This window comes from Myotis yumanensis, unplaced genomic scaffold (genome assembly GCF_028538775.1).
Source record: "Myotis yumanensis isolate MYYU_CA2020_CCGP unplaced genomic scaffold, mMyoYum1.0.hap1 SCAF_11, whole genome shotgun sequence".
NCBI classification, from domain to species: Eukaryota; Metazoa; Chordata; class Mammalia; order Chiroptera; family Vespertilionidae; genus Myotis; species Myotis yumanensis.
Genome location: NW_027223762.1, coordinates 66,719,812 through 66,863,990, shown reverse-complemented (window position 1 = coordinate 66,863,990; position 144,179 = coordinate 66,719,812). Strand labels below are relative to the sequence as shown.

Sequence of the window (144,179 nt, the reverse complement as noted above, 5' to 3'; positions counted from 1 at the left end):
ATGCCCTGAGTGGTATGTCAAGGTTCATCTAACTTTCATCTCCAAATTGAAAAAAATAATCATTTAGGCCTTCATCTAACAGGCAACAAAAGACCCCTGGTAAAACTTGAAATGCCCTTGGAAATGGCAGAAAATGACCTTGAGGAAAGAAAAGGAGAAAGACGAACATAGGGAAGTAAAACTCTGAATGGATAATTGAAAGTTTAGATTCAGATTAATGATTTTCTTTGTTTAGATGCCAGTGCTTGTATTCACATGAAAATCTGTCCTTAAAAGTACAGTTACAACACATCAATCCTTAAGTGCTGCAGCCCAGAGATAAATGAAAACTCATTGCACCAAAAAATGTTGATTTATGGCCGGCAGGAGCTGACCACTAGCTTTTCTATCACCATGTTGGGGTATCATTTTAACAAGAAAAATTGTGCAAAGATAATTAAGAAAACCTGAAAATTGTGCATTTAGAAGAGGTTTCTAATCATCCTTTATGTTCGCGTCCCATTAACTAAACATTAAAGAGAGAAAAAAGTAAATAAAATTTTGCTTTATTCCTGTCATTTAAAATTAGCCTGTATTCACAGTACTTCAAGGGGTCATATTTGCTTCTTAGAGATTATTCAAACTTGATTTAGGGGTCATGCTCAAAAGCCCTCTAACTTCATTGTTGTCTAAAATTATATCTAACAGATCGTCTACTGGATTATTTGGATACCTAAGGATACCCAAGAAATGTTACTTTTTTAGAGATTTCTAAATGCTCAGAGAAAGCACACAGCTAAGATTTGTAAAAGCTGAGCAATAGAAAACCCAGCCATAGCACATTACATGAGACCTGACATCATGTGCTTATAATTAACCAGTAATGTCCACCAAGCATTCTCTCTTTTGTCCCGTGTAAGGCATAACAGTAGTTGCAAACCCAATTCACAAGCTGTCTGAATAAGTAATTTGTGGAGGAGTGAGTAGAAAGATGCTAGTATTATATTTTCATTTAAAAATGCCAACTTTTCTGCAAGCTGGCCCCTTGGCAAAGCTAGTTTCACTTCATTACATAGGAATTGATATTTCATTTTAAGTTAAATCTCCAAATGACACCACAGTTATGGAAATGTTCAATGGATCTTTTGTTGGTAAAAGTGGTGGGTTTTTAGTCAGCTGCCTCTTAACTCATCTTTTTTATTGTGTCTGTGATAAGTGTGCCAGTAGGAAGATAAAAAGGATACTTTGGTCTACTTTGTCTATGAGATTTGATCTTCAAGGAAAAAAATTAAAAGCAAAGTAAGGCAGATGGGGATTCTGTTTTATGGATAATCTCCTGGTGTCACACAGCTTCAGTGTATTGAAATTCAGTATATTTGTGCTAGAAAAAGAAATACATATTAAGTCAACCTGTTATCAAAAATTACCCTCCCACATACACACTCTAGTAAAATAATCACTTTGTTGCATATCATTTTTGACTGGACAATCTCTTCTTGACCATCTCAGCTATAACTAAGATTTGTTGGAAAGAGTAGATAATTATATGTATATAAAGTTTGAAATTTGAGCTAATGGTTTAGGTATATTTTAGTTATATAGTTTGGGATATGGCAGGCATTTGCTAATACCTCATATTGATTAGCAAGCATTTTATGACCAGAACGAGACTTCCACAAATATAATGGAGGTCTTATAAATTCTCTTATAAAACAAATATAAGAGAATTCATAAATAGATATTTGGTGTTGGGATAAACAAACTTAAAGTAATGAAATAATTTTTTTTTAATGTGGAAATTCTCCACCCAAAGACTGAAGCTAATTGTTCTAGAAGCAATGCAAAGTCCACTCATCCAAGAATTTACCTGTGTATTCAACAGACATTTTTGTTGGCCAGGTGCATGGTGAGCATGAGGTGATCTGATGCATGACCTCTGAAACCCCACCGGACCATAACTCTGCTAATTAAATGCCAAATATGTGCCATGCGTTGCACTGGACACAACACACATTATCTAAGTCTCATAATTACCCTATTAAAAAGGTCCAATTAAGGCCTAGAGAGCTCAAGTAACTTGCCTATGTTCACAGTTAGTAATAAAAATTGCTGCAAAACTATGACCAAGCTCATATGCTTTTCTACAACTACCACTGAAGAATAAGACAAAATCCCTGGTTTCACGAAGGGGGAACAGAAGTGTCAAAGATGGCTCAGAGCTATATGAAGATTGCTCTAAACAAGGATAGTCCTAGGGCCTCCTGGTAATAGCACAGTGCAGGAAGAGACTGAGGAGGGTGTTTGGACTGAGATCTGAAGAATGAGTAGGAATTTTCCATGAGTGTGAAGCTAGGAGACACCCTTACAGATATGCCAGAAAGTGTGAAGGTGTTGGTTTCTCTGAGACGCATACGTTATGACAGGAAAACAGTTTAGTTAAGACATACCTTCTGAGAGGTCAGACAATATTATGACTTTTGTTTACATAATCTCCCACAATAAAAATCTATTTCAAAATAAATACTGCTCATATGGGATGAGTAGATATACATGCATTGCAACTTCACTCTCTCATACTTCTATCCCTAATTTTATTTCTGAGATACATAAAATCACACATTAGTAAATTCTCCTTTCCATATGTGATATATCCAGTGTCCTTTCATGAGTTCAGAGAGCTCACTTAAGCTGTTTTTGTTGTTGTTGCTTATTATTTTAAGAAACACTATTATTATTTACTAAGAAATGGTAGTATAGTTTAAGGTAGTCTATGACTCTTATAAGCTAAGGATTCACACTCACAAAATTAAATCTGAATAATCTGGGTTATATTAATATCATTATTAATCTTACCTTATGAATAAACTAATTTTGTTTCAAATGTTCCACTCCTCTGAAGAACTTAACAATCACAATCCTCTTTATTTCATTTCCTTTTTGGGGGGGATGTGTGTAATTGTGAATGCTTACACATGTGAACAAATAGAGACCCTCCTTTTTTATATGATGCTTGGGATGTTGAGTGTTTAACATAAGCACAGGATTCCTTAAAAAATAAGTTTAGCTTTCCATTAAAGAGTAATATAGAAAAAATCACAGATCATAAATAGAGAGCTCAGTGAGTTTTCACGAAGTGGGAGGGCCATCCATCTGAGGACAAAGAGCACTGCCGATGCCCCGGAAGCCCCCTATGCACCCTTCACATTTCTGTCTCCAAAGAGACCTTCTCTTACCCATGTCTTCTTTGCCAGTTTTTAAACTTCATGTAAATGGAATTATACATGTAATCTTTGTGCTTTCCTCAACCCTATAGCATGTGTTGTGGTTTATGAACATTTTTAAGATAAAAATTGAAATATGAGAAACACCAATTAGAAAGGACATATGCACCCCTATGTTCATAGCAGCACATAAGTGCCCATCAACAGATGAGTGAATTAAAAAACTGTGGTACATCTACACAATGGAATACTATGCTGCTGGAAAAAAGGAAGGAACTCCATTTGCAATAGCATGGATGGACCTGGAGAGCATTATGCTAAGTGAAATAAGCCAGTCAGAGCAAGATAAATATCACATGATCTCACTCATTTGAGGAATATAATGAACAACATAAACAGATGAACAAAAACAGATCCAGAGACAGAGAAGCATCGATCAGACCATCAAACCTCAGAGGGAAGGTAGGGGAGGGTGGGAGTAAAAGGGAGAGATCAACCAAAGGACTTGTATGCATGCATATAAGCATAACGAGTGGACACAGACACCAGGGGTGTGAGAGCATGAGTGGGTGGAGGAGTGGGAGGGTAAGGGAGGGATAAGGACACATATGTAATACCTTAATCAATAAAGAAAATAAAAAATTGAAATATGTGCAATAACAAATGAAACAATATAAATGAATCCTCATGTTCTCATCACCCAGCAATTAATTTCAACAATTAAAATGAATTGTCAGTCTTGTGTCTCTCATACCTATTTTCATTCCCAATTTTAATATGATTTAAAACAATTCATACATATCTACACTAATAAAAGACAAATATGCAAATTGACTGTACCCTTGCTATGCCCTAAGCCACGCCCACTAGCCAATCAGAGCGACTATATGCAAATTAACCCAACCAAGATGGCAGTCAGCAGCCACGGAGCTGGAGCATGCAGGAGGCTTGCTTGCCCCAATGATGGAGGAAACCAAGCTGCCGTGGCGGCTCTGAGCTCCACTCAAAGCAACAAAGTTTCAATTATAGAAAGTAAATAAATCCCAGAATAAAAAAAAGAAAAGAAAAAAAGGAGAGGCTGGGAACTTCCATCACTGAGGGGACTTGGCCAGCCTGAAAACGGCCCTCCGCCCCTCACCCAGTCTGGCCAGGCACCCCAGTGGGGACCCCTCCACCCTAAAGGGAGTGTGGCCAGCCTGAAAACAGCCATCAGCCCCTCACCCAGGCTGGCCAACCTGGTTCAACCTATGAACCAGGAGGTCACGGTTCCATTCCCGGTCAGGACATGTGCACAGGTTGTGGGCTCAATTCCCAGTAGGGGGCATGCAGGAGGCAGTCAATTAGTGATGTTCTTTCACCATTCATATTTCTATCTCTCTCTCCTTTCCTCTCTGAAATCAATACAAATATATTTTAAAAGATTAAAATAAAATTCACTGATTTTCAAGTTCTCCAGCTTTTTCTTATTATAAGAAGAGGAATGGAAAATTCCAACCTCTTTAAATGTTGAAATCCAAAAGAGTCTAGATTTTTCAATTTATTTTATTCAGTGACTTTTTAAAATTAACATATAATTCTAAGATTTTATCCTTAGGCTCTTTTGAATTTTCTTTCTTTGCTTGCCTTTTTCATTTGTTGCCTTTTAATTTTGTTGTGTCCTATTTAGATGAACTTTGCATAATCCAAAATCAAAAAGATTTTCTATGTACACATAAATATAGTCTGTGAATAATGACAGTTTCTTTTTTAATCCATGTAATTGCATTTTTTTAAATTAAATACAGTGGTTCAGATTTCCCAGTACAGCACTGGAACATACCAGTACTGGGAATGTTCCTTTCTTCTTACTGTTCTCATCAGGAAAATTCAATACTTCAGTCAGTATGATGTTTATAGTAGATTTTTTTGACACCTTATATTTCTAATTTGCTAAAAGTTTCTCTTTCTTAATAATAAAATATATTTTTGTTAAAGTCTTTTTCTAAATTTATTAGGGTGATGATATGTTATGTTCTTGTTTGTGAATTGATTATTTTTTGAATGTCATGCCAATCTTTCATTTCTAGAATAAAACTGACTTAATTTTCATATGTTACCTTGTTTATACAAATTGGATTTGGTTTGACAATATTTAATTTAGGGCTTAAAAATCTATATTGAAGAAAGATGTGGCCAATTGTTTTTTTTCCTTACCATGCCTTTTTGGGGTTTTGATATCATATTATCCTGGCCTCATAGATGTTATTTCTTTCTCCTATTTTTTTTTTGTTGTTGAGAAGATTCTGTGTCTAATTGGTGGTGAGCCTACCTGAAATATCTACTAATGGAAATATATTAAAAATCTTCTAGTATATTTAGATCATATGTAGGGCACTTTTTTTCTGTCAATTTTTACTTTATATATTTTTGAGGCTATGATATTAGGTGTAAACAAACTTAGAATTTGTATACTTTCTTGGTGTATAATCCTTTTTTTATTATGAGATATTCTTATTTTTCTCTATTAAATGCTTCTTCCATGAAAAACTGCTTTAATATTGTTATAGCTAGATAAGCTATACTATACATCAGTTTGTGTTTACCTAGTTTATTATATTTATTCTTTTATTTTTAAACTTTTGATGTACTTACAATAAGCAAAATAAGTTTGCTTTATTTACATGAATATCTTTTGTTTTTAAACAGAGACTTTACTATAATTGCATCTAATCTTATTACTGGTATACATGTGTTTACACTGTCTGCTTTATATTTTTCCTACTTGTTCAATAATTATGTACTCTGTTGCATTATTTCAATTGATCGAGTATGTTATACCCTATATGAGCTTCTTAGGTTACCGTTTTAAACTATTATTTTAGAGTTTACACTAGATACTGGAGTATATATATCAATATAAATTTATAAATTGACCATTTCTTGGTTGAGAAAAGAACATTAGAAGTTTTCAACTTTTATTATCCCTTCAAGTTATATATTTAAATGTGTAGGACATTATTCTAAGTATTGTATGCAGTTAATCTTAACGTAAGGATAGTCACATAGTCTTCCTTTCTGCAACTCATGGCCCACTTTTCCATCCTGGGATTTTACTCCTTCAATCTGAAGAAATGTTTAAGTGTTATCTTTTCTTTCTAAAATATGCAGGCTAGTGATTATTTTTTCAATATTTTTTACAAGTCTGGAATATCTATATTTTTTGTATCTCTCAGTAAAGAATTTTAGGTTGGAAACACTTTATAATCCTCTGCAACTGATATCAGACTTTCATTGTTTCTTTTAGTTATTCAACTCATTATTATTAGTAGTAGAAGCCCGATGCACGAAATTCGTGCAAGAGTAGGCCTTCTTTCCCCTGGCTGCCGGCACCGGCTTCCTTCTGGCACCTGGGACCCTGGCTTCCCTCATAGCCCAGGCTTCATCCGGAAAGTCTTCTGGAAGGATGTCCGGTCTAATTAGCATATTATATTTTTATTATTATAGATTTCTTGTAACACAGTGTGTTTTTTTTTCTTGTCCTGGCAATTTTTATGACTTTTAACTTTTGACAATTTTACAATGAAATGCCAAATGACTTTCTATGTATTATCTTAACTGGGATGTTTTTGGTTTTTATAATTTGTGGTTTGATGTCTTTATTCTGTTGTCTAATAATTTTTAGCCAATATTTTTTTCAAATAATACTTCAGTACTATTATATCTATCTTCTTTTACTTTGGTTGCAATTACATATGATTCAGCTTTTGCACTGTGTCATACATATATTTTCAGAATGTGCCTTTTGTTGTGTGAATCCGTCTTTCAATCTATATGTTTTCTACTTAGCTGTATTCCAGACCAAGATTTATCTCTTTAGCAATGCCTGATCTGCCCTTAAACACCATTGTTGAGTCCTTACTTTCTGTTACCAAATATATATTTTTTAATATATTTTATTAATTTTTACAGAGAGGAAGGGAGAAAGAGAGAGCATTAGAAACATCGATCAGCTGCCTCTTGCACACCCCCTATTGGTGATTGATTTTGCAACCAAGGTACATGCCCTTGACCAGAATCAAACCTGGAGCCCTTCTTCAGTCTGCGGGCTGATGTTCTATTCACTGAGCCAGACCGGTTAGGGCCCGTTACTATGTTTTTAAATCATACATCCACAAGGCAATGAACTTGCCAACAATTTGAATGAGTTTAGAAGCAGTCTCTTTCCCAGTTGAGCCTCCTGATGAAAATATAGCTTATGTGCAACAGTGATTACAGCCTGTGATACCCTGAGCAGGGGGCCCAGCTAAACTGCCTGGACTCCTGATGCATGGAAAGTGAGAAAATAAGTGTGTGTTATTTTAAGCCATGACCTCTGGTATTTTGTTACTCAGCAATAGAAATTCATAGAAGTCACTAGTTATATTGTTCATATTGTCATCTATGTTCTGGCATATGTGAACCAATTATTCTGAAGACTGTGTGTGATGATCCTAGTAGCTTGATTGCCTGTTGGTATAATTCCTTGTTATTCATCCTAGAGTTCCCCCTAATTTTTTAATGAGTAACAGAAATTTGATTTAAAACATGTATAATCTCTGGATGAAACAATATCTTCCTATAGAAACTAGAAAAGGAACAAATCATCTTAATCCAATCAAAGGCTCAGCTATTTCAGGGCTAGGTTCCATTTTGGTAAGGACTTCATTTACTTCTCATTCACCCTAACTCAGGTCTCCTTTCAAGTATCTCAACTGAAAATTTGCAGTTTCCCAGGATCCCTTGAAGATCTATGAACTCAATCTGTATCGCCTCAGCCTTTTGAGACAACCAACAGCTGTATGTAGCTCCTCCATTACTTGGTTTTCAGCCTTTCGCTTTTTATTGGTTCCTCATGAACCTAAGGAGAGTGCCTTGAACTGAAAAGCAGGTCAGACTGTCAGGCTCACTTCTCTCTGACTCTCTTCTCTAAGGAAGCTTAACTCTGTTCTCTCCCTGCCCCAATGTGCACACAAGTCCGGCTGCCTAGATAGATCTAAACTTCACATCTATTTTCTGAGATTCCCAAAAGCTGAATAGATGCTTAGCATCCACTTACTGGGGGTTTCTGGGCTCTTTGGGGGCACTGGACGGAGCAAACACTTCGAAAGAACAGGGCTGTGAAAGTTAGGTTCACTAAGTGAGTTTTCATTTCTCTCTAGAAGATTGGCCCCTGAATTTTTAATTGCCTAGATAGTTTGCTGATTTCCTCAGGCAGTGTTTTTTGTGTGTATCGTTTGCTGATTTCCTCAGGCAGTGTTTTTTGTATGTATCTGGCCTTTCTAATCTTTCTGGGGGGGTGCTAGGTGGCTGCTATCATGGCAGATGGAACTCATGCACTCCTGCTCTGCCACGGTCAGTGATGTGCTGGAGTGGGTTTGCCCTGACTTGCAAGCATGGGATGTGCATCTTTGCCTCCACTCCATGCTGGGACTTGAATGTGGGCTTGAGAGAGGATCTGCACGTGGGTATTGGCAAGAACCACAGAGCAAGGTGCTTATTTCTTTTTTAAAAACTGATTTACCTTCATTTCACTTATGTGGTATATTATCTCAAGTTTAAGGAAAATTTGACCAATTGAATTGGCTAGATAAATGTTTTACAAATTTTTGTGCAGGAAAGAATTCACTGTGAACATTAAAATGCATTTTCCTGAACTCATCCCTGGACATCCTGACCTCTGACCTTAGACATGGCCCAGAAATCTCTTTGCTGTTATTAGCATATTTGTGAGTCTGCGTCATGTGAGTAAACTATGAGAAGCACTGGCCTAGGTCTTCTGTAGTCAGATAGAAAGAGCTTGCCACTTTCTAACTTCCTTCTTTAGTATCCTTTTTCTTTTCTTGTTTTGTTTGTAGCTATCTTGTCCATTGGTCTATAGACATGATTTTCTCCCACTACAGAGTGAGATAGAGATTTCCTGTGGCATTCTCCTGTTTCCATTCCCTCTTCCCCCCTTCCTAATAGATTTTCAAAATAAATAAAATAAAACAGTTTCCAAATGTTTTATTACTTATTTCTCTAACATGGAAGAACATTTGTATTCTCAAACAAAGGGACCATTTGAAATATTCATAGAGGTATCATAAAATTATAATGTAGAGGGCCGCCTGGGAGGCACCTAGGCATTTTCTTATTATTGTCAGCTGAACTCAGAGCATAGGCAGCCACGCCCTGGGAACATGCTTCCCCAATAAGGCTGGACATGTTAATCAGGCAGGGGCGGAACTAGATATGTAAATCTAGGCCTTTAAAATAAACCTGCTGTATGGCTCAGCTGCTTTGCCGCCTCTCCATCAGAGAGGATGGCGCCCACCTGGCCCCAGCTTAAAATCTATTTCTGCATCTTGGTCTTTCTTTAATTTCTTAATCCCCAGCTCCTCCGCTCAAGAACCTGTCGTTTTCCCGTGCGGGTCGCGGGAAACAGAAACAGCCCACCACATTATAAGATTCCAATGTTTAGATAATAATTCCTTTTACAACTCAGGTGATTTTCAATTTTTTTTTCCAGTAAAACTTAAGAAAGGCTTAATCTGTAGGCAGCTGATCTACCTCTCAAAATAATTTTGGTAACAGGTCACTATAGGATATTTGGCGAAGAACAGGGAAGGAGTGCAAAGGAGCAACATCATGACAAAATATTTTCTTATTTTCTGAACAAGTTTTCTCATAGCTTACTATGGTAGAAATAGAAAACAAATGAATAAATAAAGAATATAACAGAGTTGAATTCTTGCTTATTCCAGCAAAAATTAACATTTATCTCTACATCCAGGAAATAATTGAAACAAAAAACAACTCCATCCATCTCATTAAAATATATTGCTGTGAAAATTTTATTTTTACATTTAAAATACTGTTAAGTTAATATATTTTATGTCCATCTACTGATATTAAATACAACTTAATCTATAATAATATTTTTAACATTTAGAGCCTATGGTCACAGTACATAAGATAAACTAATCTTAAACTTTTATTCACATTTTTATGGTAGAAAAGATGAAGTGCTAAAAAATACTTCTAAGAATAAAATATATAATAATAAGATGCAATATGAAAAACAAGGAAATAAAGTTATAAACTTAAGGAGAAAAAATGTAAATTTCTGACCAAAGAAGTTCATCCTTTGTTTTTAATTGATTGTATGATTGTGAACTTCAAAAACTTTGGAAATATAATAGAGTATTGTAAAAATTTTATTTTTAAATGAGAATATTGTGTAATATTAGGAATCTTATATCAGTTAATTATTATTTCTTTTACCCTGAGAATTTGATTACTCATTATTTTTATTCATGCTGCAGCCTCCTAAGCCCACTACTGAACTCAGTTAAAAGTCTGCGGTGCTCCCTCGCTCTCTGAGTCCATTCCCCTGACACCCCACAAGGTCACCAGTCTCCTGAGCCTTCTGTTTCTCATGTTCTTAACTTTTAAAAAATGTCGTTTTATTTTCTTTGTATAATGGCAATAATATTCATATGCCTTCTTAGGACCAATGTGTGGTAGGCAGTTAGATAGACATGAGCAGAGCAAGGATGATGGGCCAAGTACAGAAGGTCACCAGGGTTGAAAGCCCCAGATGCTCAGCAAAGGACAATTGTAGGGTGGGACCTCATCACAGAGTAACCTTTCCACCCCCTCGCATATTGCTGGTCATGTGGTTTGGACTCACTAACCTTTCCTCCCTAGAGTAACATGGAGGGTTCAGTTGTGTTTCAGCTCCAGGCCCAGAAAAACAGCAAAACCAGACAAGCAAGAGGATGGCTTACCGTAGGACCAGCCCGGTGCCAACCAATCAATCAGAGGAGACGCTGACCCTGAAAGGACACGCCTGAAAAGCTGCTGAATATTCTATTGCGATCTCCCCCGGGACCTCCCCTAAAATCTCCACCTTAGGACGGAGGAGGGAGGACCAGCAAACCCTCCCTCCCGAGAGCTTGCCTGCCCATGCATCCCCTCCCCCACCTCAAGTTGTCCTGACCTTCTTCACTCCCAAGCTCCAAGGGCCATTCCTTTGCCTCTCTAACTTGTTTCCTCAGCCCACCTCTTTTACAAATTACTTCTTCTACCTCTGTGATTTTTAAAATAAATGTTCTTATAGTTTGAGTCTTGGCTCTGATGTCTTTCCTAGCCAGAACTCAAGTAGTGAGGTTGCTGAACCCAGGTCTGTCTGACCCCATCTGTCACACACCTGGTGCTGTCACCCTGCCCCCAACAAATGGGGCATTAGGAAAACAATTCAGGGCTGCTGACAGGAAAACATCCTCTCTTCCCACAAGAACTGTGGAAAATACCCATTCTCTTCCTCAAAGGAGGTTTGCGAGAAAGCCTGTCAAACCATAAGAGAAGTTACCTCAGTGTTAGTCTATGGAAGACAAGGCTGAGGGGAAAAAAAGAAAAAAGTAGTTAATGCCCACTAAGCCGTTGGAAAATACCACGTCTGGGTGCCCAGTAGTCTGTCTGTGCGTGTGCTGTTTTATGCACTTGAATCAATGCACTGCAGGACCTCCGTTTTCCCCTTCAGTTTGCGTTGGTTTGGGGTTTCTGTAACTAAAAACTGTCAAACATGCATAGTTAGTTACTCAATGTGGGATCTGTCAAGTCCTAGTAAAGATCTGGCCCTGCAATTCCATACTGCCGAAGTATGTACACATGACAGTATACTCTTTTCAGGCAAAGGGACCCTAGTTCACTACTGGTGGGAATGCAGGCTCGTGCAGCCACTATGGGAAACAGCATGGAGTTTCCTCAAAATATTAAATATGGATCTGCCATGTGACCCAGTGATCCTGTTACAGAGAACTGGAATAAATCAAGGGATGCTCAGAGAGTTTGGAGTCACACTTTATTCCCCGGTGGGCTTAGAGAAAATGAATTCAAATTCTAAGCAGAGCTATAAGCAGAACTTCCCTTTTTATTAAAGAGCCAGCCCTAGGTGTGCTTAGCGGTTATCTCGCTGGTGGCCTTGAAAACATTACAGTTCCATCCAATTAAAAAATGCACCTGGCATGGCATTGAGAGTATGGGCGTATCTAGTCTCTGGCTTACAAGGTCGGACAGCTAAGTTTATCTTCCTCATTATTAAAGCAGGCTAAAGGAGGCTAGAAAGCAAAGTTATTTTTTAGAATAAGAGGCCATCTAAAGAATAGCAGAGAATTCCAAACAGTAGTTTTACAAAATAGGGGTTAGCCTTCTCAATCCTACTTCTAGGAATATATCCTAAGAAACCCAAAGCACCAATCAGAAAGAATATATGTACCCCTATGTTCATAGCAGTGATATTTATAATAGCTAAGATCTGGAAACAGCCCAAGTGCCCATCAGTAGATGAGTGGATAAAAACGCTGGGGTACATTCACACCATGGAATACTATGCAGCAGAAAAAAAGAAGTTTCTCTTGCCCCATTGGCCCTTTCTAGCCAGGCCCTGTGTCCCTGGGTTATGCATGGATGTACCTGGAGAGTATTATGCTGTGGAACCTAATGAACAAAATAAGCTGTTGAACAAAACAGATCAGAGACATACAGTAGAAGCAGAGAACAAACTGTGGAATCTCAGAGGGGAGGTGGGGATGGGTGGTTCCCCAGTCCTGCATAACTCATGGACACAGAAAATAGGGTGGTGAAGGCCAGGGGTGGGGGACAGGGGCAAAAAATAGGACATATGTAATGCCTTCACCAATAAAGATTTAAAAAAAATTTTAAGTGTACTCCTTTTCCACCTCTCCCTCCCTTCCCCACCCATTCCCTACTCTGAGCTCTGCCTCTGGCCTCATCTCATCGAAGATGCAGGTGTGCCTATTTCAGTAACAAAGAGTCAGAATAAGCCACTCACCCTTGAGCTGCAGGCTGTGGATAGAGAAGGTTGTTTTCCTGAGAGAAAATGCCCCCGTGTGTGAACTGCACTGGCCATTGCTCCTCCAGTCACCATGATGCCGTTTCGCGTTCCCCGTGTTCCTGGAGGGTATTCAGGGATCCTAAAAGCATGTACAGGAATCTTTGTTACTCCCTGTCCTTTCTCTGCCTATCACTGCAGCTATCATGCCCATGTGCAGGGTAACCAGGGAATTCACCACCCAGCATAGAATACTTTAAGAAGTAAAGGGAAGGGGCCTGTTAATAACTATTCCAGATGTGCAAGTGAAAACGGAGACTGTCCTGGGAAACCTGGAATGAATGGCCACTCTACCCGTGAGTGTTCCTGAGAAGATGAGGAGTGAGCCTAGGCACCTACCAGCACTCCTCCTACCAGTGTTCTCCTCTGTTTCTTCTTTAAAAGACAGTGGAGCCTTTTGATTTCCAACATCTCTCACTTCTAATACATTGTCTATCCACACAAGTGGATTAATATTATTTTTATTATTTATAAATGAGCAAATGGAAAATCCAAATGGGAAAATACAAATAACTGTTGTATGAATGGAAGTGGGGCAGCGGGGTGAGGAGATGGGGGACTGAACACAAGGCCGATTTTGCAGGCTAATTAGACACCTTGCTCTGCCCACAATACAGGCACAAGCTAGGTGTGAAGCAGGCGAGCCACTTGGTTTAGGATGGGGCACAGGATATGGAGGCCCCTTGTTCAAAATGCAGGAAAGAAATGCCGGGAAGGGCCCTGAAATATAGAGCTCTCTCTTTGCCCTCGGTCTGTCTCTCAGCCTTCATGGTGGTTTTTATTTAGACTCAAGAAAACTTTTGCACTTGAAGAAGAATTTATTTTAGGTGCCAATCAAGGATAAACAAATATTAAGTATTTCAGGAGAAGCATTTTATTTTAACAGTTCTTGAGTTTAAAAACAGAAATGATGCATATGGTTTTATGGACAGTTTCAACTGTTCCTTTTTTTCAGTTAGAAAAGTAATCTTGACAAGAACACTGATAAAATAGCTCATTGCTCACCATTTGATTCATTTTTCAGGAAACCAATAGGCGGAACAGGACTTTGCACTACAAATTTGTTCATCAGAATTACAGAGGGCAGAGTCCACTGACAGGCAGGAGTCTGCGTACATATCAAGGTCATAATCACGTTGTAAGAGAGTGCCGGCGGCCTTAAATCTGTGCACCTGGTCCTATGAGGTGCGGCCCATAAATAGAAGTAGGGGAAGTGAATGAGTAAGTTGGTGTTTGAAAACAAAACTAAAAACAGATCCTGATTTCTCCCCATGCTTCTACCCTTGGCTACAAATGAGTACATCTTTATCCTGCGCTTCTACTTCCTGTGGTGATAGAAAAGGGAGAACAGAAGTAGAAATAGATGGAAATTATAATGCAGTGGGAATCAGATGCATTCATAGCAACAACAACGTGAAAATATACATATCCTGTGCGTGTCCAATTTTTTCTTTCAGCATTCCTACTGCACGTGACGTAAAGACTACTGCCTCATCTCAGTTCCGCAGGAGAACAGCAGCAGACAGGACTGCAGAACTGAAATTGGAGAGGCGCTTCCCAGAAACTTTCAGTTCGATAAAGTTGAAAACACCTAAGAACTGAGGCACTTTACAGTCTGTACTATATTTCTAAGGTGTTTGCGGAGAAAGTTTACTTAGGTTTAATCCGGCAGCTATCAAACAGGGAAGTGTTTATTTGTACTCATCCATTTCAACACACAAACGAAACTCGGCCTGGGCTCCAAGCTGTAGCCACTCCTAAAGCCGCAAGCACGTGGCCCGCGGGGAATGTTGTTAGGAGGCTGGTGTGGTCCAGCTGCTCCTGCAGCCGTGGGCAAACTACGGCCTGCGGGCCGGATCCGGCCCGTTTGAAATGAATAAAACTAAAAAAAAAAAGACCGTACCCTTTTATGTAATGATGTTTACTTTGAATTTATATTAGTTCACACGAACACTCCATCCATGCTTTTGTTCCGGCCCTCCGGTCCAGTTTAAGAACCCATTGTGGCCCTCGAGTCAGAAAGTTTGCCCACCCCTGTCTCCTGGATGGGGCCGGGCACCCTCCCTTCTGGAGAGCGGAGAGCTTGGTGAAGTGGCTCACCCTGGAGCCACACTTGGCATTGCAAGGCCCTGAGAGGCACAGTTGTAAGAACCCTGTAAACCCAAAAGGAGTCACATAAAATGGTTGCAAATGGTAGTTTCTTCAGAAAAGCCAGCCTCAGAGGTTCCTGGACCCTACCCAGCATGATACTTCGCTCCGCATTTTCCTTCAGCCATTGTGAGACGGAAGCTCTTCTATGTCTCATCATCAGTTTTCCTGCAAAAGCAAACTTTTCTCAGAGAAATGTTGTTTGTCTATTAGTATGAGCAATAGTAAATGACAAAATAGAGGTGACTTTTAAAGCAAATACAGAATAGATGCAAAACAATTCTTCAAATAACTACTTATTATTACTTTCTTGCTCTATGTTAAAAAATAAGACGGGTCCTCATTCCCTCTCTCTCTTTTCCTTATGGGTTTGTTTCTGTCATATACTTAGTTCTGGGAGAACTGCATCCCCACTGGACGCTCCTGTTCCAGTCTCCTTTCCTTAACAGTGTAGAAAACCCTGCTCTTTTCCTGATCCCTTTGTGGGTCTAAGATAAACATCACTGATATTCCCTCAGGTAATTTGATCTGCTAAGACATCAATGAATGATAAATGCTAGGTAATATCTATAGGTAATGAATATATATCCCTGAAACTATTCTAACTGCTTCACATATATTAACTAATTTAATTTTTAACACAACCTTGTGAGGTGAGCCTTATTACTCTCATTTTCATGATGGGGAAATCCAGGCACAAAGACATTAGCTGACTTGTCCAAGGTCACATAGCAACTTATGGTGCTGGGATCTGAGAGCCTTGCCCTAGGGTCCTCACCCAAAAGTTCTCTGTTGCTATGGTAACAAGAGATCTACACTATTGAGGACCCAGTGTGTGGGCCCGTCACTCTGCATGAAGGGTCTGTGAGAGGTATTGTCTGGGTTCTCTTCACAAATACCTCTGGGGCTCACCTGGTACCCTCGTGTCCTCATTTCTAACTCTAATTATGATCTGGTGAGTAATGCTGTGAAGGCTTCCGATGGGTTTATGCATCCAGAGACACACCTCAGTTGGCCACATCCATTGCTGCCTTCCCAGCTGCTTTGACAGCCCTGTTTATACTGACATATGTGCAGCCTGGAAGTGCAAAGCCCTCATGCCTCTGAGACAGCCTCGACCCAAGAGGCAGAGTGGGAGCCAGTGGACAAGTGCCGCCCCTCCCTCCCAGGTGGACAAGTCTGAGAAGATCCTATCAGCAAACACCTAACTCAGCTGTGTTCTCAGGAGACCACAGCTAAGAAATATTTATCTCATGCTTCCTGAGCATAAACTTAAGCCTGGCCTTGGCCTTAGTCTTCTAGTATTTGTTTTTTAAAAATTTAGAAATGTGGGTGTCCACCATTTTGGCTTTTTGTTGATAGATGATATAAAATATTAGAGTCACTTCAAATATTTATGTTTAAATATTTGATTTGTGACTAGATTCTTTTAGAAGAATCATGTAGTGCCTTAAAGACTTAGCTGGTAGCGAAAGGACACTTGGTTCTTTGTGTCTATTTACAGGAAAGTACAATATGCTTCCTTGTCTTCTGATTAAAGTGTCCCCTTCAGCATTCACAAGTCTATTAGGATGCTGCCTTTCGGTTTAATTTTTCAGGTGGGAAAGACAACTTATTGATTTAATTAAAACAGAAACTCTAATTCAATGGAAGTGAAAAAAGTACAGTTTTGTCACAATGATAAACTACAGTTAATGCATGTCAATTGTCATAGATGGAATTCTGACTGCAGGTGAATTGGTGATCCTTATTTATGCCCAAATATTATTTCACAGTTTTTTTATTATTAATTAATGTAAATATAACAATTTTAATCTTTTGCTATTATCAATGTTTCTGATAAATTACTTGCCTCCCTTTCATTTAGCTCTCTTTTTTTTATATTCCTCCTTTTCTTTCATTTGTGTCCTGTTGCTTTATTTCCTCATTTTTTTATTTTTCTTTGTGTTTGATTCTATGTATTGGACAGGACTAGTACGACTCCCAATCTTGGAGGGGTGGCCTTCTATAGTGCGTGTCTTTTGGGACCCAGTAATGTAGTCTCCTTAATCTTCTGAGCCAGGTGCTCTACCTGCTCCCTTGCCTGTGATATCTGGGATCCTGTTGCATTTGGTTCTTGATTGCTGTTGTCCCATTCATGGGTGGGCTCAGCCCTAGGGCTGGCTGACTGTGAGGTTCACCCCCCAATCACATCAAGCCAACTGTTATACTGATGCTAACAAAAGAAAACAAGACTAAACTGAAAACAACATGTAAAAGAACAACAACAATGAAAATAACAGCAACAACAACAAAAAAAAGAATGCTAAAAGACAAGAGACCAACAGTATTAGAGAAGAAAAAAAATTGAAAAAAGAAAATATGAAAGAAAATAAGGAAGAGATAAAGAAAAGAAGGAAATGAAAAAATAACTAATAATAATTTTATAGTAAGAATAATGAATAAAATATAGAATAGAAACAGATAAAGAAAAATTAAGATTAAAATGAAAAAATAAAAATAGAAAAGAGAAATAGAAAAAATAGAATAAAAGGAAAGAGAAATTTAAAAATATGAAAGAAAAAAGAGAAGAAAGAAAAACAAAAAAATATGAAATACAGGAGAAAAAATAAAGAAATTGCAGTATATCTTTTCAGAGATTTGTGCCTGCTGTGATTATGCTTTGGATCAGCTATTTCTGGAGCTCACTGAATTTTGATCAAATGTTGACCAAATCTGGACACTTGGTGTGCTGGTCCTGGGCCTCCTGGGAGGTTCTCTAGTGCAAGCCAATGCCAATCACTGTCCCTTCCCTAGCCCTAGCCCTAACCTTAGCCCTAACCCTAACCCTAGCCCTAGCCCTAGCCCTAACCCTAACCCTAGCCCTAACCCTAACCCTAGCCCTATGTAACAGCAACAACAACAAGCACAAGCAGGGCAGAGCTCCAGGTAGCTTATGGACGACCCTCCGTAGCCCAGAGCCAGAGTCTGCCTCAGGGCTCGCACATTGACTATCCCTTCCCGGAGCCACCTCCTTTCCCCACAGAACCGGGCTCTGCGGGGTGTCCAGGACCTGGCTGGGTGGTTTAAACAGACTCCTGTCCGGGGTGGTGCCCTGGCTGTAGGAGACCCGGCAGGTGCTTCCTCTCCTTCCCTAGGCTGCTCTGGCTGAACTCACTCTGGTTCCCCATAGCGCAGGGCAGAAGGATGCCCACCCCACAGGCACATCGCAAGGCCCCAGTCCTGCCGGGTTTCTGGGCACCCCCTCCCCTCCACACCAAGTAGGACGGAATAAAAATTTAAAAAATAATAAAATCAGCCAGACTTGGCATGCCAATCTTTCAAGATGGCCACCACCTCCCCGCCCCCCAGTCCCCCACCTGCGCAAGGCCTCTGCCCAGGCTCCTATCTGGCCAAATGCCCAGTCTTCCGGCCATCAGACCTAGCCACACAGGCGCAGATCCCTCCCCAGGGCCATTCCCCTTTGCCTCGGGGTGCAGCAGGACAGGTAGCTTCTGTTGTTGTGTAGGTGGGGGGACGGGGTCCAGCCCCTTCCAGCTCTCTGCCCAAAGCTCTTCCACAGAAACAAGGGCCCCTCCGATTCACGGCGGGCTTCACCGATCTGCCCCTCTGCCAGCTCCAGCTTTGCTGCGTGGCCCCTCCCCCACACACAGACTGCGGTGGGCTTCCCAGGCTGGGGTGTAAGACAAATCCCTCTGCCTGGGATGGTGAGGCCAAGTCTCCCACGTGGACCGAATCCCCCCTGATTCCTGCCACGTGATGCTCTCGGGCTCTCCTTCCCTCCTCTGTTGCTCCGGTTTGGGGATCCCTGTGTGCGGCTGAGACCCCATGCTCCCAGGGCGCGTGCAGGAGCTGGCTCACTCTCTGCATCTCTTGCTGTGCTTTCTCTGCGTCTCCTCCTGTCCTTTCTTGCATCCTGATCCTCATACCTCATCTCAGCCACACTTCATCTGTTTTCCAAGCCAAAGCCCTGCAGTTCACTGCAGTCCGGGCAGTGCTGTGAGCCTCAGATGAGCTTCGGGCTAATCTCCAGCCCTCAGATCCCGCCGTCTCCTTCTTGCATGAGGTGTTTTTGTTATGAGCACTTTTTTATTTTCCTCAGCATTCAAATTTTTTTCTGTAGTTGATGACATTTTGTTTTCAGTGTGTTTTATTATATACTTCATTGTTTTATTCCAAATGCTTTCCTTTGCCTTTGTAATTGCCTACAGGTCACTGCACAATCTTGCCAGAACCCCACCTCACAGCACCGTCTTCCTCCAGGGAGCCCGTGAAGTCAGGGTGTGGTCCTGGTACCGGCACCAGCGAGAAACTTCTCTTTGCTGTCACCGCCTTGGCTGTTTTTCCGGTTCGTTCCCTTTCTTCATCCTATTGAGCTCCCTGGCAGCGTCCTAAGAAGGGGTATTCACGAACTAAGTCATTCTTGTGTGTTTGAAACACTTTTTCCATCTTTATATTTCATGGACAATTTGACTAGACACAGGTCTCTAGGTGAACACCTTTTTCCTGTCATTATCTGAAGACTTGCTGCTGTCTCTGCTGCCGAATAGTCCAATGCCATCCCCATTAGCCACTGGGCACATGGCTTTGCTTTTCCTCCTCTCGGCAAGCTGATAGCTTCTTGCCTTTATCTCTGGTGTTCTAATAGTTCAGAATAATTTCTTCTGATGTGAGTATTTATTTTTCATTTGTTTTGCGGTTAGACCTCTTCAACAATATATATTATCTCATCAGATGGTCAAAGTGAAAGTGACCATTATTATCCCCTTTTTTAAGATGATGAAAAGGAATTTCAAGCAAGTTGTGAGAAATATCCAGATCACACAGCAGAAATAGCAGAGTTACTTCTAAAATCTGAAAGTCAACTACACATCTAAGTACAGGTTTCTCTGATACCCCAACTTCCAGCTAAGTTTTACCTCCCACATGGTAGTGGTGGGCTTTTGGTTGATTGTTATTTTCATAAAACATTAACGGTAACTGTTATTAACTCTGAGCAGTTAGTAAAAACCAAACGTCATCCTCTCCCTCTAATTTTACCAAATATTTTTGGATACTGATTGTATCATTAGTTGCATGAATTATTACTTTCAGCTTGATACCTCCAAACCTAATTAAAAAGGCATACATTTCCTTTGATGAGAATTTTCTCATACTCTTGGTAAGGATCACCTTGACCTTAGATTCAGACAAACCTGGGTTTGGAAACCAAGTATTAAATGATTTCTTAACTTTCTAGAGCCTCCTGATCTAGAATTAGAAAAAAATACCTATTTCAAAAATAATATCAAAATTAGCTGGTATAAGAAATGTAAAAAATATTCAAAACATGGCTGTTTCGATTTTGGAAGGTAGTTGGTAAGCATTCATAAGAGACATACTAGAATTAAGGTATATTTTATATAGAATGGAACAGAAAATAACCCTTTTCTCAAAATACTTAAAATTATAGAGTGCAAAAATATATTAATATCATTATATTAGTTTTAAGAATATAAACATATAAATTTATATTAGTTATATTATTATTAATATAAATATTATATTAGTTATAAGAATCCTCATCTAAAGGCACTATATTTAACTTTCTTTCAAATTAAAAAATGACATCTACAATTTATAAAACTGATGATGATAATTACTATTTTGATTAGAGATAATATATTTAACAAAATTTTAAAACTGAGATTAGAATATATAAAGCCATAAACTCAGTATTTAAGTCAAGGAAACTCATTTGTGTGAATATTAAGGGGTGTGGTAAATTCTATCTTGGGTATTACCTGTGTAATATCACTTCATATTGGTGACATGTGGCTCTATTTAGTTATTGCATATTATCTCAGTGATAATCTTGCCTATTTATCTCTGGTGTTCTAATATAATCTAAAATATATGTGTAAAATATTTATAACATTAACATGCTTGTGTTTAGAGAAAGGGGGATGCTGAATATTTTCCCTATCTAGTTGCTGCTAAAGTTACATTTAAAATTTTATGTGTTTTTTCCATTTTTTATGTTAAATGCATGTATTTGGATAATGTCTTGCGAAAAGGGTAATAAAAGTAACTATGAAAGTATTAGTTTGATATTGTTGAGGTTTATTAATTTAGATAGCATTAAAAGGCTCTTGTTTGCTTAGAAGAGACTAATTTTCAGTAGAGTCAAAGAAAAATTTATCAATGAGACCACTATTACTGGTATTTATTGAAAAAAAATCAAGGCTTAGAGTCCTAATATCTTATTGCCATTTGCTGAATGTTTTAACAAGTGTGTTTATATAAACCTACATACTCCACTGAGTAACTTTGCACCCTGAAGAAGCTAATAGGAACATTTAATTGTTTTGATGGAGACCTCTTCTTTCTCATTAATTTAATTAAGTTGACTGAATCTGTATTAAGTGTAGCAGAGTTGTGTGAGAAGCCAAGTGCAACTCCTGATTCATTATACCTGCTATGTATAACTTTCTGAAATAGTAAAACTAACCAGCTCTATTTGGAAATTACCTTTAATCTAGTTATATAATAATAAGTTAGGTTTTCAAAATTTTTAAGCAAATATAGTTTGTTAGCATAATCATTACTAACCTTTTTCTATTTTTTAGTAACTATTTTTATTGCTGTCCACCTGCAGTTATGTCTTCAGAATGATCAAGTAGGCAATTGCGCTGATTCAGTCCTGAGGGCCATTTACCCCTGGATCTGGCATGAATGAGAGTATCCTTCTGACAAAATGGCCCCTGGCTTTTACAAACATCAAAATGAAGCTCCGGCTGACAGTGATATTCTGCTAGCACAGATGTCAGGTTGCTTGTCACAGTGTTATCCGAAAGATTTTCACTTTTTAAAATGAAATAGTTCACAGAAAGATGAGGGGGGAAAGTTGTTTAAAAAGGCAAAAGGAAGAAAAACAAAATAAACATCAAAGGAAATATTCATTCCAGGTTGAAATTTCAACTTCTAAGAACTTCTCAAGCACATGGAGAACGTTGTATGAGAATTAAATCAATGCCACAAGGTGCATTCCGATGTGAACCAACCAAAATAACACACTGAAAATAAACTCTCTTTTCCTCATATACATGTCACATATATACACATATTTCTATATATGTATATATATACATTTGAGAATCTATATATACACATATACTTGAAAAGTCACATTACCCTAAGGTTTGAAAACAGTGCCCCCATGAAGTGAAAATGCAGTCTGCTCCCCTTCCTCCTCTGTGATTTTAAGCTTTCAGTTTGCAGTAAGTAACCTAGAAGCATTGAGATCTGACTGTCTTTTATGCTTAGAAAGGCAAAAGCTCTGTAAAGATATTGATTGCTTTCATGGGCATATTAAAGATGGAGCCAAGTCTCTGGAGAGAGGTTGCCATCACCTTGACCTTGGGTCAGTGTTAGACCACTGACCTTTGAACCTGAGGCCTATCTACCAAATTCCGTGCCACCTGAGCTAGTCAGCCGGGGACGCATGTCGATGTGACTCTTGCCAAATCAGAATTGACTGGCCAGTAGGAAGCCTGCGAGCAGTGGGAAATGTGGGTTAAAGTATGTCAATAATGTTTCAGAAGAACGATTTCTCCCAAGAATTGTAGCTGTTGGGATGTTTTGACATTTATTCGGTAGAGAAACGTAGCATGTTTTGTGAAGCACTTCAAGGGAGCTGCTGCTAACTGCTGCGGTCTATTGATCTTCCTGTTAAATCGCATGGGCACACTTGGGAGATCATTGAGATTCAGGCAACAGGACAGAAAGGATCGGCTGCACCCGATGGCCACTAACGGTAATTGGTTTCGATCCTTGCACTTGAAGAAGCCATGATTTACTTGATTCACTGATAAATTGTAGACACTAAATATTTTGAAAAGAAAAAAAATACATTTTTTTTTAGCATTTACATGGCAGCACCTCCATTCCTGAATGTTATCTATATTAGCAATGTAAAAATACACCAAGTCGTATTGTTTAAAATTCTGATTTTCTTGTTGGTGCTGCTATTTTTAAATTCCATTATTTATTTGTTTGTTCATTGGTTTATTTTTCAACTTGCTCATAAATAAATTTAAGACAATCTAATCTCTTGTGTGTTTTCACTTAAGCTTTATTTTATCATTAAAAAATAAATATATTCTCATGGTGGGGGGGGGGAGCAAATGCAAAAGTACATAAGAGCGCTTGGTGTGGCTCAGTGGTTAAGCATTGACCTATGAACCCAGAGGTCATGGTTCGATTCCCGGGTGGTTGGGCACATGCCTTGGTTGTGGGCTCAATGCCCAGTGGGGGGCGTGCAGCTGATCAATGATTCTCTGTCATCACTGAAGTTTCTATATCTTTCTTTTTCTCCCTTCCTCTCTGAAATAAAAAATGCATTTGTAAAAAAGTACTTAAGAGTGTAAAGTGGAAACCAAATGAAATCTTCTCCACTCAGTTGTGTACTTTTTCCAAAATTTTGCTTCACTGTGGAACTTTTAAACTTGTTACAATGCACATGTTAACACATATACCGATATAATTTACTGGGTGATTATATGCTAAATAATAGGATAGTGCTCACTTTGACCAAGATTAAGTTTACTGCTAGGTATTTTTTTTTTTTTGCTAGCAAAATAATTTAAAATATATCCATATATTCTGACATTTTGAATACTGACACCCATTTATTTAGAGCACATTCCCCAAAATGTAGACATTTGAATCCTAATAAATATCGCCACATTTCATTTTCAAGTGATTGCACCATTTTATATTCTTTTTCAGGCCTGTTTTGTAATTTTTCCTATTCATGTTTATGATTATAAGACAATAACTAAAATTTGAATTACTTTATTAGGTCTAATATAATTTGGGGGTTGGGATATTAAATAAATATTAAAATTAATTGGAGAATAGAATTATAAACTTTATAAATCAATGAAAGACATTAAATTTTATTCACATCATACTATCAAGTTGATCTGTACTGTGTACTGTATAGTCACACTCATATTTTGGAGTTCATAATAATTTGATAAAGAAAAAAGCCCCTTTTATGTAAACTGGTTTCAATTTTGATTCAGAGTCTATTTTTTTTTAACCCACAGCTGGATGAGACCATGTCTTCCTAATTAGAAGCATAGAAAAAGAGAGAACTGCTCTTGGCCATTAAGCTTAAGGACACTTTACAAACCTGTATTACACAGGAAATCACTTATGCATTTCATTGAACTACATCCATGAGGAATACAAAGCACATGGTCTCCATTGTGTTAAAATGTAAAATGTGCACTAGGGCCCTTGGGAGACTTTCAGCTCTGAAGGTAAATAACATTATCACTTCTTCGGGGTCTCCTTTTCCGTTTCTGGAGGAAGATAATGTTCTTGAGAGCCACCAGCAGGAATCACAGCGTCAGACCTCCGTGACTGCTGCTAATGGACACACATCGAGTTTGGCCCCACAGGTACCACCAGTTCACTCACATAGGCAAGTATTTTGTTGCAGGCTGTGAATGCATGGATTTCAACTATTTACCAAATCTGCTCATAATTTAGAATACCTATTTCTTTGGGTTTTGGAAGAATATTTCAAATAAAATAGTTTCTGGTTTATTCTAATATCACCAATGGGGAACAGTAGTTTTCACCCACAATAGTAGATTCAAGAGAAAGCAACATAAAACCAACTACCATAATAGATGGTAAACTGTTTCCTCTTATCCTAATACTTTCCATTCAGTTTCTTTTTTTTTCAGTAGTTTTCTCATTGAAAAACTACTATAGAGGTTTTCCAAATCCCATCCTCCAGGTGTCTTCTGAATTTTAGAGATATACAGCTAGATATAGTTATACACATACAGTCATGCATTGCTTAGCAACAAAGATACGTTCTGAGAAACGTGTCATTTGGTGATTTTGTTGTTGTGTGAACATTACAGAATGCACTTAGACAAACCTAGAGAGTGTGACCTACTATATACCCAGACTATATGGCATACCAGTGGTCGGCAAACTGCGGCTCTCGAGCCACATGCGGCTCTTTGGCCCTTGAGTGTGGTTTTTCCACAAAATACCGACTTCTGCGCATGGGCCACGAAGTTTCAATCACACTGTACATGCGCACCTGCACGTGGTATTTTGTGGAAGAGCCACACTCAAGGGGCCAAAGAGCCACATGTGACTCACGAGCCGCAGTATGCCGACCACTGGCATAGCCCATTGTTTCTCTATAGCATGCTTCTGTACTGAATACTGTATACAATTATAAAACAAAGGTAAGTGTTTGTGCATTTAAACACAGAAAAAGTACAGTAAAAATATGACAAAAAATGGCACACACACTCTGTATAGAGCACAGAGCTTTCGGGACTGGGAATTGTTCTGGGTGAGTGAGTGGTGAGTGAATGTGGAGGCCTGGGCATTGCTGTACATCACTGTAGGCTTCATAAGCACCGTGCACTTAGGCTTCGCTAAAAGTATTACAAGATGCATATTTTAATAACAAATTAACTTTAGCTCGCTGTAACTTTTTTACTTCATAAACTCCCTTATTTTTTAGAAACTTTTGACTCTTTTGTAGTAACACTTAGCTTAAATGCAAACACATTGTACAGCTGGATAAAATATTTTCCTTTTATGTCCTTATTCTATAAGCTCTTTTCTATTTTTATTTTTTAGAACTAAAATGTTTTATTAAGGTAAACTTTGTGTAAAAGCATTACAGATCAAAATTTCTATTTACATTTATTGATTCAATGTTCACTTTTGCATCAGACACAGAATGGGCACAGCAACAGGCATGTATGCAAAGCAAAATGGACAAACACTGAGATCCACCTCTACAAATGATTTCAGTTATGTAAAAACTAGAGGCCCGATGCACACAATTTGTGCTGTTTCCCGGCCCTGCCCCCTACCACTGTTTTTTCTGGAAGGTTGTTCCACCGTCCAATCTAATTAGCATATTAGCTCTTTATTATATAGAATGGGGAGGGGAGACAAGACATCTGAAATACTAACAATAAAAAATATACAAAAAATAAAATAAAATACAAAAATAAAATAAAAAGAAAGAAATCTGCCTAGAAACTAAGCTAAAAGAGATGTCAAGTTAACAAGCTGGAAAGTCACCCATTTTCAAAAAGGCACTTCTCATTGTTCTAAAAGTGCTTAGAACCTAAACACAAACCTTGTGCCTAGATTGTAATTTTCCCAAGAAAGCAAAAACTGCAAAGAATTGTAGATTTGTATTAGTATCAATTTTCTATGCAAAATGATCAAGAACTTATTTGAACTACCTTAATGTGCCATAAACATTTCTCTCTATTCATGGCAACATTTTGGGATCCATGTTTTCAAATGTTTTAAGGAGCTCTTTGAGGCCTAAAAAGCTTTTGCTTAACCTTCCACTGTAATATTTTGAGCAGTTCTTCATTTGCTCATCTTGTAATTCTGTTTTCTCTTGCCTCTTCTTCAGCTATGCATTCCTGTCCCAGTTCCCATGGCTACTTATTAGTTAACTAGAGGCCCAGGGCACAAAATTCGTGCATGGGGTGGGGGTCCCCTCAGCCCATCCTGCACTCTCTCCAATCCAAGAACTCTTGGAGGATGTCCGACTGTCCTCTCTCAACATGGGACCGCTGGCTCCTAACTGCTCACCTGACTGCCTGCCTGATCGCCCCTACTTGCCCCCTTGCCAGCCTGATCACCCCTAACCGCCTCTGCCTGATGGCCTGGTTGCCCCTAACTGCCTCCCTGCCAGCATGGTCATCCCTTACTGCCCCCCTTGCCGATCTGGTTGCTCCCAACAGCCCCCCTTGCCTGCCTGATTTTTCCTAACTGCCCCCCTGCCAGCCTGGTCACCCCTTATTGCCCCCCCTTGCAGGCCTGGTTGCCCCCAACTGCCCCCCCCCCCCGCAGTCGGCCTGGTTGCCCTCAATTTCCCCTGCCAGCCTGGTCATCCCCAACAGCCCTCCCTACCCCCCGCTGGTCATCCCTAACTGCCACCCTACCAGCTTGGTCACCCCTCACTAACTTCCTGCCAGCCTGGTTGCCCCACGCAGCCTGGTGTTCAGTCTTTTGGTTGTCCCTCACTAACTACGCTGCTGGCCTGGTCACCCCACGCAGTCTGCTGCTCAGTCATTTGGTCATCCCTCACTAATCCCCTTCCAGCCTTGTTGCCCCACTCAGCCTGTTCAGTCATCTGTTTGGTTGCAATGGCCCCTGGTGCTCTCTCTTTCTCTCTCTCTCTCTCTCTCTCTCTATATATATATATATATATATATGTATGTATATTCCTCAGAAATCACCTCTTGGAGCTCCTCATTGTCATCCTCATCCACCCCTGGGTTAAAGTTGTCAACTCCAATCTTGTTGATTTTTGCAATCTTGGTAAACAATTGATGTCATACATGAATCTCTTGAGTGTTTTTCCAGATGCCATTCATATACTCCTTGGTGACATCACCTGAAGCCCAGGTAAGGTTCTTGATGTAGTCACAGATGTTGTGATCCTTCCAGAATTGCATTGGTGTCTTCCTCAGTTTCAGCAATGGCCTGGGAAAAGGTCCTCCTTTGGTACTATGCCTCAAGGGCTGCTATAACCCCTTGATTGATTGTTTGGACAAAAGAGGTGATGTTTAAAAAGAGAAAAACAACTTTGATATTGGAATGAAGATCACCAATAAAAGGAGGCAGTCTGGGAGCATTATCAACAATAAGCAAAATCTTTTTTTTTTTTTTTTGTTTTTTTGTTTTTTTGGTGTTAAGTTGTATGAGTGCCCTTTTTAAAAAATATGTTTTTATTGACTTTATTTTTATTTTTATTTTTTAAATTTTATTTTTTTTATTAAATTTTTATTGTTCAGATTACATTTGTTCCTCTTCCCCCCCCCCCCATAACTCCCCTCCTTCCAGTTCCCGCCCCACCCTCCGCCCTCACTCCCCACCCACTGTCCTCATCCATAGGTGCACGATTTTTGTCCAGTCTCTTCCCGAATCTCCCATTCTCCTTACCCCCCCAAGAATAGTCAGTCCATTCCCTTTCTATGTCCCTGATTCATTGTAATCACCAGTTCATTCTGTACATCAGATTATTTATTCACTTGATTCTTAGATTCACTTGTTGATAGATGCATGTTTGTTGTTTACAATTTGTATCTTTACCTTTTTCTTCTTCCTCTTCTTAAAGGATACCTTTCAGTATTTCGTATAATACTGGTTTAGTGGTGATGAACTCCTTTAGCTTTTCCTTGTCTGTGAAGCTATTTATCTGACCTTCAGTTCTGAATGATAGCTTTGCTGGATAAAGTAATCTTGGTTGTAGGTTCTTGGTATTCATCACTTTGAATATTTCTTGCCATTCCCTTCTGGCCTGCAAAGTTTCTGTTGAGAAATCAGCTGACAGTCGTATGGGTATTCCCTTGTAGGTAATTGAGTCTCTTTCTCTTGCTGCTTTTAAGATTCTCTCTTTGTCTTTTGCTCTTGGCATTTTAATTATGATGTGTCTTGGTGTGGTCCTCTTTGGATTCCTTTTGTTTGGGGTTCTCTGCGCTTCTTGGACCTGTAAGTCCATTTCTTTCACCAGGTGGGGGAAGTTTTCTGCCATTATTTCTTGAAATAGGTTTTCAATATCTTGCTGTCTCTCATCTTCTGGCACCCCTATTATTCTGATGTTTGTACGCTTGAAACTGTCCCAGAGGCTCCTTACACTAACTTCACACTTTCGGATTCTTTTTTCATTTTGCTTTTCCAGTTGGGTGTTTTTTGTCAAATCTTTGGTTTGATTCTTGTGTTCCTCTGGTCTGCTATTGGGTATAATATTCTTTATTTCAGTCCGTGTATGCTTACTTTCTAATTTCTTTATCGTAGCATCGAGGGTCTCATTAGTTTTCATGAGGCTCTGCACAAGTTTATAGCAAGCCCTCAGAATTGCGATTCTTAGCTCCATATCCTCCATTTCTGTCATGTTTTTTTGTCTCCGCATCTTTTATGCTTTCTTGGTGCACCCCCTTGTGGTCTTTGTGCGCAGTCTTGTTCTAGCCAAGCCTTAATTGTTGTAGTTAACACTAGAGGGATTTGACCACCAGGCCCACTCAACAATAAGCAAAATCTTGAAAGGTATGTTATTCACCTAACAGGACTTCTCCATTTTGCTACTATAGTAAATCTGGAGGGAATCTTAGAAGAGGAGCTAGGTTATCCATGCCTTCTCATGGCTCCTGCAGGGCACTGGCAGTGTCTTATAGATGATGGTTGAAGGCTCTTAGGTTCTCACTGTGCCAAATCACGGAGGGTTTCCATTTGTAGCCTGTCCTGAAAAGCCCTGAAACTTGGCACTGACTTGGCCTCCTTATGGACACAAGTCCTCACAGGCATCTATTTCTAGAATAGGGGGTTTCATTCATAGAAATATTTCCTCTGGCAAGTAATTCTTCTCCACAATCAGCTTATCTAGAGTTTCCAAAAATGCTTCAGCTGCCTTCATATCAGTGCTCACTTTCACTTTATGCAATAAATAACAATCCTTGAATTGTTTAAACCACCCACAACTAGCAGTAACTTCAACATCGTAGTCAACCCAGCTTTTTCTTTCAACATGTAAACAACCTTTCGGCTGTGGCTGTGATCGTCATGGTGCTGAGAGGCATGTGCTTCTGATCTAGTCTTCAGACCAGGTCACACTTGAAGATTTTTATGTCTGATCTAGGCCTTCTCAGATTTTGTTAGTCTTGATTCTTTCAATAAAGCAGATTTTTAAACAGCTTTTATCACTTTCTTCTTATTTTTCAAGATCATAGCTGTGGTGAAATGGGACATGGCTCACTGTAGACCAGTAACCATCACTAATATTCCATCTTTGTGGTCGTTAATCACATTTAATTTTATTTCCAAGTCAATTAATTGATGTAGTCTGTTACTGACTACATTAGCAGTGGGTTTTGTACACTTAGGGACTGTGATAAACAACACAACAAGAGATAAAATCAAGCACAAGAGAAGATGATGCAGGCAACAGGCATGATAAACATGAGATGTCTGAGGCTCCTGCCAGCATAACAGGGTACACTCTCTTGAAGCAAATATATTTTCAATAAGTAGAAAGGGTACACTCAAAAATAATTACACAAAGTATAATATAGTAAATACATAAGCCAGTACATAGTCATTTATGATCACTATTAAGTATTATGTCCTGTACATAATTGCATGTGCTATACTTTTATATGACTGGCGGCTCAGTAGGGTTGTTTACACCAGCATCACTGCAGATAATGTGTGTGGTATAACGCTACAAGGGCTGTGATGTCACTAGGTGATAGGACTTTTTCAGCTCCATTATACCCTTATGGGGTCACCATTATATATTCCATTCATCACTGACTGAAACCTTGTTATATAGCACATGACTGAAGATATGATATATGTAGAAGATAGATACATGATATAGATGATAGATCTAGCTCTAGATCTAGGTGTATAGATATAGATATATAGATAGATCTGGCAGTTTGCGTAAGCAAATGCCCTAAGCCCATGAAATAGAATCATGGCCATGCTCTCAGAGCCACTACTGCTCACCACAGCTGAGTTTCCTAGTGCAAACCATGCAGCATTCCCATAGCATGAGGATGTTACCCGTGGGTCTTCCTATTTCTGTCAACATTATATTATAATTCTGGGTCTTTTGTCTTTCTGTAAAAATGCTAAAATCAGTGTTTGATTTTCTCAAAATAACATGTTGAGATTTTGATTGGGATTCTGTTGAATTTATAAATCATGGTGGGAAAAATTGACATCTTAACAATATTGAATCTTCCTTTACCTGGCATAGCTCTCCATTTATTTAGAAATTTTATTTCTTTCAATATCATTATAATCTACAATTGCCTCATAAAGGCTTTCTTCTGTGTATAAAGAGCCCTTCAGAAGGCAGAAGTAGCCATATTAACCAATGAACTAGTTCTCAAATGAAATAGAAGCTACTTGTAGGAAATATTTTTTTTTCTATTTTTATTTGTAATGCTATAAACTCACAGGGACATAGTCAACAATCACACAAAGACATGCTCATCAGGGTACCATCAAACTGTTTCTGTTATATAGCTGAGTAGGTCCACTACATAAGAATGTGGATATGTAGGCACTTAATTTTTTTAAATGATGAGTATTTCTCCACACTTCAAAGAATCACTCCTCCTCTAAGGTGGACTGCAAACTATAATTGGTGCTTTTCTAATATAGTCCATCTGGTCTCCAAAGGTGAGAATGGCAAGGTGAGATCAATATGCTCTTGGACAACAGTTATGGCAGCACAATCGCTCAGAGCATTCGGTGAGGTATGGCAGTGTCAAATTAAGGTAAGTCAGTTCTTCCAAATTAAAAAAAAAATCCTGTAAAGTTTTTTCCTAAGATCAAAGTTGTCATTTTAGAATTTTGAAGTATTTGATGAAAATGTTACAATATAGAAAAAAAAGTTACAAAAAATGAAAATAAATTGATTATAATTTTAATGAGGATGTATCCTCTTCCCAGCTGCTGATGTGATCTCTGGTTCCACCATTATTTGCAATTGATTACCTTCAGTCAAACTTTTGAAATATTCACAGATGTTAGATAATGACAACCCCAGGAGATAAGGTGTAGCCTGAAAGCTCTCAGAAGATAGCCCGAGGCAACCACTGACTAGGTCAGATCCATGTGATCTGTGGGCTTTGCTTGCAAATCCTTTACTGAAATGTCTTCACATGTGGTTTTGAGCTTTGGAATGAAACAACAGTTCACCAAGGAAAAGTAGGGGTATTTACTGCCATCAGTAACAGGGAATCCAATATTAAATAATAATACAAAAGTTATCTATCAAACATTACATTTATGAGGTTTTTTTCTGACAGTTTCATAGCAACAGATCCCTCTCTAGGTGCTCCAAGCAATGTTCAGATAAAAGTTCCTGTGATCACTTTAAAGAACTGTGTACTGTTAATCAAGAAATTTTGCTTCAGGCCTCATGTTTGTATTTCACTTCAGGAGAATGAGCACAATACAGACAGGCCAGATCCCACAGGTCTACAATCACAAGTGAGCCACCATGGGCTCGTGTGTGTTTCTGTCAGCAAGTGGGATCAGTTTAAGTGGGTGTAGTGACTTATTGTTAGTATATCCTTGGTTAGGAAAGCCAATGGATAGGGGATGACTTTATCCAGGTACCAAACTAAATAAATATTTGATCATTGTTTCTAAATGTAGATATATTCACATTCTCTACTCAAGCTCTCCACTGAGTTATCTGTTTCTGACTTCTGATGAATATAATTCATTTAATGCAACATTAGAAAATATTTTAAATGTTTGAATATGGATGAATTTTCTAACCAGAAATTCATTGGTAAAGTAATTAGATCTATTTAACTTTCAAGGTTTCTTTTTCAAAAACTTATCTTAAATTTACAACAGTATATAAAACCTTTTATTTTTGAGAATCTACATTTGCCCAATACTGTAAGAAACTGTTTATACTCATAAAGCTATCATTGAAGATGGCACTATTTGCATTTTACTTAAGACTAAACTGAGAACATACAGCTCGTAAGTAGTAAAACTCTGCATTCAAATATAGTATCTGCAGAACCCATATCCCATGTTAATATATTATTTATTATTCATCAACAAATATTGATGGAGTGTGGATGATATGCTTGGTCGTACAGGCACAGCAGCACCTTTACCTAACTAGAGCTTACATTCTAGAAGACAACGACGGTCAGCGCCTCTCTGTTGAGATAATCGGACGCTTGAAGATGGTGTTCTCTGAAACAGCCCCATCTGCACTTGGTCCAATATCACAGGATTCATTCCGCCACCATAAGACTCTTCCAGCCACCAGCTCTCCCCTCACCCACCTCTCCACCCTCCCCGGGGGGAACCATAATTAAGTGGCTCTCTCCTCACAGCCTTGAGTGCATGGGGTTTCTGAAGCTCTCAGGCTTTGGCCCCCCTCTGCCATATATAATTTAAGCCCAGCACCACAAGGAGGATGAAAATGTCACCACCGTAGCAGAGCAGCAAATGGAAAACGGGCACCAAAATCCAGCTTCTGCATTGAGGTTCTGTAGCCCAGTATCCGGGTCTCAACCTCAGGAAGGGGGTGGGGGGTAATTGGTTTCTTCTTTGAGACCCCACACCCGGTATCTCTCTGGCATTTCCCCTTTCAACCGAGATAACCTATCCCATTATTAAGAGAAAAATTGCGGATGATTTTCACAAAGTTTCTTTTGTCTATTTTTTCTAGACAGCTAAGATCCAGGAATTCATTTTGAAAGTAAAAAAATCCAGCGCTTATTTTTTGTTTATTAATCTAATCTTGTTTCTTTTGTTTGTTTGTTTGGATTGGGGTGGGGGTGCTTTCTGAGCCAAGAGACAAAAAAATGGAAATATGTTGTAATGGATATAAAAAATATTTTGTGTAAATAACAAAATATCTTTTTTTAAATTTACTTCCAAGTCTGTGCATACTTCTTATCCTCCCCCCTGCCGAAATTTTTATGTTACCTAGTATATGATCATACCTAAAGGCTTTCTTGCATCCTCATTTTTGTATTATCCTCAAATCGATATTTTTGATGAATTTAAAAATCTCAGTTATGTTGGGAAGCTCACCATTGATACTTGAAACCTAGATAGAAACTGATATATTGGAATGAGCATTTACATAGTTATTATTTTAAGTATAGCAGAAATAATAATAATAACTGTATTTTGCCAGTAAGATCTTTGAGGAAGAGTATTATCAGAATTATAAATAATCAAAGCAAGCAAACAAATATTTCCTTCAGAGAATTATAGTAACACTCATGTACAGTAGGACTAAATTACCTACCATTATGATCATCAAACTTTTCAAATGTGGGAGGTTTATTCCACTATATCTTATCAAAATGCCACAAAATTTCCATGTTAAGAATTTTTTCTTATAGTTAACAAACTTTAATTTGTGCTATTGTTTGTATATCTCCTTTTTCTATGAGTCAAAATTTATCTTTGAGACTGCAATCATATTTTTCCATTATTAATGCCAGAGAATATTTTCAAATATACATATTAATTTTGTTATGTGTACTCTGTTTACTTACTTCTTTGCACTTATTAAAGCAAAATACTATTTTCAAGATGGAAGGTATCAACTTATTTCAACTATATATTGGCAGTTTCTAATGCCAAAATCTAAAGAATTTTCCTTTGTGTTTTTGTTTATTAGTTTTGTTTTTATCAGGTAATTGTCTGAATTCTACTTTCATGATTCTAGCATTTTTGCATGTATATGTCCATTGCCTAACATTTTTAACAGTATTTTAAGAAGAAATTGTAAGTTATCTCTGAACCTCTGATGGTCTTCCTGCATCATGTCTTCTAATTCCTTTAGTTTGTATCTTGGGAAAATGCCTCTTGGATTTTTAATCAGAATGTGACTCTTCATTTGTAAAATAAAAACATATTCAAAAACTCAAGGCAGCCTCGTGGTTATGATTGGGTGTGCTTACCTTCCTTACAGTCTTTGAAGAAAATTTGCAGAGATTTAAATGCCACTTTACCTGAGACAGTGTGTGAGAAAGTCATGAGGCCTAACTCAAGTCCATACCTTTTATTTTGTATGAAAAAAATTTAATGTTGACATTATTGCAGGTATCCCTATTTTTCCCCTTTTACCCACTTCCACCCACCCCCACTTAAAAGTTTTATATCGTTTGAGCTGAAGGTCTAATGGAGGTGGTCAATGGAGAGACATCTGTAATAGTTTCAACAATAAATATTTAAAAATTTATTTTAAAAAAATAAAACCATTAACTCAGTTAAGCTTTGAATCTTTACAGTCCTCATCTGAAAATTTAAGTTTCTGTATTAGATGGCTTTCAAAACCTTACATATGTTATTAAGAAAAAGGTTAAAAGAAATATATATATTATTTTTCATATATATGTTTTGTGTTTGAACTCCATCCCACCCCCCGCTTTTTTTACAAGTTCAATGGAATCAGTGCCAAAGCCAGCAATATATTGCCTCATCCATTTGCCTGTTTCTGCCCTGAATTAAAATAATTCATTATGGAAACCAGTACACTGGGACTGGGTATGAGGTTTAACAATGAGCAAGAACATAGATGATCAACCTTTGAAGGAAAGACAAATCGGTAAACAAACGTTGATGGTTCAGAGAAATGCCCGGAGTGCACACCATGAGGGACTAACTACATGGAGGGAGGAGGAGTGATTTTTTTCAGAAGATTGAACTGGTCTGAAACCTGAGTACAGTTTTATCCCAAGGAGAGGATGGGTAAGGTTTTTCAGGGAAGGGCCATCATGAATAAATGCACAGATGTAGAAATTATGTAGGGCATCATGGTCCAGCTGCAGCTATTCCTGAAAAACATATTATGAGATCCAACCAGGATTTACTTGATAATACATGAGATCAGGTAAGGCTATTATAACTCAAATATGACTGATATGATCAGCTTTGTGCTTTATATTCAACTCTGTATTAGACCTAGTCTGTGCATCTCCTCAAATTAGCGTGACCCCATGTCTCCTGATAATGGCTCAGTGGGAACCTAGCCTCCACTGCAGTTGTCTCATCTTCTGACACCACAAGTCTCTATGGTTTCTTCAGTGGTGAAGGCTGAGTGCTAACTCAGTCCCTGTCATGGCTATTGGACAGGAGCCCTGGTACCTAGGTGACCTCTCACCTGTTTATTTACAGACTCATGGGAAGCGCTGTGCTGTGGGGCATAGAAGCTGAGAGAAAGGGCTGGTGACCTAGACTGTTTTTAAAGCTGGAAACCAACTGTTCTTCTATTTCCTCTACACAATGTCATGCTGCTACTCTGTGCAGAGGCCATGTCTGTTTCTCCTCTTGAACAATAAATCTGGCTCAGCTTTGGACTTGCTTTAAACATCTCCAGGATATGCCTAAGAGACCTCCTGCCTGTTTCCACATTCAGTCTCTTGTTAGCCACTTGCTAGGCAAGTAAGCTTGGGTTAGACTTCTAAATAATTAAAAACTATGCAGAGAAAGAAATGTCTAGTCAGCCTGCAGCCAATCAGCTACCTCAGCTGAGGTCATGGACAGAGAAGTGAGGCTATTATGAATGTTCCATTCCCAGCCAACCTCTCAGCTGAATGCTGCCCAAAAGTGACCCCATCCATTTCACATGGAACAGAAAATATTCTTTGTTGTCTAAAGCCAGGAAGTTTGGGATGGTTACATAGCAATAGATTACAAAGCCTGGTGACTTAACAGAGTGGAATGATGGCATTTATGACTTATCCAAAGAAAGACAGAAAAATCTAACATCCCTCAGCTAAATTCTTCACTTTGTATGCATACTGAAATGATCTGCTTGTAGTGTTGAACATATATATATATATATATATGAGGCTTGGTGCACGAATTCGTGCACGGGTGGGGTCCCTTGGCCTGGTCAGTGATCAGGGCTGATTGGGGCCGCAGGAGGTTGGCTGGCCGGCCAAGGGGAAGGGCCACTGGAGGTTGGCTGACTGGGGGGGAGGGAGAGGGACCAAAGAGGTTGGCCAGCTGGGGGGAAAAGGGGCCAATTGAGGCCAGCTAGCCAGGGGGAAGGGACTGTGGGAGGTTGGCCGGCCAGCCCTAATTGGGGCCATTGGGGCTGGCTGGTGGGGGGGGGGGGGTGGGGAGGGGTCAATGGAGGCCGGCCATGGAGGTTGGCTGTGGTAGCATATTCACCACCAGGGGGCAGCTCCTGTCTTGAGCTTCTGCCCCCTGGTGATCAGTGCACATCATAGTGACCAGTCATTCACATTCGGTCTTTTGGTTGCCCGGTCATTCATTAGTTTGGTTGTTTAGGCTTTTATATATATATATAGATATACATAATGCAGGGACACAACAACATGGTGAAGGCCTACGGTGGGGAATAGGGGCAGGCTAGAAGAGGAAAAAAGGATACACCCGTATTATTTTCAAAAATAAGATAAATGTTTAAAATAATAATACAATAAAATATTTTGTCACTTAACAAAATAGTATTATTTGAAATTTTAAAAGCAATCCCTTTTTCTTATACTTTAATTAAGATTTGATTTATATATCCATTTAAAAATAAAATTCCTCTATTAGTTAATGAGATTTATCATTTTCATTAACTAAATTATTTTAGACATTGAAAATAAAAATTTCGAACTCAATATACTTAATTGTTATCTTAAAAATATAATATTGTAAACTTACAAATCTAAGACAGTGACTTTTTATTAGTACCTAAACAACAGTGGGGTCTCAGTCCCCCTACCAGTAACTGAACCTTTATGGACACCAGGTATTAGATGGAGAAGATAAGAGCAGTCATAAGCATATAAGAGAGTCTCTATTACAGACCATGTAGCCATTGCTAACAAGGAGCCATCAGTCAAAACAGTTTCAAAGTAGCTGCACAAAGCAGCCCTTACTACTAGTAATCCAGTACCAAACACAGGAGCCACACCAAGCAGCCGTGCACTTGCTGGTTAGTAACACATCTTTATACTAACTTAGACAAAAGAGGTTTCTTGTCAAATGGTGACATCAATATTTGAGTTGTAATAAGGTATGCCTGTGCAGTGCATACAGTACAATCACTGTGACTTTGCTTAGAGTGTCTTTGAACATCCGGCATCCCCTGGACTGGGCCCACACACTCCAGTTGGCCTTGAATATCTGGTATACTTTGATTAGAGTTCCCACAACAACCCACTTTAAAACAAATAAATAAATCTCTTTACCATTTCATAAATCTTAAAAAATAAATAGTGTTTATAAAGTTGTTACTATTATACTGTTCACTAAAAATATATTTATTTTTGGTATGACTTCCTGGGATTACACATCTACTCTTACTACCAAGAAAAAACGAAGTAACCGTATCTGAAATATGAGTAGTCAAGTCATCAAAGGACACTATGCATTGCTAAAACCGAACAAAACAATACAAAAATATAGACTTTACTCATCCTGAGGTATAAAGGTAGAATGGCACAGCAACATCCAGTGGACTTATGTTAGTGACCTGGCAGTGGAGGAAAATGGGACACATATATTCAGGGGCTGGGAATATGGTGGCTTGTTGCCTTTTGGTATATGAGTGTAGTCATTAGAAAAATGAAAACAAAATACTGCCCTTGATACTGAAGTACCTGAAATTATTATTTGATGTATGATTCACTTACATATTATTATTTTACACTTGGTGCTTTTGTTTCTCATTACACACTCATATCTCAACTTCTTTTATTTACTAAACTAAAACTGATTTTTTATTAAATTTCACTGACTCCAGTAAGCAGAATAATGACTCCCCCAAATATTTCCATGCCCTAAATCTCAGAACCTGTTAATATGCCACAATATGTGGAAAAAGGAGTTTTTTAGAGGGGATTACAATTATGGACCTTGAGATGGTTATATTATCTTAGATTATCTGAGTAAACTCAACCTAATCTCATTAGTCTATAAAAATGGAAAACTTTCCACAGTTGTGCTCAGGAATAGAGATGTAATGATGAGAGAAGATTCAGACAGATGTGATGTTGCTGGCTTTGAACATGGAATGAGGAGACCACTAACCAAGGGATGCAGGTGGCTTCTAGAAACTAGCAAAGGCAAAGACACAGATTCTTCTCTAGAGCCTCAAGGAAGACATGTAGCTCTGCCAGTACTTTGATTTTGACCTAGTGAGACAGGCGTCCAGTTTCTGACTATCTATACTAATAATAGCCAAGGTGGCGTCACGCCCTCATGTTGTCACAAGATGTCCATCACAAGATGGCCATGTGCACAGCAAAGGTGGGGCCTGGCAGCCGCTACGTGCATTGAGGCCTGGGAGTCCCAGATTGGAGAGGGTGCAAGCCGGGCTGAGGGACACCCCCCACACTGTGCACAAATTTCATGCACTGGGCCTCTAGTACAATTATAATAAGCTTGCATTGTTTCAAGCCAGAGTTCAAAATCATTTGTTACAGCAACAATGATAAACTAACACAGTGATCTCTATAGTACCAAACTCAGTGGATTAGGTAAAATTCTTGTTCCCTCTGTCATCTGATGATACTTCCATCTCACTACTAATTATATCATAATGTCCTATTTATCTGATTCTCTTTCTGTAACCTCACAGAAGTCAGAAACTGTGTCTTGCTTAAAGGCATCTTCAGCACCACGGACAGTGTTAAATGGCTTTTCCAAGTTTTCATTCCTGTCAACTTCTGCACCATTTGACCCAGTTAAATACTTGCAATTAATGTAACTCCCACAAATATTTCTATGACTTTATGCACAAATTTTAGTTGTTTATGGAATGCGAATTAAAGTAAAACAACCTCTGATTCCAAGGCATTTGCAGATCTAAGAGATAAATTAGGTGCTCAGTAGCTAATTACATAAATTGATAGACTAGTCCAGAAAATGTGTAATCAAGGATAAGCCAAGAGGAAAAAAGGTATTGGGTAAAGAGCCTGAGTTATGTATAATGGAATCCAGAGAATAAGAAATAATTTAATCACTGAGCTAAACTTGCTCATAGTTTCACATGTGAGTTCATTCTGCAGTCTTCCCACTCTATTTCTGTATTGTTGGTTTCAGTCTCATCCCTTCCTGTATGTACTTTCATATCCAGGAATGCTATCGCTCCATAATTATTTCCCTCTTCTCATGTGTCTAGCTTTCATAACTACTAACCTTGATCCCTGGTCTGAAATTGTTTGAGGAAATATTTTTGGTTGATTTCTATTTTTTTGTCCCCATTCCACATCTTTTAGTACAAGTGACAAGCTCCTGCCTAGATGTCTTTTCCTTGAATTAATTGTGACTTGATATCCAGTTCCTTTATAGGACTTGGATTCTCTCTTTCTTTAATCATCCCTGATGAGCTGGTACTGGAGGAAACGCCTGGTTCTAATTACTCATGTGAGGCCTTCCAGATGCAGGCTGCATGAATAGGTACAATTCCACCTGTGGCTCAGGGCCATGCTATGCACTGTAGTAATATTAAGATGCAGTGCTCAACACTTAGCCTGATATTAACGGGAACAACTTCGTTCTGTATTCTCCTGCTTCTCAGAAAAGTGTTGTCAGCATGACCCTGTTGTTTCTCTGAGCAAGTTTGTAATCCCAGGGATGAATTATTGTCCTCTCCTTCTGTCTTAATGGAAATACTAATACAAAGACTAATCAAAACTCACTGTCACAGCTAGTAGATAAATGGCCCTATATAACTAAGACTCCCTCACTACTAATTATCCAGGGCTTACATTGAAAAATAAACTAAAAAATTAAATTTAACTTTAAGAATTATGACTTCCACAATATAACATTAACCTACCTCTACAGGCTTGCCTCCTCCTTCTCCCAGATGTAGAATCTGAATTCCATCAAACCCTAGTCCCTACTTTCTTCTAAGGAAACTCTTATCTGTCCATAGACTACCCTTCTTAATCACTCTCACCTTACTTTCCTTATGTGATGCAATACCACTTAACTTTCATTGCCTCTCCTTCAAGTTATTTCATTTTTTTTAGTTACCAACAACCTTAATCTGCATTCTTATTATACCTCTTTCTGGAAAATATGTTATGTATGACATAGGTTTATATTGTGTCTTTTCGTGGAGTTTTCTCGTCCCAGACTGCCCAAGTTATATTGCAATTTCTTTGATTCTCAGTTCTTGTTTTATTCAATGTAGTAGTTTGGATTAAGTTTGGTTGTAACAGAAAAAATAAAATAACTGTGGCCTAAATGAAATAGCAGTTTACTTATCTTGTTTATGTGGGAGTCAGTGTATTTATTAAGTAAAGCAGATACCCTGGGCGCTTCCCTAAATGCTTTTCCATAAGTGGCTTCATCCTCAACTTGACCTCATGGCTCTCCATGGCAATTCCAGTTCCAACCAGAGGCCTGCATTCTATCCAGCAGGAAAAAAAAGGGGGGGGGGGGCGATGGTTTTTGAAAACATTCATGCTCTTAAGGATATTTCCTAGAAGTTGAAAACATTATTGGCCTTCTTCCAATTGATCAGAATGGAGTTACACAACTACTTTCCTACAGTCTGACTCCATTTTTCTTGTTTACTTTGCATGGTTTTAAGCCCTCTCCCTCTTCCCCTTTGGAGTAAACTCTCAAGGAAACGCAGGAGGTCCCTCCTTTGCCTCTAGAGGGAATTCCACACCATAGGAGGCTCTGCCCACTCGGGGACCTGCAAGCTGACCCCCTGCCTGGCCACCTCGAAAACCCGAGGCCAGGCTCCTCTCACTGTCCCGCACGCAACACACTTTTGGATCTGATCAGAGGTTACCTCCCTCTGCCTCATGAGGTGAGTAAGACATCTTTTTACATGCTCTTTGTGTGTGTGTGTATATCACATCATCAGTTTTGAATGTGGATCAAATTTAGTGTGGGGCTCATCATGTTTCTGGAACTCCCGAGAAAGAGATACTGAGAAGCGTAAACTTCCTCTGGCAGTTGTGCCCGTTCAGGTCTGGGGGTCCTGCTGCCTAAGAAGATGGGGAGAAAGCGGATAGTGGCAACTAGCTGTTTACTTTGCAGGTCTTTGCTTTATGTGCAAAAATAATGCTCTGCATTAAGTCTTTCGTACATAGCTATTAAAATATTACATGTTCTTGAGGTCACATGTGTAATACATTAATCAATAAAGAAATTAAAGATGGAAAAAAATATTACATGTTCTATGTTTTAGATTATGGTTTTATCTATGAGTCTGTCTCCACATTGTTTATTTTGTTCATTAGATTCTAAATATACATAATACAGAGAACAGACTGGCAGCTGTCAGAGGGGTGGGAGTTGGGAGCTGGGTGAGAAGGGTGAAGGGATTAAGCAAATAAAAAAATATATTGAAAGACTCATGGACACAGACAAGAGTATAGTGACTGCCAGAGGGAAGGGGGTGGGGAGAGACAGGAGAGGATAAAGGGGGTAGGTGGTGATGGAAGGAGATTTGACATGAGGTGGTAAATACACAATACGATATACAGATGATGTGTTGTAGAATTGTATACCTGAAACCTATAAAGTTTTGTTAACCAATGTCACCACTATAAATTCAATAAATAAACAAAGTAATTATAGTTTTAGTATGCATATATTGTGGTAGTTTGTATTAGATTCTTCTGTCATTGAGCAAAGAAAAGTTGTAAAGTAAAAATATTTTCACACACACACACACACACACACACACCAGTGCTAAAATGCCTTTTTTACATGTTAAGATCGAATTAGCACAGAGCATCCCAGAATGATTGACAGCATCAGAGGCCCATTCAGGACAAGAAGACGAAGACTTATTACATCAGCTCATTTTGCTGGAAGTCATCACTAATGCATCCTTTTGTATTTTATAACAAAATGCAAGTTTTTTTTAAAATATATTTTATTGATTTTTTACAGAGAGGAAGGGAGAGGGATAGAGAGTTAGAAACATCGATGAGAGAGAAACATCGACCAGCTGCCTCCTGCACACTCCCACTGGGGATGTGCCCGCAACCAAGGTACATGCCCTTGACCGGAATCGAACCCGGAACCCCTCAGTCCGCAGGCCGACACTCTATCCACTGAGCCAAACCGGTTTGGCAGAAAATGCAAGTTTTAACAAATGTTTGCATTAGAAATAGTGCTACTTAGATATGCTATATGTATTGATTTTAAGGATTTTCCTAATTTATTATTATTCTCCAATTTTTTAAACTGTTAATACCATTGAATTTAAATACTTTTTTTCCTCTTCATCTATCCTTTGTGTCATCTAGGAGACTTCTTTACACATAGTAGGAACTAACATTTATTTGATTTCATTATTTAAGAAACTCGAAAAAAAATAAAGTTTGATGTCTCTTAAACTAGGTGTGGTCTTAAGAGCAATAGCATATAATCATTTAATTTGTAGTTTGTTTGTTTTTTTACCTCTACTGGGACATAACATAATTAACATGGCAATACTACATATGTACTTTCGACTGCTTTAGTAATTCTTCTTACAATCATCAATAGTGCAAAGACATTGCAATTTTAGAGATATGTGTCTGGGATATGAGAATTTCTCACTGTGTAGAGAATCAGATCAAAGTTTCCTCATAACTACTAAGCATCTCATTTCTTGTTTAATAGTTCACAACCCAAAGAAGAAATACATATGAGGAAATTACTGTAGTTGACAATTTACAATAACCATTTTCTAACTTATTCTTAAATAAGAGAACTACATATTGACACCTATGACTAAGAGTGTCATCTGCACCTCTGAAATAAGTCAAGATATATTTTCAACTTTTTTAAGAATTAAAAGTAAAATCAACTTCCATTGGTTGTTTGACCCTGAGGAAAAAAGTTAAGACTTGCTAATGTAAAGGTTTGAGGTGACACAGTAGTCATCCTGTGTGTCCAAGGAAACAATGCTGAAGACACATAAAGAGCTCTCAAGATAGGGACCATTAAATAAAGAATAGATTTTATTTAGGCTTATTTCAAGCTACATAAGATACTAAACCCAACTCTCCTGGCTTGAAAACCAGGGGGGTATTTTTCCCACAGAACCAAGAGAACTGGTTTTGATATCTGTGTCTCGTGAATGGCTCCACCATGTCCTCAGCTCCCAGACCTCATGTTTCTTCAGCTCCTCCACTCGTATGGCTCAGAGGTCATCTTCACATGTGTCTCTTTCAGGTTGCAAGATGGTGTGTGTCCCATTAGGCTCCATTGCACTTTGGTGAGCATGTGCTCCCCCTCCTCTTACCATAGTAGCTAAACAATTTAATTTAATGAAACTTTAATCTGATTCAGTAAGAGGAGGACATATTTCAGGAGTGATAAATTTGATACTGATAGAGATGTCTTTGTGGAAATTACAGAGCATGCAGGCAGGCTTGTTTGACTTAAGAAGAAAAAAAATTAACGTAAGTTATAATATATCTACCATGACTGCTGGAATTTAGATGGAAGTACATATGTAGGAGATGTGATATTTGAACAAATCCTATATAATAAAAGCCTAATATGCAAATCTACCGAACAGCAGAATAACCCGTGGAATGACTGGTCGCTATGACGTGCACTGACCACCAGGGGGGCAGATGCTCAATGCAGGAGTTGCCCCCAGCCCACAGGTCCCGGGCATGTACCAGCAGAGGCCACCAATCACCCCTCGGATCGCCACCTGCAGAGGAAGGTAACTGGCTGTGGTGGTGGGGGGGGGGGGGGGGCGGGGCGGGCAGGGGAACTCTTACCAAATGGAAAAAAAAAAGGACAGAAAACTAGGAAAAGAAGAAAGTCACAAAGAAAAAAGTGGAAAAAAAAAAAAGGACAGAGAAAAAAATAGGTGGACAGCGAGATAGGAAGAGAAACCCAAATAGGTTAATACATTCTTTCACCATGGGGTAACAGTAAGGTAAGGAATCGGGAAGAATTAACAATAATGATGAGGGTAACATCTAAGAAATGTATCCTATGGAAAATAGCTTTCAAGTGTGTTGGATTAAAATTTATGAAATGCAAATGCCCAATCAGATGAACCAAGGCTAAAATCATGATGTTTAAAAACCTATGTTCCTCTCAAGGTAGTGAGTCTGTCTGAGGACACTGTGTATAAGGGGGATTGGGGTCTGCGTGGAGCACAGAGAAAAGTCCATCTGAGGAACAGACAATCGACAGTCTGTCTCCCGCCTTCGTCCTGGGAGAGAATGCTCTGAGGAGCTGCAAAAAGTGTCCAGTCAGCTCAAAAGTTCCATTTCTTTTTGACAAATAATAAACTGGAATTGAAATATAGATTTGATATACAAAAACGTGCATTTTGGATACATGTAATCATCAAGTTAAAGTGTTGAGTCTTGACAATTATTGGTTAGCCATGAAAATATTTTTCAAAATGCAAAAATATGAGATGTCGTACAACATTACAGCAGTTTTTGTGAAGTACCCTTGGTAGTTCATTAAAATAAGCTCTACCTTATACCTTTTGAATGCCAAGGAATAATTACATGTATCCATGGAGGTGCTGAATAACTGCTTTTTTTATGTCAATACTGAGACATTCTGAATATACTGAAGTTGAATTCACATTGCTATTATTAAAACTTACTTGAGGTAAAATGCTATGAAAAGATTTTAAAATGCTATTTTAAAAATTGGCTGCCATTGCAATGTAATGCGGACATATGTGTAACCAATTTCTTGAGGCACCTAAATACAGTTGTAAAATAAGTATACAGAAATATAATTATGGCATAAAACTCTTGTTGACAGACCTGTAATGGTAGAAAAATCAGAATTATCTAATGGATTGGTTTCCATTATCACTGCTACATTACAGATGAACTTTGTAGTATGATATTTAGAGCCACCATTGAAAATTTGCCACAATCAATGAAGACTGCCCTTCCACCATTTTTCTAAAGTAGAAAATATTGACGAATTTGAAGTATTTTATGTTTCATTCTATAAAATAAATCATTTTTTTCTGACCCTCTTCCCCCTGATAATGCACATACAGCAGTAGCATTAGAAAATATTCCTGTTGACTAACTCAATTTCCTATTTGGACCTGAATTCTTATCTATAGCAAGTAGATATTAACACTTAACTCATAGGGTTGTGTGAGAATTCAGTTATATATGTTAATGCAATTTAAAAGATTAACAAAGTGTCTAGGACATAAGAATGTGCTTGGTAAAAGTAGCTTTTACTATTCTTGTTTATGAATATTTCAATTTTGTTATTTGAGTTACTCATCTCTTCCCAAGTCCAGGAAAACTCCCCTGAGAATGAGAATTATTTTCATCTGGCATTTTATTTCTGAAATAGTCACCAATAAAATATCGTAGAAAGATTGATGTTAGAGCATTAGTTTCCTATTGCTGCAGCAAGTTCCCACAGGCTTAGTGACTTACCACGTGACAAATGCATCCTCGCAGCTCTGGAGGTCAACAGTCTCCAGCCAGCTTGTCAGCGGGGCTGCATTACTCCTCCAGGTTCCAGCTCCTCACCTTCCCGGCTCTCAGCATTCCTGATCCCTTCCCTGTGTCACTCCAAACCCCCTGCTTTCATCCTCCATCGCCTTCTACTGACCCCTATCTTCCTGATTTCCTCTATGTAGATCCTTGTGATTATATCAGCCACAGGCAGATAACGCCGGTAATCCCCTCATTTCAAGGTTCTTAATTAATCACATGGGTGAAGTCATGTTCCGTATAAAGTACATATTCACAGGTTCTGGGAACTGGGACTCACTCACCCCGTGGGGCATTAGTGGGGGCATCATTCAACCTTCCAAAGTTTGCATTGTTTGTGGTGTAATTCTACAGAAGTTCCCCGGCGTTCTTGTGGAATGCATTCACTATCATTCCCTTCACATGCTCCTCCTGTCACAGGCTGACAAAGGCAGTCTTTACCTCCATTGCCCTAACCTGTTTTAATTTTAATGAAATGAGGATGTTCAAGTTTTAAATATCATTCATTAAACTGTTTAAAAAACTTAACTGTTCCTGATACTTTTTCCCTAGAATAAATAATTAGGGCCACATAAAAGTTGTTTTTCAAATATATATAAAAAGGGAAAGCTTGTCTTGTTCTTGGGTAGTACATATAAAATCTTCTTTAGAATGGGTCTGTCCACTGGACACACGTTTCTTGTTAAAACTGCAGTTCCCTTTGTTCACTGGACTTCCCACCTGCCTCCTGCTGCTCGCAGAGCCTGGCACTTCATACCGCACAGGAAGGACTTGTGGGTTATCAAGGACATGTGCCACTCACCAGCATGAGTGGCTTTCTCCCCTTTCCCCCCCCCCCCCATTGACCCCTTCCACCCTTTACCGGTCCCCCTCCCCAGACTTCACAGCACTACTGTCTGTGTCCTTGGGTTAAGCATCTATGAATGTAAGTTCTTTGGTTAGTTTCTCCCCATTCTCCATCTCCGCCTTCCCTCTGAGATTCGTCAGCATGAGTGGTTTTTAATATTGACATAGTTTTTACAAATTCAGAGGATTTCCTTAATGCTATGAATACCAGCCCTAGATTATTTTTGCACTGTGATTCCATTTTTTAAATAGATACTTCCCTATTTGATTTTTTAAGTCCATGTTTTAGTCCATGCTTAGTAAGTGGACAGCATTTACTATATAGCCTTTGCCTATTTTTTTTATGAAGAAACTGAGGTGATAATGACATAAAGCAATAGAAGAGGGAGTTGAAATTTTATAAAATGAGTAAGAGGAAGAAACTCATGAAACACTGGAAGATTTACGGGATGTATGTTCCTACCTGAAATGCTCTGTCACTTTCCAAGAGATGGGTCTGTTAGTAAAAATGGCAAGAAATGAACGAAATGTCTGTCTCCCCCAACACTCATTCTTCAGCTTTTCTTTGTTACTGCTTACAAGTAGATATATTTAGAAAAATGTGGGTGGACGAACACCTCTATCTTCCACAGCAGCCTCTAGCTCAGCGGTTCTCAACCTGTGGGTCGCGACCCCCTTGGGGGTCAAACGACCGTTTCACAGGTGTTGCCTAAGACCATCGGAAAACACATATATAATTACATATTGTTTTTGTGATTAATCACTATGCTTTAATTATGTTCAGTTTGTGAGAACCACTGCTCTAGCTGATCAGAATGGATTGTTTGTCATGGCTCAGTGTGAGCCACCAGCAGGTAACATTATGTGTTCCTCTAGCCATACACATTAAAGAGGCTCTTCTCAGAAGCAGTACGTACTTCCTAGTGTCTTTGACTTTCATCAGACCACTTACTGTCTAAGGGTGTCTACCTCTGAGGTCATACTTACTCTTCAATACCCACTTTTAAAACTCTCTCTGTTTTGCAGACTTCCCCAGGAAAAAAGGCCTCCCTTTCCTCTATTTCTCCCAAGATTTTATACACAAGACAATGACAGTACTTGTGGAATTGTAATTATTTAAATATTAGAGGTCCGATGCACAAAATTCCTTAATAGTAGGCCTTCACAGCCGTGGCTGCCTGCATCCCTCCCTAGCAGCCCTGGTGGCTGCAGCCCCAGTTTCGTCCTGAAAGGACATCCGAAAGGACATCTGGTCTAATTAGCATACTATGCTTTTATTATTACAGATTTCTCTTTTTCATCTTCTACCTTTGATTTCATTGGACCCTAAAAATATTTGTTGAATTAATATATGTATGAATTACTGCATGTCAGGCAAAACACTTAATTTTATATGTATTCATACAGATATTTTTCTTGTATGTTGTTTCTATTATTACAATATTTGAGAAATTAAATGTATGACAATGCCCTTGAGTTTGTGAAGCTTCATTAATAACGTAGCCAAATTTGCGGATGACAGAATGCTTGACTGGTTGGATAACCTAAAACGTGTCATTAGTAATCTTATGGCATGTGGCAACAAGGGCTCAAAATGCTATTGTAATTTCATTAAAATTAGAGAGGCTAATGTTTGAATAACTGATGTAGAAGAGAGATTATGTTGAGGGCAACTGCTTAAGACTCATTACAAGTTAATTTGTGAAGAGAAATACTAGGAAGCACCTCAATATTTCCCCTTCTAATTTCCATAAAATGAACTGGTATTAGAGTTGACAATGGACTGGCTCTGGAGCTCACATTCATGCAAATTCAAGTCAATTCATGTTTCAGTTTACACTATATTGCCATCACAAGTGGTAATATTATCTGAATTTTATAGTTATATTATGTGCAGTGTCATCATAGTCATCAAATCAAGCATTCTAATAAGCACAGGTTACACATTTTATTATATCCTTGGGCCTGATAAGAATTAGCAATCAGGATATTCCATACCTTTCAAGCTTTATTTTTAGGGTAACATGTTTATTATATTAAAGTTTTTACTTTGCAGTAATATACCTATCATTTCTAAATGTTTAATAAGTGCTGAAATCATACAGTAAAAATTGCTAAAAGTGTAGGAAAGAGGAGTGAGTGTTAGTAAATATACACTATTTCACTTTATTGATTCATCTAACAAATTTTTAGCAACTATGCTCTTTCTTGGAAACAAAGATGATTGACACAGTTTCAGTCAGCCATTGCTGTGTGACAAACCGCGGGAGAGATTAGCAGCTTAGAACAGCAGCCGTTTATTGTTTCTCAGGTCCTTAGGTCAGCTGGGGGTCCATTGTCTCCCCTGTGCTCCCCGCTGCCTGACCTGGCTAATCTCAGGGCCAATGTGTGGGACAGAGCCCCCCACATGATGGGGGAAATGAAGAGCTGTGGCCACCAGCACAGTCTACCATGTTGGTAAGTGCAATGGAAGCAGGTAGTGGTGGTGGTAGGGGCTCTGAATGGTCTTCCAGGCACAGCTAACCGTGGCTACAAAGGCAACAAGGAGAACATGAGTTCTTAAATAATCTGAGGTAAAATGTAGGGAACATGTTGAAGGGTAGAGGGTGGGGATAACATAAAAAAGACTAGAAAGTTACTTTGTGAGATGTTGGAGTGTGCTGTCTGCCCTGTTATGTAAGCAATGAGGAGTGACATGAGATGTGTGCCTTAGAATTCCAGGTCGGGCAGGTGTATGGTTTTCAGGGTTGCATCTGGAAGCATGAGGACACTTACAGGGCAATTTAAATATTCTGAAAAGAGTGGACAAGCATCTGAATGAAGCCAGGGGCTGGGATGCATTAGGAACTTATCCTGGACCCTGACATCACCTTCAAGTCATTATGGGGCCCTAAATGAGATGTACTGACCCATAGTGAGCAAGAAGCAGAAATACTATGTAAAAATGGGAGGAACAAATTAACCTTGAGCCAGGGAAGAGAATTCTCCAAAAAAGATCATGGTGAGGTAGAGTGGGCAAGTGTATTAGCAAATCCAGGACTGCTGAGCTCCATGGTTTTGCCTGTGAAGCAGGAAGCAGAGACATCTGGTGAGTGTGTGGGAGGTGCCTGGGGAAACTTGGAAGCCTTATGGTGGTGAATAGAAACAGAATGGAGCTGCCAAGTGCATGGAGGGCTGAGAGCACTGAGGGCCCAGGGGAAGGCTGATGAGATTAATCCCAGTTTAGTGGACCACAGGACTTCTGTGGGCCTCTTGCTCTTTGAAAACTCTCTGTAAAAATGACCCACATCATCGCTGCTTGGCTGCTCTCTGCCGCAGTGAATTCGTCTAATTGATGAGTGGGCATTATTGGCCACAGTACAATGTCTGTGTGAAATCTCACTTCACCAGGCTTTCCAGTTGAGCATATCAGAATCACTATTCAGAGCCCATAAACCCCTTTTTAAATTGAAAATGGCATTGTTAATACACGTCTGGGGATATATTAAATTTATAAATAAATAACATAAGACATTGGCACAGATGAAGCAAACAGAAGCTGGGATGCTGTCTACTAGAAATCCTCCTCCCTTAGCTGCCACTTCCCTGCAGGCTCTTGGCTCCTACCCCTCCCTCTGACCAGGCCAGGGCTTCCTTGTCTGGCTGCTCTGCCTCAAGCTTCCTGGTACCTAGTAAAGAGCTGCGTATTGTGCTGCTCTTCTGTGACCTCTGTTCTGGTCGGTTCAGTTGGGAATGCATCTTCCTCTGGACTTCCGTGAGGCTTTGCTTCCACCTCTTTCACTTACAGAGTGTGTATTCATTTGTGGTACAATTATTTGCTTCCAGTTTCCCAGTAGGTAGACAGGATTTAAGGAAAAGGATAGGGGATTGTGATTCACAAAAGTCACTAATGTGGAATTTCTATGATGTGTCTGGGTGTGGGTGTGGGTCTGTTTGGGTTCTTATTGCTTGGGGTTCTCTGTACCTCCTGAACTTGTGTGACTTTTTCCTTTACCAAGTTAGGGAAATTTTCTACCATTACTCCTTTCTCCCTTTTTGCCTCTTCTGGCACACCTGCTATTCTAATATTGTTATGTTTCACATTGTCCCACAGCTCCCTTAAGCTGTCCTCCTGCTTTTTGATTGTTTTCTTTTTTCTTTTTGGTTCTCTGATTGAGTGATATTTTCAACTCTGTCTTCTAACTCACTGATTCAATCCTCAGCTTCCCCTAATCTGCTGTGTATCCCTTCCAATGTGCTCTTTATTTGTGTCATGTCATTCTTTATCTCAGACTTTTTTTCATAGTTACTATATATTTTTTCATGCTGATAAGCATCTTTACTATCATTACTCTGAACTCTGTTTCAGATAAATTTCTTATCTCTGCTTCATTTATCTCTTCTTCTGGAGAATTCTCTAGTTCTTTCATTTGGAGGTTGTTTGTTTGTCTCCTCATTTTGGCTGTCTGGGTTTGTGACTATGTATTAGGTAGATTCTCTATACCGCTCAATCTCTAGTGCAGGACAGTGTTAAAGGCTGTTTCTGACTAATTAGATTAGGCAAAGACTCAAAGCCTCCAGAGACCAAGTCTGCCTATGGACTAATAGGATTCTGACTTGAATTGCCCCCCAGGCAATCATCCTTAGGTGTAGCGAGATTTTTTTTTTTTTTTAACAGGATGGGGCAGTTGCTTCTGCCTGGAGGCTAATTGTTCTTTTTAGTCTCTTAAGTGGTCTCAGGGCAAGGTGTTTTCCAATATGTTGTGTAGACTGTCTTCCCCCCAGGCAAGGCAAATGTCTATGTGTGAAAGATGTTCTCTGCAGTGTGAGAGAATGACTCAGCCCAGGAAACTTGGGTTGTCTACCTTCTGAGCTCTATCCCACAAGTCCCAAGTCCTGGGTTCTGCTCTCACAGCTCCAGTCCACTTCACCCTCCCTCTGCCGGAGCACAAGGTGGGTGGCTTCACAGGGAATTTGTACATTGGCCCTTTAAGAGGGTGTCTGAATTTTCAGCTGTCACTCCCTGGCAGACAGTAACCCTGCTGCTTTTCACAGCCAGATATCATGTGGGTATCCTTCTCAGTTCTTGTGCTCTCTGCTGGGGGGCCCAACTTGATCATTAGATCCCAGAGTTCTCAGTGGCACCCTCCCAAAGCTGAGATATCTCTCCAGGACTTCAGTTGCTGTCTGCGTGTGCCTGGCTAGCCCTTTCTCACCTCTGCCCCTCTGACCACACTCCATGCAGTCTCCACTTTTGGTCCTTGGGTGTCAGGGTTCTCTCCTGCGAGCTTTCCATTGATTGTTCAAGAAGTTTTTTGGTATTTTAGTTGTAATTCCAGTTTGTTCCTGGGAGCGTGTCCATGCAGCATCCACATACTCTGTTGCCATTTTTAATCCTCAAGAATGCTGATGTTGCCTGGCTGTGGCTCAGTGGTTGAGCATCAACCTATGAACCAGGAGGTCATGGTTGGATCTAATTTGGAGTTTCTAGAAAGTGCTTTCAGAGTTTCTGTTGGAGCCTTGTTCCACCACAGTGTAGAGCATAGACTGTCACATGCTGTATGTGCCTCGTTTAGAGTATATTTCACAATAATAATGCAATGCCTTCATATGCCATCTTGGCATTATTTTTACAGTTACATGGCTTACTTCATTTTCTTCTATAAGAAAGGTTTAGACTAAATTTTTCAATTTTTTGTATAATCTATTTTATTACAGTATGATTTATATACTATATAAATTTATATTGCAGCCATCTAAAGTATATAATTTAAATACTTTGATCAGAAATATACACCCATATCAACACCCTTATCAAGATACAGTATAGTTTTATCACCTGTAAGTTTTTTTTTCTTTCTCCTTGAAAATGTGTGACTTCAACCATCCCAAGTCCAGGCAATCTCTGATCTGCTTTCCATCATTTTAAATCAATTTGAATTCCCTAAAATTTTATATAAAGAATATTGCATGTAGTCTTTTCTGTCTTGAGTTTTTAAAATTTTTTATCTTTTTTTATTTTTTTTATTAGTTAAGGTATTATAAATGTGTCCTCATCCGCCCCATTAACCCCCACCCTCTCCACCCCCCCACTCATGCTCTCATCCCCCTGTTGTCCATGTCCATTGGTTTGGCTTATATGCATGAATACAAGTCCTTTGGTTGATCTCTTCCCCTTACCCCCACCATCCCCTACTTTCCTTCTGGGGATTGATAGTCTGATCACTGTTTCTCTGTCTTTAGATCTGTCCCTGTTCATCAGTCTATGTTGTTCTCTATAATCCACAAATGAGTGAGATCATGTGGTATTTATCTTTCTCTGACTGGCTTATTTCACTTAGCATAATGCTCTCCAGTTCCATCCATGTTATTACAAAAGGCAAGAATTCCTTCTTTTTTACCGCAGCATAGTATTCCATTGTGTAGATATACCACAGTTTTTTAATCTACTCATCTGCTGATGGGCACTTAGGCTGTTTCCAAATCTTAGCTATGGTGAATTGTGCTGATATGAACATAGTGGTGCATATATCCTCTCTGATTGGTGTTTCTGGTTTCTTGGGATATATTCCTATAAGTGGGATCACTGGGTCAAATGGGAGTTCCATTTTTAGTTTTTTGAGAAAGCTCCATACTGTTCTCCACAGTGGCTGCACCAGTCTGCATTACCACCAGCAGTGCAGAAGGATTACTTTTTCTCCACATCCTCTCCAACACTTGTTGTTTGTTGATTTGTGGATGATAGCCATTCTGACAGGTGTGAGATGATACCGCATTGTTGTTTTGATTTGCATCTCTCGTATAACTAGTGACTTTGAGCATGTTTTCATATGTCTTTCGGCCCTCTGTATGTCCGCTTTCAAAAAGTGTCTATCTAGGTCCATTGTGCATTTTTTGGATTGTTTATCTTCCTATTGTTAAGTTTCATGAGTTCCCTGTAAATGTTGGAGATTAAACCCTTATCGCTGATATCATTGGCAAATATGTTCTCCCATGTAGTGGGTCTTATAGTTGTTTTGTTGATGGTTTCCTTTGCTGTGCAAAAGCTTTTTATTTTGATGTAGTCCCATTTTTTATTTTCTCTTTAGTTTCCATTGCCCTAGGAGCATTATCAGAGAAGAAATTCTTTCGGCATATGTTTGCGATTTCGCTGCCTGTGGATTCCTCTAGTATTTTTATGGTTTCCCGTCTTATGTTTAAGTCTTTTATCCATTTTGAGTTTATTTTTTGTGTATGGTGTGAGTTGGTGGTCTAGTTTCATCTTTTTGCATGTATCTGTCCAATTTTCCCAACACCATTTATTGAAGAGACTGTCTTGACTCCATTGTATGCTCTTGCCTCCTTTGTCAAATATTAATTGGGCATAGTGGTTTGGGTCGATTTCTGGGGTCTCTATTCTATTCCATTGATCTATATGTCTGTTCTTCTGCCAGTACCAAGCTGGCTTTGTAATACAGTTTGATATCTGATATTGAGATCCCACCTACTTTGTTCTTCTTTCTCAGGATTGCTGCAGCTATTCGAGGTCTTTTTTTATTCCAGATGAATTTTTGGAACGTTCGTTCTAGATCTGTGAAATATGCTGTTGGTAATTTAATGGGGATTGCATTGAATATATAGATTGCTTTGGGTAGTATGGACATTTTGTTGATGTTGATTCTACCAACCCATGAACACGGTATGTTCTTCCATCTGTTTATGTCTTCCTCTATCTCCTTTTTCAGTGTCCTGTAGTTTTTCACATATAAGTCTTTTACCTCCTTAGTTAAGTTTATTCCTAGGTATCTTAATTTTTTTGGTGTGATGGTAAATGGGATTGCCTTTTTAGTCTCACTTTCTGTAAGTTCACTATTGGTGTAAAGAAATGCCATAGATTTCTTGGCATTAATTTTGTATCCTGCTACATTGCTGAATTCATTTATTAAGTCTAATAATTTTTTGATGGAGTCTTTAGGGTTCTCTATGTACAGTATCATGTCATCTGAAATAAGGAGAGTTTTACTTCTTCTTTTCCAATTTGGATGCCTTTTATTTCTTCTTCTTGTCTGATCACAACGGCTAGTACTTCCAGTACTATGTTGAACAGGAGTGCTGAGAGGGGGCATCCCTGTCTTGTTCCTGTTTTTAGGGGAAAAGGTTTTAGTTTTTGCCCATTGATTATGATGTTGGCTGTGGGTTTGTCATATATGGCTTTTATTATGTTGAGGTATAATCCCTCTATTCCTATCTTGCTTTGAGTTTTTATCAAGAAAGGGTGTTGGATTTTGTCAAATGCTTTTTCTGCATCAATTGATATGACTATGTGGTTTTTTTTTCTCTCAATTTGTTTATGTGATGTATTACGTTTATTGATTTGTGGATATTGTACCATCCTTGCATCCCTGGGATAAATCCTACTTGGTCATGGTGTATGATCTTTCTGCTGGATCCGATTTGCTAGGATTTTGTTGAGGATTTTGGCATCTATGTTCATGAGGGATATTGGCCTGTAATTCTCTTTCATTGTGTTGTCTTTACCTGGTTTTGGTATTAGGGTGATGCTGGCTTCATAGAATGAGCTTGGAAGTGTTCCTTCCTCTTGAATTTTTTGGAATAGTCTTAAGAGGATAGGTTTTAGTTCTTCCTTGAATATTTGGTAAAACTCCCCTGAGAAGCCATCTGGCCCTGGGCTTTTGTTTGCTGGAAGCTTTTTGATTACTGCTTCAATTTCCTCCATAGTTATTGGCCTATTGAGATTTTTAGATTCTTCCTGATTAAGTTTTGGAAGGTTGTATTTTTCTAGGAATATGTCCATTTCCTCCAGGTTGTCTAGTTTGTTGGAGTAGAGTTGTTCATAGTATTTTCTAACAATCCTTTGTATTTCTGTGGGGTCTGTTGTTATTTCTCCTCTTTCATTTCTGATTTTGTTTATTTGGGTCCTCTCTCTTTGTTTCTTGGTGAGCCTGGCCAGAGGTTCATCAGTCTTGTTTATCCTTTTAAAGAACCAGCTCTTGGTTTTGTTGATCTTTTTTTTTTTTTTTGTCTCTATATTGTTTATCTCCACTCTGATCTTTATTATTTCCTTCCTTCTGCTTACACTGGGCTTTTCTTGTTGCTCTCTTTCTAACTCTTTGAGTTGTAGGGTTAGGTAATTTATTCTCATTGTTTCTTGTTTTTTGCAGTAGGCTTGTAGAGCTATGAACTTCCCTCTCAAGACTGCTTTCGCTGTGTCCCATAGGATTTTGATTGTTGTGTTTTCATTGTCATTTGTTGCCACAATGTTTTTTATTTCTTCTTTGATCTCTCTGGTAACCCAGTCATTGTTTAATATCATGCTATTTAGTCTCCATGTGTTTGATTTTTTTGGATTGTTTTTATTGTAGTTGATTTCCAGTTTTATGCCATTGTGATCTGAGAAGATGCTTGATATGATTTCAATCTTCTTGAATTTGAAGAGACTTTGCCTGTGACCCAATATATGGTCTATCTTTGAAAATGACCAATGTGCACTTGAGAAGAATGTATATTCTGTGGCTGTGGGGTGAAATGTTCTGAAGATGTCAACTAATTCCATCTGATCTAGTGAGTCATTTAGGATTGATGTTTCTTTGCTGATTTTTTGTTTAGAGGATTTGTCCAATGGTGATAATGGGGTTTTAAAGTCCCCTACTATAATTGTATTGCTCTCAATCTCTCCCTTGATCTCCTCCAGAAGATTTCTTATGTATGTAGGTGCTCCTATATTGGGTGCGTATATGTTTACCAGTTATTTCGTCTTGTTGAATTGCTCCCTTTAGTATTATGAAGTGGCCTTCCTTATCTCTTTTTATGTCCTTCACTTTGAGACCTAATTTGTCAGATATAAGTATTGCTACCCCGGCTTTTTTTCTGCTTCCATTTGCCTGAAAAACCTTTTCCATCCCTTCACCATCAGTCTGTGTGCATCTTTTTTTCTGAGGTGGGTTTCCTGTAGACAACAGATATATGGGTTATATTCTCTTATCCACTCAGTTACCCTATGTCTTTTGATTGGGGCATTTAATCCATTTACATTTAAAGTTATTATTGATAGATACTTGTTTGTCGCCATTTTTATTCTTTACCCCTGTGGTCCTTCTCCGTTTCCTATTTTTTCTTTTTACAGCAGACCCTTTAGCATTTCTTGCATTGCTGGTTTGGTGGTAATAAACTCCCTTAGTCCTTTTTTGTCTGTGAAGCTCCTGATTTCACCCTCAATTTTGATTGATAGCCTTGCTGGGTACAGTATTCTTGGATTCAGACCCTTCTTTTGCATGACTTTGTATATTTCATTCCATTCCCCTCTTGCCTGATGTGTTTCTGTTGAGAAATCAGTCGCTAGTCTGATGGGGGATCCATTGTAGATAACTTTCTGTCTCTCTCTGGCCGCTTTTAAGATTCTTGCTTTGTCGTTGGTGTTTGCCAATTTAATTATAATGTGCCTTGGCGTTGGTCTTTTGGGGTTCATTTTGTTTGGGACTCTGTGAGCTTCTTGGATTTGTGTGAGTTTTTTCTTCCCTATATCAGGGAAGTTTTCTGTCATTATTTTTTCAAACAGGTTTTCTATTCCTTCCTCAGTTTCCTCTCCTTCTGGCACCCCTATTATTTGGATGTTGTTTCATTTCGTGTTGTCTCAGATTTCTCTTAGGCTCTCCTCCTGCTTTTTAATTTTTTTTTTCTAGAAGCTGCTCTGCTTGGGTATTTTTTCCTACCTTGTCTTCTAGCTCACTGATGTGATCCTCTGCTTCTTCTAGTCTACTGTTGATGTTTTCTATTGAATTCTTTATAGCAGTGATGTTGTTTTTCATTTCTTCTTGGTTTTTCTTCATTTCCTCTTGGTTCTTACACATATTGTTGAATTTGTCTTCCATTCTTTTCATCCACCTTATGGCCATTTCTCTGAATTCTTTCTCTGACAGGTTGCTTGCCTCCATTGCCTCCATTTCGTTTACTTCCTTTTCTGATGATGCCTGTTTTTCTTTCATATGCTGGCTGGTTCTTTGTCTCACCATGATCTCTCTTCTCCAGGTGTTTGGTTATGTCGTTCTCTCTCTGCTGAATTGCAAACTGCACCTCTAAGGCAAAATCCAACCTTTCTGTGAGGAGAAGCAGGGCTCTTCTGAGTCCACGTAGTCACGCTGCCCGAGATCCGTTGTATCCAGGCTAGTTGCCGATCTCTGGATGCCGTGGATGCTGGGTCTTTGGATGTATACGCTTCCAATCAAAGCCACTCAAGGTGGCGCAGTCTCCAAACACTGGTGGACCTGACCAATATTGAAGTTACCCTTTCTGAGCTGGCGCTCCGGCAGAGATTTCAGCTGCAGTCTCCAACCGTCCCCTTTCTCCGGGAGTCCTCTGTCTTTCCTGGCTGCAAACTGTCTCCCAGCTGAATATCTTCTGCTTATTTGGGCTGTATGTTACCCATTTCAGCTGCTCACCCTTATCTGCTCCTGGACAAGGCATGGGACACGTCCTTCTATACCACCACCATTTTCTGCCCCCCCACACCCTAGTAAAAATCTTGTTTTGTTTTTAGATATACTTAAAAAATGATCCTTTTGCTAGCTTGTCCTAATTCAGTGGCACCACATCCATCAGTCTCCACCTTCTACACCATGACCTGGGTGGCTTCTGCCTCGACACCTTCCATGCTGGAAGCCGGCTGGGCCAGGATGGGGAGTCAGGCAGTGTGCTCATCCTGGCCACCTAAGAGGCGAAGATGTCTGACATTGGGGACTGGTTCAGGAGCATTCCGGCCATCATGCACTATTGGTTCACCACCACCAGGGAGGTGCCCTTGGTTGGCAAACTAGGTCTCGTCAGCCTGGCCGACTTCATCCTCTGGCCCAAAGCCTCTCTCTACTGCTTCCAAATTTGGAGACCCATCACTGCCACCTTTTTTGCCCCTGTGGATCCAGGAACTGGATCTCTTTATTTGGTCAATTTATATTTCTTATATCAGTATTCTACATGACTCAAAACAGGAGCTTTTGATGGGATGCCAGGGACTATTTATTTATTCATGCTCCTCAAAAACTGGGTATGCATTGTCATTACTGGCTTAACAATGGACATGCAGTTGCTGATGTTTCCCCTGATCATGCCCATGCTTTATGTCTGGGCCCAGCTGGACAGACTTGATTGTATCATTTTAATTTGGAACACGAATTAAGGCCTGTTACTTACCTTGGGTTATCCTTGGATTCAACTATATCATCAGTAATCAATGACTTAGGAGGAAGACTTCAGTGGACTTAGGAGGAAGAACTTTTCTTTCCACACCCCAGTTTTTGTACCACTGGCTGCCCAACAGGAGAGGAGGGGTGTCTGGATTTGGCATGCACCCTGCTAGCGAGAGGTGAGCAGCTGATCAGAATGGTGGAGGCGGCAGACACAACTGGGGACAGGGCTCCTGACTTGGGAACCAGTGAAGGAGTGGCCTCCGGCCTGCCCACCAGCCACTCTGCTCAGATGAAATTTTCCTCCCTGTGCTGGCTGTGCTCAACAACTGCATCCCAGCAAACACTGGTGGACCTGACCAACATTGAAGGTAGCCTTTCTGTATAAGACACCATTTTTAAATCCTTAAAAAAATATAAGTGTTCCTCAAGTTTTGTGATTCTCATTCAAGTCCTTCCTGCTATGAAGAAAAAATGTCATCTATGCAAATTTCAGAAATGACTATGGTTTTTGGTGTCTTCTCTTCCTTTTCCATCTGAATAATGGGTTTTGCTAGGTCCTGGTCTGCTGTCACCAACCTGGGCGTCTGCAATTGGGACACCAAATGCTTGTCAAAGGGACTCTTATCTCTTCCTTGCACACACCTCCCTCCTACTTTTTCAACCCCCAGATTTGCAGCTAGAGGAGATTGCCCATAAAATGGATCTGCCTTTGAAAAAAAACAAAAAGGAGATCTTTTTTTCCTCAGAGGGGGAATTCTTTATCCAAGGTCAAGAGAACTAACATTTGAACATAGTACCCATGTTTTTTTTCTAATTTTTAACTAGAGGCCTGGTGCACGAATTCATGCAAGGGTGGGGTCTGGCTGGCCCACCCAGATTGGGGCCAATCGGTTCTAGACCAGCTGTGGGGAGGGGATGTGGGAGGGTGGCTGGCTGGCCCCACCCCCAATCAGGGTGAGGGGGGCTGATCAGGGCCGAGCTGGCCTGAGAGACGGGCCGTGGGAGGTTGGGGCTGGCCAGTGGGAGGGGTCGTGGGAGGTTGGCCGGTCAGCCCCACCCCCAATAAGGCCAGTTGGCTGGCCGCAGTGAACTTCACAGCAACTGGTCGTTTTGGTCTTTGCAGTTGTTCCAGTTACTTGGCTTTTATATATATATATAGATTGTGGTCATGCTCATAACATAACCATTTTATGTTAACCATTTTTTTAAACACATGAAAAAAGTACATTTGATTAGTATACAAAAAGCTCTTACAAATCAATAATAAAGGAACAAACAGCAGAAAGGCCACTAGCAAAGAACAATAGATTTTGTTGCATTTATTTAAAAAAGCATATAACAGTATATGTGTATGTATAAGTGTGTATGTACTTCAACAATAAAAACTTTATTTAGAAAAATAGTAATTCCTATTTTAAAAAACACACAAATGCAATTGACACATATTTTAACCATTTTAAAGTGTATAGTTCTGGGCATTAAATACATTCACAGTGTTGTGAAACCACCACACTAGCCATCTCCAGAACTCTTCATCTTGTAAAACTAAAACTCTGTCCCCATTATACAACTCATCACTCCCCCCCACCATCCTACTTTCTGACCCTATTAATTTGATAACTCTAGGCTCCTCATAGAAGTGGAATTATATTATATTTGCCTTCACAAAATGATTTTGAAATTGGTCTTTATTATCATGTGTAACAATTGTCCATTTTCTTTTATGTCTAAGTATTATTTACCCTTCTATTATTAAGTTATAAGCTATTTATACATTAGGAATAGAAGCATTTTGTCTGATTATGTGTTGCAAATATTTTATCTTATTTCCTAACTTGACCTTTTCTTTATTTAGTGGTGTCTTTTGAAGAGCAAAAATTATTTTTTGTGATAAAATCAAATGTAATCTTTTTAATTGATGTTTTTTATGTCATAAGAAACCTTTTCTTTTTTCCAAGTTAATAAAGATTTATCATTTCCCTTTTATTATAAGTGCTAGAGGCCTGGTGTACAAAATTTGTGCACAGGGGGCAGGGGTTGCTTCAGCCCAGCCTGCACCCTCGCCAATCCAGGACCCTTTGGTGGATGTCCGACTGCCGGTTAGGCCAGGATCGGGCCTAACCGGCAGTCAGACATCCCTCTCACATTCCGGGACCACTGGCTCCTAACTGCTCACCTGCCTGCCGGCCTAGTTGCCCCCAACTGCCCCCCTGCCGGCCTGGTTGCCCCCAACTACCTCCCCCACCAGCCTGGCTGCCCCTAACTTCCCCCCTGCTAGCCTGGTCACCACACACAGCCTGTTCGGTTGTCCGTTCAGTTGCGATGGTTGCTTAGGCTTTTATATATATAGATTATGGGTTAAACTTTTAAGTTACATGGTGTATTTCGAGTTAATATCTGTGTTTTCTGTTAAATAAGGGATAAGATTCTCTTTTTTCCTACATAGATATCCAGTTATTCCAGCACCATTTATTGAAGTCTTTCCCCATTAAATTGCCTTATCTTCATCAAAATCAATTGACCACATATCAGTATATCTATTTCTAGAATCTCAATTCTATTTCATTAATCCATATATCTTTGTTAAAATGCAAATGACACCACCTTAACTGCAGGAACATCATAGTAGTTTGAGATCAAGTAGTTGATAAGTTCTTTAAATTTATTTTAATAATTTAGCTATTCTGGATCATTTTTATTATCATATAAATATTAGAATCAGCTCATTGATTTCTATAAAATTATAGTAATAGTTTGAATATGACAGCCTTAAATGTATAAATGAATTTGGGATTACAGGTATCTTAACAATAATAAACCTCTAATTCAATAAATGTGGTTTATTATTCCATTAATTTACGCTTTCTTTAATTTCTTCCAGCAGTGTTTATAGTCTTCAGTGACAAAACCTTGTACAACTTTTCTTATTCATTCTGAGTGTTTCCATTTTTTTCACAGCATTGTAAATATCACTCTTTTTTAAGTTTAATTTTTTCCCCAAATATTAGCTGTTATTATATGAAAATACTCTTATATTTTATACTAACTTCTTATTTCACATCCTTTTAAAATTGTAATTCTTAGTTCTAGAGTTGCTATAAGGCTTTCTACCCAAACAACCACGTCACCTACAAAGAGAGTTGGCTTCATTTCATTTCCTCCTCTGTGCCTCTTTCAATTATTTCTCGCTTTGCTGCAGCAAGACTCCAATAAAAATATCAAATAGAAATAGTGCGAGAGCACAGCTTTGATTCCAAAGTCAGAGAAAAAGCTCTGCTCTTTAACACTGAGCCTGCTGTAAATTGTAGATTATTTTAGATGTTCTTCGTCGGTACAGATGTTTCCTTCTATTCCAAGTCTGATGAGCTTGTTTGCTTTTTATTCATCACTTGGTATTGAACTTGTCAAATGTTTGTTCTAAATCAACTTAAATTATAATATGGTAGTTTTCTATGTATTTTAAATGTGGTGAATTTATTGGTTATGTTAAAGTTAAACCATAACAAATTATCCCAAAAGTTAGCACATTAAAACAACAAATATTTGTTACCTCACAATTTTTGTGCGGTAGGTGTTTTTGACTCAAGATCTGTAATGAATACTCAATGAAGCTATTGTTGGGGACTGTGGTCTCCTCTGGAGGAAGATTTTCCTTTAAGCTCACTCAGTGGACTCGACCCCTCATGAACTGCCACGGTTTTTTCCCGGCTGTTTCAGCAAGTGGGCCGCCTCATGACATATTGACGGTTCTCCAAGTGTGAGCAGTCCAAGAGAGAGCAGAAAGACAAAGCTGCCATCTTTTTAGTTACCTAATATTATCAGCTAGAAGTGAGTCGGTAACTCTAACACACACTCAAGAGGAGGGTGATAAGAACATGAATACCAGGGTGTGCGATTATTAGGAGCCCCCTCAAGGTGCCCTAGAGCACTTGGATTCCTGGGTCAACTGCTTTGTAGTCGTAATATATTTTACACATTGTTGCTTTTGATCTATTGAAAATGTGTTAAGAAATCATTCTTGTTTATGAGGAATATCGGTCTCTAATTATTTTGTGTTGTGAAATATTTCTCAGGTTTTGGTATACAAAACCTCATAAAATGTCATCTGTTTTCTTAGTGTAATATTGGTATTGCTTGCAACCTCAGTATTTTATATAACTTACCAGAAAACCAGAATTTCCAGAAACTTAGCTTTTTCTTGATGGGTAGGCTTTTAATTTTTTAGAAATGAACACATAAATTACTAGTCAATCTTAGTAATTTGTGTCTTTGAAAGAATTCATTTAATTTTACCCAAATTGCCAAATTTGGTGTCATAACATTATTATATTTTTAATTTGTAAATTTGGGGCAATTTTGCCCCAATCACTTCTGACAGTGATAATGTGCTACTGTTGACTTTAAGCTAAATTTTCACTAGTTTAATTAATCTTTTAAAATAACTAGCTTTTGATTTCTTTGCTAATCTCCATTGGTGCCAATTTCATACTTTATTATTGCTGCTTTGATCTTTATTCTTTTCCACTTATTGTGGATTTAATTAACTCTTTGTCTCAGCTTCTTAAAGTGAAAATTTAGTTGACTTTAGATATTTTTGTTTCCTAATATTAATTAGGAATCTAATTATCAATCTATACGTTTTCTCATTAAATTGCATTACCTGCATCTCAAACTTAAAATGTTGTCTTTTCATGTTTATTAATTTTATAATATCCTATATAATAAAAAGCTAATATGCAAATTGTCCCCTCAACCAGGAGTCAACCGGGAGTCCAACAGGGGGGTGGGTGGGGCTGACCGGCCAACCACCCACAGCCCCTCCCCCCAGCCTCCCCACCCCCAATTGGCCCCCCCACCCTGATTGGGGGCAGGGCTGGCCCACCAACTTCCCATGTCCCCTCCCCCAAGCTGGCCCAGCCCGATTGGCCCCGATCGGGTTGGACCAGCTGGACCCCACCCATGCATGAATTCATGCACCAGGCCTCTAGTTTAAAAATATTCCTTGTAATTCCTTCTTCAACAGATATGTTATTTTGAGGCATGCTGTTTAATTTTCAAATATTTGGAGTTTTTCTAAAATATGATTTTTATCAATTTATATTTTCATTTTATTGTAGTTGCACAACATACTCAATATGATTTCCATTATTTAAAATTTAATGAGTCTTGTTAGTAGTCTGCTATATAGCCTGTCAATACATACTCTGCAGTTATCACATATGATGTAAAGATATTACTTAGGTCAAAGTAGAGATAATGTTCAGATTCTCTACTTTCTTGCTGATATTTTTGCCTTTTTTAATAGGATGGTTATTATCTGCTGCTATGGTTACACATTTTTTTTCAATTTTTGCCTTATTTATTTTGGGAATCTGTTAAGTGCATACACATTTCTGATTGTTATGTCTTACTCATTCATTGATTCTTTTATGAAATAACTTTTTTTATCTCTGGCAATGTGTTTTGTCTCTGGGTGTGTTTTATCTGACACTGATATGCAGGGCAGGGCAAAAGTAGGCGTGCAGTTGTTTGTATGAAAATAACACAATAAATAATAATACAAGAATGCACTCTGTTTCATGTACTCACAACTGTAAAACTACTTTTGCCCAACCCAGTATACTTTCTAGACTTCTTTATTGATTTCAGAGAGGAAGGGAGAAGGAGAGAGATGGAAACATCAATGATGAGAGAGAATCATTGATCAGCTGCCTCCTGCACGCCCCCTACTGGGGATCAAGCTCGCAATCCAGGCATGTGCCTTGCAGGAATCGAACCCGGGACCCCTCAGTCCGCAGGCTGATGCTCTATCCACTGAGCCAAGTTGGCTAGGGCCTAGGCTTCTTATACTCACAGTTACACTTTATCTTTTTTCATGCATTGATTTCCAGCATATCCATTTCTTTATGTTTAAAGGACATATTTTATAGATACAATATTGTTATTTTGGGCCTTGATTTTTAAACCCATTTTGAAAATATCTTCCATTTAACAGGAGTTTTTAATCTATTAATATCTAATTCAGTTACTGATCAGGTTCTATTTAGAGCTTTCATTTTATTATTTGTTTTCCTACTGTCCACTCTTTATTCCTTTTTCACCTTTGATACTTTCTTTTGTATAAGTAAAAATTATTTTTAGAATTTCATTTTACTTTACCTACTCTCTTTTATTTGTTTTATCTCTTTGCATTGTTTATTTATTTGGCTGCTCTGATGGTTACCATAACCTACCATATATATTACTTAGAATTTATATTGTGTCATTTCTTTAAAATGTAGAATCATTAGCAATATATTTTTATTTATCCCCAGCCTGTCATCCTCTATGATAAAAAAGTTGTGTTATACATAATAAACTCCATAATACAATGTAATAATTTTTGTTTTAAACAATTTATGTGTATTTTTAAAGAATTAATAGAAAAATAATCTTTATGGCATTTGCTATTTCATTCATTCCCAAAGTTTTAAATTTTTCACTGGTATCATTTCTTTTCATTCTGAAGAACTTCCTTTAGCAATATCTTGTATTGATGGTAAGCTGGCCATGAATTTTCTTAGTTTCCTTGAATTTAAAAATATGTCCTTTCTCTTGCATTCTGAAAAAATAATTTTACTGGCTATTGTTGGCCTGGTCTGGGTTGGTGATTTTTTTTTTTTCTTTCAGAATTTTTTAAAAAAATGTCTTTACATTATCTTTGGCCTCCATGGTTTCTAATTACAAAGATTGCCATATTTAGAAATATTTTTGCTTTTAAAATGATGTGCTGTTTTTTCTCTAAAAATCTTGCAAAATTTTTTCTTTACAGTGCAATCGAGGCTCTCAAACTTAATTTGTTCCAGAAGGCTGTTCAAGAAGCAATTTGTTCAAAAACCAAATCATTTTTCCCATTAGAAATAACGGATAATTGGATAATTCATTCTAGACTTCAAATGATTTCCTGTTTTAACTTTTCTTATATCAGAACATATCTAATGTACTATTTAATCTGCAAACAAACACTTCTTTTCTTAAATTTATCAAACCACCTCCTACTAGCCTTAAACTATCACCTTCAGCACTTGTTCTAGGGGTATGTTCAGGTGGTCAGGACACTGCATCTTTGCTTTTTCACATATCACTGCCTCCAGCTAATTGCTTTTTGTTTATCCAAATCAATAGTTTTTCTACCTCTTCAATTGTCTGTGATCATTGTTTTTTTCACACCCTTAACAACAGTAGTACTCTTGATGGCCTCTTAATGTTTTAAAATTGTGCTAATTGTCCATTTGCCAGCAACAAAAGCAAAAACAAAAATAAAAAAATAAAAACTAAAAAATATTCATAGCACAATTTCCTGAGATGTTAACACCATGGGAGGTTTAGCAGTAAACTGATTCGAATTCTCCCTTTGTGACCCCAGAAACACTTTTTGTGGAAAGGGATGTCAGATCAAGAACTGAAGTTGGGTTCAACCATGAGATTTTTTTTTCCATGAATAACTTGGCTGAGAACCAAGTTATTCGAGATGGGAGATATTTGAGAACTGAGGCTTGACTGTATTTCTTTATTTTCACTAGCTTGATGTAATGTGATGTTGGTGAGCTCCTTCAATATGGATATGGTATTCATTATAGATGCTATCAAGCTCTAAAGAATTCGTAAGACTGAGACTGGAGTACAACAGAACATGAGGCTACAGATTTGGGAAAAGGTACCACCTCTATACATGTTTTCTCACAGCTGTGATGACTTTATCTCTTTGGGCTTTCCTTGCCTCGCAGGTCCCAGCCTGCCAGAGCACACATATAGATACAACTTTAAGGAAACATACTGGTGCCACTGGCCAGGTACATACAGACTTTACAAGAGAGTTTTCAGTAGTTCTGAGCTAACACTACTGGTCTCATCAGTAACCAGAGATTCTTGTTTCTGCTTGTCACTAACTGTGCCAGCTCGAGCGCATTTGGGTCCATAAATAACACATGTTACTTAAATCTAGAAGGTGAATAAACTCAGAGGCAGACTTTTATGCAAACTAGATTAACTTCTAAAATGATGAACTTGACTCAACATTTACGGAGGAAGATTGGAGTAAGCATTTTTAAGACAATATGGGATGGTAGTCAGTAGCTATGAGGTAAGGAGAATTCACCAAAAGAAGGTAGTGACACTACAAAATCAATACACATAAGAGGGTCCTCCTTCCAACTGAAATTAAACGCAGAAATGGTTCATATGTTTACCGAGATTATACAGTCTTGGCTTTCTGAGGTGACAGCAGATGGTCTGATAAGAAGTGGCAGGATTAAGTGCAGGCAACCAGCATCTCATCTCAAGCTCTCTTAACCATAACATAAAATCTATGGATTTCTTTTCTCATCGCTCGTTGAGAAAAGACAATCATGTATGGTCTTAGGGCAAGTCAAGGTGACTGAGTGTGCCCTGTACTACCAAAGAACAATTAAATTTTACACATTTTATCTATATCACTTGTTTACAGAGAGTGTGCAAGTCTACTTTTCAAAAAATGTCACACATGCTCATACTGTTTCATTTAGTTTTAGATACTTTGTGACTTGGCTTTATTATTTTCATTTATTATTTCCAAGCTTCAGTTCCTTAGCCAAGTAAGCATCAGTGCAGACTTGATTTTCCAAATTCTATCATTCTTTAAATATAATTTAGGATGATTTCCAATATTTCATTGATTTTCATAATTATCCCTTTGTTTTTTACTCAGAATAGTGGTAGTGTATGCCCACATAGTTTTTAATGTCAAATATATATTCAATGACTTATACATAAAGTCTCATATCATATAATAATATGCTAGGGAAAGAAGAGAATGTAGAATATTACTTATACAGCACACTTTTTAAAAAGAGATAAAAAAAAGATTTTTAAATAAATATTTTAGTATCACCCATCAGGTTAGTAAACATAATCAATTCTTAAATAGTTAAGAGAAAAATAAAATAATTTAAACATATTTATCTTTCCAAAGGAAACCAAATTATTTTTTTTCAAATATTATTTTTTATTGATTTCAGAGAGGAAGGGAGAGGCGGAGAGAGATAGAAACATCAATGATGAGAGAGAATCATTGACCGGCTGCCTCCTGCATGCCCCCCACTGGGTATCAAGCCAGTAACCCAGGCATGTGCCCTTGACTGGAATCAAACCCAGGGCCTTCAGTCCGCAGGCCGACACTCTATCTACTGAGCTAAACCAGGTAGGGCCAAATTATTTTTTTTTAAAGTTGGATCTTATATACTCAAAAGAAAATGTTCCTACCTCTTTAAAATCATTTAATTCATGTCAATCCATTAGACAAACAAGTGTTTAATCCTTTTTGTATTGTATGATTTAATTGCTGTAATATATTATTTGTATAATTTAAACTAAGTCTATTGTTATTTCTATTTTAGTGTCAGATCAAATATTGGGGAGATATTTTGCTGCACTTAGAAGTTAAGTAAATCAGGTTTTATGGCAGAATGTTAAAAATAAAGCTTTAGATCAACTTACAGGTGAATGGCCAGTCCTAGTTTGGCTCAGTGGATAGATTATCAGCCCATGGATTGAAGAGTTCCCAGTTCGATTCCTGTAAAGGACACATACCTCCATTGCAGGCCCATCTCTGGCCAGTCAAGGCACGTTTGGGAGGCACCCAATCAATGTGTCTCTCTCACATTGATGTTTCTCTCTGTGTGTCTTCCCCCCTCCCTTCACTCTCTCTAAAAAAATCAATGGAAAAATATACTTGGGTGAGGATCAAAAAACAAACAAACAAAAAGATGAACGGCCAATATTCCGGGTATTAATTTTAATAGGTGGAGGGAATCAAGGGGTAAAACTAGTAAATTAATAAGGAGTTCTTTATCACTAGATACAGTAACCAAAATTAAAAGTCCCTTTTTATGCCCACTTGGTGTTGCTCAGTGGTTGAATGTAGACCTATAAACCAGGAGGTCGTGGTTCAATTCCTGGTCAAGCCTCATGCCCAGATTGTGAGCTTGATCCCTAATGTGTGATGTGCAAGAGTCAGCTGATCAATAATTCTTATCATTGATTAGAGGCCCAGTGCATGAAATTTGTGCACTGGTAGGATCCCTAGCAGTTGGTGGCAGCTGGCCAGGGACTCCCTCTCTTCCCACAGCCAACCCTGCCCCCTGGTAGAACTCCTGGTGGAGGGGACAATTGGAACTATTTGCATACTACACTTTTATTATATAGGACTAGTGGCCTGGTGCACGAAATTCCTTTAGCCCAGCCTGCACCCTCTCCAATCGGGGACCCCTTGGGGGATGTTTGACCACTGATTTGGACATCCCTCTCATAATCTAAGACCACTGACTCCTAACCACTCACCTGCCTGCCTGCCTGATCACCCCTAACTGTCTCTGCCTGTTTGATTGCCCCCAACTGCCTCTGCCTGCCTGCTTGATTGCCCCTGACTGCCCTCCCTTGTTGGCCTGATCTCAACTCCAGCTGCCCTCCCCTGCCAGCCTGATCTAGCCCCCAACTGCCCTCCCCTGCAGGCCTGATCTCGCCCCCAACTGCCCTCCCCCGGTTGCCCCCAACTTCCTATCCCTGCCAGCCCGATCTCACCCCCAAGTTCCCTCCCCTGCAAGCCTGATCTTTCCCTCAACTCCCCTCCCCTGCTGGCCTGATTGCCCCTAACCCTCTGCAGGACTGATCTTGTCCCCAGCTGCCCTCCCCTTCCAGCCTGATCACCCCTAACTGCCTCTGCCTTGGCCCCCACCACCATGGCTCTGTCTGAAAGGAAGTCAGATGTTCGGAAGACGGCCAGTTGAGCTGGTCTAATTAGCATATTAGCCTTTTATTAGTATAGATAGACTAGAGGCCTGGTGCAAAAAAATTTGTGCACTCGGGGGGTGCCTCAGCCCGGCCTATGCCATCTTGCAGTCTGGGACCCCTCTGTGGATGTCCACCTGCTGGCTTAGGCCCGCTCCCCAGGGTATCGGGCCTAAGCAGGCAGTCAGACATCCCTGTGGCAGCCCGGGAGGCCTCGGGGGATGTCCACTTGCCAGCAGGGAGCAGGCCTAAGCTGCAGTCAGACATCCTTAGTACTGCTGAGGAGGCGGGAGAGGCTCCCGCCATCACTGCTATGCTGGCAGCTGGCAGCCTGGCTTGTGGCTAAGAATAGCTCCTCCTGTGGGAGTGCACTGACTGCCAGGCAGCTCCTGCATTGAGCATCTGCCCCCTGGTGGTCAGTGTGTGTCCTAGTGACCATTCATTCCCAGTCATTCTGCTGTTAGGGTCAATTTGAATATTACCCTTTTATTATATGCCTGGTGCATGGGTGGGAGCTGGCTGGTTTGCCCTGAAGGGTGTCCCGGATCAGGGTGGGGGTCCCGCTGGGGTGCCTGGCCAGCCTGGGTGAGGGGCTGAGGGCCGTTTTCAGGTTGGACACACCCCCTTCAGGAGGGGGGTCCTGCTGGGGTGCCTGGCTAGCCTGGGTGAGTAGCTGATGGCTGTTTGCAGGCTGGCCATAGCCCCTTCAGGGTGGGGATCCCTGCTGGGGTGCCTGGCCAGCCTGGGTGAGGGGCTGAGGGCTGTTTGCAGGCTGGTCAAGCCTTCCAGCAGGGACCCTCACCCCATGAGGGTATGGCCATCCTGGGTGAGGGGCTGATGGCTGTTTTCAGGCTGGCCATGGCCCCCAGCCACCCAAACACCCAGTGGAGGCTGGCTGGAAGCAGGTATCTGTTATTTATTTATCTTCTATAATTAAAACTTTGTTGCCTTGAGCAGAGCCCACAGCTGGCCAGGGCAGGCGGGAAGCTTGGCTTCCTCCATTGCCAGGGCAACCAAGCCTCCTGCTTGCTCCAGCTTCGTGGCTGCTGACCACAATCTTGGTTGGGTTAATTTGCATATAGTCACTCTGATTGGCTGGTGGGCGTGATGAAGGTACGGTCAATTTTCATGTTTCTTTTTTATTAGATTAGATTATATAGGATAGGATTGCTTAAATATGGGGGGAAGTCTTTTTCAGCAGGAGGAGATGCTCTTGGCAGACAAAAATACATAATACCTATATCTGATAGCCAGCCATATGTACTATACTGACAAACTGGTCATTAAATAATTGAACTGCTTTCTTACCCCAAACAGCTGTTGCCCTTAAAACCCCTCCTCAGCCCCCACCTTAGGTTCTGCCTTCACAGTTCACCCAGATTATTTTCTGATTGATTGGTTTCTATGCCAGTCAGCTTCAAAAACTTCACCTCCTAGGCAGCAATTGGCTCTTCACAGTTCACCCAGCTTTGGTTCTGATTGCCAGTCAGCATCTCCGGGACTATCTCCAGGCCTGATCAGAGAGGTGGGGCTGATCAGCAGCCACCCCAGCTGCTGGTGAGTGGGCTGAACTATTGACATCTTGGAGAGAGAAAGAGGCGTGGCTGCTGGCGAAGCCTGGAGAGAGAGGGAGGAAAGGGCTGATCAGCAGTTGCCATGGAGGCTGCGGATCAGACCCTGCTTCTCTCTCTGGGCCTTGCCAGCAGCCATGGAAGCTGCTGATCAACCCACCTCTCTCTCTGTGAGGTCAGCAGTTCAGCCCCCTTGCCAGTCCCTGCCCACTCGAGCCTGCTGCACGCACAGACTGGCATTCGGTCATCCCTTCAGTCATTTTGGATGTTATGGACCCTGGCTCCATATATATATATTTCTCTCTCTCTCTCTCTCTCTCTCTCTCTCTCTCTCCCTATTCCTTTCTCTCTGAAATATATATATATATATATATATATATATATATATATATATACACACACACACACACACACACACACACAGTGGGGCCTTGACTTACGAGTTTAATTCGTTCTGTGATGGAGCTCGTAACTCAAATTACTCATATGTCAAATCAAAAAGTGAACGAGTGAGACACGTGATGCTGGGCTGATGTTGTGGCATTCACTGTGACATTCACTGCGCCAACTAGCAGTGGGGTATCTGAAGCTGGCTCATAACCCGAATTTTAGCTCGTAATTCAAAGCAAAAAATCAGCCGAGAGACAGCTCGTATCTTGAAAAATTCGTTAGTCGGGACACTCATAAGTCAAGGCCCCACTGTGTGTGTGTGTGTGTGTGTGTGTGTGTGTGTGTGTGTATATATATATATATATATATATATATATATATATATATATATATATTTCCCTTCCTTCACATGATAAAATTACATGTAGGAAAGAATTAGAAATTAAATAAGCCATTGTAAAAAGTGCATTTTTATAAAATGCATTTAAAAATAAATTATGATGCTTTTAGCCTTTGGATATATCCAATAGCAAAAGCAATTGAACTTCAAAATGAGTTGGCCTTACATTACTTACGTGTAAGTCACTGGGAGTGACAGTGACTTTGAGGAAGAAATTAAGAGCATGATTAATTGTATCCTGATTTTAGTCAAGAGCAAGCAACAGTGTTTTCTGAAAGACTTAAAGCACCATTCCTTGACCTGAGTGCTGCTCTCCTCAGTAGCCTCATTAACTCAGTAACTGGAGACTGGATGATACATTATTTTAAGCAGCTTTCCAAATCCAAGAAGTAAACTAACTCTGATTCTTGCATTTTTACCACAGGTTATTGAATTTATAAAATACATTGTGATAATCATAAGATTTTTGCGATTAGCTCTAATAAAATTTTACATAATGAGGAATTACTAATTTAGATGTATAGATAATAATAGTGTGAGAAAAAGAGAGAATGAATTACAGTGAAACTTGATTAATACTCTATCTGATCGGCTTCATTCTCATCATTCCATTGCCATTGCTCTACAGCCCCCCACACATTGCTTCTGAAATAAATCCAGATCCTCTAAGTGGTGACAGACCCTCATTGTACTTCCAGGCTAATCTTTATAAAGCCAGCTTAAAAATCACAACAATGCCATTCCATTTTCTATAGGAAAAATATCTTAAACTCATTAGCCTGATATTCATAGCCCTGGCTGCATTTCTTTCCTGCATTATTCCCCGTCCCTACTTCCCATTCCTATGATTCACCTAAAGTAAGAGATTCAGTGTTTCCCAAACACATGCCTGTGTCTTTTCAAATGAATTCCTGCTGTCTTGCAATGTTTGCTCCCTGATCTTTGTAGGCCACACATTAAATTCATCCAGAAAACAAACACAAGATTTTTTCTTATTAGTTTGCCTGTACATTTTATTTATTCAGCACTTCCTACTTTCTACCTCCGGTTATGTTAATTTAGGTGTACATTACACTCCCTATTGCACTTCCTATGGGGCTTTGTAGATGATAAACTCTCAAAAACTAATTAGTGAATGATTAAATGAACCAATTGATTCATTTGAACACTTCTCCCCCAAACTGTCCTTGCTGTTAGTGGAGCTGTTATTGAGAACTCTGAGGACAGTAAAGAATTTGGCATTGAAATCTGGAAACATAGCCTGACCAGCATGGCTCAGTGGTTGAGCGTTGACCTGTGAACCAGGAGGTCATGGTTCAATTCCATGTCAGGGCACATGCTTGGGTTATGGGCTCAATCCCCAGTGGGGGGCATACAGGAAGCAGCCAATCAATGATTCTCTTTCATTGTTGATGTTTCTATCTCTCTCTCCCTCTCCCTTCCTCTCTGAAATCAATAAAAATGTATTTTTTCCAAGCCACTGGGTTCCTTTTATTTAATTTTTTAATATTTATTTATTTATTCATTCATTCATTTATTTATTTTTGTTTTCTTGTTTAAAGTATTACAAATAGTAGTACATATGTCTACTTTTTTTCCCAATTGACCTTTCTCTGGCCTCCCATACCCCCCAACACATGCCTTTACCCCACCCCCCCTCAGTGTCTTGTGTCCATTGGTTGTGCTTATATGCATGCATATAAGTCCTTCAATTGATCTCTTACCCGCCCCCCCCCCCCCAACACTCCCCAGCCTTCCCGCTGTAATTTGACAGTCTGTTCGATGCTTCTCTGCCTCTGTATCTATCATTTTGTTCATTAGGTTATAATGTTCTTTATTATCCATAAATGAGTGAGATCATGCAGTATTTTTCTTTCACTGCCTGGCTTATTTCACTTAGCACAATGCTCTCCAGTTCCATCCATGCTGCTGCAAATGGTAAGAATTCCTTCTTTTTTATATCAGTGTAGTATTCCATTGTGTAGATGTACCACAGTTTTTTAATCCACTCATCTGCTGATGGGCATTTAGGCTGTTTCCAAATCTTAGCTATTGTAAATTGTGCTGCTATGAACATAGAGGTACATGTATCCTTTCTGATTGGTGTTTCTGCTTTCTTGGTATATATTCCTAGAAGTGGGATCACTGGGTCAAATGGTATTTCCATTTTTAAATTTTTGAGGAAACGCCATACTGTTTTCCACAGTGGCTGCACCAGTCTGCATTCCCACCAACATGGAGGAGGATCCCTTTTTCTCTGCATCCTCTCCAGCACTTGTCATTTGTTGATTTGTTGATGATAGCCATTCTAACAGGTGTGAGGTGGTACCTCATTGTTGTTTTAATTTGCATCTCTCCGATTATTAGTGACTTTGAGAATGTTTTCATATGTCTCTTGGATTTCTGAATGTGCTCTTTTGAAAAGTGTCTATTTAAGTCCTTTGCCCATTATTTGATTGGGTTGTTTATCTTCCTTTTGTTAAGTTATATGAGTTCCCTGTAAATGTTGGAGATTAAACCCTTATCAGAGATAACATTGGCAAATATGTTCTCCCATGCAGTGGGATTTCTTGTTGTTTTGTTGATGGTTTCTTTTGCTGTGCAGAAGCTTTTTATTTTGATGTAGTTCCATTTGTTTATTTTCTCCTTAGTCTCTCTTGCTCTAGGATCTGTGTCTATAAAGATATTGCTACGACATATGTCTGCAATTTTGCTGTGTATGGAGTCTTGTAGGGTTTTTATGGTTTCCTGTCTTACATTCAAGTCCTTTAGCCATTTTGAGTTTGTTTTTGTGTATGGTGTAAGTTGGTGATCTAGTTTCATTTTTTTTTTTTTGCATGTATCTGACCAAATTTCCCAGCACATTTATTAAAGAGACTGTTTTGACTCCATTGTATGCTCTTGCCTCCTTTGTCAAATATTAATTGAGTATAATGGCTTGGGTCAATTGCTGGATCCTCTATTCTGTTCCATTGGCCTATATGTCTGTTCTTGTGCCAGTACTGGGCAGTTCTGAGAACCGTGGCTTGGTAATATAGTTTGATGTCTGGTATTGTGATCCCTCCAACTTTGTTTTTCTTTCTCAGGACAACTGCAGCTATTCAGGGTCTTTTTTATTCCAGATGAATTTTTGGAGAATTTGCTCTAGATCTTTGAAATATGCCATTGGTATTTTAATAAGTATTGCATTGAATCTATAGATTGCTTTGGGTACTATGGACATTTTGATGATGTTAATTTTACCAATCCATGAACATGGGATGTTCATCCATTTGTTTACATCTTCCTCTATCTCTTTTTTCAATGTCCTGTAGTTTTCTGAGTGCAGGTATTTTATGTCCTTGGTTAAGTATATTCCTAGGTATCTTAGTTTTTTTGGTGCAATGGTAAATGGGATTGTTTTTTTTTTTTCCATTTCTCTTTCTGTGAGTTCATTATTGGTGTATAAAAAGGCCTTAGATTTCTGGGCGTTAATTTTGTGTCCTGCTACATTGCCAAATTAATTTATTAGGTCTAGCAGTTTTTTGATGGAGTCTTTGGGGTTTTCTATGTATAGTATCATGTCATCTGCAAATAAGGATAGTTTTACTCCTTCTGTTCCAATTTGGATGCCTTTTATTTCTTCTTCTTGTCTGATCACTATGGCTAGTACTTCTAGTACTATGTCAAACAGGAGTGGTGAAAGTGGTGAAAGCATCCTTGTCTTGTTCCTGTTCTTAGGGGAAATGGTTTTAATTTTTGCCCTTTGAGTATGATGTTGGCTGTAGGTTTGTCATATAAGCCTTTTATTATGTTGAGGTATGATCCCTCTATTCCCACTTTGCTGAGAGTTTTAATCAAGAAAGGGTATTGGATTTTGTCAAATGCTTTTTGTGATTCTCTCTCATCAATGATGTTTCTATCTCTCTCTCCCTCTCCCTTCCTCTCTGAAATCAATAAAAATGTATTTTTTTAAAAAAAATCTGGGAAAATATAACCCCCCTAATATAATTTGAAAAGTTTAGTAACAATGTTGTTTGTGGAAATGAGGTAAATAGAAAATAAACCTAGTGGGCTTGAATATTTGTCTAAGGACATTTTCAGGTAGTAAAAGAGTCAAATTGCTTTTTTAAAAAATCTATATATGATAAAATATGGATAAAAAGAAGTGAGCAAAAATAATTCTTTGGTATTTAAGCAGAATTTGGAAAAATACAAAGAAGAAAGACTTAGATTTGAAAATATAACCCTTTCCATCCTCATTTATTTTTTGTATTGGTGAAATTCTCTGGGCTTAGAGAAAATGCCTAATCCAGGACCTACTTGTAAAAGTATGTCACAGGGCAAAGCTCTCAGTGGTGTGTCTGACCACTCTTTATTTATTTTTTAAATATAGTTTCATTGATTTCAGAGATGAAAAGAAAAGGAGAGAGGAATAAGAACATCAATGATGAGAGAGAATCATTGATTGGCTGCCTCCTGCACGTCCCACACTGGGGATCATGTCCCACCCAGGCATGTGCCCTGACTGAGAATTGAACCATGATCTTTTGGATCATAAGTCAATGCTCAACCACTGAGCCATGAGGTCCAGGCCACCCTTTATTCAGACTTCAGAAAGATTTGTGTCCTTTCCTAGTGGAAACTCAAGATAATAAAGGATGTGTGTCTTGGTCCCTTCCATTGTACAAGACGACCTCTCAGAACCTGAATGGGTGCACTCTGTAGGTCCTTTTGTTGCAGGTGGAAATAGGGCTCTTCCACAGAGTCATGAGAAAAGCATTTCTGGAACACGCATAGGAGGATGAGGGGTAGTGGTATGACTTACTGGGTAGAAACAAAGGACTGTCTCTGATTGCCCAGTGTCTCATTCAGGACCAGGTAGCTTGGCTCCGTCCTGATGTGGAAGAAGTCCATCATCTGGAGCCATCAGTTTGCACTTGTCCTCACCAAGTCCTAGAGAACCTTTGCCATTTTCCCAGTGTGGGCAGGGCATCCAAGGATTTTGTAGTTCAGTTCAGTCCATGGTGGTTTAGTCCAGCTCAGCCTCTGTCCCCAACTGGCTAGCTTAGCCTGTGCTCCCAGCTGCACTCCTGCCAACAGCACAGTGCTGGACCCAGGCCCCACTGACAGCCCACCCTAGGTTGATCCTGTGTGGCTGCAATGAAGAGAGAATGTGCAAATGGGTGAACAGACTAACAAATGTGTGCTACAAAGAGGGGCCTTAGTATAGCTTTGATTATATTATCCCAGGCCTGGGAAAGAGAGGCTTACTTTCAAAGAACCAATCTCTTTACTAATCCTTCATGGTTTGTGCTGGATCCTCCCTATATCGAATCCCATTTTTCCCAGGTTTTCCAGGCTAGACTCTGTCAATTAAGATCCCCATCTTGGCTTCTACTCTGCATGTGCGTAGCAGAGAAATTTCACCTGTCCCTCCCTTGGAATCCCAGCTAATGGTCAGTTTTCAGCCATGGAGATTGGAAAATTGATCCATTCCAGGGATTCAGTCATCTTTGGTGGAGGATGTGCAGGACATGGTCTTCCCCTGGGGTGTCTGAAGCTGTACCTTCCAGACTTAATCAGGCTCAGCCAGTCTAGCTCTCTTCTCTTTTGATAACTTGTAGCTACCTATGGCAACACTTTCAACCAGACAAAATGCATCTAAACATTTAACACTCAGCCCAAGGCATAGAAAAGCCTGTCTTGAAAAGGAACAGTGAGGTCATTGACTTTTGTCAAATAGAGAGAATTATGTTTTGACTAGAGGCCCGGTGCATAAAATTCATGTACTGAGGGGGAGGGGTGGTGTCATTCTGCCCAGCCTGCACCCTCTCCAATCTGGGACCCCTTGGGAGTTCTCCGACTGCCAGTTTAGGCCCAATTGGGCCTAAACCGGCAGACATCCCTCTCACAATCCAGGACTGCTGGCTCCTAACCGCTCGCCTGCCTTCCTACCTGATTGCCCCTAACTGCTTCTGCCTGCCAGCTGGATTGCCCCTTAACCGCTCCCCTGTCACCCTGATCGACACCTAACTGTTCCCCTGCAGGCCCGATCACCCCCAACTGCCCTCCCCTGCTGGCCTGATCACCCACAACTGCCCTCCCCTTCCGGCCACCTTGTGATGATGTGGGGGCAGCCATCTTGTGAGGACATGGGGCGGCCATCTTGTGATGACGTAGTGGTGACCATTATGGGACAATGTTGGGGTGGCCATCTTGTGGTGGCCATGTTATGACCTGGGGGCAGCCATCTTGTGACAACATGGGGGTGGCCTTCTCATGGTGGCCATCTTGTGAGGACATGGGGGTGGCCATCTTGTGATGACGTGAGGGCATGATGGTCACCTAGGCTTTTATTAGTATAGATACATAGATGTTTCTAAAGGAATTTTATCAGCTTTAATTAGAAAGGACAGAGTTGGATTCCAAAATGGTGGGGGAGTTAGTGGATGCTTCATTGATACTCTTCCAAAACCAAAATGGAATTACAACTAAAATACAGAAAAATCATCCTGAATAATCAACTGGAGACTAGTTGGAAAGAACTCTGATGACCAAGGGCAGAAAGTGGAGACTGAAGAGAGACTGGTAGGAAGGGTAGAAGAGTGCAAGGACTGGCTGGGCACCCACAAACAACAGCTGAAATTTGGGATAAATATCTCAGATGTGGGGGTTCCCACTGACAACTCTGGGCTCTAAACCCCAAGCTGGGTTCCTGAGCCCAGAGCACCAGAACTGAGGAAGGTGTCCACAAAAAAATATCTGGCCGTGAAAAGCAGCAATGTTGCTGTGCACCAGGGAGAGATGACTGGAAATGCAGGCATCCTCTTAAAGGGCCAACACACAAAATTATGTGTGCAACCACTCACCCTTGGCTCTGCCAGAGAGAGGAAAGAGTAGACTAGAGCTGTGTGAGCAGAATCTAGGGTTGAGGGCTCTGGTGTTAGAGCATGGAAGGAAGACACCTAGGTTTCCTGTGCTGAGTCATTCCCTAATACTGCAGAGGACATCTTTATCCAGTGGACCTTTGGTATAACAAGCAGTTTTTGCCTGGAGTGAAGGCAGTTGCCCCACCTTATTGGAAACCCTCCTACCCAACCCTGTGGTGTGAAGTTTCTGAGGCCCATTAAGAGACTGAGAAGAATAATCAGCCTACAGGCAGAAGTTATTGCCTGACCTTGTTGGAAAATCTCTCACAATGCCCTCCCCCTGCCCCTGGGGTTGATAGCCTAAGGCTAATCAAGACTGAGTATAATCAGACTTCAGGCAGACATGGGTGTATGGACACTTTGAGTTTGCCTGATCCATTTTTGTCCTGGGGTTAGGAAAAGCAGACCTTGGTGCATATCTCGGTCCTTTCCAAAGGAACCTAGCCTCAGCAGAGGGAGCCACAAGCTGTGGATTACTAATAGCTCCAAACAAGGAAATCAGGGCCAGTAACAAACATCATCTGACAGTGTTCTGCACTAGAGATTGGAAGGTGTAACAGATCTACCTAATATGTAGTCACAAACCCAAACAGGCAGCCAAAATGTGAAGAAAACAAACAAACAAAGCCCCAAATGAAAGAACAAGAGAATTATCAAGAAGAAGAGGTAATTGATATGGTGATAACAAATTTATTAGACATAGAGTTCAGAATAATGATGGTAAAAATGCTCAATAACATGAGAAAAGATATAGTAACTATGAAGAATGACATAGCACTAATAAAGAACACAGTGGAAGGAATAGACAGCAGATTAGGGCAAGCCAAGTATCAGATCAGACAGGGCAGAAAAAAAATCATTCAATCAGAGAACCAAAAAAAGAAAATAGGAGGACAGCTTATGGGAGCTGTGGGACAACATGAAATGGAACAATATTCACATAATAGGAGTTCCAGAAGAGAAAGAAAGTGAACAAGGGACAATGTGCATTATGAAATAATGATAGAAAATCTCCCAACCTGGTGAAGGAAAAAGTCACACAAATTCAGGAGGCATAGAGAGTGCCAAGCAAAAAGAACCCAAATAGGTCCATGCCTAGAAACATCATAATTAAAATGCCAAAAAATAAATATAGAGAAAGCTTAAAGGCAACAAGAGAAAAGTAATTCGTTACTTACAAAGGATCTGTCTGTCAGCTGACTTTTCATCAGAAACTCTACAGGACAGAAGGGAATGGAATAAAGTATTCAAAGTAATGGAAACCAATAATCTGAAACCAAGATTAATATATTCAGCAAAGCTATCATTCAAAATAGATGGTGAAATAAATAGCTTCCCAGATCAAAATAGAAAAAAAAGCTAAAGGAGATTGTCACCACCAAACAAGCACTGCACTAAATGCTAAAGGGACTGCTGTACTGAGAAGAAGAAATATGTAGAGAGGGAAACATAGGCATAAAGAATTAAAATGGTAATAAATAAGTACCTATCCTATATAATAAAAGGGTAATTTGCAAATCAATCCAACGGTGGAATGACTGGTCGCTATGATGTGCACTGACCACCAGGGGGCAGATGCTCAAGCAGGAGCTGCCCCCTGGTGGTCAGTGAACTCCCACAGGGGGAGTGCCACTCAGCCAGAAGCTGGGCTCATGGCTCATGGCTGGTGAGCTCAACAGCGGTGGCGGGAGCCTCTCCCGCCTCTGCGGCAACACTAATGTTATCTGACTGAAGGGAAATACACCTCCCCAAGGGCTCCCAGACTGTGAGAGGGCGCAGGCCAGGCTGAGGGACACCCCCAAGTGCATGAATCTCATGCACTGGGCCTCTAGTCAATGATAACCTTAAATGTAAAAGGATTAAATGCTCCAATCAAAAGACATAGAGTAGCTTAATGGATATGAAAAGGTGACACTATTATATGTTGTCTAAAAGAGACTCACCTTAGAACAAAAAACTCACACAGGGTAAGAGTGAAGGAATGGGAATAAAATTTTTTTCCAGGCAAATGGAAATGAAGAAAAGGCTGGACAGCAATACTCATGTCTGACAAAATAAACTTCAAAATGAAGACCATCACAAGAGACAACAAAGGTCATTACATAATACTAAAGTGATGGATCCAATACAAGGATATAACCTTGGTAAACGTATATGCACCCAAGATAGAAACACTTAAATATATATAAAAAAATTCTGGAGGATTCTAAGGGAGTAATAGACAGCAATACAGTCATAGTAGGGGACTTTAACACCTCATTGACATCACTGGAGAGATATTCCAGACAAAAAATTAACAAGGAAACAGTGACTCTAAATGATGAAATGGATTTAATTGACATAAGACATTTCAACCCAAAGTTGCAGAGCATACATTGTTTCCAAATGCACATGGGTCATTCTCAAAGATATACTACATGGTAGGACACAAAACAAGTCTCTACAAGTGCAAGGAGTTTGAAATCATATCAAGCATCTTCTCAGATCATAATGGAAGGAAATTAGAAATCCACTACAGTAAAAACACTCAAAAACATTGAAACACATGGAGGCTAAATAGCATGCTTCTAAACAATGAGTGGGTTACCAATGAAATTAGGAAATAAATAAAAAAAATTCTGGAAACAAATGAAAATGAACACACAACAACCCCAAATCTCTGGGACACAGCAAAAGCAGTCCTGAGAAGGAAGTTCATAGCATTACAGGCCTACCTTAAAAAATAAGATAAATTAATAATGAACTATTTAACCTTATAATTTAAAGAATTAGAAAGATAAAAACAAGAAAAGCCAAGGATAGGTAGAAGGAAATAATAAAGATTAGAGCAGAAATAAACTGCATAGAGACAAAAAAACAAAAACAAAACCCAAAAAAACTAAAAAAATAAGATCATTGAAACCAAGAGCTGATTCTCTGAAAAGATAAACAAGATTGATGAACCTTTAGCCAGACTCACAAGAAACAAATAATTAAAATCATAAATGAAAGCAGAGAAGTAACAACTGACATCACAAAAATACAAAGGATTGTAAGAAAATACTATGAAAAAGTATATGCCGAAAAGCTGGACAATGTGAATCAAGAATAATCAAAAAACCTGAATTAGGCAAATAACAATTGAGGAAATTGAAGCAACAACAACAACAAAAAAAACCACAACAAAACAAACAAACAAACAAACAAACAAACAAAAACTCCCAGTAAATAAAATCTCTTATCTGGATGGCTTCATAAGGGAGTTTTACCAAACATTCAAAGAACACCTATCCTTCTCAAACTACTCTAAAAAATCCAAGAAAAAGGAACACTTCCAAGCTCTTTTTATGAGGTCAGCATTACCATAATTCCAAAACCAGGTAAGATACCACAAAGAAAGAGACTATCACAAGATTACAGGCCAATATCCCTGATGATTACAGATGATAAAATCCTCAACAAAATGTTGGCAAATTGGATCCAGCAATATATTAAGAAGATCATACACCATGGCTAAGCACAATTTATTCTAGGGATACAAGGCTGGTACAGTGTTTGGAAATCAATAAATATGATACATCACATAAACAAAATGAAAGACATAAATTACATGATCATATCAATTGATGCAGAAAAAGCATTAGACAATATCCAAAACCATTTTTAATAAAACCACTCAGCAAAGTGGGACTAGAAGGATCATATCTCAACATAATAAAGGCCATATATGACAAACCTACAGTCAACATCATAATCAATGGGCAAAAATTAAAACCATTTCCCCTAGGAACAAGACAGGGATGTCAACTTTCACTACTTTTATTCAACACTAGAGGCCCAGTGCACGGATTCATGCACAGGTGGGGTTCCGTGGCCTGGCCAGCGATTGGAGCCAATTGGGGCAGTCTTGCCCAGTCCCAATCAGGGCCGGTGGCCAACCTACCACAGCCTCTACTCCCAGCCGGCCAACCTCCTGCAGCCCTTCCTCTTGGTCAGCCAGCCCCAATCGCCCTGATCAGGACCAGCTAGCCAACCTCCCAGGGGTGATCAGGGCTGCCAGCTGGAAGGAGGGGCCCTGGGAGGTTGGCAGGCTGGGGGTTGGGGGCACAGGAGGTTTGCCGGCTGGGGGAAGGGACCATGGGAAGTTAGCTATCTGCAGGAGGTTGGCTGTAGGAGTGCACTGACCACCAGGGGTCAGTGCATGTCATAGCGACTGGTCGACTGGTTGTTCCAGTTGCTCAGTTGTTCAGTTGCTCAGGCTTTTATATATATAGATAGCCAAACTAAATGTCTGTGGATGGGTGAAGGAATATATTCCTTTAGGCCATTTTCACCCATTTCCTTGACCCACCATCTTCTACCTCTGAAAACCACTATCTGCTTCCTGTTTCTATGAGTTGTATTTTTTTTTGCATATTCCACATATAAGTGAGATTATACAATATCAAATTATACTACAAAACTACTGTAATCAAAACTGCCTGTTACTAGCACAAGAACAGACATATAGATCAATGGAACAGAACAGAGACCCCAGAAATCGATCCACACTAATATAGAAATTAATATTTGACAAAGGAAGAGGTAAGAGCATACAATAGACTAAAGACAAGTCTCTTTAATAAATGGTGTTGGGAAAATTAGATAGATACATGCCAAAAAAAAAAAAATGCAACTAGACCACCAACTTGCACCACACACAAGAATAAACACAAAATGGATAAAAGGCTTAAATGTAAGTCACAAAACCATAAAAATTCTGGAAGAAGCAAAGGCAGTAAAATGTCAGACGTCTCACATTCCAGTATTTTTACAGATACAGCAGCAAGGGACACAAACGAAAAATAAACAAGTGGTACTACATCAAACTAAAACTTCTGCACAGAAAAATAAACCATCACCAAAATTAAAAGGGAACCTACTGTCTGGAAGAACATATTCATCGATGGTAAAGGGTAAATTTTCAAAAGATACAAAGAACTCATAATACCCAACACCAGGAAGATAAATAATCCAATGTAAATGGGCAAAGCCCCTGAACAGATACGTCACCAAAGAGGACATACAAATGGCCAATAGACATATGACAAACTGCTTGTCACTAATCATCTGAGACACACAAATTAATACTACAATGAGGTATTAACTCACCTCTGCCAGAATAGCTACCATCAATAAATCAACAATCAACAAGTGATAATGAGGACGTGGAGAAAAGGGAAACTTAGTATGCTGCTGGTGGGTGCAGACTAGTACAGCCACTGTGGAAAGTAGTATGAAAGTTCCTAAAAAAAATTACAAATGGAACTGCTATTTGACTCATTGACCCAACTTCTAGGGATATATCCTAAGAATCTTGAAACACCAATCAGAAACAATATATTCAACCCCTATGTTCATAGCAGCATTACTTACAATAGCTAAGCTCTGTACCCTTTGAAACAGGATGGTTGAACCCGGAGACTATTATGCTATGCTAAGCAAAATAAGCCAGTTAGAGAAAGAAAATATCATAAGATTTCACTTATATGTGGAATGTAATGAAGAAAATAACCTGACAAGCAAAATATGTCCAGAGGTATGGGTGCATGGAACAGAATCACAGCTCTCAATTGGGACTGCAAGAGATTAACCAAAGAACATATATGCTTATGCATAACCTATTAATATAGACCAGTGATGACAAACCTTTTGAGCTCGGCATGTCAGCATTTTGAAAAACTCTAACTTAACTCTGGTGCCATGTCACATATAGAAATTTTTTGATATTTGCAACCATAGTAAAACAGAGACTTATATTTTTGATATTTATTTTACATATTTAAATGCCATTTAACAAAGAAAAAAAACAAAAAAATGAGTTCGTGTGTCACCTCTGACACGCATGTCATAGGTTCGCCATCACTGATATAGACAATAGTATGGGGAAGGCCTGGGGTGGGGTACAGGTTGCGTCAAGGAGGCAAAAAATGAGAAAATGGGAGTCATCAGTAATACTGTCAACAATAAAAAATTAACAAAATAGAGTGAAAGTAACAAAAATATTAAAATAGTAAAATACAACTACCTATTTAATACAAAAAGTAACAAAGAACTATAAAAAATTAAGGCATAAATCAAATAGCAAAATAGCAGATGTAAATCCTATCTTACCACAGTAATTACACTAAATAAAAATGGACAAAACACTATAATTCAAAACAACAACAACAAAACTGATTAGAATGAATTTTAAAATAACAACTTAATTAATACACAATCCATAATGGACACTTTAAAGATTCAAATAGGTTAAAAATGAAGGTCAGAAAAAGGTAAATTATTCAGACATTAACCAAAAGAGAGCTAGGCTAATATGCTAATAAAAGTCAAAGTTGAATTTAAGAAAATATTCTTATCAGAGACAAAGAAGGCCAATCCATCATGAAAACATAATTCTACACATATCTGAACCTAACAACAAAGGCCCAAAATAATTGAAGCAAAGGCTGACTGGTTTGAAGGGAGAAATAAATAATTCAACAATTATAGTTGAAAACATCAGTATCTCACTAATTTTTCAATAAGTGGTAGATAAGATACTATATCTCAATTATTTATATCTTCAATAATAGATAGCACAGCTAGACCAGCAATCAACAAGGAACAGAAGACTTAAAGATATTATTTACCAACTATATATATCCGTTGTCTCTACAGTACTGCACCCAACATAAACATTGCTTGCAAATGCATGTCATAGTCCCCTGGATAAGTCATATGCTAGGTCATAAAACAAGCCATCCTACATTTAAAAGGATTGAAATCACACAAAGTATGTATTTTACCACAACAAAATAATAAATCAATAACAGAAAAAATTGAGAAATACACAAATATATGACAATTAATCAGCTCAGTCCTAAATAATCATTACATCAAAGAGAAAAATCACAAAATAATTTAGAAAAGCTTATAGATCAATGGAAATTCAAGTGAAACACACACACACAAAAAACCCTTAGGAAATACATCTAAAACAGTGCTTAGAGAAAAATATAGCTGTAAACACCTACATTTAAAAGAAAAATCTTGACTATATCATCTAGCTTTCTACCTTAAGACACTAGGAAAAAAAGATCAAACTGACTCAAATCAATCAGAAAAAAAAGAGAATAATAAGTTTGAAGAAGAAAAAAATAAATACTTAAGAGAAAAGCAATAAAGAATATCAACAATAACAACAACAAAAGAATATCAACAAAACTGTTCTTTGAAAAGCAATATACAGATTCAATGCAATCCCTATTAAAATACCAACGGCATATTTCACAGACCTAGAACAAACACTCCAAAAATTTTTATGGAACCAAAAAACACTCTGAATAGCCACAGCAATCTGGAGAAAGAAGAACAAAGTTGCAGGAATCACAATACAAGATATCAGGTTATACTACAAAGCCAGTGTCATCAAAACAGCCTGGTACTGATGTAAGAACAGGCATAAAGATCAATGGAACAGAACAGAGAACCCAGAAATCAATCCAAGTCACTATGCTCAAATTAATATTTGACAAAGGAGGCAAGAGCATGCGTTTGGAGTAGAGACAGTCTCTTCAGTAAATGGTGCTGGGAAAATTGGATATGTACATGCAAAAAAAATGACACTAGATCACCAACTTACACCAAACACAAGAATAAACTCAAAATGGATAAAAGACTTATATGTAAGACATGAAACCTAGAAGAAACTATAGGTACCCAAATCTCAGACATTTCTTGTAGCAGTATGTTTACCAATGGAAACTACGGAGAAAATAAACAAATGGAACTACATCAAAATAAAAAGCTCCTGCACAGCAAAAGAAACCATCAACAAAATAATAAGATAGTACACTGAATAGGAGAACATATTTACCAATTATACATCCCATAAGGGGTCAAACTCCAAAATATATAGGGAATTCATATAATTGTAACAAAAGGAAGACAAACAACACAATTAAAAATGGGCAAAGGATCTAAATAGACCAAAGGACCAAAGTGGACATACAGAAAGCCAAGGGACATATGAACAAATGCTGAAAGTCACTAATCATACGAGAGATGCAGATCAAAATGACAATGAGCTATCACCTCACACCTGTCAGAATGGCTATCAGCAAAATCAACAAATGACAAGTGTTACTGAGGTTGTGGAGAAAAGGGAACCCTCATGCACTGCTGGTGGGAATGCAGACTGGTGCAACCACTTTGGAAAACAGTATGGAGTTTCTGTACAAAATTAAAAATGGAACTGCCATTTGACCCAGTAATCTCACTTCTAGGAATATATCCTAAGAAACTGAAAAACTCATCAGAAAGAATGTATGCACCCCTATGCTCATAGCAGCACAATTCTCCATAGCTGAGATTTGGAAACAGCCTAAGTGCCCATTAGTCCATGAGTAGATAAAAACACTGTGGTTCATCTACACAATGGAATACTAAGTGGCAATAAAAAAGAAAGAACTCATCATTTGCAACAGCATGGATGGACCTGGAGAGCATTATGCTGATCGAAATAAGCCAGTCGGAGAAAGATAAGTATCTCATGATCTCACTCATATATGAACCAAATAAACTGATCATCAAAAGTAGACCCAGAGTCATAGAGGCATGAACAGACTGTTGAACCTCAGAGGGAAGGCAGGGGAGGAAAGATGGGAAGAGACCAACCAATGAAATTGTATTAATATATGCATAACCTGTGGACACATATAATAGGGTGGTGAGGACCTGGGGGAGAGGTCACAGATGGGAGTGGGCTGGGAGAGGTTAATGGAGGGGTGGGTGAGGAGGACCTATGTAATACTTTCAACAATAAAGATTAAAATAAAATAAAATAAAATAAACCACAGGCTGTTCAGAGCCTGTGCTCTCAATCACTAACCCACAGTTTACGATATTTCAGAAAAATAGATTGAGGCCAGATTGTGCTGTTTCATTGTCTGTAAACTAAAACATTGAGGCTTAATTCTCCTAGAAAAAAATTAAGAAAAATACTTTATTATATACATTTCCAGAAGGTCAGTTATGTAGAATTATGTACCAGGTATATTAAAGGGAGTAAAATTTTGTGCCAGGCTAATTATTTTTTAGAGTATAGTGATTCACATTTTTAACTTGATCAGAAGACAAATAGTTTTCCAAAAAGGTTCGCTCATAGAAGGTGGATGGAATGGACACATTCTGATTACCATGGCATGTAATGGAAAAGTACATTTCCCAGTGGTTTCTCACTGTGCACAAAAATGACTTATGCTGTCAGTGGAGCAGTGATTATACCCATTAGTGAAATATAAAAATCCAACTCAATTAAATTACTTATGCTATTTTCCCCCTTTCCTACAAATATATTTTGACATTCAAGTACATCTTCATGAGCTAACAGAATTTGAAGCAGCTACAATTTATTCTGTTTCTAATTGTGGTTAAATGATTATGTGATTCATCAATAAACAGATAGCCGAGTTGCACAGTATATCTCAGTTTATAGAGAGATTATGACACCATGACATGTAGTAATAAAGTAGAAGAATGAAGTTGAATGCAAATTTATCTCACAAATGCTTCCATGAGTTAAAGTTTAACTTAATGTTTAGATGAAAGCTGTTATTTTAGAAAGTATGCAAAAATAAATTTGAAAACGTAAGTTGTAAGGGAGTATAACATTTCATCTCTCTGAAAAGATAGCGGTTATTAACAGCCACTTGAAAGGGAAGACATGGGTAGCAAATACAAATGATTTTTACATTATCATACATTCCTTCACTTACAATGTAGTAATTGAATCAGAAGGGTTGATTATAATACTGGGTACTAAATCCTTATTAGTTTGTGAAATCTATTTTAGTGTATTTTCTTAGTGTGTAGCTTAGATGAATATTTATTGGCTTGCATGAATATCCTCTGCATGGCTTTGCGAATATGTCAGAGGAGTTCAAACAATTGTGCTACTTCCCTGTCATACTATTAGGAACACACACACACACACTTCCATACTAATAGAAATTCTACAATTACACTGGTAGCTTAAATATTTTATCTAAAATAATTTGAGAAATATATAAGCATTCAAAATTTATGCTTTCAACCTATTACTAAATCCAAGATAATAGTGAGGTATATGTGTAAAATATAATTTTAACACCACTCCTATTTTTGTCTTTATATGCACAATATATTTGATTAATAAACTTAGAATAATTTTAGATTTACAAAATGTTGAGAAGATTGTATAGAAAGTTCTCATATACTACACACTCTCCCCTATTAAAATCATACAATATAATGATACATTTTTCACAATTAATAAACCAATATTGACATATAATTATTAACTAAAGTCTATATTTATTTAGATTTCCTTGGCTTTTACCTAATGACATTTTTTCTGTTCAAAGATCTCATCCAAGTTGCATTATATTTAGTTACCTTGTCTCCTTAGGCTCCTGTTGGTGGCATTTTCTCAGACTTTCCTAATTTTTGAAGGCCTTGAGATTTTTGAGGAGTATGGTAGTATATTTTGTAGAGTGTTCCTCAGCTGAGATTTTTTAAAATATATTTTTATTAATTTTAGAGAGGAAGCAAGAGGGAGAGAGAGATAGAAACATCAGTGAGAGAGAATCATTGATTGGCTGCCTCCTGCACACCTCACACTGGGGGTCGAGCCTATAACTTGGGCATGTGTCCTGACCAAGAATTGAACTATGACCTCCTGGTTCATAGGTCAATGCTCAAACACTTGACCCATGCCTGCCAGCCTAATTTTATTTTTAATATATATATATTTTTTCAATTTGAGTTGACATTCAATATTAGTTTCAGGTGTGCTGCATAGTGGTTAGACATGTATATAACTTACAAAATGATCCCCTGAATAAGTCTAGTATGGAGTCTCTTTTAAAAGGGTATCAATTCTCAAAGGAGAGTTCCCTGCCCCCGCCCATTGTCTTCCATGGAGGGTCCCCTGTGTCTTCCCCCTCCCCCCAAGAGGAGGTTTCCCTTCTATCCCTGCCCTGCTACCTCCATGGAGGGTACCCTGTTCCCCATTCCCTGGCCCCTCAAAGTGGAGTTCCTGGTCTCCCTGCCCACTCCCCCCATGGAGGGTCTCCTGTCCTCCTACTCTGCTCCCCCCATGGAGGGTCTCCTGTCCTCCTACTCTGCTCCCCCCATGGAGGGTCTCCTGTCCTCCTACTCTGCTCCCCCCATGGAGGGTCTCCTGTCCTCCTACTCTGCTCCCCCCATGGAGGGTCCCCTTACTAACTGCCCTACACCCTCAAAAGAGTTACCCTGCCCCCTTGCCCTGCATCCTCAAAGGGGGGTGTTCCCTGACCCTCTGCCCATTCCCTTCCATGGAGAGTGCCCTGTGCTCTCTCCCCTCTCACCCCCTGTTCCCCCTGTCCTGCCCCATCCATTGGGGTCCCCTGTCCCCCTGCCCTGTCCCAGCGCTCACAGGCCTCTGAGAGGTGTATGCTCAGGTCCTCCGTGCTCATCTCTCCTGACTCCAGGCTGCGTTTCCACTCCATGTACTTGAAACTTCACCTGTTTCAATCTTACCTTCTCAAATATCATTTCCAATGCCAAATCACAGTGATCTTTAAAAAATATAAATCCAATCAATTCATTCGCATGCCTAAAAGCCATTGTCAACCCACCCAAGGACCCTGCATTAGCCCGCCCGCCCTCTCCTCACCCCAGCCAGCCTGGCTCGCCCTGCCCTGAGGGCACTTGCTGTCCCTATGGTGGTGGCTTCCCCAGTTCTCCATGTGGCCAGTTGTGTCTCAACAGCCAAGTCTGAGTTTAAGTGTGACAAGATCTTGGGGACCCCTTCCCTGAGCCTCCTGGGGAGTCACCCCACAGAGGCCCCAACCCAGCCCTGTGGGGTATCACTGACAACAGGTCACAGAACTAAGACAGGTCACAATGGTAAGAGGTCATAGAGGTAACCTGGCAACCGTCCCGGGTCACCCAGATGGACGAAGTTAACCAGGTGTTCTTTTTGTTTTGTTTTGTTTTGCTTTGAATCAGGAAGGAACATTTATTGAGCACCAACAAACCCCAGGCCCTGTGCCAATAGCACAACCCACCCCGGGGTCCTGGCCCTCAGTAACCAGGTGCTCTTGGGGCAGGAGGGTGGGTCACAGATGCCCTGGGAGGGACCCAGCCCCCCTTGCTGGCTTTGAGGCTAGAGGAAGGGACATGCCAAGGTTCCGTGGAGGCCCTGGAAGCTGGCAGTGGCTTCGGCAGGGACATGAAGGGAACTGTCCCGTAAGGAGCGGATTCTGCCAGCACCCACGAGCAGGGCAGAGACCGTCCCTGGGAGCTTCCAGGGAGGAGCACAGCCAATGAACCCGCCTGGGTTTCTGACCCGCAGCACCTGCGATCGCCCTCTTGGTGGTGGAGGCCACTGGAGGCCGTCGGTTAGGGCAGCAATAGGAAGCCAGTGCAGTCCCTGTCGCTCCCTCTCACAGCACCTGAGCCTGTTTGCTCCGTGGCTCCGAGTAGCTGCTGAAATAAAGGGGGTTCTTGTCCTCCCGTCTGTCTCCCAGCCCCTCTCAGCTCCTGAAAGGTGACCTGTGAAGGCTCCCCCCCAGGACCCAGGTCCAGGGAGGCCACAGAGGAGCACACGGGACTGAAGGGCTCTTTTCTGATTTCATAGAATTTATTTTTGTAATAAACCTGATTCATTAACATACAAATACATATGACTTCTTATACCTCTTTATTACATCTCAAATAAAGAAATGTAGGAATGAAAAAAATCTTTTTATTTTTTGTCAAACCTGCGTCTCATTTTTGTTCAGAAATGCAGCAGCCGCTTCGGGAGCTGCCTCAGGGAGGGAGCGGGTCCTGGCTGCAGACCAGGGCCACACTAGGGTGGCCTCCTGCCCGCTGTCCCCACTCGCCAGCCCTTCGGCCTCTGGTTGCCAGTTGACCGGGCGCACCTGACACCTCCTCTCATGTTCACCCGCCTGGTGCTGCTTCCAGGGCGCCTGGGGGCTCCCATCCCGGGCCGGGACCACCCGGGCTGCCAGGCGGCTCACCCAGCTTCTGCTCACTCTCCTCAGTGTGAAGGCTTTGTCTCTAGACACCATCATTCTGCTTAATCAGCGGTTCTCAACCTGTGGGTCGCGACCCCTTTGGCGGTCGAACGACCCTTTCACAGGGGTCGCCTAAGACCATCCTGCATATCAGATATTTACATGACGATTCAAAACAGTAGCAACATTACAGTTATGAAGGAGCAACGAAATAATTTTATGGTTGGGTCACGACATGAGGAACTGTATTTAAAGGGCCAGAAGGTTGAGAACCACTGGCTTAACTGGTAAAATACACCATTGGATCCCAAATAATCTGGGCCCTCACGTCTCCCTGTGAAAAGTTCAGAGGTGAACAGACCGCACTGCAGGCTTTGGAGAGCAGTCTAAGGTCACTGCACTGCGCCAGGGGCCCGGATTTTCACTGGGCCGGTCTGAGCGCACTCAGCCGCTCTCTCAGTGTTAGCCGCAGGGAGATTAGAAAGGAAGCCGGAGGGTTTCACTGGCTTTGTAACAACAGAAGCAAATGTGCAGTGATCTGTAATCTCGTGCAGGCAGCAGCTCCCCTGCCAGGCTGCGGGCACACCTGTCCCTCTTCAGGACCTGGCAGCGGCCTTGTCACTCCAGGCCTCAGTGCCGTCTCATTAGGCCTCCTCCCGCCCGGTGCACGGCCCCTGCTCTCCCTGGGGCGGGGCGGGTCAGCCTCACAGGCCCACCAGGGTGATCGGGCCTGGCCCCTCACAGCCTCGGGGCCATCATGCCCCACGGCCCCTTGTGCCTGCCAGGCAGTCGCCTCTGCTGTGAGCGCCTGGATCCTGGATTCGGCAGGGCAGACGGAGGGCGGTTCTGAGGACCCACCTGGGGAAGAAGGCTGGGCCACTGTTCCCTGCTGCTCAGCTGCCCCCCAAGGCAGCACACGGGCTGTGAGGCTGCCTCTCCCCCCAGGCCCCAGACCCCGCTCAGGGCTGCCTGCGGCTCCACTGGAACCCTCTCAGCCACGCAGTCCCTGCCGGAGGCAGGCGCTCCTGCGTCCTGCACCCCCGCTGTGGGACCAGGCCTGCTGGGTTCCAATTTCTCCACATTTTTACCAATATTTGTTATTTTCTATTTGTTTTATTAATAGCCATCTGAGTGGACATACGTGATATCTCAGTGTGGTTTTAATTTGCACACCACTTACTGTAGCTAATTTTGTTTTTCCAAAAGATGCTGATTGCAGTCCTAACCCCAAGCACCAGTGTATGTGATGGTCACTGGATTATAAATAAGATAGGATTTTATTTCGATTATTGGGAATGATCAAGGAAAAATTAAGTCATTAATGAGACTTGACCCAATATGACCGATGTCCTTATAAAAAGGGAAAATTTGGACAAAGGGTCTGACAGGTGCAGAGAGAAGATGTGAAGATGCAGGAGAAACCATTTTCCAGCCCTAAGAATGCCTGAGCCTTTGGACTAGAACACAGGTGGGCCAGATTGGTCCTCACAGCCTCAGAAGGTACCGCCCTCTGCAAGCTGCTTGTCTCCTAAGTGAGAGGCCATCATCTCTGTTATTTAAGCCCTGCAGTTTGTGATCTTCTGTGACAGCAGAGTGAGGAAAACAATGCAGCTAATGGATAATGATGTTGAGCACCTTTTCATGTGCTTTTAGGCCGTTTGGTTAGTTTCTTTAGATAAATGTTCGTTATTTTCACATTTAAAAAAATAGTTTTTTTATTGTAGTTGAATTAAGAGTTAATTACCCAGTTATCTGGATATTATAGCTTTACTAGAGGCCCAATGCTCAAAATTTGTGCAAGAGTAGGCCTTCCTTCCCCGGCTGCCAGCACTGGCTTCCCTCTGGCCCGGCTTCATCTGGAAGGACGTCCAGAATGATGTCCAGTCTAATTAGCATATTACCCTTTTATTATTATAGATGAGATACAGATTTTCAGATATAGTGTACACTTTTCTAGGGTTGTTTTCACTTTCTTTATCTTTTAATAATGTCATTTGATGCCCAGTTTTTAATTTTATAAAGACTAATTTATTTTTTTACTCATGATGTGCTTATGTTTCCACTCATGTTTTATTCATGTGTCATAACTAAACATTATTTGCCAAATTTGAGGTCATCACTTCTGTATTTTATTGTAAGAGTTTAGATCATTGACCCATTTTGAGGTAATTTTTGCATTTGGTAAGAGGAAGGGTCTCACTTCATTCTTTTGCTTGTGTTCAGTTGTGTCAACACCATATGTTGAAGAGACTATTCTTTCCTAATTGAATGGGCTTGGCACCCTTGTCAAAAAGCAATTGGCCATAGATGCATGGTTTTATTTCTGGGCTCTAAATTCTCTTCCATTGGCTTATATTCTATCCTTATTTTTGATTACTGTTGCTTTGTAAAACCTTTTGAAAACAAGAAGTATAAATTCTCTAATATTGTTCTTCTTCAAGATTGTTCTGGCTATCCGGGGTAACTTGGAATTATATATGTATTTGAAAATAGGGTTTTTCATTTCTATATAAAAGGACATTTGAATGTTGATAGGATCACATCTGATCTGTGGATTGCTTTGAGTAGCATTGATATATTAAAAATATTATATTCTAATTTATGAATACAGACAAGATATCTTTCCATTAATTTCAGTCAATTAATTTACCAAATTTTATAGTTTTCAAAGTACGCATTTCTCATATACATGGCTATATTTATTCTTAAGAATATGATATTTGAATGTTATTTTAAATAAAATGTTTTCTGAATTGCTGTTTCAGATTATTTATTGTTGGTGTATAGAAATACAACTTATTTTGTACCCTAAAACTGATTTTATATCTTTTAACCCTTCTGAATCTTTTTATTAGCTTATGGATTCTTTGGTATTTTCTACTTGTAGGATTATGTCATTTGTGAATAAATATAATTGAATTTCTTCCTTTTCAATTTGGATATCATTTATTTATTTCTCCTGCATAATTGCCTTGCTAGAAAAGCCAGTACAGTATTGAAAAGCATTGGTGAATGCAGCCACCCTTGCCTTTTTCCTGATCTTGGGGGAAAGCTTTTATATCATCTGAGAAATATTGAGTATGAAGTTATCTGTAGGCTTTTCATAAATTCCCTTTGTCATCTTAAGTAACTGTTCTTTAATTTTTAGATTTCAGAAAGTTGTATCATGAAAGGGTGTTAAATTTTGTCACATAAATTTTCTTCATCAATTGAGAAAATATGGAAGATTATATGTTATTTTTCCCTCATTTATATAATGTTGTAATGATACTTTTTAAAATGTTAAACCACCTTTTACTACTGGGACAAATTTCAATTTGCCATGTTGTAAAAATCTTTAATATGCTGTTAAATTTGGTTTTCAAGTATTTTGTTGAGGACTTTTGCCTCTATATCCATAATAGATATCGGCCTTTTCCCCCGCTAGTGATTTCTTACATAGCTTTAGTATAAGAGTGATGCTGACGTCATAACATAGGTTAGGAAATGTTTTCTCCTATTCTATTTTCTGGAAGAGAGGTAAGGATGGGTGTGATTTCTTCTTTAAATGTCTGGTGGAATTCACCAGTGAAACCATCTGGTTCTGTGTTTTGTTAGAAGAATTTTTATTACTGATTGAATCTTTTTACTTTGTATGGATCTTTTCAGACCTTCTATTCTTTCTTAAGACAGTTGTGGTCATTGGGTTGTTTGTAGCACCTTGCCTATTTAATCTAGGTTATCTTATTTCTTGGTGTATAATTATCCATAGTATTATCTTATATTTCTTTTTATTTCTTTATAGGTGGTAGCAATAACCTCACTTTTATTTATGATTTTAATGGTCTTCTCTCTGACTCACTTTGTCAGAGTAACTAAAAGTCAGTCAATTTTGTTGATCTTTAAAAGTACTCCATTATTGGTTTCATTACTTTTCTCTATTGCTTTTCTATTCTCAAGTTTACTTATTCAAAGTCAAATCTTTATTTTATTTCCTTGAGCTAGGTATGGGTTTAGTTTGTTTTTCTTTTTCTAGATCCTTATGATACATATGAGATTTTTTTATTTGATTCTTTTCTTATGTAAGAATTTACTTGTATAAATTTACCTCTCAAGAGTGTCTTTATTGAATCTCATAAGTTTAGGTATGTTGTGTGTTTTAATTAATCTCAAAACATTTTCTAATTCTCCTTGTGATTTCTACTTTGATAGATTTGTTTTAAGAGTGTGCTATTTATCTATCCTATCTAATAACAGACAAACATGGTAATTAACTGTAACTTCGCTACCCTTCCCATTGGCTAATCAGGGCAATATTAACTGCCAACCAAGATGGCGGCCGGCAGACAGGCAGCTGAAGCGAACAGGAGGCTTGCTTGCTCCAGTGATGGAGGAAGCCAACGTTCCCCGCCTGCCGCTGCTAGCCTCTGAGCTGCACTCTAAGAAACAGTGTTGCAATTATAGAAGCTAAACAAACCCCAGAAACCTGCTTTCAGCCAGCTCCGGCCTCAGAGCTTAGAGCGGCAGTGATGGCAACAATGTTTCAATTATAGAAACTAAACGAACTCAGATACCTGCTTTCAGCCAGCCACAGCCTCAGAGCTGGAGCCGGGCCTCAGAGCTGGAGCCGGCTCTCAGCTCCAGTGACAGCTATAAAAGGTAAACAAATCCCAGAATAAAAAGAAAAAAAAAAGAAAAAAAGGAGACGCTGGGAGCTTCAGTTGCCTGCCAGCCTGAAAACGGCCCTGAGCCCCTCACCCAGACTTGCCAGGCACACCAGTGGGGACCCCCACCCTGAAGGGGGTGTGACCAGCTGCAAACAGCCATCATCCCCTCATCCAGGCCGGCCAGGCACCCAAGCGGGACCCCCACCCTGATTTGGGACACCCTACAGGGCAAACCAGCTGGCCCCCACCCGTGCACCAGGCCTCTATCCTATATAGTAAAAGGGTAATATGCAAACTGACCCTAACGACAGAAGGACTGGGAATGACTGGTCACTATGACACACACTGACCACCAGAGGGCAGACAGTCAATGCAGGAGCTGCCCTCTGGTGGTCAGGGTGCTCTCACGTGGGAGGAGCTCTGCTCAGCCACAAGCCAGGCTGATGGCTGCCAGTACAGCGGTGGTGGTAGGAGCCTCTCCTGCCTCCTCAGCAGCGCTAAGGATGTCCGACTGCAGCTTAGGTCTGCTCCCCGCTGGCAAGTGGACATCCCCTGAGGGCTGCCGGGCTGCCAGAGGGATGTCTGATTGCCATCTTAGGCCCAATCACCCAGGGAGCAGGCCTAAGCCAGCAGGTGGTCATGCCCTGAGGGGTCCCAGACTGCAAGAGGGCACAGGCTGGGCTGAGGGACCCCCCCTCCTTACCGAGTGCACAAATTTTTGTGCACCAGGCCTCTAGTATATATATAAAAGGCTAATTTGCTAAGTGTCCCACAGTCCAACTGGTCACTATGGCATGCACTGACCACCGGGGGGCAGATGTTCAATGCAGGAGCTGACGTGCACTAGCTATTTACAGAGAAACAGCACAGCACCACGGACCTGGCACCTATGAACCAACACTTGGCTTCCCCCAAGTGGGACACAGGCCCACCACCACCCTGTAATGACAGCCTACTAAATCGCAGCTGGGGCTGTTGAGAACCCATGAAGCAAAAAGCAGCCCACAGCCCAGTCCAGCCCGGGAACTGTGGCTGTGGGCACCAGGTAATGATGTCACATAGCAATGCCCGGTTTCCTCTCCCTAGTGACTGGCCTCCTTGGAGTTTCTTTAGCTGGGGAACAGGACTTGCTTTATAGCCAGGTGGAAACAATTTACACTTTAACAAATGTCTGTGAAGCGTTTTCCCTTGCCTCATCTCACTTCATCCTCACAGAAGTCCTGGAGTAGGTGGATAGGAGACTCAGTGGAATCCTATTTTCTATTCATTGGCTGGAAAACAGAGATTTAGAAAGCCTAGAAACTTGACGGACTGAAAAGAAGTAAGAAATGGTGGACCTTGAAAATGACCTCAGGTTTTCTCATTGCACAGAATGTAGTCAAACACTGCTGCAGTTAAATATTTTACCCTTTGTCCTCCCTGCATGATGTACAATAATGATCTGCTTCATGCTGATATTTACTGCTGTGTTGCTGACAATTACCTGAAAGAGAAGTTGGGGTGCTTCACTGGGCTGGAAAAAGTTTAGCTAAATCAGAAAGCAGGTCTAATTAAGCAAGTTTATTCTATATCTATAAAAGGCTAAGTTGACTCACACAAGCACAATACATATAAAGCTCTTGCTGGAACCAATCGCACATGTGTGTTTCGATCTGTCACTCTTGATCATAAATTTGGTTGTTTTTGTTGACATTCTGAAGCCGAAAGAAAGTGACATCATTGAAAAAATATGTCTGAAGACCAACTATTGCCACACGTACCCCTGAAGCTGAAAGAAAGCAGCATCATTGACAGAATATGTCTGAAGAACAGTCATCAACAAGTACCACCAATACTGGTAGGAACCGCCTTCACAGCGAAAATGAAGTAAATGAGGATGCAGTTATTGAATGCAGCTGGGGTGGAATGTCTGTCACGTGTCAATTTTGCCTATCTCTAAATTTCTCCGATGAAAAAACGATCTGATGGAAAATTTACTCAATGTTGTAGCAAAGCCAAAGTTTGTCCAAATGATATAAATTTTGCAGAATATCCAGCATATTTAAAAAAATTAGTGATAAACAAAGATTCTGACAGTAAAAATTTCATGGAAAATATTTGTTGTTATATCATGTTGTTATTATTTATTTATTAATCAATTTATATATTATTTTTATGTACATTTTACTAATTTTCCTTTATCTCTGACACTTCTATTTAGAGAAAGGGTGAATAACAATGTTAAAAGAGCTCTAATTAATTTCCTTTCAATGTGCATGAATTCATGCACCAGGCCACTAGTTTAAATATATTTGTGAATGTTCCTGTTTTGCTTTTATTATTAACTAGAGGCCCGGTGAATGAAAATTCATGCACTGGAGGGGGCGATCCCTCAGCCCAGCCTGCCCCCTCTCACAGTCTGGGAGCTCTCAGGGGCAGGAGGCAACCCAGTGATCAGGGGAAGGCAACACCCCATCACACCTCTGCTGCTGCCACTGCCAGCAGCACAAGCCTCGGCCAACCCTGGTTACCTGAGCCTTGGGGGGGCCCTGGGTGACTGGGTAGCCTAGATCCAAGGCTTGCCTGTGCCTCGGGCCACCCCTGGGTGGCTGGGGGGCTGAGGGGCCTGGGGAACTCCAGAGTCAAGCACGTGGAGTGACTGGGCCCATCTGGAGGTGGGCCCGGCCTTGCCACGCACCTGCCGCCCCAGCAGGGCTGAGGGGACTGGGCACCACCATCTTGTGGCCTTGGGTGCCACCATCTTTGAGGGTAGGGCAGTCAATTAGCATATTCCCTCTTTATTAGATAGAATTTCTATATACTGCATATGACTTCAATCTTTTAAAATGTATTATGGCCTAAAATAGGGTCTAATCTGGAGAATATTCCATGTACTCTTGAGAAAGTTGGGTATTCTATTGTGAGTGTTCCATATGTATTTCTCAGAGTTGTATGATAGTTCTTTAAAATACTCTTTGTTCTTATTGCTGTTCTTTCCATATGTTCTATCATCATTAACAGTGATGTATTAAAGTCTCCAAATCTTATTATGGAACTGTTTATTTCACCTTGCAAGTTTGACATTGTTTGCTTCATATATTTTGGGCCACTGTGACTGTGTGTACAGTTGACACTCGCACACACAGGTTTGAACTGCATGGGTCTACTAAAAAGCAAATTTCATGTCAATAAATACACAGTTGGCCCTTGTATCCCCAATTTTCCCATCTGCAGATTCAACTAAATACAATGTTTAGGATTCCTCGGGGATTGTTTCTCTCAAATTTATTTTGTTCTTTCAATGGGCCATACTTCCCTATTTCTTTGTATACTTTGTGATTTTTTTTCTTGAAAATTAGATATTTAGATATTACAATGTGGTAACTTTAGACATCAACTCCTCCTTTCCCAGGGTTTAATATTTAAGAATATTTTGTTGTTGTTGTTGAAGGTCAGAGTAGTCTGTTTAGTGACTTTCCCAAACAATTTTGGAAAGGTTTTGTTCCTTGCCACGTGTCATCCCTGAAGTCTTTGTTGATTTTTGATTTTACAGAGATTTCTTTGAATGTCAGGTGCTTTAAAAAAAAGGGCTGGGGGGGGGGGGGGGGCAAAAAAAGCCAAAAATAAACAATAAAACACTTTTCCTAGTCTTTGCTGGTTGACCCTGTGCTGAAGCATTTACCTGGGCTTCTAAAGATTGGCCTGAGGGGAAAGATCTTCTCAGGTTTTTTTCTGAACATAGTCTTATCCTTGGCATGTTCATAAATTTTAAAATGTCTCATGTAGCCCTGATCGGATTGGCTCAGTGGATAGAGCGTGCGGACTGAAGGGTCCTGGGTTCTATTCCAGTCAAGGGCACATGCCCAGGTTGCTTACTCAATCCCCTGGGGAGGCTGCCAATCAATAATTCTCTCTCATCATTGATGTTTCTATCCTCTTTTCACTTCCTCTCTGAAATCAATAAAACTATATTTAAAAATAAATAAATAAAATGTCTCATGTGTGGGTGTTCTGAATGTTCCCCAAAAACCACAAAACACGGCTCCAGCTTTCCTTCCCAGGCCTGAGGCAGTCTATTCTATGCCTGACTAGAATCTTTTGCCCAAGGCACCGTCGGGTTGTTAGTTTCCCATCAGTACGCTCAAGCAATGCCTGCTGCCTTCCCCTGAGTTCCTAGTTAGCAAAGGCTGAGAACACCTGGTGTCAGCCTTTAAAGTAGCTCCCAAACAGTTAGTAAAGGCACACACACTAACTTACAAGTCAGGTCAGATCTGCTTCCTCCAGAGCAAGGAAACAGGTCCCACCGGGTAACCCTTACACGCCCTCTCATCAATACTGTCGCCATGCAAGGGGGTGGGCCAAGTAAACATGACATAAAGCCCTCCTACCGTTCTGAAGTTCTGTTCTTTTTTTTTTTTTCTTGGTTGTTGTAATCCTTCAGTGATTTCCCAGAGGTCAGTACAAGTTGGTTCTGGTTGTTCTTGCTAGTGTCCAAACACTTCCATAGGAAAATGAGAGCTTACAGTGTCCTATTGGTCATCCCTCATTTTCTTTTCTGAAAAAAATAAATCAATTGATATAAAATCATAAGTTAAAGTTCTCTTGGCATATTAACCGTGTCATTAAAATGACTTCTGTCTTTATACCATTATACTGGCTTTATTTATTTATTTGTTTATTATTTAATTTTATTTTTTATGAGTGTAATGTGCCTTTCCCCACCACTCCATTTCTCACTCACTGCTTTTCAGAAATTTGAATATGTGTATGCCTTGATGGGTGCATGTGTGTGGTGTTTGTGGGCATGTGGGCACACATACACTCATGCTTATATGTATTTATCATGTTTTGAGTTCATTAAGTTTCTTGTGTCTGTTGGTTTTAGTTTTTATTGATTTGGGGTACCTTTGGCTATTATTCCGTGCAATAGTTTCTCCCTCCACTCTTTGTGAGCACACACTTATATCAGACATATTAATATCTAAGATAATTGAGGCTTAATGTATCAGTTTTTTTGTAGTTTTTCCTCTCTGCTTTCCTTTTCCTAGTGTTTATATTTGTCTTCATTTTTACTGACATTTTCCTTTGTAGTATGTCTAATTTGCTCTTAACACCATTCAATGTAATATTCATTTTAGGTATTATGTTCTTCTCTCAAAGTTTAGTTCTTTTAAAAGTCTTCTTTTTATCTTTACATTATATTAATGATTGTTTCTAAAATTTTCTATATTTATAATAACTGTTTTAAATAATTTGAGATAGCTCTTATTGTTTTTCCTGGGGCATTAAATATTTAGAATATAAATTGAAATTTTGGATGTCCAAGCTACCAGTGTTTTGAATTTATCAAATATTCTATTTAAAAAGCGTTCCCTTCCTTATATTCTCAATAATTTGAAAGTAGGAATTCATGAAGGTATGCATTTATAGGAAAATAGCATAACATAAACTCCTATAAAAATTACTTTTTATTTTCATTTAAATAGCACCAAAGAGTAAATTATATTTTTCTTTCAAAAGTTATTCTCAGTTTCAGACAGTTTTTACTGAATATAAGTGAGCATCAAAATTACATGGATAAACATAGTAAAATACAGATTTTCTGGTCTCCCACAGGTAATTCTGATTTTGTAACTTGGGAATGGTGCTAGGGAATCTATATTCATAATATAGCCTTTCAAAAGAAAATATTGATTACCCTTATATATTTACTATATTTCTTACTTAGTGGCTTTTTAAAAAATTTATCTTTTCTTAACACTTTGTGTAATATATTAATGCTAGGATATGTATGCAATTTTATATAAGCAAGACCTCTAGGATGCAGTCATAATTTCAACAAACCAATAGCTGTATTTTATCTAACTCATGATAGGTAAGGAATACAAAATCATATCATTCAACAGATTTAAAAATTAACACATCAGAGACAGAGGAGCATCGATCAGATGCTCAAACCTCAGAGGGAAGGTAGGGGAGGGTGAGGCTAAGGAGGAGAGATCAACCAGAGAACTTGTATGCATGCATATAAGCCCAACCAATGGATGCAGACACCAGGGGGTGAGGGTGAGGGCAGGATTGAGGTAATGGGGGGATAAGGACACATTTGTAATACCTTAATCAATAAAGGAAAAAAATTTAAAAAATTAACACATAAAGTAAAAATTTTCAGGCTCAGCTGTTACCAGATATTTTGAAAACTGATTATTTTTTCTTGGAAACAATTAATGAAAATTGAAGTAGTTGTGAGGCTTAGACTCTTTAGGTCTAGCAGTTTAGACATGACATTGAGCATGCATGTGAAGCACACAGTGAGCTCTTTATTATATAAAAGCACAGCTGATATTTGAGTGTCTTTCTGTTATGACATAAAAACATCAGAGGAGTTCAGCTCATGAAGCTGGTTTATAAAGTGTGTTTCTCTGTCACATTCTCATGCTCTACCTGTCCTTCCAGCATCTGCAGGGAGATCAGCTGCATGAGCTCGAGCACTGAAAGGAAGGACTATGAGACAGTTTTGCACTTGCCAAAAACTCATGAGACAAGGACGCTGTGGGAAAGATATCAATAAAGGTTTAGGCATCCTTGTCCGGGGTATTTCAAATTAACAGCTAATGAGTGTCTTTAATTGCATTTTTATGATGAAATGAAGCTGAATGAAAATTAACAACCCTAACTACTGCATTTTTCATAGCAGACCTTTTAATGTTTTTACACAAATAACACTTCGATAAGACATCAGAATCCTTAGTTTCATATTTACACAGTAAAATTTCAATGCATATGAAAAAGATTAATAAACACACATGCATATTGCTTGATGTCTGCTTACTGTTTTTATGTAACTCAATCATCTAAGCAGCAATATCTCATTCCTGTTTTAAACATGCATGTAAAAACAAGTCCATTATTATGAAGTTGCCACGCTGATGTACTTAATGTTTTGCTAAATCCCCTCTGAGTTAATTTCCTGTCATCTATAGATGTATCAGAATTAACGAATATAATCCGTACACATATAATTTACTAATGTTGTAGAAGTTTGGATGAACAGATCATCAGATGTACACTCTCACCGTCTTTTTAATGTTATCCAATGGAGGATAATAAGGACAGGGTCATTTTTGTAGCTGATGCCCATAAAACACTTCAGCTGAAGAGAATGAAAGTATTATCTACACAAAAGGTGAATGGGAAGGAGAGCATGAAGATACCTATTTTCTTTGGATCTTTAGAATCTATGTCAGCTTCTGAATAAGAACTATCAAAGATAGATATTTAAAAAATACACCTTGAGTATTAGTTTATATTATAGGTTAAAATTAATCTATAAATTACAGGTTAAATATTCAGTGTGCTTAGTGAAAGATAGGTCTGATGTCAGCAAATTTAAAAACACTAGTTTCAGAAGCATGTCCTAATTTATATTGTTACACCTATCAAGTCACCTAAAAATGTATAGATGGCTCTTTTGCATAAACTATGAAGATGAATAAAGTCTTTCATTTAGTTTTTAAATTTGTCGTAGTATAAGTGAACAAAAATGTACATTTTCTGGAGTGATGTCAAAGGAATGGTGGTGAGAGGCCCCCTTGGTTTCTCCCCTTGAAGTTGGAACAATCTGAAGAGCTATAACTCAATAAAGATTCCCTGCACAAACACACACGAGAGATCCTTGCATTGAAACATCTAAAAGTGGACCAACTGGGGAGGCAAGAAGGGAGCAAAGCTGAGAGGAGCCAAGTATGCTGCCCTGTGGTCAGGAACTCCCTGTGGGGCTCAGCCCAAAGAGGGAGGGAATCAGGCTGTGGTGGGCACTCCCTTCCCTGGGAGGAGCAAAGAGAAACACTGAGCATTCCCGCAGGAGTCAGCAGTAGAAGCTGTGGCTGAGCTTAGAGACCTGGGCAAAGACACAGCACAGAAGTGCGACCCGGTTGTCAGGTGGTCGGTGGGCATTCCAGACAGAGAAACAAAGCCATGGAGCCTGACCCTCATGTAACCTCTCAGCTTGCCTCCCTTCCCCTGGGTGCCAGGCTGTGGAGCACCTTATCTGCCAACCTGAGAACTAGCACTGCAGAATCGCTTTTTTATTTTTTATTTTATTTTTTTCCTGAGGAAAGGGTGCACTCTGTGACTGCTCCTGGGGTCAAGGCACTGGTGGGGGTGGGTGAGGGATGGGGCCTGTGAAGGTACGAGGTCACCATTACTAGGAAAGCAAAGCAACACAGAAGGCTGCTGGGTTCCCCCAACCCACGTCACACCACACATTGCAGCTACACTGAAGGCAGCATCCGGCCTCAGGGACTGGGATTTCACACATTTTAAATTGCCCACAGCATTCCCCTCCCTTTGTTGGTCTCCAGGGACCAGGAAATCTGATCACAGTGGAGGCAACTACCATGGAACATCACCCCAGAGAGATTTGAAAAGCCAAGGAGTGCTAGAGAGCTGAAAAAACTTATGATTCAGTACCACCTACTGGAAAAATAACAGATATACTAGAAAGACCTCTTTCTAAAAATCTGCTGAAGTGTCACTCATAGATGCCTAGACAGATAAGGAATCCATCAAATACCATGAATCAACAAGATAGTGAGGCTGCCTAGAAAGAACATTTAAAAAAATCTCCAGAAAATAAACTTAAAAAAATGGAAATATGTGATACACATGACAGATAATTCAAGATTGCATTTCTGAAAAAACTCAATGAGATGCAAGAGAATACAGTCAGGCAGTTTAATGAGCTCAGAAAACAAATAAACAGACAAAATAAGCACTTCAATAAAAAGATTGAAACTCTTTAAAGAACCAAACAGAAATTCTGGAGATGAACAACTCAATATAAGAGATCAAGAATGAACTTGTGAGAAAAAAAAACAAAAAAACAGATGTGGACAGAGGAAAGAATTAGTGACATCAAAGGTTTAAAGAAATCTAGAAATAATGCAGAATAAGTGAGAAAAAGGCAAAGAACTCTATGAGAACTATCTGACTCCATCACAAAGAGCAATCTATATATATAAAAGGGTAAGCGACCAGCCGACCAACCGGCCGGTAGTTATGATGCACACTGACCACCAGGGGGCATATGCTCAACGCTGGAGCTGCTGAGTGACAGCAACTTTGCAGAGTGCCCTCTTGCACTCCGGGACCCCTCAGGGGATGTCGGACTGTTGGTTTTGACCCGATCCCTGCAGGCCAGGCCAAGGGACCCCACCTGCCGGAGGGACCCTGCTCACTCTGCAGACACTCTCAAGCCCCAGTGCCACCCCAGGTGCGGCCAGCTGGGGAGGGACTGTGGGAAGTTGGCTCCAGGGTGTGTCTGGCCCATCTCCCCCAGTCCTGTCCCGCCGGCCACCTTCTAATTAATTTCCTTTCAATGTGCATGAATCCGTGCACCAGGTCTCTAGTATAAAAATAATAGGCACATCAGAAGAAGAAGAGAGGGAGAAGGGACCAGAGAGCCTATTCAAGCAAGTAGTTGCTGAGACATTCCTAAACCTATGGAAAGAACAGGATCCTTGTACAGAAGAACTAAAGAAAACACCTAATTACCTCAATCCCCAAAAAACTTCTCCAAGGCATATTTATTAAAACTGTCAAAAATTAATGACAAAGAAAGGATTCTCAAGGCAGCCAGGGAAAAGAAGAAAGATTAATTTAAAGAAAAGCCCATTAGATTATCATTGGACTTCTCAGCAGAAACTCTACAAGCTAGAAGTAAGTGGAATCAAGTATTCAAACAGCTGCAAAAGAGAAATTACTAGCCAATTAAAAGTTATTCTTTAGATATGAAGGAGGAATGAAGACTCTTCCAGACATACAGAGCTGAGGGAATTTATCACCAGGAGATCGCTACTGCAGGGAATGCGCAAGGGGGTTGTTCTACCTGAAATAAAGAACAAAAGATCAGAAAAAACTTACAGCACAAACAGGATAATTTGTGACACCAAACACATTAAAGGAGAAGAAGTAAAGGTCTGAATTTGCAAAGGAGGATGGAGATCAGACACATTCAAAAGGGAAAGGGCTACCATATATATGAAACTTTTTGTTCATAAACCTAATGCTGACCATACACAACAAAATCCAAAACTGAGACACATAACTTAAAAAAATAGGGGGGAAAATAGGAAACAGAGTAAAGAAGTATGGAATACCATCAAATAAAAACAATAGACAGAAATACAAAGGAAAAGAAACAATAGCGGCACAGAAAACAAAAAATAAAATGGCCACAGGAGATCCTCTTACATCAATAATTACCCTAAATGTAAATGGTCTGAATCCGCCAATAAAGAGCACAGAGTAGCAGAGTGGATTAAGAAACAAAACCCAACCATAGGCTGCTTCAGGAGACACATCTAAGCTGCAAAGACAGAGGTAGATTCAAAGCAAAAGGGTGGAAAATGATCCTCCAAGCAAATAGCATCCGTAGGAAAGCAAGGGCAGCTGACAAAATAGACTTCAAGATAACAATGGTAATAAGGGACAAAGATGGACACTTTATAATGATAAAGGGGACACTCATCAAGAAGACCGACTACTTCTTAATCTATATGCACCCATTCAGGGAGCACCATCATATATAAAGCAACTACTCACAGAACTAAAGGGTGGAAGAGACCAAAACAAAATCATAGTTTTGGACCTTAATACTCTGTTTACAGCTCTAGGTAGATCAGTCAAACAGAAAATCAATAAATATTGGCCTTAAAGGACACATTACACCGAATGGACACACTTGACATTTACGAAGTCTCTCATCCCAGAATGTCAGATTACACATTCTCCTCCAGTGCGCATGGAATATTCTCAAGGATAGGCCATATGTGGGATCACAAAAGTAGCCTCAACAAATTCAAGAAGTTTGAAACTATACCAAGCATATTCTCCGACCACAATACTTTGAAATTAGAAATCAACTGCAAAAAGGAAGAAAAGAAACCTACAAACATGTGAAGGTTAGACAACATACTACTAAAAAATGACTGGGTCAAAGAAGAAATAAAAGATGATATCAAAAGATATATGAAGACAAATGAAAATGACAATAATAAGAGGGAAGTTTATATCATTACAGGCCCAGCTCAAGAAGCAAGAAAAATCCCAAGTAAAACAACCTAACATTATATCTTAAAGAACAAGGAAAAAAAACAAAAGCAACCCAAAGTCAGCAGAATATTGGAAATAATAAATTAAACAGAAGAATGAAATAGAGAAGAAAAAGACTATACGAAAAGTAATAAAAACAAAGAGCTGGGGTTCTTTGAAAAGATTAATAAAATTGACAAACCTCTGGCTAGACTCACTAAGGAAAAAAAAAGAAAGGACTCATATAAACAAAATCAGAAATAAAAGAGGAGAAAGCACCACAGACATCACAGATACATAAAGGATCATATGAGAATATTATGGAAGACTATATGCCACCAAATTCAATAACCTAGAAGAAATGGTAAGTTCCTATAAATACATAAACTTCCTAGACTGAATCATGAACTGGAGAACTTAAACACATCGACAAACAGTAAAGAAATAGAAAACAACACCCCCACCCCAATAAGTCCAGAACAAGTGGGCTTCACTAGTGAATTCTACCAGACATTTAAAGATTTGATACCTGTCCTTCTCAGTCTCTTCCAAAAAATAAAGAAGATGCAATACTTCCTAACAAATTATATAATTACATAATTATATAATTTATAAAGCATATAATATATGAGACCAACATAACTCTGATACCAAAACCTGGCAAGGATAATACAAAGAAAGAAAACTACAGACCAGTAAATCTGATGAATAGAATTGCAAAAATACTAAATAAAATACTAGCAAATAAAATACAGCAATACATTAAAAAATACATCACAATCAAGTGGGCTTCATTCCAGGGGCACAAGAATGTTTCAAAACACACAAATCAATAAATGTAATACACCACATTAACAAAATATATGATAAAAATCACATGATCGTATCAATAGATGCACAAAAAGCATTTGATAAGATACAATATCAATTTATGATTAAAGCACTCAAAAAAATGGGTATATAGGAGGAAAGTACCTAAATGTAATAAAGGCCATATGTGACAAACCCTCACTAATATCAGACGCAATGGTGAAAAACTAAATGTTTTTCCTCTAAAATCAGGAAAATGACAAGCATGCCCACTCTCACCACTCTTATCCAACATAGATCTGGAAGTCCTAGCCAGAGCAATCAGGCAACAAAAAGAAATAAAAGGCATCTAAAATGGGAATGAAAAAGTAAAAGTGACAGTTTTTGCAGTCGACATGATTCTGTACATAGAAAATCCTAAAGACTCCACAAAAAAAACTATTTTAGAAAAAATAAACAAGTACTGTAAACTTGCAGGATACGAAATCAACATTCAAAAATGTATTGCTGCCCTAGCCGGTTTGGCTTGGTGGATAGAGCGTCAGCCTGCGGACTGAAGGGTCCCAGGTTCCATTCTGGTCAAAGGCACATGCCCGGGTTGCAGGCTCGATCCCCAGTGAGGGGCGTGCAGGAGGCAGTCAAATCAACGATTCTCTCTCATCATTGATGTTTCTATCTCTCTCTCCCTCTTCCTTCCTCTTTGAAATCAATGAAATCAATAAAAATATTTTTAAAAGTATTGCTTTTCTATATACTAGCAATGAAACTTCATAAAAATAAGTGGAAAAAAATTCCTTTTCATTTGCAATAAAGGGAACAAAACATGTAGGAGTAAACTTAGAAAGGATGTGAAGGACCTATATACTGAAAACTATGAAGCACTATTAAAAGAAATTTATAAAACACAATGAAATGAAAAGATATAATGTGTTCATGGATTGGAAGAATCGTTAAAATGGCCATATTAGCCACTGAGAAAGGGAGATATAGATAGATATAGATAGATGCTAGCTAGCTAGATAGATGATAGATGATAGATGATAGATAAATGATAGATAGATAGATAGATAGATAGATAGATAGATAGATAATTGATAGATAGATAGATAGATGACAGATAGATATTCATTTGTTGTTCCATTGGTTGATTCTTGTATGCGCCCTGACCAGAGATCAAATCCTCAAACCGGTGTAACAGGATGAAGCTCAAACCAGCTAAGTTACATGGATAGGGCCTAATGTCATTAAAAAAAAGAGAGAACAAAAAATCATCAGATTTGTATGCAACCAAAAAGACCCCAAATAGTCAAAGCAATTCTGAAGGGGGTGGGGGAATGAAGCTGGAAGTATCACACTACCTGACTTTGAATTATACTACAGAGCTACAGCAATTAAAACAGCATGTTATTGGCAGAGAAACAGACACGTAGATCAGTGGAACAGAATAGTGAGCCCAGAAATAAAACCATGTGCGTATGGGTAAATAATTTTTGACAAAAAATCCTGACACACACAATAGAGAAAAGAAAACATTTTCAATAAATGATCCTAGGGAAATTGGACAGCCACATACACAAAAAATAATTCAAAATACATGAAAGATCTAAATATAAGATAGGACACCATAAATTACATAGAAGAATGCACAGATACTAAACCTATGGACCCTGAGTCTTAGAGAACATTTTATGAACTTGGCTCAAAAGACAAGGGAAGTAAAAGCAAAAATAAATGAATGGGACTATATCAAACTAAAAAGCTTCTACACAGCAAAAGAAACCACCAACAAAACAAAGGGGCAACCAATCAAATGGGAGATCATATTTGCAAAAAACAGCTCCAACAAGGGATTAATGTCTAAATATATTAAGAACTCCTACAACTCAACACCAAACAAACAATCCAATTAAAAAAGTGGTCAGAGGATCTAAGCAAACATTAAAATGGCCAAGAGATATATGTAAAATATATTCAACTTCGTTAACTATTAGGGAAATGCAAATTAAAACTTTAATGATACCATCGCACACCTGTTCGAGTGGCTATTACCAACAAGACAGGTACTCACCAGTGTTGTGGGGGAAATGGGAAGCCTCATTCACTGCTGGTGGGAATGCAGACTGGTTCAGCCACTTTGGAAAACAGCACATTTGTTCCTCAAATCATTAAGAATAGAGTAACCATATGACCCAGCAATCTCTCTTCTGAAAAACTTGAAAACATTTATTCACAAAGATGTATGCATCCCTATGTTCTTTCCAGAATTGTTCATGGTGACCAAGACATAAAGACAGCCAAAGTGTCCTTTGATAGAGGATTGGATTAAAAACTTGTGGTCCATATATAGTACAGAACGTTGAGAATATTATGCTAAGTAAAATAAATCAGTCAGAAAAAGCTAGGAACCATATGACACTCAGATGGGTGATATAAAACGGAAACTCATAGACACAGACACCAGTATGTTGGTTATCAGAGGGAAGGGGGTGGAAGGTATTAAAGAATAAAGGGGCCCAAATATATGGTAACGGAAGATGATTTGAGCTTGGGTGATGGGCACACAATGTCATATACAGATCATGTATCATAGTCGTCTACACTTGAAACCTGGGTATATGATCTTTTTCATCAATGTCATCCTGTTGTTTTGCAAATCAGCGAGCTGGACAAGACCCCTAATGAGCCCATTAGTTAGGAGTCATCTTTATTGGACGTGGGTTCAGGGCAGCTTACCTCTGTCCAATTCTGAACACCACATACAGGAAGTCTCTTGTATTTATACTCTTCCAGCCTCTTTGTTTGCAGATATTACAAAGGGCTCCGTGTGAGTTATTGTTACAGACAGTTGTAACCTTGAATACATATCGTATCTAATCAAACACCTGCAATATCTATACAGACAACTTGTAACTTTGAATACATATTATATCTAATCAAACACCTGTAACCTTGGATGCACAAACACTTGGAAAAATATGTGAATTAATATAGTGTCTCAGCCCCTTTAGATAGGTAGCTTGCAAGGTCAGACAATTAAGTTTATCTTTTCTATTCAAGCAAAAAACAGTTATTTTACAGTCTAAAAATAACAGAGTTGACCCACAGAATAAGAGACTGTCTAAGAATAACAGAGTAGCTCAAACAGCAGTTTATCCAAAGGAGGGACCACTATGCTTCGATCCCAATAAATTTAATTAAAAAGTACATTTTTCTAAGTATTAATTTAAAAATTTAATGTTTTAATTAAATTGTGCATAAAATTAGAGTTGACAACATTTTTACATTTGAAAGGAATGACTTGATACAAGTCCTTTGTACAATATAATAAATCAAGATGCTTTAAAAAGAAATATTGAAATTTTATCTCAAGAAACTTAGCTTCTTAACTTGTAATATAGTGCAGTTGAGTAGATAAAAGTCTCACATGCAATGTATCATGTCTATTCTTGCAAGATTGTGTTATTTGCTCAATAGTGTTCTACATGGAAGGTTATTGACACCTTAAAAAACAGTCAGTGTCAGGGACTTAAGTTTGACTTTCCATCCTTGGGGTTTAATGTGTTATCACATTGACCTGGGATGAGCTACTTAACAAACTAGAGCTCCTGCAGCTGTAGAGCGGGTGTAGCTGCATCTGCATCACCAGGTGCTGGTGAGGTTTCAGGAAAATAATCAACACCTGATGCACAATAAGTTCTTCAGAAACACTAGCTTATTTTCCTCCCCTCCCCTTCCTCTCCCCTCCCCTCCCCTCCCTCTCCCCTCCCCTCCTCTCCCTCCCCTCCCCTCCCCTCCCATCCCCTCTCCTCCCCTCCACTCCCCTCCCCTCCCTTCCCTTCCCTTCCATTTCTTCACCTTTCTCTAGGTCTGACTATTAGGAAGCATTTCTGTGTGTTCATTGATAAAGACTTATACAAAACATTATTTTGTTTATAGACAATGAAATTAGAACAAAGAAAGTGTTATTGTTATTATTTAAACACATGCATACACATGAGAGTCTCATTCTTTGGTAAATTATTTTCTAAAGTAGAGCCATTCAACAGAAATTCATGTTGCTCTTCACCAAAACTAAAAGCATTATCTCTTCAAAAGGCTCTCTGTTCAATGCAAAGGAAGCCACAGAGCAGAGGAAAGTATTTGCACATCATATATCTGATGAAAAACTCATGTACCAAATATCTAAAAAACCCTCTAAACATAAAAATAAAACACACGACTCAATAAAAAATGTAATATTTAGACAGATACTTTACCAAAAATGATTTGTACATGTGAAATAAACATGAAAATGCTCAACATTGAAGCCACATTGAAACAAAAATAAAATACCATTAAATACATATTTGAATGCCTAAAATTAAAGTACCTGGTCACCCCAGGTGTCAGGGGCTCGGAAGCCTGACCAAAGGAAGTAATTATAAGAGAGCGCTGGGAGCTAGAGGAGCTGCATACAGCTGAGACAATGACATGAACACTAACACAAAAAATGATTTGCCAAAAGTTACAGACCTAGATAGTTGCTTCTCCTTCCTATTATTTGATATATTTTATGAAAATTAATTAACTATAATTTAGTAGAAAATAATTTGCTTTAATAGCAGTTAAAACTATATTTTTATATGTATACAGGATGTCCCCCCAAAAATGTATACACACTTTGAATAACTATTAATTCCAATGGGTTAAATCTGGAAAGAAAGAACCATGAATTGAGCTATCAGCTGTTAAAGTGTGTGCACATTTTTTGGGACACCCTGTATATATTAGATGCATGATCACCAATACTGAGAATTATTTCATCTCTTGCAGCATATATAGCTTTTATTATACTTATCAATAGTTTTTGTTTCAGCATATATCTCTGAAACAGGAATAAAATGATTGCCACATTCAGAAATGATAACATTAAATGTGATGAACTGTATCATTAGGTTATTATTAAGTAAAACATAAAATTAGCATCAATAAATTTTAAAGCCTTATATGTGTACACATAGAATTATATATTTATAAAATAATTACACATGCCATACAAATATGTAAGTGTGTGCATGTGTATTCATATACACAATCACATGCATACAATATATAACTCATTTAATACCATTTATATTTTAAATTTGTCATATCATCACACCTAGTATTGTGTTTCATCCATGTCCTATTACATTCAGCCTAATGCATTCAGCTTAACCTAAAATATTGATCCCTCAATATGCCACATCCCTTCAATTCTTCTAAAACTTGATTTCTTCAGGTATGTTTTCCTAAGTTATCCCTAAATCATCTACTGTAGTCATATCCTTCTCTCTTCATAAGAAAAACATAATGATTTAGCAGTAGGTACTTATGTGTCTGGGTATTCTTATTGATCTATTTCCTTTATGATTTTGAAAGTTCTAATCTAACAGAGATTGTTTCAAGTGCTTTCTCTGTACTGTCCCAGACGATAAACGCTATGAGCTTCAAAAATGATAGATTAATTAAGGAGAAAATACTCTGTCTTGCCATGGTCAACACGTAGTTCAGTTTTTCTCACAGCATGCCCTTCAGTTGGTATTCAGTGGTCATCAGCTCCCATCTGACCATTCCTCATCGTTCACATTCAAGTTTTTTCTTAAGTTCATGTACATTAAATGCAAATGCAACTCAGCTACTTGTCACTATGTGGTTTTTCTTCTAATCCCTTTAGCGTTGTCCATCTTGGCAAGAGGTGCCCTGTCTGATTTCAACATTAAAGTAACTAATTTTTAGACATATGACTGGAATTTACATGAAGAGAGAAAACATGAAAAAAAGAACTGTGATAAGTGAAGTTGTTAGAAGAAAACTCATATTTTTTCAAAGTTTCTGAGATGTAACTCTTTAAATACTTACAATTGCATAATGATACAATTAATTTTGAGCACAATGTTTTATTTGGTAAATTCTTCGTTATTTATATTGAAATACCTTATATTTTAGCTGTACTGTAGGCTCATCAAAAATGTGTTACTTGAAAACTTTCTCTTGATGTTTCTGAATCTAGAACATATACCAAAATCAGGCACACCAGGTCTATCCCTTTGTCATTTACCATCACAGTTTGCTCCATCTTTTCCAGTAGAGGCTATGATGAACATCTGTTTGGTTCATTGGTGTTCTTTTCAACTCTTATGATTACTTTCTCTACCTTCTTCAAAGATTAAGTTAATGTAATAAATAATCCACCAAAGTGCTTCATATTCAAGACACAGAAAGGAACATTTAAAAACATTCTGACATGTTTTGCCCTCTATGTCATAAAATCAAATATTATAATCATTTAAAAACTGCACATATTCATGTTTTAAAGTGCTTATCACTGTCATGGGTTCTATGCAACATCACAACTGCTAATATTACAGACTAGAGGCCCAGTGCATGAAATTCATGTAGGGGGCGTGTGTGTGTGTCCCTCAGCCCAGCCTGCACCCTCTCTAATTTGAGACCCCTTGAGGGATGTCCGACTGCCCGTTTAGGCCTGATCCCACCAGGCAGTCAGACATCCCTCTCACAATCCAGGACTGCTGGCTCCCAACCGCTCGCCTGCCTGCCTGCCTGATTGCCCCCAACCCAGTGGTCGGCAAACTCATTAGTCAACAGAGCCAAATATCAACAGTACAACGATTGAAATTTCTTTTTGAGAGCCAAATTTTTTAAACTTAAACTATATAGGTAGGTACATTGTTATTAACTTAATTAGGGTACTCCTAAACTGGCCTTTGCTAAAAACATCCTCAATCTGATTGAGGTACGTTCACTGAGGTCGACCCCTTCCAACTCTCCCATCCACACTCGTCTTGTATACTTGTTTCAGAGTTGGAAGGGGTTGACCTCAGTGAAGGTACCTCAAAACAATGACCTCCCCCATGCTGCGTATCCCGCAGCCCGCCTGCGCTGTGTCTCCCGTCGCCCGACTGACCGACAGACACCCCCCACTTCTTCTAAATCCACTTCTTCAAAATAGACTCTCCCAGGCTGAAAACCGACTTCTGCACATGGGCCACGAAGTTTCAATCGCACTGTACGTGCGTGCCTGTATGTGGTATTTTGTGGAAGAGCCACACTCAAGGGACCAAAGTGCCACATGTGGCTCGTGAGCCGTGGTTTGCCGACCACTGGTATAGATCATTGGTTGGTACCTGCATTACACCAGAGTGTACATTGAATTCCCTGGTTTGGGGCGGCCACTGGTTTTGCTCTGCAGATATGAGAAACCACGGGCTGTGCTCTGTTTCAGTGTCACTACGTGTAGGGCTGTTGAATGCCCTACCCAGCTTCCTGTGTGCTCTGGTTAGGTTCTCTGGTTGGATAGGCTGAAGGTTGTATTCAGCAATGAGCTACAAATTAGATTTCCTGTTTGGGTGTAGGAGGAGATGTAGCTCTACTATTGTGGAGCTTTTTGTTGTTTTAACTAAAGCCAGCCTGCATCCCATGTTCCCAGCCCAGTCAGGGCCATTGGCTTTGCTTTGGAAACTGAGTTCTGTCTGCCCTTCTCTCAGCTTGAACACTGCTGGCCCACACAACTTCCAGGGGTTGTCGCCAGCCTTTCTGGTCAAATGAGGCCCACAAGACACACCCCACAGAAGGCTGGGCTCTGTCTCAGCTCTGTTGCATGGGAAGGAGAGAGTGGGAGCTAAAAGACCTGGCTCCTTGCCTCTAGGAGATGGGTTATATAAGGGAAAAATCATTAATTATGGTGGCTGAAGGAGTTGGCTCTCCTGATCGGTTGGGATCAGGATAGAGTGTAGTTGATTATTGTACCAGGTCTGATGTTAGTCATGGCATTCTTCTGTATGGTTTTGTGAATGTGTGATCCATAGGGTTGTTCCTCTTTCACGGGCCTTGGGCAGAAACACAACTGAAATCAAGTTATTATCTTTAACTTGATGAAAATCTGTTTGTGTGATCAATGGGCCTATGGCTTTGTTTTTAACACATTTGATACTGACCAGAATCTGATGTTCTAAGGGATTAATGATTAAGGAAGGGAGTGGATAGACAGAAAGGAGACAGTGTCATGTTAAAGAAATGGAGTTTCACCTGGCCTGCGTGGCCTAGTGTTTGAGCGTTGAGCAACCTATGAACCAGGAGGTCACAGTTAGATTACCAGTCAGAGCACATGCCCAGGTTGTGGGCTCCACCAATGATTTTCTCTGTTATTGATGCTTCTATCTCTCCCTCTCCCTTTCCCTTCATCTCTGAAATCAATACAAATACATATTTTTTAAAATGGAGTTTCTACATGGTTACAATTACCACTGGCATGCTGAACGTATGAACAAGATCTGTGTGCTGGTTTTTATAAGCCCTTCCCACCTTTTCTGTTATAGCCAGATTCCCAGTGGTTGAGCCCCACAGATTCCCCTAAAATCTCCATGTGGCAAGATCAGGGTAGAGGGTCTCACAAAGCAACCCAAATGCTAGGGGTGGGGTGATTATCACCCCTATATCTTCTTTTCCCAAGAAAGGAACCAGAGGCTCAAGGGAGACCTCTCCATGTGGTAGTGTTCTGGCCTGGGAAAGGGGCAGTGAGGACACCATGCAGTCACATCTCTTAGCTTCTAATACAGTTCACTTGGGTCTTTGAGGTACAAGGAGGTGCTTTAGCCTCACTCTTGTGTCCTAGGACTCTCTCAGGGTTTGTTGTTCTTAAATAGTTGTTTTTCTTGTGAGGGGGATATTTTCTCTTTTCTGAAGTACCTCTTACCTGCTGGTAATATTTTCACTATTTCCCTTTTCTTATCTATTTGCAGGTTTTTGTTATACATTGTGGATTTCACATATAATGTTAATTATTTATTTAATATTAATTATTTAATATTAATTATGTAGGTAACATGTAAGCTTAAATTTGACTTTAATTTATTTAATGGGTTTTGATGGCTATTACTTTTAATATAGTTAAAATGATAAATCATTTTCTTACTGAGTTAATATTGTGTGGCTGGTTTTAAGAAAATTTTACTTATCTCAAATGTCAAAAACACAGTCTCCTTTAATTTAAAATTGTGTTTATTATTTAACTATCTAATTCATTCATAAGTAATTTTGGTACAGGGTGTTTGCAGATACAATTTATTTCAATATCATATCAGGTTTCTATAGACATCTCTTTCTGGGTTATTTTTTTATATTGGTGTACAGGTTTATTTCTGTACTAATATCACAATGCATTAGTTCATAAGACATTATGAATATATTAATATTTTCTAGATATGTTCTTTATGATGACTCTATTTGCTTCATGGCACTTTACTTATATTTTAATACTATAGGCCTGGTGCACGGATTCGTGCATGGGTGGCTCCCTGGGAAAAGGGGGTCATGGAGACAGGTTCAGGGGGTGAGCCCAGGAGGAGCCACCACTGCCCATTGCTCTCCTGGTTAAAAGTTTCATGGGGTCCCTTGGGATTTAGGAGAAATTGTGCCTGAGGGGGAAGGAGAGAAGGAAGGAATGGCACAGGTTAGGAGAAATGTGCCTGAGGGGGAAGGAGAGAAGGAAGGAATGGCACAGGTGCACTGTCTGGAGGGAGAAGGTACTGGGACCTTCATTTTTCAGGGGTTTTGAAGGCTGGATGTGTAGGGGAGGTATTAGGGGAGAATCAATAGAATATTCATCAACTTTATGCTAATGAACCAAAATGAGATTATTCTCGTTATTTGTCTGTCCTTGGGTGTGGTTGGCAAATAGCAATAATTAGATTTCTGCTATCTTCTCCCTGCGTAGGGTGATTTAAGCTATTTACCCTCTGGTTGGGGAGGAGATGTGCAAACCATTTACTCTCGAGTGTCCTTGGTTTAGGGAAGATAGGATTTACTAGGTGGCTCCATACTGCTGTTTATGTGTCCCAGTTTCCCTATTCTGCTTGTCCTGGAATTTTCCTAACTTCTTATTATCCTATAACAGGCTCAGGCATATAAAGTAAGTTGCTAAGAATCATGCAGTTAGAGTGTCAGAGCCACTTCTGATTCAAGAAACATGAAGAATGCATAGTTTGAAAAACTCTTCTTAAACACATAATAACAGAATGTTTTTTAAAAAGCAAAATAAAAATATAGCTTACCTCAAATATGAGCTAACTATCTCCACAGACCAGAAGTAGAGCAGAACTGCTGAATGCAACCTCTTGCAGGACTAGAGGAGAAGGAACAGTCCTCCGTGAGAAGGGGAAGGGGAGATCCCCTCCCTCCTTGAGCTGGGATGGACAAGCATCCATCTTAGTCTCTGGCCCACGGACCTATCTTCCATCCCATTAAACAGATTTTGGTTGATCACCACTCTTGACTAATAATATTAGCAAAATTCAAAATCTTGAAAAAGGAGAAAAAGGAAGAAAGGAATAATACAATAGTTGTATTGGTATTTAAGTTATTGGTACCGCAGTTGTTGTGTTGTAAGGTAATGCTAAAGGGAGTTGTATTAGGCAGGAAGGAAAACCGCTCCATTTATACTCCTTTAAGGCTGTGAGAAGAATGACATTTTTATTGAATGAAGACTGAGATGAAGAAATAGACAGCAATATGGTATAGCTACAAAAGGTATTAGAAAGCCCAGAAGGTACTAGACCAGAACCCTTCATGGTTTTCTCGTGTAAATGCTTAGCAGTGGTTGGCTAGGGATTGTGTCTGTGACCCTATCTTCCTCCGTGTCATTGCATCCTTTTCTGTCTTAGCTTCATGTTCGAAGTAGATGTCATCCACATTCCAAACAACATGGAAGAAGAAGAACAAACGGCAAACATAGACACTTTATAAAGCAGTGTTTATTCCTAGGAGCTGCCTCACAGCATTTCTGAGAGCTGATAAACGTCTCCAGACCTACTTACAAAAGAAGTTAAGAAACAAAGTCCCTATTTTAATTAGTGATTCACCAAGCAAAATTATATCTTCCTTCCAAAGAAGGGAGAAGGCAATGCATACAGCAGAAGGAGATAGTAATGATGGGCAACATGAATCCAAAAGGATTTAAGAAAACAAACTTGCAGATGAAACCCTTCCCGCCATCACTGCCAGCAACTCAATTGTTTTGCAGATTTTCAGAAGTAGTTGCACGATGGTACCTCACTAATATACTGTAACCAGCTGTACACAATGCCCGTCAATTAACAAATTTCAGCAATAATGTGTTCCTACTCTTTCCTCAGAGTAGCTATTGGCTACAGAACAAAGATAAAGGGAATTGACAGTTTGTGAATGTCATCTAAAGAGTTCATCGAATGGGAGACACCTCAAGGTTTTAAAGGAAAAAAACTGAAAGTCAAGTTCAAACCTTCACACTATGATAAAGCTCTGCAATTGCATGGGAAACAAAGCTCAATTAAAAAGTAAACTTTCAAGTTAATGGTAGGAAAAAGGAAATACTTCAATCCAGTGCTGAATCCACAAGAAGAGAGTGTAAGTATTTGGGAAAGAAACACTTAGCTCAGAAATTGCAAAAAATTTTAGAGTGTGTCTTCAACAGCTCCTTTTTACTGTCTGGGTGAAAGCATTTAGACTAAAACAGGAGTACAACTGGAAGTTGGTAAGAGTTTTCAATAATCTTCCATTCTGCAAAACTTTACAATTTTTTTTAATATTATTAACACTGAGCCTTGTGTAATTATCTGGCTCTCATCTCAGGGAAAATAAGAAAGAATGAAACATACACACAAGCACATTACTATTGCCTCAACTCTATCATTCCCATGCATTCCACATTTTAGGGCCACAAAGGCATTCTGGAAGCAAATAGAACCAATTAACCAATTTTAAAGTCTTGGGAGAAAATAAAATGGTGGTTGCCTAAACCCCCTTCTATGACAGAAAAGATTACTTGTTTATTCTCACATTCTCAAATAATTATTTATTCAATCAACGCAAAATATGTATTCGGTGCTTAGTCTCTGCTGATCATTATTTTAGGAACAGAGCTGACAAGAAAAGCATAAGAAATCATTTCTTCTGGAAGCTCAGAATTTGGCAAGAAGACATTGAAAGGGAAAGATTATTTTTAATGGTAAGTGCTATGCTTCAAGTACAATTTCAGTACCAGGAATGGAAGGTAGGAAGAAATCTCATAGTAAATCAAGAAAATTACAAAAGAGGTAACAGTTGGGCATGTTTTAAAGAGATTCACAGGCATTGTTCACAGGAATCCACATGGAAAGGACCCATTTTAATGCATAAAATAATTTTTCATGGATACAAATAAAGTCATTCAGTGCTGCTTTTGAAAACTCTAGCTCTGGTTTGGCTCTGGAGTCTTACCACATCAGTTCTGCGCTTTAAGGCAAGTTAATTTAGGTCTCAGACGAACACTGTTGTAATTAACCTAGTTATTAATGACAGGAAGGGAACAAAGCGGGGGTAGCTATCATGGGCACACCCTTCGGGCAGCTTCCCCAGGGAGCTGCAAGGTCACACCCCCAGGGTCCAATAAGGGGAGATGGACGCATGCTCAGCAAAGTGGGGACCAGCAAAGGTGCTTTCTGTCGATCACACCTGGGGACAGAGATGGTTGGCCGGAATGGGTGTGGTCACTACAAGCACAAGGAAATTTGGAATTAATTCCCTGAACAAAGAAGATGGCTCTCTTGGTTCCTCTGGGCACACTTGCTCACCGCTCATGCTTGGCTTCCTGGCATTTGCCCGCGTGGCCACCACGACGTGGACCCCACACACATGGACTAGTGGACTCTAACGAGCCTGATGCTGGACTGGACCAGCTCCAACATGGAAGGGACACTCTGGAAACTGGCTTTGCTTCTAACTTTATTGAAACCCCAGTTACACTTCTATGACTGGACTAGGGGAAATGGGACTTCGGAAACCCAGGGATGTAATTCCATGAAAATTCTACCACATCTCATCCTCTTGTGGGGGCCTCCAGAAATGCTTATCCCAGTGGTGCCCCAAGAACCCCACTTCCACTGATAACAAGATCACAGCTCCTTATTGGTAGAAATGAGAAATTACCTAATATATATCATATCCTTGTTGCAAAAAATAACTGAAGTAATGCGCACTGCCCGTTTTACACTATCTGTCTCTTAGAAAGAGCTCATTACAAAAACCAGTTATTTTATTCTTCTGCCTGGTCATTGCATGTAGTGCTGTTTTTACAAATGTAAAGACCACATGGCATGGCCATTGGTTTCCTGATGGCTCAGGTACATAAATACCCCACCCTCAACTCTGCCTTGGTGACTTCCTGGCAGGCAGCCCAGCGCCTCTCCAGATGGGTCACCTGTGATCCTTTTCCTTGCCCTGATTTCTCTTGCCCTTTTTCTTATTCTCCAGGCACTCATTCATCATGGCCCATCCAGAACACTTTTCAGGAATCACTTAATTCTTGAAAATTATAGGGTCCAAAAGGCCCAGTCTGCATTTAAAACTGCATAGCAATAAATTAAATTTGACTCTATGATTTGCCACTGTTAAAACAAATATCATTCTATTTTATTATGTTAACTTTTAAAATCAGTTTTAAAGGTATTTTTTTATTTAATTAGAGCTAGTAGTCTAAAATTTTTTTATACCTTTTATAATCTGCTCAAAGTTAAATAGAGCTAGTGCCTGTAATGAAGGTAATTTTTGTTCATTATGCTATTTCTCCTGAAAAATCAGGTTACACTAACAGGAACCTTTTACAAAGTTAACCCGAAGCTTTGGAAATCTTTCTAATATTGATTTATTTTATTTAATAAATTTAATATTGATTTCTTTATATTTTCTACCCCTTACTAATTTTAGCATATCAAAGGAAACTATACAACAAATCCAGGTAACTTATGTCAATACTCACATGATTATATTTTACACCAATACTTCTCTACGATACCTGCTATTTACTGCATTTTAATTTATAGACTAAACAAATCTGTTTTTAATTTCATCAATTGATACTTGCTTTCTTCAACTTGAATTGTGGATGTGTATTGTTTTATAATCTATATTTATAAAAGCCTAAGTGACCAAATGACCAGTCGACCGGTCGCTATGATGTGCACTGACCACCAGGGGGCAGATGCTCAATGCACTGGTGGTCAGTGCACTCCCACAGTGGGAGAGCTGCTCAGCTGACTGACAGATGCCAGACGCTGCTTCTATCCAGGTGTTCCTTCAGTAGAATGTGTATAGTTTACTGCCCCTGAGTGGCCAAAAATAAGTCTTTGTCTTTGGGCTTATTGGAATGATTAGAATGAGACTCAATGCCCGTATTTTAAGAGTTCAGTTATCTCCAGTGCCGGTTCCACCCTTTGAGAGTGAGTCACATGCAGGGAGTGTGAACATCAGGGGTGGTTTATTATCCAGTCTGCCTTACCCTTAATCTGTTCACAGATATTTATTTACTAATGATTTTTTTTTCATAAGAGTTATGGAATAGGAAAATGAAGTGTTTGCTCTTCATTTACTAAATAATTGTAAACTTGAGCTTTTCATCAAAATAAAATTCTATTTTTTTAATTTTTCTGAAAAAAAAGATGTGATACATACAAATAGAATACCACTCAGCCATAAGAAAAGATAAAATACTGCAATTTGCAACAACATGGATGGACCTGGAGAATATTATGCTAAGTGAAATAAGTCAGACAGAAAAAGCTAAGAACCATATGACTTCACTCATATGTGGGCAATAAAACTGAAGCTCATAGACACAGACAGACAACAGTATGGTGGATACAGAGGGAAGGGGGAGGGACTATTAAAAGGTAAATGGGGGCAAAGATATGCTGATGGAAGTTGATTTTACTTTGGGGGGTGGGCAAACAATGCAATATAGAGATCACGTATCAAATGTACACTTGAAACCTCAATGACCCTATTAACTAATGTCACCCTGATAAATTTAATGAAAATAATATAAAATAAAGCACAGAAAGTAAAAAGTACTGGTACTTTTTCAGTTAATGACAGGACAGTTTAAAAATGCCTAAAATAAATGTTATTTTAGCCCCTAAAGCAGAAAAGAGAGAGAGAAGACCAGAAAGATATTTTAAATAACAATGCCCCAAAGTATTAACTATTTATTTAAAACTATAAATACATAGGTTGAAGAATCTTAATAAACCTCAACAACAAAGAAAATGTAAAGAAATACAATATGACATATTGTACTCAAATTGTTTAAAACCAGTAATAAAGAAAAATCCTAGAAGAAACCAGAAAAATAAGACAAATGTAAGAATGGAAACTGACTTTCCATTAGCTACAATTCAAACCAGAAGATGGCAAGGCGATATATTTAATGTACTAAAAGGAAATACGCGCTGTCAGAGGCAGCGGAGCGCTGCGCAGCACGGCTGCTCTGAGTTGTCTGAGTCCACGTATTCTTCTCAATTCTCTCTGACTTCACCAGGGCTAGTTCTTCCTCAGACCCTGCCCACTGTACAACTGCTGGGAACTTAGTCCACTTTCCTCCTCCATCTTCTGCTCACTAGTTGCAGGTGTCGAGTCCGAGCCCCACTGCCTGGGGCTGGATCTCCTAGGACGCCGAGTCTTAGATGGAGGAGCTGTGAAAAGTCGTGGGTGTATAAGGATGAGTCTTTATTGCAGAAGCCAGTGGCACAACATCCTATACAGCAAAACAAACAGTCCTTCACAGCAAAGTCCATACCGCAGGCAGCCACACACCTGCTGGTGAACAGATACATCTTTCCCACAAAATCACAGCTATTACCCACGCTGCCCCTAGACGCACCGCCTCACATCACAGCGGTCCCTAAGTTCTCTGTCTCAGCAGCTCTCCTGTCTACCTGCCCAGCACACTGGCTGGTCTCTGTAGCCTCATATAGTAACTGCCTTCAAGCTTCTCTCCCAGCTCAGTCTCTCCAGCACACTGGAGCTGGGTAACAGGACAGCTATATCTGAGCTCTCTGTGAGCTCTTAGCCTTACATTGCAGCAGCACCAGCTCTCAGCTTGTCTGAGCTTGCTAACCTCTCCTGCACACATAGGAGCTACATTCTCTGTGCCTACTGTCTCCGCTTCTTCTTTACACTGGCTGGTCATTAATGAGCATGTTACTTTAGAGACAAAGAAGGCTGGTTGTCCACAGGGACCTCAATCATTTGGCTAAAGGAGGCAAGTGCACTGTGTGTCCTTGCACCTGCTTATGGCATCTTAGCCTGGGCGCAGAGTGGCCTTGGACAGTCCGGTGTATTGACAAGAGGCCTCTGTGCTTTAATTTGTCTTGACTACCAGGTGCCTTTGGTGTGGTTCCCATAAACACCTAGAATTTTAAAATCCGTGAATACACAGGGTGGGGCAAACGTAGGTTTATAGTTGTTTGTATGGAAAACAATACAGTAATAAATAATAATGCAAGAATAAAGTGTGTTTCATGTACTCACACCTGTAAACCTACTTTTACTCTACCCTGTATCTTCAAAAATATAAAAGGAAATAGAGATTTTTCTAGATATACCAATTACCTCTTTAAGATCCCATCTCCAAGTACTTACATTGATGGCTAGGACATCGATATATTAATTTGGGTGGGACACAATTTAGTCCAATACAACAAACAACAATAATAGAAAGGAGGTGTAAAAATCCATTTCTTGAAACAAAGAGTAGACCTATGTTCCTCTATTTCTAAAATCACTATAAGAAGACTTTTTAAAAAAAATATATATATATTTTATTGATTTTTTTAATATATATTTTTTATTGATTTTTTACAGAGAGGAAGGGAGAGAGATAGAGAGTTAGAAACATCGATGAGAGAGAAACATCGATCAGCCGCCTCCTGCACATCTCCCACCGGGGATGTGCCCGCAACCCAGGTACATGCCCTTGACCGGAATCGAACCCGGGACCTTTCAGTCCGCAGGCCGACGCTCTATCCACTGAGCCAAACCGGTTTCGGCTGTAAGAAGACTTTTAAAGATGAAGAGAGGAAGGCTTATTGCCTAGAGATGTTGGGACCAGAGAAACAGGACAGTTGGGTTCTGGGTTGCCTTCATTGCCTTTATGCACCCAGTTCGGAATTGATGAAGCCGGCTCCCCAGAAGCACTAACGGCAGTTACAAAAAAGCTTCAGAAAACCATGGTCTCCCTAAGCAAAGGACAGAAAATGGAATCCTAGCAAGACAGAAAGACTAAAGACAGTTATGTCTCTATGTCAGCCAAACATCACAAAAATAAGACAAAACAAACAAAAAAACTGTGGCTCCAACATACCCACGCCTATGAAAGCTGTGAAAAAAGCCAAGGCTTCTTCTCACTTTTATGAGATTTTAACAGCCGTACCTGGATGGTGTCAGAGAGAACCAAGCAGAGAGCCACACACCTGTCGTTGCTGCCAACCAGTAATCATCCCCCACGGTGTCTGTCAATGGAGGTCGCACCCAGAGCTGGGAACCCCACTCCCATTCTGCACTATTAAGGAGCCCTACTTTGGGTGTCAATGGAGGCTGAATGAAAAACTAAACCTGGCCCTGGCCAGTTTGGCTCAGTGGATAGAGTGCCTACATGTGGACTGAATAGTAGGGGCCGTGCAGGAGGCAGCCGATCAATGATTCTCTCTCATCATTGATGTTTCTATCTCTCTCTCCCTCTCCCTTTCTCTCTGAAATCAATAACATATATATATATATTTAAACTAAACCTGCTTTTCTCCCTTTACCTGGTAGTAATGAGGTAGTTAAACAGGAAGTTTCAATAAAATCCAGTATCGAAAAGTGTGAAAATTTCCAAGTTTCAATTGAAAATTATTTTTTACAGAAACAAACAAAAACAAGAGGAGAAAATATTTTCTGCTCAATCAAATTTAAAAAGGCAATAATAAATGTAACTTAAGATGAAAGAAATGTTAGAGTTTTTTCTGCCAATGATGATAAAAATGCTTCAAAAAGCAAGTTCAAACATGCTATCAATAAATTGGAAAATATTACCTAAGAAATAAAAACTCTCAGCAAAGAAACAGAGGCTATATAGAAGAACCAAATGTATTTAAAACTGAAAAATACAACTAACGTTAAAATCTCGGTGGTTGGTCTCAATAGCATAACAGAAGGGACAGAGACAGGAACTAGTGAATGAGAACATACGCTAGAAATTGCCCAGTCCAGACAACAGAGAGAAACTAGAGCAGAAAACAAGGACCATGGCCACAGGGACTTTCGGAACCACTGCAGAATGTTTACCTTGGTGTCATCAGCCTTCCAGAAAGAGTGGAGAAAGAAGGGGGGGAGGTGAAAAAGTGCTTAAAGAAATAAGAGCTGAAACTTGCCAAATATGTAAGACCCAGAAATTTATCTCCTGAGCACTTATTCTAGAGAAATAAAACTTATGTTTGCACAAAAACCTATGTAACTGTTTATATCAGTGTATTCACAATAGCCTTAAGCTGGAAACAACTCTGATATTCTTCAGAAAACACAAAAAACTTTAGTATATTTTCACCTTTATTTTTTTAATATATTTTTATTGATTTCAGAGAGGAAGGGGGAGGGAGAGAGAGATAGAAACATCAATGATGAGAGAGAATCATTGATCGGCTGCCTCTTGCACGCCCCCGTTGGGGATTGAGCCTGCAACCTGGGCTCAATCGGAATAGAACCTGGGACCTTTCAGTCCACAGGCCAATTCTCTATCCACTGAGCCACACCAGCTAGGGCTATCTTCGCCTTTAAATGCTAATCAATAAAAAAGAATAAATAATAAAGTATGATATACTCAACAACCAAGTTGAATCTCCAGGGAATTATGCTGAATGAAAAAAAAATTGCCAAAAGCTACATACTGTATACATCCTTTTATGTTTTTGAAATAACGTTTTGGAAACAGAAGACATGGCTGTCAGAGAGGAGGGCTGGATGCGGCATGGAAAGGGCACTGACAGAGACCCTGCAGCGACAGCTCTGTGTCTTCTCTCATTGCCTGTCATGGTCGTGAGATGTCATTATTGACTGTGAGATGTTACTATAGGGAGGAAGGGTCAAAGGTACATAGAAATTCTCTGTATTTTTCTTATAATTACATGTGAATCTATAATTACCTAAAAATAAAAAGAGTTTAATTTTTAAAAGTAGACACAAGGTTTGCCACACCCTTAAAGAAGACATATGGGTGGTGTAAAAGCGCATAAAGGCGTACTCAACATCATTAGTCTTTAGGGAACTGCAATTTAAAGCCATACTGTTGTAGCACTGCATGCTCGGTGGAATTGCCAAAATTACAAGACTAGTCAACAATTAAAATAATAAGATACTACTATCAGAATGGAAAACATTCACAAGCCTGGTAACGCCACTGCTGGGTAGAATGTGTGCTCTCATTGCTGGTGGAAATGCAAAATGGTGTAGACACTTCGGAAGACTGTTTGGCAATTTCCTGTGACTAAGCATAGTCTTACCATAAACCAAGCAGTCAGACTACTCAACTCACTTGAAAACATGTGTCCAAATGCTGAACTTTAGATCCCCATGACTATTTTTTATATTCAAAAATAGTTAATGAGCACCTTCTATTTACCAGATCCCATTTTAGTTGCTAGGATGAGGGAGTGAACAAACAAACTATATATTACATACTTTGAATTGCAATGCAGCATAGGAAATATGGTAAAAAATATTGTAATAGCTATGTATGGTGCCAGGTGGTTACTTAAACTACCAGGGGGACTATTTTATAAATTATATACATGTCTAACCACTCTGCTGTACACCTGAAACTAATATAAAATAATATTGAATGTCAACTATAATTTTAAAATAAAATTTAAGAAGAAAACTTATGTCCATAAAAATATATAATTTGCACATGGATGTTCATAGCAGTTTTATTTATAACTAGAGGTTCAGTGCATGAAATTTGTGCACAGGGCTGTGTGTGTGTATGTGTGTGTGTGTGTGTGTGTGTGTGTCCCTCAGCCAAGCCTGTACCCTCTCCAATCTGGGACCCCTCAAGGGATGACAGACTGCCCTCTCACAATCCAGGACTTCTGGTTCCCAACCGCTCGCCTGCCTGCCAGCCTGATCACCCCCTAACCACTCCCCTGCCAGCCTGATCAATGCCTAACTGCTCCCCTGCTGGCCCGATTTCCCCCAACTGCCCTCCCCTGCCGGCCTGGTCACCCCTAACTGCCCTCCCCTGCCAGCCTGGTCACCCACAACTGCCCTCCCCTGCAGGCCATCTTGTGGCCACATGGAGGCAGCCATCTTGTGTGTTGGTCAATTTACATACTGGTCGTGACTAATTAGCATATCTGGTCATGACTAATTAGCATATCTGGGCTAATTAGCATACCCCTCTCTTATTATATAGGATTGCCCCAAACTAGAGGCAACTAATTTGTCCTTCAATAGGTATGAATAAACAAAACATGTTTCCCAAATAACTAGTAGAAAAGTAAGTAATATCCATACAATGGAACACTATCTATAATAATAAAAACATAATATACTAATTAGACCAGATGACCTTCTGAACAAAGCCGGGGATGCAAGGGAAGTCTGAGTCCCTGGTGCCAGGGGGAAGCCAGTGCCAGCAACAGGAGGAAGGAAAGCCTACTCTTGCACAAATTTCATTCATTGGGCCTCTATTCCAACAATAAAAGAAAATGAGTTATTGACTTATATACCAACATAAATTACTTTGAAAAGTGTTTAGAAGCAACATTTAAAAGGCAATCTGTTATATGATTCCATTCACATAATATTCTAGAAAAAGCAAAACTGTAGAGACAGAAAAAGATAGAGTGTTGTTTTCCAGATGTTTAGGGAGTGTGTTTCAGGGTGTGTTTGACTTGAGGAAGCGTAGAAGATTTGGGGGAGTACTAAGTATAATCTGTATGGTACAGTGTGGTGCTGGAGGGTATCGATGCTATGCTTTTTTCAAAACCCTGGAATGTTACTGCACAAAGAGCAAAACTTTTAAAAAAGCTATTTTTTTTAAAGCAGAAGTTAGGGGGAGTTCAGGATGCAATGCAGACTGTGACAAAATAATTTAAATGTATTACAAATGTATGACATAATGTCACTGACGGGGGTGAGAGGAAACCTTATGTAACTGTACATAGCCCTATACCCTGGTTGGTAAAGTTATTTCTTATGAAGATGCAGGTTAACATTTCTGACATGAATGTCCCTGGTACTGAGACTGATCAACCAGATAAATGGGTGCCAAATGGTAGGAACCAGGATTCTCAGTTTCAATAGTGAGAGGTTACATGTAAGCAAGGGAACACTACAATGAAACATGCGTTATTGTTTTAGAATCAGAGACTGTAGTGACTTATCTTTAGCTTAATATAAATATGGATAGATTAATTAAAATGGTTATGTGAGTAGCCCTGATCGGGTGGCTCAGTTGGTTGGAGCTTTGTTCTGTGCACGGAAGGGTTGTGGGATGGATCCCACATTTGGGAGGCAACTAATGGATGCTTCTCTCTCTGGCTTTCTCTCCCTTCCTCTCTCTCTAAAATTCAATGAAAACATATCTTCAGGTGAGGATTAAATTTAAAACAATGATTATGAGATTACATAAACCAGTATAAATATTTTTTCTTGTTCTTTCTACCAGGAGTGACTAAAAGCAATAACATTCCTGTAGAAAACACACACTCAGATCTTGGTTTGTACTATATTTCCCCAATAAATGCAATCAGGCTGCATGCAGAAATAGTGAATTCAAGAGCTGAAGCTGGTAGGGCACCATGATGCTGGAGCATCCTGTAGTTCCGGTATGCAATGAACTGCTTAAACAAACAGGTGAGCAAATAAACAAAAAAAGATGAGGGCATTTCAAAAACAACACAGAGGTTAATCTGACATAGCTTCCAATAGCCAAGGGTATAACAATTTGAGCAGCAAAGTAAATGACATAGAATTGGATTACAACCCAAAATAGAAAACAAACACCCAAGTCCATATTGATATAAATAAGTGATTAAATAAATAACAAAGAAGAGACTAATCTTTGTGCAAATGAGTTACATAGATACTCCCTCTCAGGAGGTGGAGCGTAACTCCCAACCCTTCAAGTGTGTGTTGCTGTTAGTGTCTTGCTTCCAAACAGTAGAATGGGGAAGGCAAGGACAGCAACTGTCCAGTGAAGAGACCCGGCAGCCACCGCCTCAGCCAGCCCAGGTTAATGATATCAGTGGTGAGTCATGCTTATATAATGTGCTGTAATTTCCTTCACTCTAATCCATACCCTGCTGGACCATAAGAAAAACATCAGACAAACCCAAATGGAGGGGTATTTTACAAAACATATGACTGGTACTCAGAGAAGCTGCCACAGACCCGAGGAAGCTAAGGTGACAGCATGGGGTCCGGAATGGGGTCCTGGAAAAAAAGCAGCAAAAGGGATACTGAGGAAAAATTAGTGAAATCTGGACAAGTGGACGTTAGCTAACAGTAATGTGTTGATATGGTGCCTTAGCTACAACAAATGTACCGTAGGCTGGCAACACAGAGTTTTGGAGAGGGTATAGAAGTTTGACACACTGGTGGTGAATATATAACATGGTACAAACAGTTTGGAAAAACGGTTTGTTTCTTTAAAAGTTGAACTTAAACATTCTAAATGAAACAGTATACAGCTCCTCGATTAAAGCAAAGGCTCACACAAAATATTGTACTCAAATGTTCATAGCACCTTTCTTTTTTTTTTTTTAATATATTTCATTGATTTTTTACAGAGAAGAAGGGAGAGAGATAGAGAGTTAGAAACATCGATGAGAGAGAAACATCGATCAGCTGCCTCCTGCACATCTCCCACTGGGGATGTGCCCGCAACCAAGGTACATGCTCTTGACCGGAATCGAACCCGGGACCCTTCAGTCCGCAGGCCGACGCTCTCTCCACTGAGCCAAACCGGTTTCGGCAGCACCTTTCTTTATAACAATCAAAATGCCCATAAACAAATAAAAAGATCAATCATGGTATATCAATAAAATGGAATACTCCTCAGCAATAAATATAAATTAAATATGTTTTATTTGTATACACAGGAAGATGGATGAGTCTTAAAACACATGCTTAGTGAAAGAAGCCAGAAAAAGACAAATACATATTGTATAATTTCATTTCTATAAAACGAACAACTGTCATGAATTGGACAGAAAGCACATCAGTGGTTTCCTGGGACCAAGTGAGTGACTGGGCCGTGAGGTATATTATGAAGACTGCATGGAATCTTGTGGAGATGACAGATATGTTCATTATCTTAACTGTGGTGATGCTTTCATGGGTATATGCATATATCAAAATTCACCAAATTGTATATGTAAAATAGGTGCAATTAATTATGTTAATTACACCTCAATAAATCGGTTAAAAAAATAACCACAGGCGACTCTATACTAGGGTTTCTGTTCTGGGCCAACTTCCCCAAGCCCAAGAGACAAAAGATTTTCCCTCCTTAAAGTCAGAGCCTTTCCCCACGGTACCGCAGAATGACTGGCATGGCACATTTGATTTGCTTCAAGGAAAACCCTGCTCTCACCTACAGAGATGTGCTCTGCTCCTGTGTCCCTCAAAAGAAAATCAAACAATTATTCAACATCAGAGTACTCTCTATTATCTTGGTTATTCATTTCTAAGACCCCATGTGAGGCATCAAAAAGACTGGAATAGTCTGGGATCAGCACAATGCATTTCTGTCTCTCTTCTTCCATCCAGAGCTTCAAAAAAGTTCAAGTTATTACTTTAACTGGAGTGACCTACTTACACATATACTCTGAATCTACAAATTTAATGTCATTTCAGATACATTTTGACTAAATGCTTTAACATTCACATCTTAGTTATGTTTTATTGTAACTATTAATTGTCTCAAATTTTAAATTTTTATAAACATATGTTGTTAGTATATTTCACTGCATTTCATTCAAACTATTTTAATGCTCTTTTGCTGATCTGGAACCAACTCTCTCAGTGTATCAGCTAATGACAAGAAGCACTTTTGCCTGGCTGGTGTAGCTCAGTGGTTGAGTATAGACCTGTGAACCAGGAGGTCACGATTCAATTCCTAGTCAGGGCACATGCCCAGGTTGTGGGCTCAATCCCCAATAGGGGGCAGGGCAGACAATCAATGATTCTCTCTCATCACTGCTATTTCTATCTCCTTCTCCCTCACCCTTCTTCTCTCTGAAATCAATAAAAACATATTTTTTAAAAAGCACTTTATTGGATACTCCTAAATAGATGTTTATTTATGTATTTCTGCTGGAAATTTGTTCTCTTTGACTTCCCAAAATTCAACCACATTTTACTTAAATTTAAATATAGTTGGTATACAAAATTATATTAGTTTCAGGTGTAATATAGTTATTTGACATTTATATACCTTATAATGTGATCACCATATTAATTCTAATCATTATTTGTCACCATGCAAACTTATCACAGTATTATTGACTATATTCCCATTCCGCTTTTTTATCCATCCCTCACCAATCTCCCCTCTGGCAGCCATCTGTTTGAAATCTGTTTTTATGAGTCTGTTTCTATTTTGTTTTGTTTATTCTTTTTAAAAATATATATTTTTATTAATTTCAGAGAGGAAAGAAGAGGGAGAGAGAGATAGAAAACAATGATGAGAGAGAATCATTGATGGGCTGCCTCCTGCTCACTCTAAATTGGGGATCAAGCCTGCAACCTGGGCATGTGCCCTGACCTGGAATCGAACCTCAACCTCTGAGCCACAGTGGCCGGGTTCATTTGTGATTTTTTAAATATTTATTTTGTGTGTGTGTATGTGTGTGTGTGTGTGTGTGTGTGTGTGTGTTTATATTCCACTTATAAGTGAAATAAATCAGGCAGATAAAGATACCGTATGGTTTCACTTATATGTGCAACCAAAGTTTTTATTGGAAGAATAATCCATGGCAGAAGTCAGGGACAGAAACCTCCTCTTCTCATACCTTCTAAGGTAAAAATGCAATCAATTGACTCATTGTTGGCCATTTATATATTCCTTCTTAGAACTTCTAATCTTGGGTTTAGCATTCATGTTTTGTACAGCACCCGGTAGATTGGACATTTTGCTATGATAAAGGAGATATTACCAATGGCAATATCTGACAGCAAGTATTCCTGCCCCATGACCTTGACTGAGGTTTTGCCTGTGCCTCATGTCTTGTTGGTAGGTCTTTATCACATATTTTCTTCTATATCCTTCCAGTGAAATACAGTTCAGCTTAATTACTTCCAACGGTCTCTGTTGCACGCAAATATGAATCTTGAATGACACATATATGTCCACGCTCAGATCCAATTGATGCAGATCCATGTTTCTTGCTGGGCCCTGCGAGGCAGCTGCTCTGTATTTTGGGATCCATGGGAGTGGGAAGGAGGTTGCTCTGGGAGTCAGGCGACCTCAAATGCCTTGTTGTAGTAGTTCAGAGGGTGTGCTTTGCAGTCAAGTACCTGAGTCTATATTTCAGCTCCATTACTCTGTATGACTTGGAGCAAGTTACTTATCATCTCAGCATCAATTTCTCCATAAATAAAATGGGGATATTAAGATTCCTCCCTTGTAGGTTAAGGTAGGATTAAAAATTTAACCCCAAATCTTGCATAGAATAATTGGTGTGGGTAGACATTGAGTCCAAGTTTGTCTGACTCTAAGGACTGAGGTCACTTTAATCATTACATGAATCCTGGTGGTAGTCTGTGTTTTTTGAGAACTGTTTATGTGTTAAAATCAACTTTAAAAATGAAGCCTACTTTATTAACTTTTGCTCCTCAGCAGAAAAAAAAATTGAGATTTTAATGCAGAAAATACTTTCCAAAATCGATATAAATAAGTTTTCCAATCTATATATCTGGATGCAACTTCATATTGAGGGGAAAGAGAGGGAGTAGGGAATATTCAGCAGGACAACAAATACAACATTAAACCCTATAGTCACAGCGGCTCTTAGACACCTGGCTCTGTGACATCCAAGCTGAGGCCAGGGCCCTCCTTCATATCTGCTCAGGAAATGGTTGTTGGAAAGAAAAGAGCTACCCAACCACTAATAAACCTCAAATCATTGTGTTATAAGGGAAAGACTAAAAATTAACTCATTATTTACTTGTGGAAGAAGTACTGCAAGAAGTTTCCACAAGTATTTCAATAATTTCTCCTAAAATTATTCTTACACTAGAGGCCCGGTGCATAAAAATTTGTGCACTTGGTGGGGGAGGGGGAGTCCCTCAGCCCGGCCTGTGCCCTCTCACAGTCTGGGACCCCTTGGGAGATAACGACCTGCTGGCTTAGGCCTGCTCCCGGATGGCAGAGGGCAAGCCCAATCCCTAGCTGCAGCCCCTGGTCAGGCTCAGAGCAGGGCTGATTGGGGAGTTGGGGTGCCGCCCCCTGTCATGCACAAAGCAGGGCCAATCAGGGGGTTGGGGCGCTGCCCCCTTTCACACACACAGCAGTGTGGATCAGGGGGTTGGGGCACCGCCACTGTCACACTCAGGGCAGGGCCGATGGGGAGATTGTGGCTCCACCCCGTCACACACAGAGCAGGGCCAATGGGGGCGTTGGGGCGTCTCACCCTGTCACACACAGAGCAGGGCCGATCAGGGGGTTGGGGCGCCGCACCCTGTCACACACAGAGCAGGGCCAGTAGGGAGGTTGTGGCCCCACCCCCTGTCACACACAGAGCCGCAGGGCGATCAGGGGGTTTGGTCGCTGCCCCCTTTCATGCTGATCCTTGTGCTGGGAGGCCTCATGGCTCTGCTGATCCTGATGTTGGGAGGCATATTACCCTTTTACTATATAGGATAGAGGCCTGGTGCACTGGTGGGGGCCGGCTGGTTTGCCGTGAAGGGTGTCCTGGATCAGGGTGGGGGTCCCCCCTGGGGTGCCTGGCCAGCCTGGATGAGAGGATGATGGCTGTTTACATCTGGTCACACCCCCTTCAGGGTGGGGGTCCCCACTGGGGTGCCTGGCCAGTCTGGGTGAGGGGCTGAGGGCCGTTTTCAGGCTGGCGGGTGACTGAAGCTCCCAACCTGTCCTTTTTTCCTTTTTTTTTTTTTAATTCTGGGCCAGCTTTAGCTCTGAGGCTTGGCTCCAGCTCTGAGGCCTCGGCTGCTGAAAGCAGGTATCTGGTTTGTTTGGGTTCTATAATTGTAACACTGTTGCGGTCCTGCTCACTCCAGCTCTGAGATCCCGACTGGCTGAAAGCAGGTTTCTGGGGTTTTGTTTAGCTTCTATATTTGTAACAATGTTTCAAACTGCAAGCTCAGAGGCCAGCAAGGCAGGCGGGGAACATTGGAGTTCTCCTTCACTGAAGCAAGCAAGCCTTATATTCGCTTCAAGCTGCCTGGCTGCCAGTCGCCATCTTGGCTGGCAGTTAATTTGCATATCGCCCTGATTAGCCAATGGGAAGGGAAGCGGAGGTATGGCTAATTACCATGTTTCTCTATTATTAGATAGGATGTTTCTGATACTGTACAATTTGAAGATAACTGGTAACCATACAAATCAGTAGCAGCCTGAATTCTTCAAAGTTACAATTTTTAAATTTATTTTTAACTTCTAAAGGTATTTATGAAATCAAGGTGCCTCTTGTTAGTACTTGTATATGACCTACAGACAGGTATTAAACATTTCAGTATTTCAATTTCATCATCTCTAAAATGGGGATAATAATAATAATAATGCTTAATTCAGTAGATGGCTCTGAGGAATAAACAAATTAAAGAAATAAAATGATTATAAATATGTCTAATATATAGGAAGACTAAAATAATATTTCTAATTTGGGCTTGACTCAATAACATTTTCAATATCAAGTTCCTATTGTTATTACTGTTGCTGTCACTACCACAGATGCAAGGCAGCTGTAAGGACACTGCCCGTGTATGTCTGAAAGAGTGTGTAAAGAGGCTGAGGAGGACAACATCTCCCAGAGAATAAAAGCATCAGCATGCTAGAATCAGTTGCTGAACTATTGACCCATTCCTGAATATAAAGCAAATAAAGCAGCCCAAGGCTTCTGTATGATTCATACTCTAGTGAGAATCATGGACAAGGAGCTCATGAAGACATACTAGGAAGTTCTACCCAAAGGTTATGCTCAGTATACTCTTTCTTGTTCTAAATCCTTGCAAACTAATTTTCTTGAATATGTATGTATGTATGTGTATAAGATATATATACACTATAACAAGTGACAACCCCTATTAAGAAATGGGGTGCTTCTCAGAAGTTAACTACAAATGACAATCCATGGAAGTTATCAGGAAAATATGCTGTTTGAAAGGAGAATCTCTGTTGATCTCTGTCCCACCAAGGCTAAGTTCAAGTTTTATACATTGTGTTTTCTGGCTATACAATATATTTAATTTTGGTCATTTAATGAATAAGCATTAGGATGAAAAATAAAAATCACCAGTTACCCTTGAAACGAGGCCATTTTCAAAATATTTAGTCAATTGTAAAAATACCAAATAATTTCAGTGGTCTAGAATACAGTGAACTTCCTAAACCTAAATTATTAAAGACAGACTTACAATAAGCTTATTCCCTCTTTCCTGTTTTATGGATATGATATTAGTATTTAGGTGTAATAACTATATTACTGGAATGATGGCTATTTTAAAAAGTAATCTGCTTTTGTTAAGATTTTTCAGGCTCCTTTAAAAATCTAACTATGCTCTATTAACAATATTTGAGAACTAAAGATCTCTTCTCTAGCCTGATTTATAAATATGAATTTCACAGTTAAATACATAAAATAATGATGACATCCAATGTTCTCGAGGGACGTGTTCTTAAGAGTACACTAATTAAACTACATCCTTCAGACAACATGTTTCTACACTTACCAGCAATGAACCATATCTGATTGGTCATTAAGTAATTAGGAGTGCTAATGTAAATAAAGTGTCATTTAAATGAGGCTTCAGACTGGAGATGAATCATAGATTTTGTCTTCTTGTCTGAGCTATACACAGATCAATCAAATGAAACAAATAAGTAAAAAGTATTTAAGGACAAAAGGAAAGGTGGTCCCACCTGTCATCTACTACTTAATAGATACCATTATTTTAAGTAGGGTTATATTTAAATTTTACTGACAATATAAAAGTGATTTTAACTTGAGAAAAAAATGGCTTAGATTATGATGCTACATTTTTTATGCCTATTGTAATTTACATTTGTGTGTGTGTCTGAGAAGGTATCTAGTTTATATGAAATAGCAAAGATGAGAGGTCGAAGAATATACAAAGTCATGAAGATGGTGAGATTAAAATAGAAAAATAAATGATACTGAACCTGAAAAAAAGAGGAATTCTGACTAAAGGCTAAAACTAGGGAAATGAAGCAATTAGAAAAAAATGAGAAAAATGGAAATGTGTTTGAAGTTATTAAGAAAACTATATAACAGGTTGGAACTAGAAACATTCAGGATGCTAGACCTTAAATCTGGAATATGTGTTTAGAATTTTTTAACATTTATTTTTTAATTTTTATTAAATTTATTAAAGTGACATTGATTAATGAAATTATGTAGATTTCAAGTGTACAATTCTATAATGCATCACCTGTACATTACATTGTGTGCTTATCACTGAAAGTCAAATATCCTTCTATCACCATATATTTGAGCCCCTTTAACCTCATGCCTCCCTACTCTCTTTCTTTCTGATAACCACCGTGCTGTTGTTCGTGTCTATGACTTTCTGTTCACTTGTTGCTTTCAGTTTTATATCCCACATGAGTGAAATCATATGGTTCTTGACCTTTTCCATCTGACATATTTTACTAGCTTGATACTCTCAAGATCTGTCTAGTTTGCCACAAATTGCAGTATTTAATCTTTTTTTAAGCAGCATTTAATTGTATATATGTACCACATCTCCTGTATACAGTCATATATCAAAGGACACTTCGGTTGTTTCCATGTTTTGGCCATCGTGAATAATGTTGCAACGAACACTGAAGTGCAGAAAACACCTCTGATAAGGTATTAATATCCACAACATATAAAGAACTCATACAACTCAACAACAAAAACAAACAATCCAATTAAAAAATGGACAGAGAGCCGGAACTGGTTTGGCTCAGTGGATAGAGCTTCGGCCTGCGGACCGAAGAGTCCCAGGTTCGATTCCGGTCAAGGGCATGTACCTGGGTTGCGGGCACATCCCCAGTAGGAGATGTGCAGGAGGCAGCTGATCGATGTTTCTCTCTCATTGATGTTTCTAACTCTCTATCTCTCTCCCTTCCTCTCTGTAAAAAATCAATAAAATATATTTTTTTAAAAAAATGGACAGAGGACCTGAACAGACATGTGTCCCAAGCAGACAAATGGCCAACAGATATAGGAAAAGATGCTTAACCTTACTTGCTATTAGAGAAATGCAAATCGAAACTACAATGAGATACCCCCTTACTCTTGTTACAATGACTATTATCAATAATAGGAATATCAAATGTTGGAGAGAATGTGCAGAAAAAGGAAACCTCATTCACTACCGGTGGTAATGTAAACTGGTACAGTCACTATGGAAAACAGTCTGGAGGTTCCTCAAAAAATTAAGAGTGGAGCTACTATATGACTATGCAATCCCTCTTCTGCGTATCTACCCCCAAAATTGAAAACATTTACGTGTTAAGATATGTGTTTACAAAATTTAATAAAAATTTTACTTAAGTGTTAAAACACAAGGAAATTGATACATTGTTCAATAGTTCCCATTGTCATATATGTAATACATATGCATATATACGTTATCATATATATATAATGTTTATGTCATACATATACTATGTATATATTATACACATACAAAATAGTTAGTTGTTCTTTTTTATTGCTACAGAGCATTTTGTTGTATACGTAGATTAAAATTTGCTTATCCATTCTCATTTTAAGGACAGTTAGTCTGTATCCAGTTTGGGTTATTAAGGACATCTTTATACAAGCCTTTTACTGGACACTTTTATTCTTTTCTCTTGAGTATGTGTCTGAGTGTACTGGTAAGACATAGAGATGGATGTGTTTAATGTTGTTTGAAACTGTCACTCTTTCTTACAATGTCATGGTACCATTTTACATTCACTCACTTCATACCTACACTAATATTTTAGATTTTCTATTCTGGGAATATGTGGCAATGACTCATGGTGGTAGTTTTAATTTGCATTTTTCTCATGTCTAATGATTTATATCAAATGTTCATATGATATTTTCACAAGGACATTTGTATATCTTCTTTACGAAAGAAATTTTTGTGCATACATGGTGCTGTAATTTTTGTTAAATCTGGACAATTTTACCTCACACAATTCATTATAATTTATGAAAAAAATGAGATGGGTCATAAATATAAAAGTATAAGTTAAAATAATAGACTTCCAGAACCTGTTTTTTATTTATTGTAATGTTTTAATGTTGAAGTACTTGTTGATTCATAAGTGGTAGTAGGGATGATATAGATACTTCCATAAGAAAAAAATATACTCAATACACTAGTAATAGATAGGACTTCCTTATCTTTTAAAAATGTATCTTTATTATTGAAAGTATTACAGATGTCCTCTTTTTTCCCCATTGACCCCTTCTAGCCCACACCCGCCACCCAACCAAGGTTTTCACCACACTATTGTCTGTGTCCATGGGTTATGAATATATGCATAAAGGTTCTTTGGTTAATCTCTTCACACAACCCCCCCCCCCCACCTTCCCTCTGAAATTCATCAATCTGTTCCATGCTTCTGTCTTTGGGTCTATTTTGTGCATCAGTTTATTTTGTTCATCAGATTCCACATATGAGTGAGATCATGTGATACTTGTCTTTGACTGGCTTATTTCGCTTAGCATAATACTCTCCAGGTCCCTCCATGCTGTTTCAAAGGGTATCAGATCCTTTTTTTTATAGCTGCATAGTGTTCCATAGTTTAAATGTACCTCAGCTTTTTTATCCACTAATGGGCACTTTGACTGGTTCCAGATCTTAGCTATTATAAACTGTGCTGCTATGAACATAGGGTGAGTACATTCTTTCTGATTGGTGCTTTGGGTTTTTAGGATATATTCCTAGAAGTGGGATCACTGGGTCAAATGGGAGTTCCATATTTAATTTTTTGAGGAAACTCCACACTGTTTTCTATAGTGGCTGCATCAGTCTGCATTCCCACCAGCAGTGCATGAGGGTTCCCATTGCTCCACATCCTCTCCAGCACTTGTCATTTGTTGATTTTCCTGATAGTAGCTGTTCTGACAGGGTTGAAGTAATACATCATTGTTGCTTTAATTTGCATCTCTCTGATGATTAGTGACCTGATTATTTTTACATGTCTCTTGGCCATCTGTTTGACCACTTTGGAGAATTGTCCATTTAGGTCCATTGTCCATTTTTTAATTAGATTGTCTTCCTTTTGTTAAGTTGTATGAGTTCCTTATATATTTTGCATTTTAACCCCTTATCAGATGTGTCATTGGAAAATATGTTCTTTCATACAGTGGGCTCCCTTTTCAATTTTTAATGGTTTCTTTTGCTGTGCAGAAGCTTTTTATTGTGATGTAGTCCTACTTGTTTATTTTCAGCATAGTTTCCCTTGCTCAAGGAAATGTATCAGTAACCTACTGCTACATAAAATGTTTGAGATTTTGCTGCCTATGATTTCTTCTAGGATTTTTTATGGTTTCACAACTTCATTTAAGTATTTTATGCATTTTGAATTTATTCTTGTGTATGGTGTAACTTTGTGGTGTAGTTGCATTTTTTAATGTATCTGTCCAATTTTTCCAGCACCACTTATTTAATATCTACTAGAGGCCTGGTGCACAAAATTTGTGCATGGGGGGTGGGGTTCTGCTCAGCCCAGCCTGCACCCTCTCCAATCCAAGACCCTCGGGGGATGTCTGACTGCTGGTTTAGGCCCCATCCCAAGTCAGACATCTCTCTCACAATCCAGGACCACTGGCTCCTAACTGCTCACCTGCCTGCCTGCCTGATCACCCCTAACTGCCCCCCTCTGCCAGCCTAGTTGCCCCCAAATGCCCCCCCTGCCAGCCTGGTCACCCCTCACTGCCCCCCTCTGCCAGCCTAGTTGCCCCCAAATGCCCCCCCTGCCAGCCTGGTCACCCCTCACTGCCCCCATCTGCCAGCCTGGTTGCCCCACGCAGCCTGTTCAATCGTCTGTTCGGTTGTGATGGTCGCTTAGGCATATATATATATAAATTTAAATTCTTTATGGTTTAAAGTATTACATAAGTCTCCTTTTTCCCCCATTGATCTCTCCCCAGCAGCCCCCACCCTCCAGCACATGCCCTCACACCCCCCTCCTACTGTCTGTGTCCATTGGTTATGCTCATGTGCATGCATACAAGTCCTTTGGTTGATCTCTTACCCCCTCACCCCTCCGACCTTCCCGCATAGATTGGACAGTCTGTTCAATGTTTCTATGACTCTGGTTCTATTTTTATTCATCAGTTTATGTCATTCATTATATTCTACAAATGAGTGAGATCTTGTGATATTTATCTTTTTTATTGATTTCAGAGAGGGAGAGAGAGAAACATCAATGAAGAGAGAGAATCATTGATCAGCTGTCTCCGGCATGATCCACACTGGGGATCAAGCTCCCAATCTTGGCATGTGCCCTGACAAGGAATAGAACCATGGCCTCCTGGTACATAGGTTGACACTCAACCACTGAGCCATGCCATCTCAGTTTCCCAACACCATTTATTGAAGACACTGTCATTCTCCATTGTGTGCTTTGATTCCTTTGTCAAATATTAATTGAGCGTAATGGCCTGGGTCAGTTTCTGGATTCTTTTTTTCTGTTCCATTGATCTATCTGCCTGTTCTTGTGCCAGTACCAGAATATTTTTATTACAGTGGCCATGTAATATAACTTGATATCTGGTATTGTGATTCCTCCAACTTAGTCATTCTTTCTCAAGATTAATGCTGGTATTTGGGGTCTTTTTTGGCTGCATATAAATTTTGAGAGTATTGATTCTTAAACTGTGAAATAGGCCATTGGTATTTTAATAGGTATTGCATTAATTTTATAGATTGCTTTGGGTAATACAGATGTTTTCATGATGTTAGTTATACCAATCTTGTTGTAGGGGTAGATAGTTTATTAATAACTAACTAGATGGTATATTCTTCCACTTGTTTATATCTTCCTCTATCTTTTTTCAATGTCCTGTAGTTTTCTGAGTACAGGTCTCTTACCTCTTTGGTTAGGTTTATTCCTGATAATAATATTTATATTATTTGGCTGCAATGGTAAATGTAATTGTTTTTTTTGTTGTTGCTGTTTCTCTTTCTCTGAATTCATTATTGGTGTATAAAAATGCCATTGATTTCTGAGTGTTAATTTTGTATCCTGCTACATTGCCGAATTCATTTATTAAATCTAGTATAATTTTTGGTGGAGTCTTTATGATTTTCTATATACAATATCATGTCATCTGCAAATAATGAGTTTTATTTCCTCCTTTCCAATTTGGATGCCTTTTATGTTTTTTTCTTGTCTAATTGCTGTGGCTAAGACTTCTACTATTATCTTATATAATAAAAGGATAATATGCAAATTGTCCCCTCCACCTGGAGTTCAACCAGAGTTTGATCAGGTGGCAGGGCCAGCCTGCCAACCACCTGGGACCCCTCCCACTGGCTGTCCCCACCTGATTGGGTTGGGCACTGGGCCTCTACTGTTGAATAACAGTGATGAAAACGGACATCCCTGTCTTATTCCTTTTCTTAAGATAAATGGTTTTAGTTTTTGCCCATTGAGTATGATGTTGGCTGTAGGCTTGTAATATATGGCCTTTATTATGTTGAGGTATGATTCCTCAAGTCCCACTTTTCTGAGAGTTTTTTATCAAATAAAAATGCATGTTGGATTTTGTCAAATGCTTTTTCTGTGTCTATTGATATGTTCATGTGATTTTGGGTATTTCAATTTATATCATGTATCAGATTTATTGATTTGTGAATATTGTGCCAGCCTTGAATCCTGGGAATAAATCCCACTTGGTTGTGGTGTATGATCTTTTTAATATATTGCTGAATCCTAGTTGCTAATCATTTTTTGAGGATTTTAACATATATTTCACCAGGGATATTGACCTTCTCTTTCTTTGTAGTGTCTTTATCTGGTTTTGGAATTAGGATAATGCTGGCCTCATAAAAATAGCTTGGAAGTGCTCCTTCCTCTTGGATTTTTTGGAATAGTTTGAGGAGGATAGGTGTTAGTTCTTTGAATGTTTGGTAAAACTCCCCTGTGAAGCCATCCGGACCCAGGCTTTTTTGTTGTTATTGTTTTTTTCCTGCTGCAATTTCA

The 144,179-nt window shown here is 39.3% G+C and overlaps 1 pseudogene; it reads left to right on the top strand.

The window, feature by feature from the left end:
- Positions 1-58,800: 58,800 nt before the first annotated feature.
- LOC139019536 (derlin-1 pseudogene) lies at positions 58,801-59,512 on the top strand (annotated as a pseudogene).
- The last annotated feature ends 84,667 nt before the right edge of the window (positions 59,513-144,179 follow it).